We start from the raw sequence: 124,098 nt of genomic DNA, 5'->3' as shown, positions 1-124,098 counted from the left end.
TAGAATTTAGTGTCTAAAAGTTAAACATTCCATTACCACAAAAAAATGCTGTAAATTTACTGGATTTAAATTCCAAGCATGCTCAGATGAAGAATGTTACACATTAAAGCTAAATCAGTCTTAATGCTGCATGCTTTATTAGAAGCAGACAAATGTTAGCTCAAGTGTGGGCCCTTATTTGTCCTCAGGAATGCAGCCATGATTCCATCACTCATTAAAATGTGAAGGCATGCAAGACCCCCGAATCCTTTTAAACCTCAGTCATTTTTACAGGAGCCCGACATGGACACGGGACAGCAGAGAATGCACTGCAAAGTTCTGGTGGCTCAAAACACTGCTAAATATATTCAGTAGCATAGAAACCCCATTTCCAGAAAAGTTGGGACATTTGGTAAAATGGAATACAAACGAGTCTGTGATATGAATTCATTCGAACTTTTGTTTAACTGACAGAAAAGATTTTTAATGTTTTCACAGTCCATTTTGTAAATGTAAACATATTAAAATTGTAGAATCTGAGATTAACAGACACTTGCTTGGATTTCATGCTTTGGTTTTTGTCCTGACATTGCAGGAGCTGGAGCCTATCCCAGCTTTTCAATGGGCGCAAGGCACACAGTAACACCCTGGACGGGGTGCCAGTCCATCTCAGGGCAGACACACACACACACACACACACACACCTATTCACCTATAGGGCAATTCAGTGTGTCCAATTAACTTGACTGTGGGAGGAAACCGGAGCTCCTGGAGGAAACCCACGCAGACACGGGGAGAACATGCAAACTCCGCACAGAAAGGACCCGGACCGCCCCGCCTGGGGATCAAACCCAGGACCTTCTTGCTGTGAGGCGACAGTGCTACCCACCGAGCCACCGTGCCGCCCCCTGTCCAAACTATGTCAATCAATTCACATTGCAACAGGTGGACTCCACTTGAGTATCTCAAGGATAATTAAGGCAAACAAGATGCACCTGACCACAGCAAAGGGTCTGAATACTTTTGTCAATAAGAGACTTCGGTTCTGTAATTTTTAGGTAGATTTATGGGTAAAATGGTAATGATATTCATTTAACATCAAATTTGCAACATTGAATCCTTTTGTGTGCATATATATAATAAGTATTGAGACATCAAATTACTAAGCTCAGGTGTTTTAGCCAGACCCACTGTTAGGAGGCGTTTAACATCAATTATGTAAAATACAGTAAATTATAGGCTTTTAACTTTGTGGCAACAGTTTAGAAAAGACAGCATAACTGCTGTTGTGCACAAAACTATTTCTCAGACATGGTTTGATGAGTTTCGTGCGGAGAAATTTCAGTGGCCTGCACACAGACCTGACTGGAATGGGATGTACATTAATTCATCAGGTGTCCACATATTTTTGACCATAAAGTGTATATATATATATATATATATATATACACTGATCAGCCATAACATTAAAACCACCTCCTTGTTTCTACACACATTGTCCATTTTATCAGCTCCACTTCCATATAGAAGCACTTTGCAGTTCTACAATTACTGACTGTAGTCCGTCTGTTTCTCTGCATGCTTTGTTAGCCCCTTTTCATGCTGTTCTGCAATGGTCAGGACCCCCACAGGACCACTACAGAGTAGGTATTATTTGGGTAGTGGATCATTCTCAGCACTGCAGTGATGAAGGTCTAGAAGATGACCAACTCAAACAGCAGCAACAGATGAGCGATCGTCTCTGACTTTACATCTACGAGGTGGACCAACTAGGTAGGAGTGTCTAATAGAGTGGACAGTGAGTGGACACGGTATTTAAAAACTCCAGCAGCGCTGCTGTGTCTGATCCACTCATACCAGCACAACACACACTAACACACCACCACCATGTCAGTGTCACTGCAGTGCTGAGAATGATCCACCACCTAAATAATACCTACTCTGTGGTGGTCCTGGAAAAGTCCTGACTATTGAAGAACAGCATGAAAGGTGGCTAACAAAGCATGTAGAGAAACAGATGGACTACAGTCAGTAATTGTAGAACTACAAAGTGCTTCTATATGGTAAGTGGAGCTGATAAAATGGACAGTGAGTGTAGAAACAAGGAGGTGGTTTTAATGTTATGGTTGATCGGTGTATACCACACATTCATCAAGCACCAAACTATTAGGTACACTGGGTATACTTTGTGGGTATACAGTTACTGGCTGTAGCCCATCTGTTACTCTGTTACATCTGTTACACTTTGTCAAACCCTGAACCTCATTTATCAATTGACAGAACCCCGACAGACCGATGTTACCAACAATAAATATAAAGCCAAATGCATCTTGTGATCAGAAGGTGTCCACTGATAAAAGAGAGGAGGAAGATTAATATACACTGTGTACGAAAATAAAAGCTCTAGTATCTAACTGTACTCCTACAATGAGTGCTAACAGTTAGGTTTTTACCAATCCTAACAACACTGCTGCACCTGATACATAAATACCAGAACAACACAAACTACATGTTCAACATATAAAAAAGTAAAATGTCTTGGACTGGATACAAATATTTTATTATTGAATTCAAAATTGTTTTCATTCCTGTAGGAACAAGATATAAGAAAAATCGAGAGTTTGTATGAAGATTCAGGGCGATTTTACATCCAGAGGAAAGAATGTGTTTAACAGTTACTATAGATCATTTTAATCCTCGTCTAATAAACATGACAGGAGTCGGCTCAAGGTTTGGAATCAGAGTATGTGCTCAGGAGGGAAGGAGTCATTATTTGAGGCTTGGCAGCTGCATCGTAGCTCATTCAGCTGGACATCGTATCTGTATCCTACTCCAACATCTGCAGGCTAATTCAGCCCTCAGCTGCCTGTCCTTCCCTTTCAGCCCAACAGTCCTGAATGCTAACATGCCAACAACACAAGCTGCCAACACCCAACAACAGCAGCCAGCTGGATTTACTCTGTCTGGGTAATTATCTTCTCCAGATAGTTCCAGAGATGAGGCAACACGTCATCGTAGGAGGCTCCTCGCACCCCTGTAGTTGTGGTTCGGTGAATGATAAAACACGTGTTTACGAACTCAAAAGCAATTCATTAGCCAAGAGATTTGATATCTTACTCAGATGTAGGCTTACACGTGTGTGTGTGTGTGTGTGTGTGTGTGTGTGTGTGTCAGGGGCGTAACTACCGGGGGGGGGGCCCATGGCTGGTGGGGGCCCTCAACGACATGAACTAAACCCCCCACCGCAATGCCCCCCATTGCACTTGCCAGGTTGTTATTGTATTACAATATTTTCGTTAAGTAAAATATTAAAATGGAGTGAGTATATAGCATTTATATATACAGATACGTGTGTGTGTGTGTGTGTGTATAAATAAACATCTTCAATATCTTCTCCAAAACTGGACATCACGTTTGGGTGGCACAGGGGTCCATTACTCCAACCCACGACCGCTGAGATCTGGGTTCGAATCTACACAGACATGATTATGCCAGGGGCCCAGCGCGACCCTGACTAGGATAAACCGGTTGATGAAAGTGTAACAAAAAACACTGTTCTAGACAAACTGTGGTTAGTGGTGAACTGTAGTGGTAAACAGCGCGACCTGGTGGTTATATGGAAATATAACATACAGAAAAATGTTCAGCATATTTACATTAGAGTGAAGTTAAATGTGTACATTGCATTATTGTAAGTAATTTGCATGTGCAGAAATACAACAGGTGCAAACAATAATAAAAGCATTTTATTAACATTTTTTATAACAGTGTATATTAAACCCTTCTCACAAATTTTACCAATAAAGGTAAGTGTGAAATATAGCCAGTCACATGACAAATAGATAAACAAGTAGTTACCAGACACAAACTAGTAGTGGTGATGCATATATCATCACACCAAATGATGATGCGGTGAGTTCAGTTCCACCGGAAAACACTGGACAGGTCGCCAATAGGGACAGTGGTAGCCTAGTGGGTAGAGCTTTGGGCTATCAATTGGAAGATTGGCGGTTCAAATCCAGGTTCTGCTAAGCAGCCACTGTTGGGTCCTTGAGCAAGGCCCTTAACCCTGTCTGCTCCAGGGGCGCCGTAAGGTGGCTGACCCTGCGCTCTGACCCCAGCTCCCAAAACAAGCTGGGATATGCGAAGAAAGAATTTCATTGTACTGTACATCTGTATAAGTATAAATGACAAATAAAGTATATCTTCTTCTATCTTCAATCCATGGTATTTAACATTAACATTGTATTAATGACATCTGTATGTCAAATGAAAAACTTTAAGGACTCAGCAACGTTATACATTAACTTGGGCAGCACGGTGGCTCAGTGGGTAGCACTGTCACCTCACAGCAAGAAGGCCCTGGGTTCAGGTCCTTTCTGTGTGGAGTTTGCATGTTCTCCCAGTGTCTGCATGGGTTTCCTCCCACAGTCGGTCCAAAGACGTGCAAGTGAGGTGAATTGGAGATACAAAATTGTCCATGACTGTGTTTGACATTGAACTTCTGAATTGATGAATCTTGTGTAACCAGTAACTGCCGTTTCTGTCATGAATGTAACCAAAAGTGTATAAAACATGACCTTAAAATTGTAACAAATATACTATAAATGTATTAACTCACCTAAATACATATTTGCAATATTACAGACTGATTCTTTAGCACAACATTGTAAAAGCACTATTTTTTAAAAATGGATTTTCTTATGTTCTATAATTTGTCAATTAGGTTAGAATGTAATGTATTGGTTATGTTGGCACCAACCCACAGAGATTCTACTGAACTTCAAACGAAGTGGACACAATGTGATGTTGTGACTAACCTGATGGTAAAATTGTTAGTTCTAACATGTTGTGCTATATGATCTTGGGGTCAACCTGTTCATTACTAATATACAATAATCCATGGAGATTATGTGTTGATGGGTATGACCCTCAGTGGGCCTACTACTCAACAGTCCAGGTAAGCAGTCATGTTTGGTTTTGTAGCTAAGCTGTTCTTGCTGCTTGGCATTTTCACTTCGAAATAACACCCCTAACAGCTGACTGTCAGCTCTAGGTGTGCAGAAATGTGACACATTTGTTTAAAAAAAGATGTTACCCTGTTATAGAGTCCTGTGTTTGTCTATAGAGATTGTTGTGAGGACACTGTTGTGTGCTGTATGATTAATATCATACACTGGTTATTAATTAAAATGGCTGAAAAAGTAAAACCCATTTAGAAGTCTTGTCCACTTACTTTTTGCTGCGTATTGTCTGGTATTTCACTTCGTTTTCATCACCATGTTATTTTCAAGTATGCTCAGTTGGTGGCGGTATTTTACTAACACCATAAACGAGGAGACACGAATCATGGCCCTACTCCCTACTCCCTACGCCCTACACACTACACACTACAGGTTGTATTTTGGGTATTCTGCTACATTAGGATTGTACCGTTTGGAGTTCGTATTGCAGTTCATATCCTAAAGTATTGAAAAAATGATTTTGGATACGACTGATATTAAGAGAAAATATTTAAAACTAGTGCACTAATTATAATGTGGAGTGATTTTGGACACTCACTCCACTAGGAATCATTTAGCGATTCAATTCTTTTAAATGAATCAGATCAGGAAGAAACTGTTAGGTTGAAGGAATCGGTTCAATGACAATTGATTCTTGAATCGCGCATCACTAAAGGGGATCATGACTGGATGTTGGAGCGTTGCTTGCTACAGCTATTAGCATTAATATTTAGAGTTTGAGGGTTACTACGTGCAAGTCATACAATGGTTATGAAAATTCAAAATGTCTGTTTTTGAAGAGGTCTGGTCTTTTCGGTAAGATTTTTTTTTTCAGTTAGCATGGCTGGCTAGTTCGTAACGTACCTTACAGATGCTTTCCGGCTGTCTCAAATGGCACTATAGTTTATAAATAGGGCACTAGGTAGGGTTTAGGGGGTAGTGTTTTCTGTCTTTTTTAGTACACATATATAGGGAGACTAATGGATTTGAGATACAGCCGACTGTTAACGACCGGTTAATGGAAATGCGTTAAATTGGTCCCACTGAAGATTACGATTGTGTTGTTTTACAATCTTGCACTTTAGTAGTAATTTAGTAGCTTTAAATGCCGTTTTAAATATAATCTGTTTAAGCTTATTATTTGGCACAGCTGTAATTTAAAAATAGTCCAGATTTTTGTGATTACAATAATTACTGGAAATATATTTTCTTTTATAAACTGTCATTATATTTATTATTCTTTACATACAGATCCAAAATATGCTTTAAAGCTACTTAAAAGCATGTATAAAATAATCTTATAAAAAGTATTATTGTAATTATCAGATGGAAAATCAGAATGATTTTTAACCATATATCAAATTTAGGCAATCAAGCACTAAACCTGTACTAACTCAACATTTTTAAAAGGTCTTTCTTTATTTTAATTTCGTTTCTTTTAATTTAATTAATAATTAAAAAATCTTCACCAATCTATACATTTATATAGATGACGTTGCAGTGTATTCAAACCTTATTCCTGAAATGCTGGCCTTAATGCAGAATACACACACCTTGAATCACATGGCTTTACACACACTCATCACACACTCTCCCATTCATTAATTCACTCACTCACTCACCCACCTAACCACCCACCCACCTACCCACCTTAAAAAACCTTAATAATCATTTTAATAATTATTGTTGTTGTTATTATTATTATTACTACTATTATTTTTTTTTTTTAAAAGGGGCAGCACGGTGGCTCGGTGGGTAGCACTGTCACCTCACAGCAAGAAGGTCCTGGGTTCGATCCCCAGGTGGGGCGGTCCGGGTCCTTTATGTGTGGAGTTTGCATGTTCTCCCCGTGTCTGTGTGGGTTTCCTCCGGGAGCTCCGGTTTCCTCCCACGTGAGGTTAACTGGAGATACAAAATTGTCCATGACTGTGTTTGACATTGAACTTGTTAACTGATGAATCTTGTGTAATGAGTAACTACCGTTTCTGTCATGAATGTAACCAAACAGTGTAAATCATACTAAATAAATAAAATAAATAAATATTTTTTAAAAAGCTATTTTTTTTTTATTATCACTCCATTCAAGAAAAAAAATCTTTGTATGTGCAGGAACACTTGTAGGAGCCTGCAGTTGTAACTGGCTCTGTGTGGGACAACGACCGCCACCGTGGAAGAAAACGGCAGCTCATGGCACCTGGCCTACACAAATTCGGGCTACGGCCCCTCTCCAGCATCACCCGAACACTTGTGCAAGGCCTGTGGAGACCAGTTTGACATTGCAAGAAGGGTAAGTTACATACACCCAGATCTAATCAGTCTACAGGTAGATCTACTGCATTGCAGGTAGTCTTAGAGCAGTGCTGGTTCAGACATGAACTGGTCAGATTGTGGTTATTAACAGCTCAGCATGGAATTGGCTGGAATTGATTGCTGATTCTTCTCTGTAGCATGTATGTGTAGACTGCAGAAAGCACTTCTGCGAACGATGCTGGGTGCAGCCGGAGCTCAGGCCTGGTCTGTGCCTCACGTGTCGGCGATTTGTGGGTACGCGGTTCGAGCGGAGCGAACTGATGCGCCTGAAAGTGAAGGAGCTACGCGACTACCTGCACCTGCATGACACTCCCACACACATGTGCCGTGAGAAGGAGGAGCTGGTGGAGCTCGTGCTGGATCAACACACACCCAGCAGCAGCAGCAGTAGCAGTAATGGTAGCAGTAACTCCGTCCCCCAGCCAGCTGCTCCAGACATCTCACAATCCCAAGAACATCCCTCTCAAGTGGCTGAGGAAACAGAGTCCCTTACAGAGGGGGAGGAGGATGAAGGGGAGGATGAGGATGAAGAAGATGATGATGATGACGATGAGGTAATAAGATTGCACTTAAATATACAGTGTTCAGACACAGTCTTTAAAAACCCAATAGTTCCAGCCAGAACCCACAGGAATCTATAAAACTACTACAAAATCTTGTTTTTAAGTTGTCCCATTTCTGTGTGTACTCTGGCAACCCCTGCAGGTTGCACAACATCAATGCTGACCAATAAGGGCTGTTGTCTAACACACACCTCCTTTAACACGTGACTTCACTAGCCACTTGAGCATAAGGCATAAATGATGTTTTGAAATTGTTGGCTGCAGAGATTGTTTACTTTTTTCTTTAAAATGTAACAATATATTATTAAAATACAATAATTTGGCTAGGTAGGCCTAAATCCTCGCACACTACTGTTAACACACTGCAGTTATACAAATGACATATAATTGTTTTAATAAAGGATCTTACTCTTTGTGTGTTAATGATAAACTGTTTTTTTTCCGCTGCATAAAGGTGAGTAGCGTATAAACACCTGTGTTTGTGTGTTTTAGTCCTCAGATAGTGAAGAGACGCAGGTACACAGTCGCAGAGCATCTCTGTCCGATCTGACAAGCGTGGAGGACATCGAGGGCCTCAGCGTACGCCAGCTGAAGGAAATCCTGTCACGCAATTTTGTCAACTATCAGGGCTGCTGTGAGAAGTGGGAGCTGATGGAGAGGGTCACCCGGCTCTTCAGTGACCAGAAAGACCTGCACAACCTGGGTACGTCACTCTTCATATAAACACCAACATCTTGCTTAGTTCTGTAAGTTCTGTAATATTTAATGATAAAATATTGCTCACAGTGTGATAACACACACAATCATAAATTCTGTCTGCATAGAGAAAAATAGAAAACAGCATTTTGGAGCGCCAACCTGGTGTAATCTAGTTAACAAGATGTTGATATAATTTGACACTGCAGTGTTTTACTGAGTTGCATTGAGCTGAAGCCTTCGGTTTAGTCTTTATATTTACAGCATTTAGCAGACACTCTTATCCAAACGTGCTTTGTGTTTTTCTCATTAAACCTTTCTTTACTTTAGTACAAATAAACAACAGTCTAAACTCTAATTGGCTGAAACCCTGTTGGAATAAAACACATTATTACTTCAATTACATTCCCTGTACATGTGGGTTTGGTTCTCGCCTAGTCACTGCCTGTGATGTGATGTTTTGCATGTTCCCCCGTGTCTGTGTGGGTTTCTCCCAGGTACTCAAGTTCCCAGAAACATTAAGGTGTTTTGCCCTGTACAAGGTGTGATTCCGGTGTGAGCGCCCAGCATTACATTTACATTTATTGGCCTTTACCCAAAGCAGCTTCCAACTGTGACTGTGCAAGCAAGGCACACGTATCAATATGCATCATATACTTAAAAAATTCACATGACTCAAAGCAGTCAAGGATGGGCGCTCGGGTGGTGCAGTGGTAAAATACGCTGGCCCACTACCAGTAAGATCCATGATTCGAATCTCAGCTGTGTTATCAGGTGGTCGGGTGTCTACACAGACATGATTGTCTATGTCTAATGAAACAGTATGTATTTTATCTAAAACATGTTTGTTTCTTCAATAAGGATTAGTAAATTATTATTGAATTCTAACCATAACCATAGTTTTACTTCTTTATTTTCAGTTTCAAACACTACAAAGGAATCAGATTCAGGTAAACATTATTAGTTTAACATGCTCACACATTTCACTAGTCAGTGTTTAATAAATGTTGTAACTGGTGTGTAACGTGGTCAAACTTGTGCTCTTGTGTTTGTAGCAGAGCCAGCCGAGCCCAGCGGGCAGGAAGAGAACCTGTGTAAGATCTGCATGGACTCACCTATCGACTGTGTGCTGCTGGAATGCGGTCACATGGTCACCTGTAGCAAGTGCGGGGGCCGCATGAGTGAGTGTCCCATTTGCAGACAGTACGTGGTACGCGCCGTGCACGTTTTTAGATCCTGATGAAGGACCACGAGAAGCCTGTAGTTTACTCCTTTAATATCCACACACATTCCATCCACTGTTCCTGAACAGTTTCTAAAGGTGTGACGTTCTGTGTTCAAGTTTTACTGTTCCTTTTCAGATTTCTGTCTGGTTTGGATTAATTTTTTAATGTTATTATGCTTAATGACTCAGTTTCAGTTTAGCTAATATAGCTATGTATGTGCAAACTTTTATTCTAGCTTAAAAAACACTTGGGTGGCTAATTAGCTTTCACTCTCCAAACACAGAGGCTAGCAGCAACCACTTACACAACATAGCGAAGGCTGTGCGATGGTAAATGTTCATCATAGTGCATGAAGGTTAAGGCACACCAAGGTCTGTGTGTTAAACAAAAATAAGAAATAACAAATGGAAAGAATTTTGATTTCCAATAATAATTCCACAGCACTGTCTCAGAACCTTCAGCCAGCATTAAGGTGGCATGACAAGATCAAATACACCTTTGCTCCTTTACTGCTCTGTTTGTTTAACTGGGACCACCAGAGAATAATCTGTTCCCTTTACATCTAGTTTACAGTTTTTTTACTGGTGTTATCCTGTGTTCAAACCAGCAGCATTTTTTAACAAATATTGAATGTGTTACTACAGAAAACAAAACAAAAACATTTAGTCTAGTTTCACTTTGTTTGATACACTATGGATTAGTGCTTTTAACACACTTCAGCAGGTATGGTCAAGTGATGCAACAATGACCGATATGCATAGAATAGTCTGTTCTGAGCTAGTCTGTAGGCTGCATGTGCATGTCTATGATAAGGTGCTACTTTATGTTTCTAGGCATTCACAAAACAGATCTCAAAACAGAAGCCTGGTTGGTGCAGCTTATTTCCAGTCAAAAGTAACCGTAACCTTCAAATTCATTTTTACAACTCAGCTATTGCTGCCTTAAAGCTACAACTTAGTAAAGTTGTGTCATATAATAACAAACAGTATGTGGACAAACATGGGAATCCTTACAGGATAATAAACTTTTAACATAACTGTTGGTTTAATCCATAAATGAAGTAAATAAAACTACACAACAGATTACATTAGAGCTGTTTTGGTTGCTGGCAACACAATAAAATGCACTCACTGAAACTTCTCACTTTATGCACAGTGGTCTATTATTTGGAAACTCCAGTGGACTGCACAGAGCCCTAACCTCAATTGATTTGAACATCCTTTTGGTAAATTGGAATGTTGGGTACAAGCCAGACCTTATGCAAAAACAGTGTCAGTGCCTGACATCACAAATGTGCTTTTGACAGAATGGACATAAAGTCCCAGAAACACACTCCAAACTTTTGTGAAAAGTGCTTACAGAACAGTGAAGGCACCAGCTTAAGAGGGGACCAACTCTATGTTAATAGATGTGGCTTTGGAATTGGATGTACAACAAGCCTATGATCAAGAGTCTACATTCTTTTCATACAGTGGGCCCAAGCCATACACTAACTTAAAAACAAAATTATATCTTAAACATATCTGTGTTTAAAAACTGTTTGGCACAGTGGGCAGCAGGAAGTGTGGATGTCTAAGATCCTGGGCTCTATCCTTAACTTTGGTCACTATCTGTGAGGTGTTTGGTATGTTCTTTCCATGGAACTGAATTTTCTCTGGGTACTTTTTTTTCATGCCAAATTCCAAAAACAAACAACTAATGGAAATGGCTACTGTGTGTAAGAGATAGAGAGAGAGTGACTGAGTGAGTTTTGCCCGCTGATGGATTAACGCTCTGTCTGTGGCATGTTCCAGCATCTCACCCAGTGTTTTGACTGCAACAGGGATGAAGGTAACTGCTTCTGGATGAGGTTAAGTGAATAAGTAAAAATCCAAAACACAGTATGATTACTTCTGACTGGAAATGAACTCTGGAGTTTCTCTTCTTTTCCATCATTCATTCTTTTCCACTCTTTTTTCCACTCTCACCCCTAATATGACACAGTTACGCTAGACGTTAGTCAATAAGCCGTAATTATCTTATCATCGACCATTCTGTTATGCTGATGGTTTCTCAATGGTTTTATAGTCTTCCGTCAAATCCACACAGCTGTAACACTAGCCTCATCAGTGTTGATCACATGGTGCTCTGATTACTGCCCACACATCCACTTAGTGCTGGAGAGCTTTTTACATTCTCAGTAGATACATTATATTACTGCACCTTACACTGAAACCAGGAGTACAACGTGTTTATAGAAACAACTGTAAATACACTGTTTTATTTCTTCCCCAGATGTATCCTTGTTTTGGTAATGCACCTCATCATGCTGTTTTATTACAGTTAATTGTTCAAGTATGCATTATAATCTATGGTATTGTATACATTTATTTTTCTGGAAGAAAGTGGTGCTTCTGGGACAGACAATGCTCATTTCGGAGATATTGTGCCAGAAATGAATGTACTTTATGTTATGTTTTGTTATGCAGCATTATTAATACAGGTGTCAGATCTGTTTGTGAAAAGGTCCAATATATTTTCAGTAATAGACACTTCTGTTTTCTTTTTGTCCATGTGACAGAACAGTGCTGGCAAGAGTGCAGTGTTCTATGCACTTTTTAAAATGGATGCAGTCAAGCTATTTGAATGGGCACAGAGAAGTCAACAGCTGTAGTCAGTCACAATCAATAACAAGCAAACAGGAGGCCATTAAACAAAATCAAATATCATTAAATACATTTTCTGTCTCACCAAATTAATAATCTAAGTTGCTTCATGCATATTTTAACTCAGCTGATTTTAACATTTAACAGTTTTTAACTTAATTAAGAAATCAATTTAGTTAAAGCTTCTGAACAAAGACTTGTGTTCCAGTACTTTAGTTTTATTGCAAAAACAAAAACAGGAGAAAAACGTAGCCCAGTTAAGTCTATGTTTAGTAGCTTTCATTAGATCTTTGAAATGTGAGGGGTGTCTTCACCCACAGCAGAGAATGTTTCAGCCAACCACACAGCACTGCATTAAAAATAAATTAACAAACACATTTTTAATTTGTTTCCTTCATTTAAATCTCTTTCCTGTTGTATTCTGCATGGCCAAAAGTATATTGATTACTAAACAGCCACATCCATAGATAAATTACTTACCAAATCCATTTAAATGTATTTAGAGCTGATTCCCCATTGCTGCTATAAGTGCCTCCAGGAACTTCCAGGAAGGCTTTGGAACATGACTGGGGATATGGTTCCATTCAGCCATAGAGCATTTCTGCGGTTGGAAAATGATACTGAGCAATAATACCTCATTCACTGGGTCCACCAAGGGCCCCAAACCATAGAAAACATCCACCCACCATTATAGATGTTGAAATTTTATTTTTAAGTGTTTTACTGCTTGAGAGTACACTGACAGCAGTTTAGAAATTGGTAGTAAGTGGTGCAACATGCTATTCACATCAGCACTTGATATTACTGTTCTGTGAGCTTGTTGGCTATCACTTCTTGGTTAAACCGATGTTGCTCCTTGATTATTCAACTTCACAACTAACTTACAGGTGTAATTAACAGTGCCAGGTCCAAAGTCATGTTCAGTGGAACCCATTCTACTGCCCTTATATATTTAGATAAAAGTTAGCCTTGCATACATTTGGCCATGTAGTGTAATGCTGAACCTAAAGTCTTTAAAATACATTTTAAATGTATGGCTGGTGGCCCATTCAAAGAAAGAAAAAGAGCTTTAACAGTGTTAAAGTAGGAAACTATGTTTGCCTACAGTATCAGTGAATTTCTCTCAAATGTGTTTTTGTAGCAAGACCACAACCCAGTTGGCCTTTACAGATTTGTGTCTATGGTGCTGAATGGCTGAAGTAAAATGAAAACTAAATTGTAATTGGTTTATTACTCAGTAAGACCGGCTTCTTTTAATCTGCTAGACTAGACACCTTAAAAGAGCTTTCTGTGTTAAAAACATGCACTTTTTGTTAGAAAATAGTACTTCTTCTCGAATAAGTATATTATTAAGATTTGTCTAATTGCTGGTTGGATGAAACAAACATGGTCATGATCACTTCAGAATGAACTGCAGCTTACATGTTCATCTGAATTAAAAAAAGGTTGCTTTTAGTGGTTAATGGGTATTCTCAGAATAAATGCCAGTGTTTCAGTATCAGTTATAGTGAATGAAATATTAATAAAACAAAAATAAAAGTAAAAGGCACGTGCAGTGTAATTTTGCATTTTGCATAAGTGAATTAGGTGCTCAAAACTGTGTATGTGCCATGAGTTGTGTTGTAAATTTGAATGTGAACCAAATTAAAAAAGGAGTTAATGCAGGGTAAACTTTATAGTATATCAAAAGTGACAAAACTGTGGTACAGTATCTTGACAGTTTTGTTTTAAAAGTCTTAAAGACAATATATATGTATGTATGTGGAATGCAATGACAAATCTTTAGAAAAAGAAACATGTAACAGTTTTAGTATCATATTGGATGTGTATCCTAATATAATGATCCTTTAAAAAGCAGAAAAAACTTGTTTAAGATTTAGATCCCAATGCTGAAAATGTGGTATGTTAAAAAGTAATTTAAAACAGTCTGAATATGTGAAAATGTGTTTGTTCATTCTTATTATTTTTGAATGTGTTCTTGTATTTAAAAAAACAATTGTGAAATTATTTTAGCTGTTTATGTTACAAATGTGATTTGTTTCTCTTCACTGATCATATACCTACCTGCATGTGAATTTCACTGTTTTACTGTTTGTTGAATGCTGAATTTAATCTACAGACTACACAACTCCTGGGGTTTATAATCAACTAAAATAATATATTTTTAGAATTTTGTTACTACAGTTGTTTTGTGTTCTTTAATTATTTGTATCACTAAACAAACCAATGATTATAATTTATTAGTTAATAAAAATGTCTTCTGAATAAGCTGCTGTCATTAGAGTGATTAAATGTATCCAGCTCGAGGAGATTCTGCACTGCACTGGAACTAAACTAACTAACTAACTAACTATTTTTTGGAGCGGTTTGGACACCCAACACCCGAACATTGTTTTGTAGCATTAATATGATATTTCTATTACTTCTATAAATGACTTGAAACACATATTTCACAAGACGATTATGTCTTGTGAAAGTTTTATTTGTGGTTGGTTATTAACAACACTAGCACAGCTACCCTCGCAGACTTTAGTAAACCCACCCATGTTTTTGTTCTAAGCTAAAATCCCACAGGACTCAGGACTGAAGTCTTTCTCCACAAAACCATTTTAATGGAGTATTTTCATGCTGAAACGGTAATTTTATTCTGCATTTATCCAGTCAGTATACTTGCCTGTAGGCAAGGACGGATTAAGGATAGTCTGGGCCCCTGGGCAAAGTGAGCTCACTGTTGGACATATTGTCAGGCATGAAAAGAACATCAAATAGCTCAGTTAAGTGTGTGTATGCATTCAAACTGCTTGAAATTGCTTGTCTTAAATTTAAATAATTGCAAAATTGCTAAATTAATTTGTGTCTCTGCGCTTAAGAGAAATTGAACATAATAATTTTGAAACAATACAAATTCAGAAACATTAAGTAAGGGCCTGAATCGCATATTTGCAACAAAACGTCTGTTATGAAATATGGTAGCTTGCCTGGCAATTTGTAGGTCCCTAGAAAGTCAAGGAGCCATGGTAAACGACTTCTATGGAAGTCAAGGGCCCCATAGCAGGGGCCCTCGTGATCAAGGGCCCTCTAATGGTATGCCCTGCTCTTCTCTAGGGCCCCCTGGTAGGGGCTCTCATAACCAGGGCCCTCTAAAAATATGCCGCCCTCTTTCCTAGGACCCCTAATAGCCAGAAGTCGAAGTCAGAGCAGTGCCACAACGCCTCATCCATTTTCATAAGGGGCCCAAAAGCATGGCTAGGGGCCCCAAAAGCATGGCTAGGGCCCCCAAGAGGCCCTGGGGTCAAAGTCCCTAATAGTCAGAGGATCCTTAAAATGGAGGGCCCTCGGAAATAAAAATATATTGGATCATAAATGTTGATAGGCATCGCAAAATGTTTTGGGCCGGGGCCCCCTGACCTCAAGGGCCCCTGGGCGCTGGCCCCCACTGGCCCGGTCAGTAATCCAGCCATGCCTGTAGGGAACTATTGTACAGTATATTGTATATTCCTCAAGCCCATATTTTGTCAGACTGCCAAAATAATGTGATTTATCATAACGCAAGACGCAATAGGAAGATGACTTACACTAACCTGACCCATGTTTGTCATTGTGCATGGTGCTCTTAGGTTTGTGTGTGCATGCCTGGAAGGACCCGGACCCAGCGACAGTGCTACCCACCGAGCCACTGTGCTGCCTATGTCTTGCAGAAACAATTTGAATTTCAGAACTTGCAGAACATCCATGTTTTTGACAAACGTATGAAAACTTTAGACTTAGCCTTACTATAAAGTTAATCTACTCTAAAAGACGTGTTTTTGTAAACACATCATATACAGCATTTTATTTATGTGTTTATTTATTATTTGTCTTGGTTTTGCAACTTTTCCTACAGATGAATAGATTGATCGCGTCTTGATTATTACTCGTTCTTGCTGTGTGGAGTTTGCATGTTCTCCCCGTGTCTGCGGGGGTTTCCCGCGGGAGCTCCGGTTTCCTCCCACAGTCCAAAGACATGCAAGTGAGGTGAATTGGAGATACAAAATTGTCCATGACTGTTGTGTTTGACAAAATCATTATTTATAATGGTTAAGCGTTGTCAAATGTACAGCAGCACTGAAATATGGTGAAATTTTTTCGACTGCTCTCATATATATGGATCGACAGCAGATTGTTCTGGCCCACATACCTGATTTAGCAGAGTTTAACACCGGATGCCCTTCCTGATGCAATCCTTTTTTTGTTTATTCAGGCTTAGGACCAGCACTGAGAGCACACTGACAAGTGCACCTCACCATGGCCTGGCTATTCGGCCACCGAAAGATTGCATTTCCTGTGTGGTTATGGTTAAAATAAATGTATTCTGCAGTTTGGTTTTTCAGTGTTTTTGTAGATTGTTTAATTATTTCGTCTGTCTGGACTAACATCCTCAGTAATAAAACTTAAATGCTTATAATAGCAAAATGACTGAAAGCGTCTTTGAGTATCTTGAAAAGCGCTATATAAATAAAATGTATTATTATTATTATTAACTAATGAATCTTGTGTAATGAGTAACTACAGTTTCTGTCATGAATGTAACCAAATAGTGTAAAAATTACGTTTAAATCCTAATAAATAAATAAACAAACAAATTCTCATCACTCACAGCCCAGCCCACGTGCTCCTGTTGCTGGTAACCATGGTAACAGTGAGAGCCAGAGAGAGAGCCGCTGAGATTTGAGTTTGAACGAGTTTAGATGAAACCGGTTAATTCAGCATATGGTAAATGTATACATTTATTATTATGTTAACATTTTTATTATCGTATACAGTTAAATAAGACTGCGAGTTAAAATAATTGCTCACAGTATTAATCGCTTTATCGGATAGGAGAAAGTAGTTAGCTCTTTGTGCTAACCATCTATTCAGCTGTTTAGCTAACTAGTTACCGAACGAACACTAACATTAGCTCGTTTTATTTCGAGTTTTTATTTAGTAATAAATGTTTATTGGCTGATTTGAATCGTTTATTTGTAATTGTTTAAAGTTCTTTAAACGACGCGACCAGTTTAAGCAAAAAGCACCTGTTAACATCCCTGAAATAAACTGGTGTTAACTGGTTATCTAGCTATGCTAACCTACTTATCTCCAGCTAACCTGGTGCTGTCAACTTTTTATACAATCATTTACAATCATATTTTAAATGTAGGTTTCTTTTTGATTACAAAAGTGAATTTAATATTATTTGTTTTATATCTAATTTTAAATCATATAATAAAAATGAGCTTAAAATACAAAAATGTTTCGTATTTAAACACATGGGCACCACAGATCAAACATCATGTTTTGTTGATTTTTATAAATAAAAACAGGTTAACAGCATCTGCAGGGTGGAAACATTTGCACAATTTAATCCACAGTTTTTTTAATCCATATAATTTTGATATTTTATGTTTTATTTTTTCAATTTGTTAAATTCACCAAATAAATAGAAATTGTGCACCAACATCACAATACCACACTTAAGTTTGTACCTTATAGAGAATATGTAACTTATTTGGGCATCTCTGTGTGTCTGCCACCCAAGCAGAGGTACTTTTCATTTGTCTTTTTTAAATGTAATTAATTGGACAATTTGCCCTCACAAACAGTAACTGGAGGCGAGGTTTGAATTCAGATCCTTAAGGCCTGGGTTGTGTGCAACATCCACACAGACGTGTTATGCTACAACTTGCTCACCACATTCTTTTTTAAAGGTCACTATCCTGGATCATATCAAATCAGATTGACATATTTTTCATTCTGTACCGGACACATAAACCACATTAGACATCCTTACTTTGACATTTTAAGTTGTTTGCTAGGAGATAATTTGAGATATTATTGATTGAGCTCTGATATATACGAATGAAAAAGAAAAACAATTGAAAATAAACCTGGAAAGAGAAGAGAGCAGTTGCGCTGTTGGTAAAGCTATGGAGTGTGGGTTATGTATGGACTTGTATTTCAACAGATATGATGGATTTTAATATAAATGTAATATGCTAAAATTGCATGTTTTAGAGCAGATGAATAAAACTGATGTGAAAAATAAAATATGTTAGTGGCAGCAGGTCATGTTGGTGTTGCACAGTACCAAGGTCCTTGGGAGCTGGATAAAAACCTTCCTATAGATAAATGTCTATAAGGAATTGGTTGTGTTCTCTCCATGCATGTGTAGATTGCTTCTCGATACTATGCTATCCTTAGACTGCCCAACAGTTGGGAAAATGTGCTCTGATGTGTTTTTGGGTGGCATCAGACCAATTGTCATTAAAGATAAATAAATAATTGAAATACTTTAAGCCATTAGTTTACCTTGGGCTGCAGGTCTAGTTTAACCTGTGCATGGGAAGCACTGAACAGTCGTGTTCTGTTGTCTCTGAGTAACTTCTGTGTATTGAGAATCCACGTAAGACTTTTATGCTCAGCTTCCACAGGCTGTCAAGGCACAATGTGCAATGCGGTGCATGTTGTGAGTTAAACAGATATCAAGTTTTAAAGGTTTAATGTTATTAAACTAGTTTATGAGTTTGGCTTATAAACTAAGATAGATTTATAGATAAAGAAGACCAAGATTTATACACAGTAATGTAATATTTAAACTAAGTTGTATTAAGTGTCTCTGGTTTTCTTTGCAGGTCAGAAAGATGCCTCGCTCCTCGGCTGTTGAAGGATCCGTAAGTGTGCTTATTTAAAACTCTGCAGGCATGATTTTTTCTGTTTTTTTTTATTTTGGGGAAATAATCGATGGATTCTAACACTAGATATTTATTGGTAGTTCAGGGCAGATTTGGTTCTGATTTAGTTATTTAGGTATTTAGGTCGCAGCTTAAATCAGGAAGTTGTAAGAGATCAGGAAGGATGTGGTCTTGAGTAGCTAAACACATCTCAGCCATGCTTAGAACCACGGTATGTACTGTTTAGTAATCATAAGTGTTAAGAGCCGTTAAAAAGAATGCTGTCTTTTCATATTTCACTTTCTGTAACAATATTACATGGGAATGTTACTGTAAAAGGGTTTGGTTATGAGCTAATCACAAGCAAAGACAACCCCAAAATGTTTAAGATATTTAGGTGATGGTATGTTGGGCATGCTGATATGCTAGGGAATTATGAACATGCCAATATTTTATTTGGTACACCAACTTAAACTGTTTTGAATTATTTACTGTTTGCATTGTTCACATTAAGAGGTACATGACCAAGTTGTGATGGTGTGGAAATGATTGATTTCACTTTTTATTCACCTTTTTGAACAGTATATAACTGCAGAATGTGCTAGTGAAGAGAAGTCAAGAATAGCAGCGGGTCTTTTGCTTTTTGCAGTCCCGAAAACACAAACAGAGCCTGTACTTTTAGACTCTAGGCATATTTTTATGCTTTATGTTGCAGACCTTGAGAACTTGTAGAATCTGATCTTCAGTTTTCAACTGCAAATGCTTACACAAGACATCATAAATTCAAATCTGCCTGCCTTGACTTTTGTAACACTTTATGCCATAGACTTGTTGCAAAACTGATGAATGCATTCGCTTTTCTTCTGGGTATCCTGGTTTCTTACTGGCTTTTACCTCTTAAAGAGCGTTTACAGGCTGGGCTGGCTGCTCCATGTTGCCCTTAGATTTGAGTAAATGTTGCCCTGCGTGCAGTTTGTTTAGTGTGTATTTGGGTATTCCGGTTTGCACGCATGGATTTAATTTTGTGCCGGACCCAGGGCGACCTTGACCAGGATAAAACGTAGGGTAACGATGTATTTATAAGAATTTTTGGGTGTTTTTATTGTCTGTATCCTTCCGCTTATGGATTACTGAGCTAATGTACCCTGGGGCGTCGCCATAACGACGGCGGCGTGCTCTGCTTGTGCGCATGCGCTCCCTCTCTCTCTCTCTCTCTCTCTCTCTCTCTCTCTCTGTCCAGCCGGGATCGTGTTTCTCAGTATGAGGTAACGGTGAAGCACATATGTGCATCGCTCGATCTGAACCGGTGTACTGCTGCTGCACTTCCTTTGTTTCCCTCACCACTGTACCGATGTGTTGTTAATCCTCACCCGGTAAATAACGGGACTGACTGGACTCCGTGTGCCTCTGTTTTTGGAGTAAGAAGAATGATAGCATCATTATCTAATGGAAATGTGCTGGATGTTCTGCAGGAGGGATTTAATGAGGTATTTGCACTGATACTGGCGTCCCAACATGAACTTTTAGTTTTTGCACACTGATCTCCACAAAGAAGGTGCTCCACTACAGCACTAGTTTTGCTCTTTCTTTGCTTTAATAGTTTGATGTTTGTGTAACATTCAGGAAAGAAACTAAAAGCTCAGTTGCTATTATTACACAGGAAAAACTTACCTACCGACTTCAGGTCCTGAAAGAAGTTAAAGAAAGTGTTTTGCATTAATTGGTTTTAATAAGTGTCTCTTTCTTGTGTAGAGATGCCTGGATCTGTTCTTAAGATTGAACCAGATTGGCTTTGACGTTTGACATTTCCGATCTAAACAACTGACGAAATGATGTGAACACACCTAATGCTGACTGTTTATGGAAAGTCCTTTAGCTTAGCTTGGATCACAATTTAGGCAAATCCTCACAGCTTTCATTCATTCATTGTCTATAACCCTGTCATCTTTTGGAAACGCCACTTGGAAACACTGGGCTCAGGGCAGCAATACATTCTGGGCCGGTCGTCCATCAGTGGCAGAGGGCAACACACACTCACACAAGCCTACACCTAGCTGGAATTTAGAGTAACCCGTCCACCTTTACATGTTTTTGCTAGATGGAAGAAAACCGACCTACCCGTGGCAAACCCACCCAGAAACAGGAGAAACACCTTAATGGCCAAACACCTTACAGACCTAAGTTGTTGCTGAGCTTGCTTTTTTGCAATGGGAGTCAGAATAGGGATGATTGTATTGCAGTCAGTTGCTGGTTTTAGGTTGTCCTGATAATCTTCTCTCGCATTAATTCAGAAAGCGTGCTGTAAAATCTTTCATAGTGCATCTGTCTAGTTTGCACTCCCAGACTGAAGCAATTGTACTGACAGAAATGTTTGAGGTATTTAATATTGGAGGTGGCTTTGTAGCTTTTTCCATTGAAGTTTGTCATTTACATTTAATTATCCCGCCTTGTCATGTAAGACTAATTATTTTTAATTAAATTTTTACTGCTGCTTTGTTTTGGTCAAGGTTGCAATGGGTCCATTTTACCCAGAATCACTGGTTATGTGTTATAAGGTGCAACCTGGCAAGACCTGATGTCTTTCAAAAGTGACCTTGTATTTACTAACTTTGTTTTTGGAAAGGTTGGGACAATATGCGATTAGTTAATTCTCTTCTTGTACTGACAAAAGTGCAAATAAATGGTTTCCATTTTTTCACTGACCACCTGAATATAAACAAGTTTAGAATTTGATTTGGGAACTGAGGACACTGAATTATTATAAATAAAAGGAATTATTGTCCTTTCTTGCTTGATACTGGGCCCCTTGGTGGATCCTCCTTTTATACCCAGTCAACTTTTTATGTTGTGCTGCAGGCATGGTACTTTTGTCGGTTAAGTAAAGGTTCAAGGAAATTAACAAATGGCAAATTTTTTTATTGCTTTTTACAAAATGTCCCAACTTTTCTGAAAATGGGTTTGAATGTGAAAGGGGCTTAGTCAGTTGTCATCTGCACAAGCACTTTTAATGTAGGTCAGTAATACAGTGCCTCCAATCATAGTCTTCTCAACCTTTTTAACTCGGAGAATAAGCAGTTGCCAAAAGCACACAATCAATTAACAATATCAGTTTTATTATAAGCCTGTAGTATAGAGGTATGAGATGTACGGTAGCAGGTCGGAAATGGGTCACTGGCTGAAGGTTAACAGAACCTTAACAGAAATGAAGAAATACATTACAGTTCTGAGAATTTTTGTAGAATTGTAGAATACTCTTTTATACCATTAAGATCTTTTCTGCACAGCTGTATTTTATATTGCAGTGTTTTCTGCAGCATCTGTTAAACCATGTCTCTTGTTGCAGCTGTCTCTGCTTTACCCATAAACCAGTCACAGATTTGCTATGGTTCTAAGCTGCCTACATACTGTGGAGGTGCAGGAAGCTGCAGGAAGAAATGACAGTCACATCCAAAATTGCAGTTGTGTGCTCAGTCTGTTTTTGAAAACAGTAACCACTCATTTACTGTTTTGCCTGGCTACACTAAACTATCATCTTGTTTCAGTCGTCTAGCATGGTCAGTAGTGACAGTGCTTCAGTGCTGAAAGCTCACTGTGTTTTGTATCCTATCTGGAAAGCAGCCGTTTTGGACCACTTTAAGCTTTTAGTGAGACAGATATGCCTCACACAGGGCGGCCATTGTTTTAGCCTGCTCACCGTATGCCAAATGTTCACACAGTTTTCAGAAGGTGATTCAGTTTTCAGAGTGACCACTAAAATCTCTCTACTCTTTGTTTACATGAAAACACCAAAAGTAAAGACAAGCTTTTTAGATTAGCATTGTTGAAGTGTTTTCTCATTTACCATTGTGCGTTTAAAACTCTGCGAAAATGCAGATATCACAAATGACCTTGCATGCTTGCATACGTGTTGCCATCTCATTTCATTTCACCCAGATCTTAGGGGTTGTGGACTAGTGTAATTTACCACTGCTCCACTTAAGCACCCCAGATATAATATTGTATTGTCTGATTGAAATTAATTTGTTTTGAAATAGGTTTGGTGAAGTTATTATAATTACAGCTCTTTAAGGAGAGATAATTTTCACACAGCTTCACACTATTATCATACTGCCAGTGGGCATAATACTGCAGCAGTGCTTTTTGGGCGCACTCCATCCCTGCATGTGCATGACTGCACTCATGTACTGGCTGCAAAGGAAATACAGGCTAAGCCTTTATCATTTTGATGAGACAGAGAAAATGCTGGGTAGCCTAGTCAGCAACAGCATGGATTAGGATCTAACAGACCATTCTGAATTAATGGGGTGGATTTGCTCTATTGTAGGATCTTAGTCCTGAGCTTTGAGTAGTGAAGCCTTTTTTCACAATTGGTGGTCCTTCAGGTGTACCATGTGTACCCTTTCTGTAATATTATGGATTACCTGGTTTGTTAAGTTCTTAAAATAAAAATGAACAGCTCCATGAAATGAAATTTCTTGGACCATTCTTGTGGTATCTGAGACACCATCATACATTTTTTTCTATTGGTTATTAACCATATAATACTCTTATTTTGACAGGTGGGCATTGTTTACACAGCACATGCAAGTGATTTCCCTGGGCTTAATGTATTTTTATGATCTTTTATACAGTAGTTCAGTAACGCAGACTATTAGCTCGAGGGTAACATGTCACCTTCGTAAACTAAGACACTCTGAATTACTTGTACCGGGAACTCAGTTTTAACTTTGGGTTAAGTTATTTACTGCTTACAGCTTATTACAAGCTAGACAGTTCACACGTATATGTGACTACATAAGCAACTTGTCGCTTGTAAGTGTGAACTTGGGCTTATGGGCTGAACCACTTGCAACTGACTATACACTTTCAGTAAATGTGTCTGAGCATACGAAGACTTATTTCAGTCCTAATGCAACTGAACTGACACATCTTTCCATTTTTATTTATACCCTGAGTTTAGGACTGTACTTACCGATCATGTAAATGTGACTTTATTGTGTGTTGTGTTTTTAGCAACAACTGGCAGCATACGTATCATGGGTGAATGCGCAGTTGAAGAAGAAGCCTGGTTTGAAGCCTGTGACTGACCTGCGGCAGGACCTTCGAGACGGAGTGGTGCTGGCACACCTTATTGAGATAGTGGGTAAGCCAGAAAATCTTCTCAGTCTGCCTCACCACCCCAGTGGCCCATATTGTTTTGATTTGTCCTGTGCACAATATGTAATGTAATTATTGACTACATGGACAAACGTATTTGGACACTTGACCATACGTTTTTTGGACATCCCATTTTTAAAAACAAATGATATATAAATCGAGTGACCTCTGTGTGGTCTTTTCAGCTATAACAGCAGCAGAAGAAGGTTTCTCACAACCCTGTCCATCCCAACAAGATGTGCAAATTTTTATAAATATTGTGTAAATAGTTCATAATCCATGCCCATATTGAATATCTTTTATTTTGCTGTGTTGTAGCGGGCGAGCTCTTGGTGGGCATTCACTATTTACCAAACGATATTCATGAGCAGAGAGAGAATGTGGAGAAGGTTTTGCAGTTTATGTCATCCAAGCGGATACGCATGCCTCAGACTTCTTCCCGAGGTGAGTTACCTTTAATTAGATTATCATCTTTGCTTCCTAACGTTCTCTGTTAGATATAACTACCTCTTTCATCTCTCAATTCTCTCTGTTCTAACAGACATTGTGGAAGGAAACCTGAAATCTGCTATGAGACTCATATTGGCCCTGGCAGCACATTTTAAGCCATCTGCTTCAGCCAATCACAAAGCAGGAGTTAGTGTAGGAAGAAAATCAGCTGGTTTCTCAGCCAGTCACAGACCTCATTCCACTATGGCCATGGCCCAGAATGCAGCAGCAGCTCTGGCAGCTGCCCGACACGATGCCTCTCGCTCAGGCCGCAGCGTCCTTCATCTCAGACAAGACTGGCAAAGGTTAGTCCCAATCAAATCATCAATCACATTCGTGTCTGTCTATGATCTTCTCCTTTGTGTAGATATTTCATCAAAATACATTACATGCTTGCAATTACCTACATAAAAGTACTATAGCTGTTTCACTCACACCCATTGCTCACAGTTGCATGAAATCAATTGTACATCACTTGGCATTAAAATTGGTTTATTGCATGGGCTTGGTTTTGATCACAGAGCAGCTGCACAGAAGCCATAGAAGCACAGAGCATTGGCTGAAGTAGTGTAAAGCACAACACAATTGGACTCAGGAGAAATCCATTCTCAGCAGTGATCATACATCACCATATGACAGACGCACAGACATGCATGACATTTGTGTCCTTTGCAGTTAAAAGTCATAATGAGCCATTAATTTTTTTACTGTAAGATGCTTTAATTACATTCATTTCAGAATTCTTTTGAATATTATCATTATTTCTGAATAATCATGCATGACTCGGGCATCTCTGATGAAGCTAAAATGGTGCGTTGGTATCATGTGAAGCTGGAACTCGAACACAATACGTGCACAGTCAGTAAAAGGCAGTGTTATTAGATTGTAACATTTATACCAGACTGATGAAGATGGAGAAGGTTTTAAGGAAGGAGAGACGGTGCAAAAACTTGAGCTGTGCTTTATTTAACTGAGTTAAAATGATGCAAGCTGTTCAGCTGTTTTTTTTTATAAGATGGTGTATGAGAGAGGCTGTTTAGACTGGAGCTCCTCGGCTTAATGCTCATGCAGTATGCTCAGTTTAACTGGATTATAAAAGAATAGAGGCTAAAGTTCTTCCTCTCACTTTGAGTGATCTATTTGTAGCTGTTAATTAACAATTAACATCTCTATCTATTTTTGCCTCCTCTGCCTGAGTGTCATGTTCGGTTCTTAAGATTTTTTTATTCAGAAAGTACATTTTACAATGTACAATACAGTGTTTCCGAGTTGAAGAAATAAGCAGCTAAAAACAGCCTAGCAAGCCGCTCAGGTGGCGCAGCGGTAAAAAGAAACGCGCTGCAACCAGGGCTGGATTCTGAGAAGCGTGGTATCGAATCCAGCCTTGCTTTACCGGTTCGAAGCTGAGTGGCTATATGAGCAACGATTAGCCGGTTGCTCATGTGGGGGGTGGGACAAAGAACCGGATGTGGGTCTCTCTCTGTCAGAATGCGATTGCGTTCTCTGCCGGCTGATTGGAGGCGCTGAGGCACAGAGATGGGAGAGGGTGCCCTTAGGGTGTGTCTCTCCGCATGCAACGCTAGGTGGCGCCAAACTCGTCAATGTGTGGGTGGCAAAGATGCATCTGGCTGCTGCTCGTGTTTCGGAGGGGATACGGGTTAGCTTCAATCACCTCCGTCAGGGCAGGGTTCGGCATAGACAGAGAGGAAGCACGATGCTAATTGAACAATTGGATGCGCTAAAAGGGGAGAAAAAGGGGTAAAAAACAAAACAAACAAAAAAACAGCCTAGCAATCAGTGCTGGTCCCAAGCCCAGATAAAAATAAGAAGGGTTGCATCAGGTAGGGCATCCGGCATAAATACTGTAACAAGTCAGGTATGTGGACCAAAATGATCCACTGTGGCAACCTCTAAATACGGGGGCAGCTGAAATAGAGAAATTTTTTTTGATGCTCATTAAATTTAGAGCAAAATGGTCTGTATAGATGTGAGTCTGCTTATTTGATCTAAAATGTGTTAATATTGGTCCAAATAAAGCTTTATAATAGAAATAATACATATAATTGGTCATTTTTTTATTCATAAGGTAACTTATGAATCAACAAGTTAAAATCATGTATATTGCTGAAAAGCTAGCACTCTAAACTTTCAAATACTACCTTATTTATCAGGCATCTTGACGGGGACCAAACAGCGTTCAGGATGGTTTAGAGGTTGATATATAATAATGCCCTCTTCTGGCTGATGTTATGTACTGCAGTTGTGTTCAAAGTGGTTGTGTAATGACAAAAACCAAACAAATATTCATTTTATTTGTAATTTTCCTTAAAATCCTCTGTCAACTTAACTTAAAGTTTAAAGATGGAAGCTTTCAAGGGTATCATTTGCTTAGTAAGAGATCAACACAGTCATTCCAATTGTTATGATAAAAAAATCAGTTTTAATGCTGAAACATGAAAGGGCATTACCCAGACTGTTGTCAAAGAGTTGGAAATGTAATTTATTTAATTTTATAGGTTTACACTATGTTACAGCTGTGGTAAGCTATAATATGCTGTAGTATGCTTTAGGGATGTAACTATGTACCACCAGACAGTTAATATTCAAAAATTCCACGAGTTAAATAGATTTGACATGTATAATGAATCGATATTCACTTTAAACAGCAGAGGGCGCTCGCGCTATACACCTCGCCTGGTTGACATCACTGGCGCTATACGCCTGGTTGGCAAATTGGGCTTACTTCAAAATTGTTCTGCATAGTTTGCACCAACCTCAGAAATAAAAGAGCATTCATTATTTAGATCAATAAAAGATGATCACAAATACAGTATTTTATTTATGAAGGAAACTTTGTCATCATCTGTCTTTAATTTCAGTTTTAAAAAATTGTATCGTGAACCCAGTATAGTGAATCGCATTGCATCGTTACATCCCTAGTATGCTCCCAGCCTTGCGGTGAGCGAAGTGAAAAAAACGCTTATGTGAAAGTCATCTAATGCTCCTTTTAAGCAGCACTAAAGCAGTGCAGAATTGTGACGGAGCTTTTAGTAGATTTAATAGATCTGAAATGGTAAATATTTACTCTACATATGATGCTAAAAATCAAATAACTGTTATTGGGAATTTAAATACAACTTGAAACAATGTTCTGTGAATCAATTATGGATAAAAACTCAATACAATGTTTCCTTCATACTAATTTTTTTTGGTTATTCTAACCCAAGGCGAAGCTCCAGTGCTGAAGAGGAGATTGATAACTCATGCTGGAGTGTGCGAGCCTTGGTTCAGCAGTATGAGGGACAGAAAGGAGCAGAGGAGGAGGACCAAGAGGCAATGGTTTCTAGGTAAGACCTTCTGCCCTGTGGCACTGTATGGCCAGTATGCGTATGTGGTCACCCCTTTTAATTATTGTGTTCCAGAGTTGTAGCCAACTTTGGCTGGAGTTAGAGCAGCGTCAGCCGATGTAATGCGCCCCTAAAGCCAAGAGGGCCCAACACTTTTTTTTTTTATTCATGGTCCAAAGCTTTACCCACTAGGCTACCACTGTCCCTTTTTTGATCCAGTCATTACAGCAGTAATATTATTCACAAATATTTCACTAAAGACATATCATCCAGCTCTAATCATATGTTAATAGCACCAGAAAGCAACATTTTGGTGCCCAAACACTGTGAGGAATGTAGTTATTTAAAGAAAAACACTGGAACTGATATAGTATCGTCACATATATTAATAATTCCACCCCTGCCAGGTAACATGGACTGGTTTGGTCTAAAGGTTTCTCACAGTAAGACCAGTGTAGCTTTATTTGCCTAAGTACTTCTTCACCTAGATGTGAGCCAAGCAAATGAGTACTGATTAAATGTTATTGCTTGGTCATGTTGGTACCACAGGCTCTCAGTCATCCACTGAGAACAATTGTGGCGTTCTTTATTTCGTTCACTCTGATCAGCTCACTGCCTCTGTTGTTTGTGCTGAAGGACTAACACACCCTAGAGCACCTTGTTACAAACTCTTCATTTTCCCTCCTGCTGTCACAAGCAGCTGATTCAAGAAATTAGTGTCTGTGCTTCTGCGTGATGCGCCTGCAGCTAATATTAGTTAGTCAGCCACTATCGTGAATACCTTAATTTAGTGAGTACATTTCTAATTTTTTACATTTTATTATATTTTTCCTCCCTTTCTCTTCATTTAGTCGTTTTCCATTCCATTTACTCTCCCCCAGGTGAGCTGCAAAGTATTATTTGTCTTGTCTGACATGCCTGCTTCTTTCCACCTGCCGGTGGCAGACTCTTACAGAGCTGTGTCATTTACAGAAAGTCACATAAGGCCCTCCATGAATCAACCACTATTTGTGCAGGCAACTTAACCAAATAGCAGAGCTAGTATTTTCAGCTGCAGTGAGGAACCCCATCAATCCTCCCTTCCTCAGGCACATCCATCCACTGCCAAGATGCAAATTCAGGCTCTAATTGGTGGTGGGCTAGGGCATTAGGCATATACATCTACATTTATGTATTTGGCAGACACTTTTGTACAAAGTGATTTACAGCTTACTCAGTAGTCCAGTATGTCAACTGATACACCACAGACCTGAGACAAACATGTCTAGACACATTATTAATATTATTGAGGCTTGCAGTGGCCCAATATTATTAACTTATTTAAACACATCATGTTAGTTTTTTCTTTCTTTCCATCTGTCACTCAACTGTACATCAGGCAGCCCATGGACGGAGAGGTGGAGGCTAGGGCTAGTTTTCCTAAAGTGCATGCAGATAGCATTCTTGTCTAATAGACTTTCTCTGTTTAGTGCTGTATTAGCTAATATGCTTTGGAGAAATGCTTTTCTGCTTCCTTTTGTGTGCTTATGTCTTGTGATTATTATTCACTGTGAACTCAAGTAAGCAGTTCAGAAAATGTACCAAATCCTGTGCTCTTCTGCTTCCTCTGGCAAGTTTAATTTAAAACATTTCCCCCTGCCCTCGACCCCACCAATGTGCTAATCCTCAAGAGAGGCTGGGAAATTAAGGGGGCAGAGAGGGCTAGAGGGACGGACTGGTGGGTAAAGGAGGAGCAAAATCAAAAGGAGGGACAAACTATGTCTGACAGCTCGACAAGAAAGAGGATAGTGAGAATAAGCAAAAAGAGAAACAGTAGGAATCTGCGATCTGTCTGTGGATCAGACTTTATTTAAAGGAGGAACTCTTTAAAGGACTACAAGGGGAGAGAGAAGGAAAGTAGTAGAAGAGCAGAAAGGGGGCAGGATACAGCTGCCTTGGCGACAGAGTAGCGCCTCTCTTCTCTGTTATTGAAACAGGGAGGAAAAACAGGATTTCCATATGTGCCACGTCGGGAGCAGCTGAGGACTGAAACACACACGGAGGCTTTTTTTAAATGGGCAAAGTTGTTTTTCACTCTTTGAGGCTCTGCACATAGTGCTGCGGTTTTTTGACACACTGTGAATGGGTCAGTTGGGTCGGCCGGGACTTGAGGGGAGGGTGGGTCTGTGGGAAAGATGCTGGGGAGCATTCTAGTCGATGCTAGCGCAGTGGGATAGCAATTTAAAGCCAGCATGGGAGCTAAACAAATGAAATGGTAAGACTTTTATTTTTAGCATGTTTCCTGAGACTGTAAACCAAAGTTCACATGTGGAGATTCTGACTCTCCTCATGTGAGATTAATAAATCTTGATCAATCTTTTTAATGAATACTATATTTTCTATATTTACTATAAGACGCTGTGTTTTTGTATGCTTGTGTATCAGTTTACTGTATGCTATGTTTGCATTATGCTCCTATTTTTATATTCACACTGCAGCCGTATTTCTAAAGATTGGATGTACTTAAGTCCTGCTAAACTGGCAGACCAAGGTTATGCTAAAACTGGCAGTGCAGTTGTAGGCTAGTGGTTAAGGTACTGGATTAGTGATCAGAAGGTTCTTGGTTCAAGCCCACAACACTAAGTTGCCACTGTTGCGCCCCTGAGCAAAGCTCTTAACTCTCGCTTGCATTGTTACAATTGTTAGTCACTTTATTAAATGCCTTAATGTAAACTGTAAGTTACAGTACCTTGAGAAGTATATATTCTCAACTCTTTTATTACATAAATGGACTACATGGACAAAATTATAGTAAAAGAAAAAAGAGGTGGCGTAGTGGCTCGGTGGGTAGCACTGTCACCTCACAGCAAGAAGGTCCTGGGTTGGAGTTGGAACAGTCCGGGTCCTTTCTTTGTGGAGTTTGCATGCTCTCCCCGTGAGTGTGTGTGTGAGTGTGTGTTTGTGTTTGTGTTCTTCCGGGAGCTCCGGTTTCCTCCCACAGTACAAATACATGCAAGTGAGGTGAACTGGAGATACAAAATTGTCCATGACTGTGTTTGACATTAAAAACTTGAAATGATGAATCTTGTGTAACCAGCAACGACCTGTCCCGTCATGAATGTATCCAAAGTGTGTGAAACATGACGTTAAAATCCTAAAAAAAAAATAAGAGAAAAGAACAAACCTTTTTTTGGCTGCTCCAGTATTTAGGGATTGCCACAGCAGGTCTGGTTCATTTACCAGTTTTGGCCAAGTTTTTATGCCGGATACCCTTCCTGATGAAACCCTTTTATTTTTATCCAGACTTGGGACCAGTACTAAAAGCGCACTGATAAGTGCACCTTCCAGTGGATAGGCTATTTCGGTTTTTATCATGTTTTTAAACAAAATCATTATTTATAATGGTTAAGCGTTGTCAAATGTACAGCAGCACTGAAATATGGTGAAATTTTTTCGACTGCTCTCATATATATGGATCGACAGCAGATTGTTCTGGCCCACATACCTGATTTAGCAGAGTTTAACACCGGATGCCCTTCCTGATGCAATCCTTTTTTTGTTTATTCAGGCTTAGGACCAGCACTGAGAGCACACTGACAAGTGCACCTCACCATGGCCTGGCTATTCGGCCACCGAAAGATTGCATTTCCTGTGTGGTTATGGTTAAAATAAATGTATTCTGCAGTTTGGTTTTTCAGTGTTTTTGTAGATTGTTTAATTATTTCGTCTGTCTGGACTAACATCCTCAGTAATAAAACTTAAATGCTTATAATAGCAAAATGTTATGCTCCCTCTTCCTGGCTTTTTTTTAGACAGATGCAAAATGATCTGTTGGGTAACATTTTTTTCATAATTGCTGTTATTTTAGAGGAACATGAATTTCTGGGACTCTTGCCAAATACTGAAGTGTAAACACACTATTTTAATGGGCTTCCTGTGATAAGATGTAATCACTGCTGGTTAATGTAGAGTGGCTAATAGGTCCCCAAACAGTGAGACCATTTCAGATGCTTGTCTAGCAAAAGTAAGATATGTAGAAAGTGTGTATAGCAGTACAGAGATTCACTGATTGTTTGTAGTCACAGAAAATAAACTTTTTGATAAGAGTTTCCCAGAGATGCCACCTGCTGTGTACAGTCACGTAATAGGGAATACACAAAGTGCTCATCAGCAGCTTACAGCCTTCACTACATTTTTAAATATACATACACACACACACACACACATACACACACCCATCCACCTATAGGGCAATTCAGTGTCTCCACTTAACATGTTTTTGGACTGTGGAAAGAAAACCGGAGCTCCTGGAGGAAACCCACGCAGACACAGGGAGAACATGCAAACTCCGCACAGAAAGGACCCAAACCGCCCCGTCTGGGGATCGAACCCTGGACCTTCTTGCAGTGAGGCAACAGTGCTACCCACTGAGCCACCGTGCCGCCCCAATAGTAAAACATCTTTCTAAAAGATAATTGTTGTATTCGTATGTACTGAATTTTATCAGCATTGAATGCACATGTTGGGTTTGCATCAAAATCTAAAAAGTCTGAATGAAAAGGCCACACAGGCTCTTTCTATATGTAGAGAGAAGCCCTGTGATGGATTGGCCCCTGTCCGAGGTATTTCTGCCCTGGGGGAACCGTGCCTGCTGTGATCCTGACCAGGGATCCTGAGCCTTTTTGGTAAAGCAGTATATTATATTATCTCAACACCAATATTTTCATCACTACGTCCTTGTTTTCTTTATCACAGCATTGTTCTTTATTCCACTTCCATTCCATTTGGGCTCTGCAAGTAGGGTGAGGGTTTATGAAATTACACAACCCCAAAAGAGGTCAGCCCCCCCCATGATCACGTTAGCAAAAATAAAGGATATTTATGTTGCAGTAGGGTGTCTCTTTCAAAATCTCAGTCCTGTGCCTTACTGTCTAGCTGAGAACAAAGAGCACATCTAGTACAAGCACACATGCAAACAACTGCTCCTCTGTTTCATTGTAAAACTAACATTATTGTGAAGAGAGAAACTGGGTCACGTGTCTTTGTGTCTCCCATCCTTGCAATGATCACAAGCACAAAACGCATCTTACTGCCTGCAGAACTGTTGGAAGATTTCAGTTATTTCAGTCACGCTGCTTCAAAGCACTGTCAGGGTATATGTCGTGTTATATCATGGTAATTTGTGTAATTTTCCTGCCCAGTGTCAGGTTTTTTATTTAAGCTGAATCATATTTACATAACAGATCTGCTGCACATTTTAATTACAAACAGTCAGTCTTTTTCTTTCTTTGCCATACTTCATCATTACTTACACAGAAATGGTGTAAAGCAGGTCTGTTTACATTTGCATTTACATTTTCAGCATTTAGCAGACGTTTTTATCCAAAGCGACTTACACAATGAGCAGAACACGATGAGCAATTGAGGGTTAAGGGCCTTGCTCAGGGACCCAACAGTGGCAACTTGGTGGTGGTGGGGCTTGAACTGGCAACCTTCTGTTTACTAGTCCAGTACCTTCACCACTGAGCTATCACTGTATGTATATATTATATAAGTTCTTTTTTATGAAAAGTAAAAGTACATGCATTCAGTTCTGAAATAGTAATTTTGTGAATTACAAATTTGTAAATTATTTATAGAAAATATATGCAACATTGATTTTTTTTTTTAAACTGTGCTTCTTGTCTCACTTCATGGCTTTACTGATTATTTAACAGTAGTCTAATAACAGTAGCTACTCTTTTAACATGGCCCTTTGGATTGTAGCACTTTACTGTTGTATATTGAGATCGTACATTCACATTTACAAAAGCCACTTACAATTGTAGCGGAATGCTATTCATGCAATTGAGGATTAACATCCTTGCTGAGGGGCCCAACACTGGCTTGTGAGGCTGCTCGAACCGACAACATTATGAATACTAGCACAGTTAATTCTGACTTCAGGTAAAAGAATAGAATATGTTAAATTTTTCACTGACTGTGTGTGAATCCACAATAATAATTTGACCATTGTTAGATTTTGGCACTGTTTTTTGTTCATGTAAAACTGCATAATACAATATTGATATAAATTCTTTTGACGTGTAATTAACAATTATATTTAGGTAACCTGGTTAAAAGTGACTTTGTTTAGTAAGACAGTAAATTTCCATGATGTTTCATTTTGGGAGACTGTTAGAGTCTGTTACAGTCAGTAATCCGATACAAACAAAAGTATATTTTTAGAGCAATAGTGGCTCAGCAGTTAAGGTACTGGACTAGTAATTATAAGGTTCGAGTCCCACCATGACCAAGTTGCCACTGTTGGGCCCCTAAACAAGGCACTTAACCCTCAATTGCTTGAATTGTATTTGTTCACAATTGTATGTCGCTTCTGCTAAATAACTTAAATGTAGTTGTAATGTAAATGTACTTTAAGACTTGTCTTTAAGGCTCTTCATTCATTTGATCTATTTTTTTTTTTCTTTGTATAGCCTGAGCTCTTCTAGTCCCATCCATGAACCTGGCCTATCAGAGGAGAAGGGACCACTTTTGGACAACCAATTAGGAAAAACAGGTACCTTCTCTTTACTTGTCAAAATGGACAGTGCTGTTTTGCTGGAGCTGATATGAATTTTCTCTCATTAGCCTCTTAACATTGACACCAGATTTTTACATTCACCTTCTGAAACTGCATTAATTTTAATGCTTTCTCTTTAGACCTGAAATGAAATTTTGCAGTGAAATAAAATTTCAGTGAGTTTAAGTAATTTAGTGCATGAGCTTTGTCCCTTTTTTACATTAGTAACTTGTTCTGCCTGAGATCTCATTTTAATATGCAGAGTTTAAAACTTTCTCATACCAATTGTCCCCGATATGTCCCATTGCTTTCACCCTCACCTAACCAGAAGTCTGTATGATTAACACTGTATAGTAACATTATATAGTCTATTTCTATTCCAGATTTGTCATGAGAGCTACTTGAGTAAATCTGCCGCTTTAAATGTCACAAAATGTCACAAAAACTGCTGTTTTTTTAGACCATATGACAAAACTGGCTTTTATTGGGCCAGGAGCTTCCCAGGACCATGATGGGAGGTGTATGAGGAGCTGTTCGTGGGAGGATCAGCTATGGGAACAGCAGGAACAGCTGGAGAGAGAAATGGTGGAGGCCAGGAGAATGGTGTCCAGCCTACAGGTGATCTGCAATACTCTATACAAACCTAAAAAGCCATGAGTCATACGTGCGTTTTTAATGTGCCAGGCTAAAATACAATGCTGATGAGGAGCTTCATCTGTTAAAACCTGGTAATCAGTTTGGAATAAGGAGAGTTATAGTAGGCTTCATAAGCTTTGAAGAATTTGCATAAGCAGTTTAAAAAGATGAGGTTGACAAATTAGCATTCACCCTCTCTGTCATGAAGTAAAAAATTGGTGTTAAAATGAAAGTGCCTAAATTGATAGATAAATGAACCCCATAATCCTTGTTGTATGTGGGTTTTATAATTTTTGTTTTTTATCTTGATGTGTGTTTGGGGTGTTTCACAGGCTCTGCTTCTCCATGGCACAACACCCGATGAGGAGCAGGATGTCTCCCTAAGTTTGGGCGAGGGAGTGGAAAATCCAGAGCAACAACTGGTATGGATCCTTCATGGACGTGTTTGAGTCTTTTCCTGTTTATTTTAAGTATAGCCAGTGGTTCCTAAACTGGGTTCTGCAGCCCCCATTGACCTTAAATAGATTTATGGGTGCTGCAGAATCAGTTATAAATCAGTTTCTGATTATACCATGAAATCTATTCTATTATTCTATTCTATTCTATCTATTAATGTGTATTCATTTGGTGGTAGTTGATATCATCTATTTGGCCAAAAGAATGCATACACTCCTCCCAGTTGCACAAAATAATATGATTTTAACATTGTTTAGGAAATGATCTTTCCTGTTCCATCATTACTGTGCTCTTGTAAGGACATTATTTCATGAGTCTGGTTTGTAGGAGCTACAGGGACCACACAGAGCCCAGACCTAAACCTCAACAAACACAGTTTGAATTGGTATTTTGATTGCAAGCCAGGCATAGCTGACTGGCCTTAAATTCCTACAGACACACTCCAAAAAAGTGGAGGTTGTTGTAACAGCATTAAAGACACTCCATGGGACTGCTCCATATTAATGCTCATGTTGTGTGATCTGCACAGATATGTTAGCAAATGCATCATGTGTGCACAGTAAGTTATCAAAACTAATAAAACATGCACCCAGTATATATCTAAGCTGATACTTTAAAATGTCAAATACTATTCAGACTTTAATACAGTTATTGATGCGAGTACGACAGCTACTAATACTTAATTATTTATATTGCTATTATTGTTGTTTTAATTATAATTAAGATAAGATTTTGTAATATTATAAATAGTTAACTGTAGTCGTAAAAGAAGTTCACTGCCATTTTGCACTGCTGAGAACAAAGGGAATTATTTACAGGAGTTTAGTGGCCTCAAGATGTTTGAGAATTAGTAAATTATTACATGTTAATGGAAAACGTTTTCTGGCAAACTGTTTGTGATCTCTCCTCCTACTGCTTTCTGTTTCACACTCCCTCGATATCACACTTAGTTCTAGCTGACCTGATCAGGTTACTCTCTGCTGACTTAAACTTTGTCTGTGTGAAAGAACCAGGTATCAATTTCCCTTCCTCCCTGTTTACCTGCCTCTTCCTCCAGCACAGTTTCTGCTTCGTTTGGCTGCCTGTCAGTGTTTCTGTTGGTTAAAGTTTGTTTGATCGTCTGTTTCGGGTTAGTGTGTTTAGTCTGGAAGTAAAAGAATCCTGTGTGTTTCCGTGCAGGTTATAATCCGCAGTCGTCTTGATCAGAGCATGGAGGAAAGCCATGAACTAAAGGTTTGTACTGTTTCTGTTTGGGTATTTAATGGCATTTTGGTTCTTTGCTTTATGTTTGCTGTTTTCAGTTGTTATATTAAACTTCTACCTACCAAGCAGGTTGTATATATAATATAATACATATAAGTCAATATAATATAAGTCACACAAACATTACTTTTAGAATTGGAGCTTTTTTCTCACCTCTGCTTGATATTTTGCTTTTCCTATAGAGGGAGCTGTTGAAGTACAAACAGGAGGCACGCAATCTGCAAGGAGTCAAAGTGAGTCATTTTTTAAACCTTCATGACATCAAAACTAGGAGTCACCGAGAGCTACGACTACTCTAACATTTATACTAGCAAACGACAAAGAAAATAATCTCATACCTTTATGTTTATTTTAATTTTATTTAAAGAGACTAGCTAGACTGTGACAGGTGACATTTAAATAAAGCTTTTGCAAGTATTAAAGTATTAGCCAAAATCCTAGATCCAGATTGCTGGCCCCAGTAAGCTCCTCTGACCAGTCATCTAATTCCACCTTAATTCTGCACTCTAGCAATTGAAAGTTTACGTAAGAAAAAATAAAGAGAAGTTTTACTGTCTGTGCTAAAAAAGGAGTGATGATATATATTATTATATTATTTTTTTTATATTAAATGTTGTGTCGTCATTAAAGAGAGAGGACTTTGCAAGCCAGCAAGTAAAAAATAAAAAATAAATGTGATATTTTGTTAGCTAGCTAGACAGCGAATTTACCTCGGCCAAAAATGGCAGTGAATGTAATTTCTTTTTTTTTTCTATTTTATTTATGTATTTTCTCCCATTTCCCCCCAATTTAACGTAGTCATTTTGTCTTCTGCTGCTGGGGGATCCCTGATTGCAGTTGAGGAGGGTATATTGCTGCTCACGCCTCCTCAGACCTGCGTGCAGCCCTTAGCGGAACCCTTTTTCACCCATGCACTCTGCACAGGTGCCTCTCTATCTGCCAATCAGGGTCCTTACACAGCATTTTTGAAGACCCCACCCACATGTTCCGGTCACCCCACCCACATGTTCCGGTCACCCCGCCCTAGCAGAAACGTGTCAGCTGCAGGCACTGCCAATTATGCCCGCTAGATGGCACCCAGCCAACTGGTGGCAACGCCAAGTTTCAAACGGAGGAATTCAGAATCTCGGCGCTGGTGTGCTAGCAGAATATCCCGCTGCGCCACCTGGGCTCCTGCAGCGAATGTAATTTAACCCAAACCTATGACCTGTAAGCTAGTTGACTAAGTTTAATTTACTGGTAAAAATAAAAATAATCATTTTAGCAGGTAAAGTCGGTAGAAATATTTTCCCCTCGGATGAATGGATAGGAGGTTAAAAAATACTGTTTACCCTCATGTTGTTAGCTTGAACAGTATAACAGGATAAACGCTGTTGTGTAGCACTATGTAACAGTAAAAACTTAAATGTAATTTATGTTCATGTGCTGCATATGTACAGAATGCTCTCCAACAGCGGATGGCAATGCAGGAAACGTCAGTGTTACAGCTGAAACAGGAGCTCCTACGCACCAGCATTAACCGAGACGAGCTGGACGGACAAAATGTAAGTACGAGTGAATTTAAAACATATGGAACTTATTATACGTTATCTCAGCCGAATGTAAATCAGCGTGTTAATTGTATTTCAGGCAGAGCTTAATAGGAAGCTGGAAGAAAGAAACAGACTCCTCAGTGAATATAAGGTACCGGAGATGCTGTAACATTGCTTACTGCGGTGAATGATGGCATAGGTTGTAGTATCTGCTAGTCTGTAAAATACAGTAGTTCACATTTAGACCTCAGTTACAGTTTATAAAATAACCACTGCTTTCCCCTACAGAAAGAGTCGGGACAGAAGGATCGACAACTTCAGCAACTGCAGCTGAAGCTGGATGAAGCGCTACACAAGTTGACTGCCAGCGACTGCCAGCAGGTAAGACATTTCTCAAAACAACCAAAACTCTGAATGTTTTCAGTGAGCTTTAGCTGTTCTCACCTGCCCTTCTGTAACCCTCAGGCTGACCTGCAGAGGGAGCTGGAACACAAACAGACGATGCTACATGAGCAGACAGATTCCGAGCAGAATGAGGTACGACTGAAGCAAACAGATACTTTTAACGTAAAGTTATGCTTAACAAGATGGTTTAAGGTTCGTTTTGTCTTTTAGCTTCTGGCCTTTCAGTGCAATGGCTTCCCACATCCAGCAGCATCAGAGTTCAGTGCAACACGATCACACAAAAAAGTGAGTCTGCAGCTTCCTCTCTTTTCTTAAGTTTAGTAATGAAAGGAATAATGGGAAGAATTATTAGCTTTACTATTATTCACTAGTCTTATAAGTAAATCGACTTCAAATAAGTGATATTGACCAAGAACAAATCGTTCACACAGTGTTCCCATCATTCAGCAGTTTACACACATTTGGAAAGGAAATGAACACTACATGGTGGACACTTGACCTTGTTGGACGTTCCATTCCAAACCATGGGTCTTCTCATAAAACATCAATGCCCGAACTCACACATTCCCACAGACACAGTCCAAAAACGTGCAGAAAGCCTACCCAAAAGTGGAAGCTGTTGTAGTTGCGAAGGTGAAACCAACTCCATATTAATTCCTATGGTTTTGAAAAAGAATGGCTACAAGCTCATGGCCACATGTCCACATACTTTTGGCCATCCGGTGTAGTGACAGTGGTTTATTGTGTACTGGGTAACACTGGTTACCTGGGTAACAATGGTGTGTTGTGTTTCTGGCAGACTGAAGAACTGCAGTTAGTGCGGGAGGCTCTGCGTAGTCTGAGGAACAGCTTCGGCGGTCATGATCCTCAGCACCATACACTGGACACACTGGAGCAGGGAGTTTCCAGCCTTATGGACCGTGTCTACACACTGGAGTCACGGCACAGGCAGGTGAAAAAGGTAGGACAAAGTTCTCACATACAAAATGAGTTGGACTGGGGTGCTCAGCCTGGCCCAGTGTCCATGCAAACACAACTGGCAGTGTTAGAGGGAGGGAAGGTCGGATGTGGTCTCTTCTCCCTGCAGCATGCTGTGTGTGTGTGGTGGGGTGTCATATGGATTAATTACACACATTCTCCCACATGTACATACAGCCTTTATTACACACCAGGGTGAGATCTGGATTAGTTCCTGCCTTACAAAGTGCTAGACTGAGACCGGTCTTATTTCTTACAGGTGAGAGGGAAATCTGGACACAAGGCCACTCACACTGACAGAGACTCCTGGCCTTCCAGCACCAGTAAGTTTTTCTCATGTAACAGTAATGTATTTACCATGGTTTAGCTTGTGACTGTTCTGTGAATGTCATGAAGGAAACCATTTTTAGGATGCTTCTGGTAAATCTGAATGTAATGATTTTTTGTATGTGTGCTTTGTTGCAGAACTGGTGCATTCTCACAGCAGCCCTGCACTTAACTCCTCAGCTTACACCAAGGTCCTTTACTTCACAGATCGCTCCCTCACACCCTTCATGATCAACATCCCTAAGAGGTTTGTTTAAAACTGCATTTTGATGGGACGAGGAGAAAATATGAACTTGTGCATGTGTTAGTGTGTGTGTTCCATCAGGTTCTACTGGTGGTTGTAAATGAATCTGCAAACTATGAACATGAAGTAAAACATAAGGGTCTGATAGAGAAATGCAACTTTTACCAAATAAATGTAGTGGATTATCCATTATGGATTTTCCAACATCACATGCAGTATATTTTTTTTAATAATATGTGTAATATTTTGTTTTCCTGCATTTGTGGTTGTAACACATGATATGTATTTGTGTCAGGTTGGGGGAGATTACACTTCGAGACTTTAAAGTGGCTATAGATCGAGAGGGCACTTTTAGGTACCATTTTAAAGCCCTGGATCCGGAGTTTGGCACTGTGAAAGAGGAGGTATGTAACATTATTTAAATAACGCACAGATTTTTTTGTTGTTGTTTTAGGGTGTCTTTTCACCCTGAAGTGTTTTTAAAGGTTTAGGGCTTAAAGCTGTTTGAACCACAAGCAGTAGTCTGCACCATGTGTAAATACTGTTTCAGTTAAGCATTAATAACTGTGATTTCTTTAACAGTCACATCACATTTTGTCTCAGTTGATTTGTAGATCTTGAGTTCTAATCTCTGGCTATTGAATTGAATTATATTAAGGATTGCATTTCTTTTTCTCCTATAATTGGCACAATCTAAAGGATCAGTGACATTATACAGTAGAGCAGTAAGTGCCCCCTCCAAGCAAGCTGTCCTATAATTTTGAGTCAAAAAATAAACATAGTTGATAGCTTTGCATGACTGATGTGATGGCCACAGCCTACAATATTAGTAGCTATATTTTATATGGGGATTGCAAGTTAGAGCAACATGGTTAAAATTATTTTTTGAGCTCCAGCTACACCAAGCAATAATTACATTTACTTTATTAAAAAGTAAATGTTGCTGACTGAACCAACACAGCATTAATAATAACAATGCAGAGTTGTTCTGTATACAATCAAATCCGCAACAGGAATGTGTTCACTCAGAAAATCACAAACAAATGGGCCCAGAATCACTCAAGGCCATGCTACCCTAATCCCAGCTGCTAATTTAGTTCATTATAATAATCATGAGAAGAAAGCAGCCAATAGAAATCTTTCTGTTATCACAACACATTGAAGCAGTGAATAACTTGCAGTGAAATTCTGTATCTCTCAGGTATTCCAGGATGAGGCAGTGGTGCCAGGTTGGGAGGGCAAGATAGTGGCCTGGGTGGAGGAGGATCATGAAGAGGGGAGGTAATTTACACACAGAGAAATGCACATAGTAATTATATATTTGGACATGCTACAGAAGGTACCTGTGTCATCAGAAAACCAGTATAATGAATTGTACAGTAATTGTTTATAGGCTTCTTCAGAACAGTAAATCATATGATATTTTATATATTTCATGCTGTCTTACACTGCCTCTCTTTGTCCTTTTACAGGATCTGACAGCACCGCCACTTAAACCCCACTGATATGAAATAGAAGGGTGACCAGGACAGTGCCAATCTGTATAAATAAATGTCCCAGTGTTAAACGTTCAGGTGCTGTACAGTCCACTCTAAATACCTCTTTGGCCTACCTAGGTTTTCCCTGTTGGACTAAAGCAAATGCAGGAATACAGAAAACCCAGAAAACCCTGGGGCCTATTAAATCGGCACTATTCCTCCAGGATCTTCTGATCTCAACACAGCCTGTTCGGCAGTGACCAAACTGTGGAGCCACTCCTGAATTATCACCGTAATACAGACATCCATTCTAAATAGACTGTCAGAGTCTAACCAAAAAAATCTGTGAAGCTTTGATTCTCAAGTGTCCTATTTAATATGTGGGAACAGTCTGAGATTTGATTAATTTGCAGTTGAAAGAGAGAAGCTTGTTTACACAGGTCTGCGTATGTTAGTGTAAGTGTACGAAGCTGATGTAGCTAGCAAGTAATGAAAAGTCTTTATTCCAAAATCTTGTCTTTAAATACATGTTAACACAGTTTTCAAACAGCATTCATTCATTAAGTGAAGCGACACGGACTTGATGTAGTTTAGGGCACAATATGACTTACTTGCTTTAATAAGCATAACGTTTTTCTTGTAGCTGAACATTATCGACTCCAGCGTCCAAAAGATGGAGCAGAGAATTATACCAGAATTATGTTTTAAATTGTATCACAGAATTTATCATTTAAAATTAAATGAGTAAATATGGACTATAGACAAAATTACATTAAATTGCTTATTTAATAAATGAAAAAAATGTAGCTACATAAGTGCTAAAAAACAAACATAGTTACCCAAAACAGGTTTGGAATTGGTTAGATGTGCTGTGCTGGTGTGTATGGAAAAGGATGCAAGGGAATTTATATTTATAAAATGTCCCAACATCTTTGAAAATAGGGTTATGTGAAGGTGGCAGTTGTATTCATTTAAAATAAAATTATAATGATGACCAATCCTGATTTAAGACCTACACCTCACAGCAGAATGAAGTTTGTATGTTCAGGATGGGTTAGGGTTTGTCTTGTCCTAAGCAGTGAGCAAAATCAGTGGCAGGGAAAGATTTGATCCTGGTTTCTGAATTTCAGTACAGTTACAGGAATAATTGTGTAAAACATCTTATTTACACAGTGAACATGGATTTATAGAGTAAAGTTCAGTGTAGAATTGTTTGGGTTAAAGACTTGCATTATTATGTGTTAGCAATGTTAGCTTTGTAGCTACAATGAGTGACCATATTTAGTCTAGAAAAAAATAGTCAATTTAATTTTTCAACAATCCCTTCATTAACGTTTAATAATGTTTTTTTTTTTATGTATGTACGTTTCTGGTATTTATGAGTTATAAAAGATTTGTTGTATTTATTTAAAACCGCAGTTGGTGGGATTTACAGTGGAGAACCAGAATGTGCCTGAAGTGATTTGTATTTTAGAGAAAGATCTAAGATTTGTACACAGTTTATCATTTGATTTTTTTTCTATGTTTGTAAATATGTTTACATTTCATGAGATGTGCAGATTACTTTTATAAAAAAACGATTTAAGTTTTATGAATTAAATGTCTTGAAGAAATGATTGTTTTCTGAAGAGGTGTTTATTGTAAAATGTATTTTTTGTACAGTTCAGTGTTGCACTTGAACCCTCATTAACATCAGTGTACCCACTAACAACTTCAACGATCAGATAGTTTACGATGATGTTTTGGGGAGCTCTTTTTGTTGTTGCAAATAAAAAATATATTAACATGTATGCATGAGTTCTGTACTTAATATTTGATTGGTGATGCTGACATTTCTGTTGCCACCCTCAATGTTTATTTTATGGTCTTATGCCTCCACATGCACATCTTTTCCCTAAAATCACGGCGCACATAGCAGTAACACACCCCAAACAGGACGCCTATCCATCATTGGGCCTCGGCCACCCCTAAGCCATAGCCAATCTGTCTGGCTGTTAACACTGCTGGGGAACAGCCTAACCACTGGGAGGTGCTCCTGTCAGTGTGCTTGCAGTGCTGTATCTAAGCCCAGACAGAAATAAGAGTGTTCTGTCAGAAAGAGCATCATGGGTGAAAACTGAGCCGAAATGGGAATGCAGACCAGACCCACAGTGGCAACCCTTAAATACAGAAGCATCCAGGAAAAAACTCTTAAAATAAAAATGTGGAATGTTGGTCAGTCAAAACATTAAAACTTGTGTCTGCACTTTTGTAAGTTCAATAAAAGTTTAAGATAATAAATATGACAGATTTTTATTTTTATGCCGCACTTTACAAAATGTCCTAACTTTTTTGAAAACAGGGTTAGGTGAAGGTGACTGTTATATTCATTAAAATTAAATTTACAAAACAAAAAAGTGTGCAAAATAGACAATACTTACTGAATCCACTGTATACAGTGGATATGTATACAAATCTCTATCTCCGCATTTTTCTCTCCTTTTTTGTACAAATTTAATAGTTGGCTGCAAATATTATGACCTCAAATGAGCTGCTAAAGGTTGAGTGAGCATGTGCTTTAGTGAAAAATATCAGACTCAAAAAAAGGAATTGACGAGGTCAGTTTCAGTTTCACAAATGTGCTTATTTATTCATTTATTAGGATTTATACATCATGTTTTACACACTTTGGTTACATTCATGACAGAAATAGTAAATATTCGTTACACAAGATTCATCAATTCACAAGTTTAATGACTTTTGTGGGCGGCACAGTGGCTAAGTGGGTAGCACTGTCGCCTCACAGCAAGAAGGTCCTGGGTTCGATTCACAGGTGGTGCGGTCCTGGTCCGTTCTGTGCGGAGTTTGCATGTTCTCCCTGTCTGTGTGTGTTTCCTCCGGGTGCTCCGGTTTCCTCCCACAGTCCAAAAACATGCATCCAGGCTAATTGGAGACACTGAATTGTCCTATAGATACCTAGCCGCTAGGATGCATAAACCAGTGCATTGTAGTGCCAGGTCCCAAGCCCGGATAAATAGGGAGGGTCGTGTCAGGAAGGGCATCCGGTGTAAAAACTGTGCCAAATCAATAATGCGATCACGATCCGCCGGCGACCCCTAACGGGAGCAGCCGAGGAAATGGAGAGAGAATGACAATTTTGTATCTCCAGTTCACCTCACTTGCATGTCTTTGGACTGTGGGAGGAAACCGGGGCCCCTAGAAGAAACCCACAGGGAGGACATGCAAACTCCACACAGAAAAGACCCAGACCACCCCCCCACCCCCATCTGGGGATCAAACCCAGGACCTTTTTGCTGTGAGGCGATAGTGCTACTGAGCCACTGTGCCGCCACAAATGTGTTTACCTGTTTTTCAGTAGCACTAAGTACTAAGAACTGCTGTATTGTGTAAAGATGGAGCGGATACTGAAGCTGAATGATGATCACAGACGCTCCTACAGGCGGCGACAGCAGCGTGATTCTCTACCGTGGTCAGAGCAGAAGAAGAAGCGGCGTTCACGTTTCCTCCACATTTGGATCCGTGTGTGTTTATCACTCTCACGAGCTACAAAAATGCGGACTAAAAAAGGAAACGAGAAGAAACAGGACCCCGTTAAAAACTTTGAAAAATGGAAGAAGAAATATGAAAAGACGAAGAAGCTGAGCAAAAAGCCGAGGAGAAAAACGGAGTGGGAGACAGAGAGAGAAAACATACAGAAACTAGTAGCGAAATACGCAGAGGTATGTGAACGTTTCAAAATAAATACTAATAAGTACTGATTAGTGCGGATAAATAGTACACAAACAGTGACAGTGCTTACTAGTTAGTACGCTAGTATGTACTGCCAGTGCTTTCTCACTAACATACTGTTTATTGAGCACGTTGTCATTCAGTCTGTGTTATTTGTGCTAATTACATGATTTGTAAAATTGTTGTAATTCTATATTGATACTAATAATGTGGTTACTAATAAAGTTACTAACTTGTAATGTGGTAGCCTAGTGGGTAGCTTTTTGGGCTATGAACTGAAAGATTGAGAGTTCGAATCCCAGCTTTGCCATGCAACCACTGTTGGACCCTTGAGCAAGGCCCTTAACCCTCTCTGCTCCAGGGGCGCCGTACAATGGCTGACCCTGCGCTCTGACCCCAGCTTCCAAAATAAGCTGGGATATGCGAAGATATAATTTTTTGGGACAGTGGCAGCCTAGTGGGTAGAAGCTTTGTGCGATCAACCAGAAGATTGGGGGGTCAAATCCAGGCTCTGCTATGCAACCACTGTTGGGTCCTTGAGCAGGGCCCCTAACCCTCTCTCCTCTAGGGGCGTCGTACGATGGCTGACCCTGCGCTCTGACCCCAGCTTCCAAACAAGCTGGGATATGCGAAGAAAGAATTTTGTTGTACTGTACACGTGTATATGTATATATGACAAATAAAGGATATCTTATCTTAATGTTCTACTGTTTGTCAGTCAAGAGCAGAGTAAATTGTCTTAAGTGACAATAATTAAAATTATTAAAGCTATTCTCAAAAGTATATTTGTTTGGAAACATTACATAAAATTAACCTAATAGAAATCAATTTTGCCATTACTTAGCTATCACAACTCTAGTTGACTATAAGACATGTTCAATTGTAGTGTAACTTCTTAATAGAAGCCTTGTGTTATCTAATAGAGTTGTCAATAGATTTTATAACCTTTCATAGATTTTAGTTAAAAAACACCTTAGAAGACTAAAAACCTTAGCCAGTTGTAAGAACAAATTGTACATTACCAACGTGTTTATATGTAGCAAAATCTCCAGAATGTTCTAGACTGATTAACACCAATCTTAAGCAGCACCATGTAAAAGCTTTTCAGATCGTAATTGGATGGTTATGTTGGCACCAACCCACAGGACACAGAACTGCAACTTTTCTCCACAAATTCAAACCAAGTAAAGACAAAACAGTATTAGGTTTTGGTTAACCTGAACGTGACAAATTTGTGATATATTTTAACAAAGTTTACCAGGTCTTTTTTTTTTTAAATAGATAAATCCAAAAGAAGCTGTGAAGTTTTCAGATTTTCCACTTTCAAGGAAAACTCTACAAGGTATATATTTGTCATCACTGCATATAACAAATAGAACTGTTGTGATTGTCCACTGGTTACAATATGCATGTTATCAACTTTCCAGGTTTGATGGAGGCTCAGTATCGGCAGCCTACTGAGATCCAGAGACAGACCGTTGGTTTAGCTCTGCAGGGGAAGGACATACTGGGTGCTGCCAAGACGGGTTCAGGGAAAACTTTAGCCTTTCTCATTCCTGTAAGTAATCACTGCTTTAGTATGATTAAAGATTTTTTTAAGAACCGGATCTACTGTGGTGGGTGTTTATTTAAAATGCTTACAGTAAGTTTACTTTAGTTTCATCATTGATGAAAACATGACTGAATAACAAACTGCAGTGTTTGATTGCTTTTGTTTTATGCTAAATCTTATTAGGTCCTGGAGTGTTTATATCGTAATCAGTGGACAGCTATGGATGGACTGGGTGCTCTCATCATCTCTCCCACTAGAGAGCTGGCTTATCAGACGTTTGAGGTGCTGAGAAAAGTGGGCAAGAATCACGAGTTCTCAGCTGGTCTGGTCATTGGTGGAAAGGTGAGATTCTCTGCCCTTATGTTTAATGCTCTCTTTTTTTATTTTTGATGTGCTTTTGGCCTCATATAAGAGAATGAGAGGACTAAGTGGATAAACTTTAAAGGGGTGAAACAATACAGACTGAGCTTTTCAACTGCAGCACAATCAAACAAAAAGCTGCAATACAGCAACAGTGTCTCAGTAACTCTAGTTTTAAAGACAGAATTTGGGCAGAATGTGTTTAGTAAATACTTGTAGAGTGACTGCCTTTTGTCTGGCTGCAGGACATCAAAGACGAGTCAATGAAGATTCATCGCACAAATATTATCATCTGCACTCCTGGACGTTTGCTGCAGCACATGGACGAGAATTCTTCTTTCCACGCCACAGACCTGCACATGCTCGGTAAGGCTTTTCATGCACCATTGATTCTAGATGTTTACCATTTTACAGATTTTGTTTACTGTCTTTGAATAAAGTGATCAAATTAAGTGTATGTCAGGAAATAACATGGTGTAATGATTACTAGTTAATGCTTGATCTTCCTTCTTTTGTCAGTACTGGATGAAGCAGACAGGATTTTGGACATGGGTTTTGCAGACACACTTAATGCCATTATAGAAAACCTTCCCAAAACCAGGCAGACGCTGCTGTTCTCCGCCACGCAGACCAAATCAGTGAAGGACCTCGCCAGACTGAGCCTGAAGGACCCCGAGTATGTGTGGGTTCATGAACAGGCTAAATTCAGGTATGACCACCCACCACCTTGTCTGCCTCTGTTTTTCATACTGAGTTTATATTGCAGATTTAGTTTTACTGGATTTCCAGACAGTTCTTCTAGTGTTGTCCTGCTTCTGAGTGGATCTGAGGATTTGTATGGACCAGTGGTTTTGACCTGGGGACCCAAGGGGTCGCATTAGGTTTTCTGAAAATTGTAATTGTTTTCTCTGCATTCCTCCAGTATACAGACAAAGTTGCTGTGTTTACAAAGCCTGGAAAAATGAATGGTTGATTACGCTTAGTCTACACGAAAGAGAGGTGAAAACTAGTGTTCAAGGGTTTTTACTGTAGGTTCAGTGCATTTATTTACTTTTTTTTACACAAAATTTGATAAAGTATCTGCTCCCCGAAGTATTCACGCATATTTACAGGGGGCACATATCTAAATCGAGTTCATATGCCGGATGCCCAGGCTTGGGACTGGTACTGAGAGCACACTGACCAGTGCATCTCCCAATGGCTAGGCTGTTCGACCTTTACACATTCAAGGCAGCATATGCTGCCCATTAGATTATGTCATTTTAACAGGACACCAAGTCATGTTATGCAAGTGTTATAACAGCAGGATGAAGCACTGTAGAAATGCACATCTGAAGCTTTGCAGAACAAATGAATGGTTAAAACATTCCACTTTCAAAATGGGACTAGTCAGTGTCTGTCTTTCTTGTCTTACAGTGACTATTAACTTGTTGTTAAGCTGATGCAACACCGTGGTAAACCTGCTCCTGAAAAGAATGCATTTCAGGCATCAAAATGTAATAAGTGAATATTCACAAACAAAAAAACAAGTTTATTAAGTAAAACATGATATAATGTGGGTTTGTAAAACTCTTTAGCAATCATTTGTACGCATTATTCCACGAAAATCAAACCCAGTGAAGTACAGAGGTGAGATAATGAATGAGGAGGTGAATCATGATGTGCTGCTTCTTTGTAAACAGTACTGGGACTTTTTCATTAAAGAAAACATATAAAGTGATGTACCAGGACTAATTAAAGAGAAAGTTAATCTTATCAGCCATGAAACTAAAACTAGAAGCCTAACGAGACAGCAACCTTAAACATAAAGTGTTAAAACTTTTTAAAATGAGTTAAAACTGTCAGGAAGTTTCACCCAATTTTCTGACCTGCATCCCATCCATAACATGTGCAGGATTTGAAAATGAGAGGTTTTTTTCTGTAGCTCCCCTCAGATGCGCCCTGTCTGATGTACAGTGTATCACAAAAGTGAGTACACCCCTCACATTTCTGCAAATATTTTATTATATCTTTTCATGGGACAACACTATAGACATGAAACTTGGATATAACTTAGAGTAGTCAGTGTACAGCTTGTATAGCAGTGTAGATTTACTGTCTTCTGAAAATAACTCAACACACAGCCATTAATGTCTAAATAGCTGGCAACATAAGTGAGTACACCCCACAGTGAACATGTCCAAATTGTGCCCAAAGTTTCAATATTTTGTGTGACCACCATTATTATCTAGCACTGCCTTAACCCTCCTGGGCATGGAATTCACCAGAGCTGCACAGGTTGCTACTGGAATCCTCTTCCACTCCTCCATGATGACATCACGGAGCTGGTGGATGTTAGACACCTTGAACTCCTCCACCTTCCACTTGAGGATGCGCCACAGGTGCTCAATTGGGTTTAGTCCATCACCTTTACCTTCAGCTTCCTCAGCAAGGCAGTTGTCATCTTGGAGGTTGTGTTTGGGGTCGTTATCCTGTTGGAAAACTGCCATGAGGCCCAGTTTTCGAAGGGAGGGGATCATGCTCTGTTTCAGAATGTCACAGTACATGTTGGAATTCATGTTTCCCTCAATGAACTGCAGCTCCCCAGTGCCGGCAACACTCATGCAGCCCAAGACCATGATGCTACCACCACCATGCTTGACTGTAGGCAAGATACAGTTGTCTAGGTACTTCTCACCAGGGCGCCGCCACACATGCTGGACACCATCTGAGCCAAACAAGTTTATCTTGGTCTCGTCAGACCACAGGGCATTCCAGTAATCCATGTTCTTGGACTGCTTATCTTCAGCAAACTGTTTGCGGGCTTTCTTGTGCGTCAGCTTCCTTCTGGGATGACGACCATGCAGACCGAGTTGATGCAGTGTGCAGCGTATGGTCTGAGCACTGACAGGCTGACCTCCCACGTCTTCAACCTCTGCAGCAATGCTGGCAGCACTCATGTGTCTATTTTTTAAAGCCAACCTCTGGATATGACGCCGAACACGTGGACTCAACTTCTTTGGTCGACCCTGGCGAAGCCTGTTCCGAGTGGAACCTGTCCTGGAAAACCGCTGTATGACCTTGGCCACCATGCTGTAGCTCAGTTTCAGGGTGTTAGCAATCTTCTTATAGCCCAGGCCATCTTTGTGGAGAGCAACAATTCTATTTCTCACATCCTCCGAGAGTTCTTTGCCATGTTGAATATCCAGTGGCCAGTATGAGAGAATTGTACCCAATACACCAAATTTAACAGCCCTGCTCCCCATTTACACCTGGGACCTTGACACATGACACCAGGGAGGGACAACAACACATTTGGGCACAATTTGGACATGTTCACTGTGGGGTGTACTCACTTATGTTGCCAGCTATTTAGACATTAATGGCTGTGTGTTGAGTTATTTTCAGAAGACAGTAAATCTACACTGCTATACAAGTTGTACACTGACTACTCTAAGTTATATCCAAGTTTCATGTCTATAGTGTTGTCCCATGAAAAGATATAATAAAATATTTGCAGAAATGTGAGGGGTGTACTCACTTTTGTGATACACTGTATGTAGTCACAGACCGCTTCTTTTCACCTACCAGTCTTGCATAGAGTCTTATGGTGCATGTAGAGCCAAGCTGTGCACTTCTATGAAATATCCAGCAGACCTCTATGTGTGCAGACACCTCTACTAGCCAGCAGATGTTGCATTTGCAGCAGCATTGAGTAACCCCCTCAACCTTCCTCCTTCAGACAGAGTCCGTTGTGTCTGTTAGACTCTTGACTAGGTTGATAGCACAGCTGACGTTTGAGCCTTAAATCTTAGTGATGGTGGGACAGCACGTTATGCTGCTGCGCCACCTGAGCCCCTTCTAGCTTCTCTTAAAGTTAGAATCACCAAGAACGTCAGTGCAACAGAGTGCTAATTTGAATTTATGTCCAAATGTTTTCCGAAGCATTTTTAGATGGGCTGGAAATGTGAATACCAAAGATTTAAGTAGAACATAAAGCAAACATAAAAAAATGGGCTCTGGGTTTCTGTGCTTCTACATCTGAAGAATCCATCTGTGTGTACATTTAGGCAGTTTTAAAGAGTGAGGGGGTGTAAATTATTGTACCTTTTAAAGAGGTCTTTCATTAAAAAAAAAAATACATGTGTGGGTAAGCATTTCTGTCTGTATGTTGATATTTATGTTGATATTTTCCTCAGTACACCGGCTACTTTGGAGCAGAGCTATGTGGTGTGCGAGCTTCATGACAAGGTCAACATGCTCTTTTCATTTTTGAAAAGTCACCTGCAGAAGAAGATTATTGTCTTTTTTGCTTGCTGCAAAGAGGTAACTGTGCTTCTCTTGTATTTCATTTAAATTTAATTCAGATGTTGGGAGTTCATCGTCCTTTAATCTGTAAGAGAATTAAGTCTGACTGAGTTTGTGATATTGGGAGTGCACTCCATGTTCCCATCACATCCAGCAGTACAGAAAAACAGTATCGTTATCATGGCAGCCTCAAACCTAAGGGCTTCAGCCTTGTGCATTCAAGCCAGTTGTGCAGAGTATAAAATGAAACACAGCTGGATGTAAGTGTCTGTATATCCATGGGTTTAAATATATAACTATTTAAACATTTATTAACTAAATCTCTGCTGATTTTACCATCAAGCTCTCTTTAGGAGACTAACTTAATGCTTCTTGCGACCCTAAATAAAACTTTAATTTAATTGTTCTTGTCAGTGTATGTGAGCCTGTTTCTACATCTTTCCTCAGGTGCAGTACCTGTTCCGGGTCTTCTGCCGGTTACGACCTGGTATTTCAGTGCTGGCGCTGCATGGAAAGCAGCAGCAGATGAAAAGGGTGGAGGTCTACAACGACTTCATTCGCAAAAAATCTGCTGTGCTGTTTGCTACAGATATCGCTGCAAGAGGCCTTGGTAACAGATTGTTTCTTAATGTATTTTAATTAAACATGCACATTATAAGTAAAAAGATGCACATTTTATATAACAAATACAGTAAATTCAATCAGGTTACAGTGAGCCTTGAAGGCATGTTGACTGTTCTCTAAGTCTATTATGCACATTGCAGCATGCAAACTCATTTAAACTTTATTTAACTGACAAAATTACAAGGAAAATATTTCTAGTGTTTTCACTGACCAACTTGATTTTTCATTTTCATTAACCACTATATCCTGGTCAGGGTCACACCTGGGCCAACACTGGGCACAAGGCAGGAAGACCCTGGACAGGGTGCCAGTACTTCGCAGGTTTTCGGACTAGCATACTTTCCCGTTAAATGCGTATAAAGAGGGGCTTCACCTTGCATGCAAAGATGGGTTGTGGCTCACCACTATGTTCCAAACTTTGTGCCAATGTCCAAAGAATTGTCAATTGTCCAGTTTTTTTCTTTACACAAGATGGCAACATCTTTCAACATCTACTGTACATTATGTTGTGAAAAGATTCAGGAAATCTGGAGGGCATGACTGGAAACCACTGTTAAATGTGCATAACATTCGAGCCCTTAAAAAGCATTGCATGAGAAACAGTCATGTTACTGTGATGAATATATAAAAATACCATTAAGTTGGTTGAAACTCATACCACCAACAAACTATACGAGATCCACCCTACCATAAATACTGATAGAACTCAATACCCAAAAAGACCAGTACCCCAGGCCCCCACTTGCCCCTTCTGTAAATTAAGAACTTCTATTAAACACAACCTCTACTCATGCCAACAAATTCTACAATATGAACAGTTACAAGGAAATCTTCTCCTCAGTACCACCCCTCCCAAATCTGATTAAATTCTTGGAATCACTTGCAATTAAAAATGCCATATAAGCCGTTGGTGTATGAACTTGACTTGTGCAGGTGAAAAATGCAGTCTGTACTGACTGTACGTGCCAGAGGGGGCGTATGTCAGTTAAGAGGCGTCCTCAGTCAGCGGTGAAGGGTCGAATCAGTATAGAGGACATAATCATGGTAATTGGACACGACTAGATTAGGGGAGAAAATTGGGGGGGGAAAGTGGGAAAAATAGAAATGTAAAAAAAAAAAAAAAAAAAAAAAATCACACCATATAAGTTAGACCCTCAAAGTCACACAAACACTCATAACCACCATACGCAGAAGAAAGCAAATCGACCCACCACCTTGACATTTAAATAATCTATTAGCTAGCCATGATAAGAGCCATAAGCAGCTGACATGGCGTTAAGAATTAAACAAACAAACAAACAATCAAACCATTAAGTTGGCCAGTGACGTCTTTTGGAAATCTTTTCTTTGTGCATTTGTTAGTTATATAAAGGTTTAAAACAATAAGCGAATTACAGTTACTTGTTTTTATTGCATTTTGCAAAATATCCTAGTTTTTGGGGAATGGGTTTATTTTATTTTTCTTGGATGGATTAAGCATAAATCTGCTAAAACCTTAATCTTTGTTTGTTTGGGTGTGTAGACTTCCCGGCTGTGAACTGGGTTCTTCAGTTTGACTGTTCTGAGGATGCCAACACATACATCCACAGAGTCGGGAGAACAGCCAGGTATTGCGCAATACAGTTCTGTTGTTCTATAGTTCAGTAATAATCCCAGTAGATGGCAGTGTTGCTTAGTTTCTTACAACCACTAATGACAGGCTGTATTTATTACTTAGGTTTTTAAAACCATCCTCTAGGTACTTAGAATTTTGGCTTGCTGAGATTTAGTCTCACATTATTGTAGTTGCCCGGTCTGTGTCTGTTTTTACTGTCATTCTAGTCAAGATGAAACCCTTTTTAGCACGTCCAAATGCCATAATTTAGTAAGATAGGATACACAACGCTATCTAGGAATCTGTCTTTGGCTTTGCTTTAAAGATCTGCATGAAACAACTTTATGAAGACATGCCTGCTCAGATGTAAGCTTGGTAAGCTGTTGTGGCAGGAGTGATCGTGAATCCTGTTTGTGATTATTAATAAATATTAAATTAAAGTTCCAGTCTTATGCAGCCAGCTCACTCATTTTTCCAATAATAAATTATTAAATTGATGCTCAAACTTGTTTTAGGCAATATAAGAGTTAAAATGAGAGTTAAAATGTTTAAGGTTTAAATTGCTGAATTCTTTGAAATACCCCATTATGATTTGGCATGGGTTATACAAGCTCTATAAATCTTTGACCAAACGACAGTCGCTGTTGTATCTGTGTAGAACTGAATCATGTCTGGCCTTTCCTCCCTGAGTCACACCTAATTTGTATCTTTTAGCTGCCCAGCCAGGCCAGTACAAACCTGAGAGTTTAGACTTGGTGGGCTATATGCTGCACCACCCAAATGCCCACTTCAGTTTTTAATATAGTTTCAATGTGTATATCTACCTCAAATCCACACAAAATGGCTTTATTCCACACACATATGGCTAATTATTTTGTACCTATGTTTATGAACTAAAATGTACACATTTATTATGCAGTGGTAGCTCAGCGGTTAAGGTACTGGCCTAGTAATCTAAAGGTTTCTGGGTCAAGTCGCACCGCAACCAAGTTATCGCAGTTGGGGACCTGAGTGGGACCTTAACCCTCAATTGCTTACACTGCATTCAGTCACAATTGTAGGTCGCTTTGATTAAAGGATCTGCTTAGTGTCGCACATGTATCAGTACTTCTTTATCTCCCGATGTAGTCGTGTGAATCCGCTGCAATCACCACTCTCTGCAGATCACCACTCTCCAACACGTGTCCGATCTACAGCCGCTTTTTACCTGCAGGTGTTGTGTTCCCACACAGAGCACAGAGATCTCATATGGAGAGCCACGCTAGGCTTCAGGTGACAACCCCCAAACATTCACCAGGACTAGTCCCGCAGGCCTGCATGTTGTTACAGCTGTGGCGGAGACCTTGGTCGAATTTCCCTTCATCAAACACGGCCAGTTGTGTTTATGTGGATGCCTGGCCAGGGTGGTGGCTTGCTTAGATTTAAACTCATGAGTTTGAACACTTTGTAGGCGTGTGCCAGCGTGTTAGACCTCTGTGCCACACATATGATTATGTAATAAATATTTAAAACAGATTTTAAAGACCAAAAGCATTGGCCATCTTACAGGCTGGGTATTGGAAAAGTACCAGACCCAGTATCATGGGTGTGGTTTTGATGCTGCATGATTCTTGCCTGTTCTAGTTTGAATTTCTGAGTAAAGGTAGCAGTGTGTGGTGCCTGGCATCAAGCCCTGGCACTGTTTATGCCAAGCACCTGCTTGTAATGAAATGCTGTGTGTGGAGCCTGAATGTGCTTGTTTAAAGCCTCTGGCTGAACGCTATGTGTGATGAAATTCAGCACTTATACTGATTCTCTCACTGCTGCGAGCAATAGTGCAGCTGCACCAGCTTACTCTGAATGCCTGGTCGGGTTTTGTGTGGCCTGCTGATTGGTTGTGTGGCTTTTGTGGTCGACCGAAAAAGACTCACCCTGCCGCATGGTTACTCATGCCCTGTACACATTGGCACCTCTAATCCCGTGCTCATAATATTTAACAAGTCCCAGATTAAGCCAAATAAATCCTGGTCATGTGATGAAGTATTGAATGATCCGGACTTACTTTCACTCCAACTGACTTATTGAAAATCTGTGTTAGCAGAATCTACAACCAGAGGTTCTGTGCATGTGTGTCTTTTAAAAACACTTCAATACAATGAAATGGTAAAAATGTAAACAAGTGTTAGGAGTGGGAGTAGTATTTAATGTCTAAGGGTGTGGTAGAGAGTTGGATAGTATAATACAGGATATACTCCTTGTCCTGGTAAATCCTTGTCTGGCTTTCCCCCCTCAGACATGGTCTTTTGTGTCTGTTGAATTCCCAGCCAGGTTGGTGGCAGCACCAGGACCCAAACCTGAGGGTTATGACTGCTGCACCAGTGGAGTCCCCATTTTATAATTTTATATAGTTTCAGTGTATATTTCCATTAAAAATTCACACACTATGGTTTTTTTTATAACTTTTTATCTATACATTTAAAGAAAACGAATGTATTCATTACCGTAAGCAAATGTGAATTAAAGAACCACCACATTTATGATAAAATGACTGTTATAAATGTATATCTAAAGGTTATATAAGTAGGGTGTTCGGGTGGCACAGCAGTAAAGCCCAATATTTCTAAGATGTGGGAATAAGGGGTTTAAATCTCAGCTGTGCTATCGGCCGGTTGAGTGTCAGCATGGACAGCTAGGCTGCATGTCCGGGTTTGGGGGGGGTGGGGCAAAAGGAACAAAGCCGATGTAATTTCTAACAACAGGTACATGATGGAACAGTAAAATGGTTTTGTGATGCTGGATTTTTGTCCTGTATTGAACCTTCAGCAGAGTTTCTTTATCAGACGGATCTGAGGACTTTCCAGTTTTTGCTTGCTAAGTTGAATGTGAAGTTTTAGTTTAATAAACAAACAAACAAGGTGGCAGAGACACATAGGATTAAGTTGTGATTGTTCAATGTAAAGTGGATGCTTTTTGTGTAAACTTTACTCTAACATAGACATATTCACACAATTAAACTACCGGTACATTCTTTTTTGCACAACCAATATTAACATAATTAAAAATAATTACAGTTTAAGATTGACTGGGGTTTATAAGGTAGGATTTATTGGGTGTGGTTTCTTCTATCTTCTGTCTGCAGGTATAAGGAGGGAGGAGAGGCTCTGCTCATACTTTTGCCCTCAGAGGAAAAAGGCATGATTGCTCAGCTACAGGAGAAAAAAGTTCCTATCAACAAAATCCAGTGAGTGACCAACTGTGACCGTAGTGGATCTAGATGTGAATGGTCATGCATTGTGTAGCAGTGTTTGAATTTTAAGGATTTTCTATTTAACTTTGTAGCATGACCTTTTATTTTCTTGTCTGTGATTGAGTATATATACAGTGTATCACAGAAGTGAGTACACCCCTCACATTTCTGCAAATATTTCATTATATCTTTTCATGGGACAACACTATAGACATGAAACTTGGATATAACTTAGAGTAGTCAGTGTACAACTTGTATAGCAGTGTAGATTTACTGTCTTCTGAAAATAACTCAACACACAGCCATTAATGTCTAAATAGCTGGCAACATAAGTGAGTACACCCCACAGTGAACATGTCCAAATTGTGCCCAAATGTGTCGTTGTCCCTCCCTGGTGTCATGTGTCAAGGTCCCAGGTGGAAATGGGGAGCAGAGCTGTTAAATTTGGTGTTTTGGGTACAATTCTCTCATACTGGCCACTGGATATTCGACATGGCACCTCATTGCAAAGAACTCTCTGAGGATGTGAGAAATAGAATTGTTGCTCTCCACAAAGATGGCCTGGGCTATAAGAAGATTGCTAACACCCTGAAACTGAGCTACAGCATGGTGGCCAAGGTCATACAGCGGTTTTCCAGGACAGGTTCCACTCGGAACAGGCTTCGCCAGGGTCGACCGAAGAAGTTGAGTCCACGTGTTTGGCGTCATATCCAGAGGTTGGCTTTAAAAAATAGACACATGAGTGCTGCCAGCATTGCTGCAGAGGTTGAAGACGTGGGAGGTCAGCCTGTCAGTGCTCAGACCATACGCAACATACTGCATCAACTCAGTCTGCATGGTCGTCATCCCAGAAGGAAGCTGATGCACAAGAAAGCCAGCAAACAGTTTGCTGAAGACAAGCAGTCCAAGAACATGGATTACTGGAATGCCCTGTGGTCTGACGAGACCAAGATAAACTTGTTTGGCTCAGATGGTGTCCAGCATGTGTGGCGGCGCCCTGGTGAGAAGTACCAAGACAACTGTATCTTGCCTACAGTCAAGCATGGTGGCGGTAGCATCATGGTCTTGGGCTGCATGAGTGTTGCTGGCACTGGGGAGCTGCAGTTCATTGAGGGAAACATGAATTCCAACATGTACTGTGACATTCTGAAACAGAGCATGATCCCCTCCCTTCGAAAACTGGGCCTCATGGCAGTTTTCCAACAGGATAATGAGCCCAAACACAACCTCCAAGATGACAACTGCCTTGCTGAGGAAGCTGAAGGTAAAGGTGATGGACTAAACCAAATTGAGCACCTGTGGCGCATCCTCAAGTGGAAGGTGGAGGAGTTCAAGGTGTCTAACATCCACCAGCTCCGTGATGTCATTATGGAGGAGTGGAAGAGGATTCCAGTAGCGACCTGTGCAGCTCTGGTGAATTCCATGCCCAGGAGGGTTAAGGCAGTGATAATAATGGTGGTCACACAAAATATTGACACTTTGGGAACAATTTGGACATGTTCACTGTGGGGTGTACTCACTTATGTTGCCAGCCATTTAGACATTAATGGCTGTGTGTTGAGTTATTTTCAGAAGACAGTAAATCTACACTGCTATACAAGTTGTACACTGACTACTCTAAGTTATATCCAAGTTTCATGTCTATAGTGTCGTCCCATGAAAAGATATAATAAAATATTTGCAGAAATGTGAGGGGTGTACTCACTTTTGTGATACACTGTAGCTGCTGACTTCTCTTGGGGGGCCCCTTGCCAAGGTTGGGAAGAAAACCCAATGTGTCACTCAGTGTGCAGAAAAGAATACATGTGTATAGTGAAACTTCGATTTAACGGACTAAAAGGGGGATGCACTGGTCTGTAAAACCCGATTGTCTGAAACAATGAGGTTTTTTTCCAGGAGGTGCAAAAATATATGAAAACACAGCACTAAGATGCACAAAAAGCTAAACATGCACATATAACATGCACATAAACAGTAAATATGTGATGTAAAACCTGTAATTAAATATTACAGTTTATGTACTGTACTACTGGGGAGAAATGTCATTACCTTGTGTGGTGAAGGAGATTTTTTTTGTTGTTGCCGTGATCGTATAGTGCCTAAAGTAACGTAACTTTCTGTTCTGGCGATCTTGTACTTTTGCTCAGTGGTCATCATCTTCCTCCACTTGATTTTTATAAGCTATAAAGAAACCGCCTTTGCCAACCAGGTGTTTTGGCTGATCAGTTTTATTAGCAGAAAGGAGAGGCTTGTGTTTATTTTAACTAAACTATATTTTAATGTAAGTTTTAGTCATGTACGTTGCATCATGTAACTACAGTTAAACCCCCTGCAATGAAAGTTTCTCACACAACGGTAAAACCAACATGTGAACGTTTTTGTCTGTGTGGCTAGCATGTGGTCCAGCTGGCAGTTAGCAGGTTTGGCTGGTGGTTTATCAGCAAGCTGCAGTGTTTATGGTTGCTGTGTGAGTAGGAAAAAAAAAAGTCCCCATGATGTCATGCAAACTGAAAACAGAGATAGACTCGCACTGGTAGTCCAAGGCGTTTGGCTCTGGTGCTGCATACATAATCAGTGCTGGATCAGTAGTGCTTAAATGAATATGCAACTGGACAGTAAGATACAAAATAACAAACAAATGAATTAGCATGCATGCTGTGCCATAACGAATGGCCTTTGTGCTCATATGTCATTTATTTGCATAATAATTGATGACATGATGTTGAAAAGTACGACAGTGATGCTCTCTGCACTGTTGGTTTAATGCATTTTAAAAAGATGTGAGACAAAAGTGATTTATTAGCTTTTAACACTGGATGTGATCGAGCATGTTTGCTGTGCTACGCAGGGTGAACCCAGAGAAGCTGATGTGTGTGCACCAGAAGCTCGAGGCCTTTTTGGCACAAGAGAAGGAGCAGAAGGAGCGAGCTCAAAGGGTGAGCGCCTGTACCCATCAATCCCACACCGACTCTAATTTAGCTATCTAAAATCTGCCTCATTAGGCTAAAGTTACAGCTGAGGTGTCTCGTTTCAGCAGTGACTTTGGACTCCTAATGTTACTTGAGGGACTGCAATAGTTTGCTAATAATCATATTTCAAAGAGTAAAGTGTGATAAAGCATGTATTTGGTTGTTAGTTGTGTTATAGTTGAGGCCAATACACAGACCAACAGAGATCAAAATCAAAACCTTTACCAACCAAGATCAAAGCAAGACCAAGACACATACCAACCAGAAGACATACCAGTCATGATCAAGACAAGAACAGGACCCATACCAGCTGAAATCATAACATAAACAAAACTCATGCTAAATAAGACAGACAAGATTAAGGCACATGTCATCCAAGTTCAAGTCAAGAACAAAACCTATAACAGTCTAGATCAAGACAAGACCAAATCCCATATCAATTAAAAGACATGCTCACCAAGATCTAGACAAACCCAAAACCCAAGCCAACGGACATCAACACAAAATCAAACCCCATACCATCTGAGATCAGGTCAAGATCAAAACCCACATCAAACTCGTACCAAACTTAAGCCAACCCACGTCAAGGCAAGATCAATATTTATATTACCATCCAAGTGTAGAAAAAACCCAGAACTCTCAAGATTTAAACAAAGACACATACCACATAAGATTAAGACCTATAGCAACAATGGTGGCAAAAACCTTAGGTTTCATATGAACTTTAATAGTTCATATGATTTTTAATAGTCAAGATGAGACCAAGATTTTATTGGCAAAGAGAACCAAGCCGCCACTGTTGGGCCCCTGAGCAAGGTCTTTAATGTTCAATTACCCAAATTGTATTAGGACACAGTTGTGGGTCACTGAATAAAAGCGTCGGCCAAAGGCCATAAATGTAAATGTAATGACTGGGGCATGCAAAAGAGCTTAATGAATTTTAAAGTCCCATTGTTTTAGCACGTCACCTTTCATTAACACATCACATTTTTAATTTCGTGGTGTTTCATCAGGATTGCTTTTTACTCACAGCGTTGTTTGACGTTTTCTTCTGCAGTGTTTTGTGTCCTACCTTCGTTCTGTCTATCTGATGAAGAACAAAGACGTCTTTGATGTTTTCCAGCTCAAGCTCTCAGAATACGCCATGTGGGTACATTTCTAAAATACTGAGTATCTGATTAACATGTAGCTCTTTTCTCCTAGGGTGCTGGTGCTTTCAACCAGGTGTATGTAACTCTTCTGACAGTTCTGCAGTTTGTGCTTATAGTGTCCAGTTTACGTTCAATTGAAAAAAAAGTCAGATAATGGTAATTTTGAAATCTAGTATCCAGCATGCAGCAGTATTTAACCCATCATTGCAAGTTTGACCCTAGATTATGTCATAGCATTTGTTGCCTAGAGTTTTGTTTTAAGATGTACACGCCTGTCACTCAAATCATAAATGTGATTTTACATACGAAATTCATTCAGGTTGTAGTATAAATTGTGACTTTGGGGAAACTCACACATTTATGTGCATGACTGTGTTTAGGAGTTTCCAGCCTACATTGTAGTTCTGTTTTATTTCCACCATGTGTAAAATTAATGTATTGTTTTCACGTTTATAATATTGCTGACAGGCACTCAGGTGGCTCAGTGGTTTATTACATTAGCTGGACAGGCGTCTCCATTAAAAACAAGGCTAGAGGGCATGAGGGTACTGATGGTTTTGAGTTTTTCGGCACTGTACTTGCAACAGTCTACTTACATTAATGTCTGCTTGTTGTACATGATGCCTGTAGTTTATGCCTGACACAGACTGCATTTCGTAATGTTGAAAGAGGGTATTATATGTTTTCAGACCAAAATTATGACACCCCTGTGGCTCTGACTCACAGGTAGTGCTAACACTGTTCTGATGTTCGTCATATATTTTACTGTAGCAGTTGCATAATCAGTAAATGCGCTAATTCCAAAACATTCTTATCAGTGATACAATAATTGTTACAGAATGATACATTTACATTTTCAGCACAGTCTTATACCCCCTATGTGGCTGATCCAGTGTGTGTACTAAATACTCCTTCCTGTGTTAGGTCTCTGGGTCTGGCCGTTGCCCCACGGGTACGTTTCCTGAATAAAGCCCAGAAACAAAGGGAGGGGGCAGCGCTGGAGGTCAGCACTGCAGCGGATTCAGACTCCGATGATGAGCTCAAGAGCTTTAAGGCCCAACTCAGATTAGAAAAGCCCAGTAAATCTGACTCTGCGTCTGAAGAAGAGGAGGAGGGGGAGGAGGATACGGATGAAGAAGAGGAGAGTGATGATGACGAGAAGGTGAAACCTGGAGAACTGCTTGGGGGCACTGATGATGATGATGAGGATGAAGACCTGAGGGATATGGATCTGCTGACAGTCAAGCGCAAAAATGTTTTTAACGTCAGCGATGAAGATGAAGAATTACAGGTGAATCAAAAAGAAACATGCACTCACTTCCTCTTGTTTACACGTTTTTAAATGGCCTCGGTCGGTCTGGGAAGTCGTTACAAAAACCTGCTGTGATCGTGGCTTTACAGCACACAGTGAGTCGACACTTTTCTTTACTTCTAGCTAAATATTTTACCAGGTGGTTATTTTATAGCAGTTTGCAGGGCTTCAGTTGTTGCATAAAATGTAAAAAAAATGTTTTGTCATAAATACAGTGAATAGGCACTTAAATTTTTTGCTAACGTAATGTAAATGTTTTGGGTTTTTTTGCTAATACCAAAAGAACAGAGATATACAAGAAAGAAAAAATGAGAGAAACTGAGAGATTAAATAAGTGTGTGTTGTAAACAGGGGAAAGAACATGTTTATAGAATTCAGTCAGTACAACACAAAACAGTTTTTTTAATTTTTTTTATTTACCAGACTAAAATCTCTTTGCTAAATCTGATGACCATTTCTGCTATCAGCGAGCAGAGGCTTCACCTTCATACTTGGTAAAACCCACAATTATTAAAAATGCATATCCAAATAGCACAACACCACCAGAGTATCCATTGCTAGTATGTGGTTAAAGACAGTGCATTTACGCCGCTCAGGTGGCACAGCAGTTTGAACTTGTTGGTTCGAAACTCAGCTCTGCCATCCAGCTGGGCACCTACATGAACAACGATTGGCTGTTGTTCATACAGGGTGGGAGCCGGACAGGACCTAATAACTGATGCAATTACGACCTCTGCTGGCTGATTGATGGCGCCTCCACAGAGTCGAGGAATAATGCATTGATCATGGTGTGGCTCTCCATGCACAAAGCTGATCCGCATGTAAATTATTGATTAGTCTAATTCAGTCCTGCATCTAGGTGGAATTAGTCTATGACTGAAGGTGCTTTGTCGAAACACCTCCAGGTTATGAAGTGGGTGTGAACGATTGCTGATTATTGACTTTTGTTAGCATTCCTAACTCAGCTACCTGCTGGATTTAGTCCTGTTTGGACCCAGTTATGGAGCTGGCCATTTTTTAAGTAATTGATGTAATGTTATTAAATTATACATGCACTGATGATTAACAGATTGGACTAAAATCATTTTTTTTGTACTTCCTAAGTAGTAATGTCCTTTTACATTCTCTTATCGTACATATTTTGTAGTTAGTTTGGATGAATTCCTGCTTTTATTGTGGTTTGTCTCAGCAGTTAACATTCAAGCAGAAGGTTGTTGGTTCAAGCACCACTACTGCCAAGTTTCCACTGTTGGGCCCCTGAGCAAAGCCCCTAACCCTCAATAATTCAAACTATATTCAGTCATAACTGTAAAGTCACTTTGGATAAAAGCGCCTGCAAAAACATACAATTATCTTCTTGTAATATTAACGTGATCTTGCTAAACAAAAGAACGTTAATCAGCTTTAAACAGTAAAACATAAGTTTTTATGACTGATGCTGCTTGCTAGTACCTGTGTGAAGCGACCTCTTTGCTATTTTCAGCAGACCCTCTAGATGTGTCATATTATGTAAACACCTCTAAGTGCTTTCAGCTACTCCTCTGCAGGTCTTTGTGCGTCATAGTTTGGATTCTGTTTTGATCTTAAAACATCTGAGATTTGTGCAAACGAGCTTGTTGCAGTCGCTGTGGATCTTTTGCTGTGGACGTTTTAAAGAGCCTCTAAACTTTGTCATTATAAACAACAACAGTGAAAAAAACCCAGTACAATGATAACTTTTTTTATTAATATTTTATTTTTAAAAAAATTTATGTTTAAAATAAAAATATTTTTTTTACTATATACATTTTCTTTACCTTCATTAACAATGCCAGAATCTTTAAATATTTATAAGTCATGTCTTCCTGCCATCACTTAATAGCAGGTCTGTCTGTGCTTTTACAGGTCCAGTTACTTTTTACTACCAATAGTGGCATTTGTAGTGGCACTAGAGATCTGCTAAGATCCTGCAATCCGGGGTTTGAATCTTATTGGTGCTGTCGGTCGGGCATCTGCACAGACATGTTGTGGCTGAAACTGCCTAGCTATTGGGAGGTGCGCTTGTCAGCACTTGTCACTCTCACTGCTGGTCCAAATCCCAAATAGAAATAGGAGTGTTGCATCAGGAAGGGCATCCAGTGTGCCAAATCTGGCAGGCAGACTAGATCCACTGTGGCAACCCATAAATATGGGAGCAGGAGCTAGCAAATAGCTTAACTTACATGCACCTAGCAGTTTGTTTCCATTTCACATTTCTGTGTTGGGTCTGAAGTCGAATCCTTTCAGCTATATATTTAGGATTAGCTGATCTACACAAATCTGCACTTGGAGAACATGTGCTTGATGTGCTTAAATTTGACCTGGCAGAATTTGAGACCCTCAGTGCACATGTGTGCTCACCACAACACAAGTGTTATGCCAAATTCTGTTCACCTGTCATCAGATGCACTGCTTCCTGTACTATGCAAACTTAATCTGGTTGAGGGGCGTCACGGTGGCTCTGGGGGTAGCACTGTTGCCTCACAACAAGAAGGTCCTCTGTTCCATCCCCAAGTGGAGCGGTCCAGGTCCTTTCTGTGTGGAGTTCAAAGTCCAAAGACGTGCAAGTGAGGTAAATTGGAGATACTAAATTGTCCATGACTGTGTTTAATATAAACTTGTGAACTGATTAATCTTGTGTAATGAGTAACAACCATTTCGGTCATGAATGTAACCAAAGTGTAAAACATGACGTTAAAATCCTAATAAACAAACAAACAAACTGTTCAGCCATTGGGAGGTGCACTTGTAACTGCGCTCCCACTGCTGGTCCAAAGCTGAATCGTGTCTGTGTGGGTTTCCTCCTGGAGCTCCAGTTTCCTCACACAGTCCAAAGACGTGCAAGTGAGGTGAACTGGAGATACAAAATTGTCCATGACCGTGTTTGACATTAAAATTTGTGAACTGATGAATCTTGTGTAACAAGTGATTACCTGTTCTGTCATGAATGTAACCAAAGTGTGAAACATGATGTTAAAATTCTATAAATGTATAATCTGGCTGAGTGACAGGATACAAATAATCTTTTCAGTCTACTACACTGAAGTAAATGCTACCTGACAGGTATTAATAAAAAAAAAGCTTGTTTACCAGATGAACCGCATGTTCTGGCACCTGGATTAGTGAATGTTCTACCAGCCTTGATTATTCAGGTTTGTGGAGGAGCACTGTTGCTATCTTAGGCCTCCAGCAGGAATAACTTAAGGTCTACTGGTCAATATTTAATTGTTCTTACAGTTACAAATGAGGTGTAAACACCTGCAGAACAAGATAAAAAAGTTTTGTTAAAACAATGTGATAGAAATCTTCTTCCAGTAATGTTATAGCGACACCCCATCTGGGCAGAATGTAGTGAAGACAGAACGTCAGTTTAATATTTCACAGATGGTTTTGCTTTTTGCTTTGTACACAGTATTTGATTTGAAATGACTAAGCAGTATTTTATAAGACAGCTTGGTAGCTTCACTATGTGACAAAATATGAAAAAAAAACAAAAAACTAAATGAGACCTGCGATGATCAGACGTATTTAGCAGGACGATTATGAGCCGTTAATGTCATATATTTACACTTACTATTTATAATTTATGAAGGCAGAGGTACACTCTTTTACAGCATTGTTACCAGGTAGTCAAACTCTTGTTGACTGTATGTACAAGGCAGTAAATTATTAATTTCTTAGCCAATCTTAACAATGCACATAATGTCAGTATGAATGAATGAATGCCCTATTTGTCATATACACCAATCAGCCATAACATTAAAACCACCTCCTTGTTTCTACACATACTGTCCATTTGATCAGCTCTACTTACCATATAGAAGCACTTTGTAGTTCTACAATTACTGACTGTATTCCATCTGTTTTTTTTGCATGCTTTGTTAGCCCCCTTTCATGCTGTTCTCCACAGGACCACTACAGAGTAGGTATTATTTGGGTGGTGGGTCATTCTCAGAACTGCTGTGACACTGACATGGTGGTGGTGTGTTAGTGTGTGTTGTGCTGGTATGAGTGGATCAGACACAGCAGCACTGCTGGAGTTTGTAAACACCTCACTTTCCCTGCTGGACTGAGAATAGTCCACCAACCAAAAATTTCCAGCCAACAGTGCCCCGTGGGCAGCGTCCTGTGACCACTGATGAACACTGCTGTGTCTGATCCACTCATACCAGCACAACACACACTAACCCACCACCACCATGTCATTGTCAATGCAGTGCTGTGAATGATCCACCACCCCAGGGCTGAAATTACAGTGACATATACAGTGTATCACAAAAGTGAGTACACCCCTCACATTTCTGCAGATATTTAAGTATATCTTTTCATGGGACAACACTGACAAAATGACACTTTGACACAATGAAAAGTAGTCTGTGTGCAGCTTATATAACAGTGTAAATTTATTCTTCCCTCAAAATAACTCAATATACAGCCATTAATGTCTAAACCACCGGCAACAAAAGTGAGTACACCCCTTAGTGAAAGTTCCTGAAGTGTCAATATTTTGTGTGGCCACCATTATTTCCCAGAACTGCCTTAACTCTCCTGGGCATGGAGTTTACCAGAGCTTCACAGGTTGCCACTGGAATGCTTTTCCACTCCTCCATGACGACATCACGGAGCTGGCGGATATTCGAGACTTTGCGCTCCTCCACCTTCCGCTTGAGGATGCCCCAAAGATGTTCCATTTTGTTTAGGTCTGGAGACATGCTTGGCCAGTCCATCACCTTTACCCTCAGCCTCTTCAATAAAGCAGTGGTCGTCTTAGAGGTGTGTTTGGGGTCATTATCATGCTGGAACACTGCCCTGCGACCCAGTTTCCGGAGGGAGGGGATCATGCTCTGCTTCAGTATTTCACAGTACATATTGGAGTTCATGTGTCCCTCAATGAAATGTAACTCCCCAACACCTGCTGCACTCATGCAGCCCCAGACCATGGCATTCCCACCACCATGCTTGACTGTAGGCATGACACACTTATCTTTGTACTCCTCACCTGATTGCCGCCACACATGCTTGAGACCATCTGAACCAAACAAATTAATCTTGGTCTCATCAGACCATAGGACATGGTTCCAGTAATCCATGTCCTTTGTTGACATGTCTTCAGCAAACTGTTTGCGGGCTTTCTTGTGTAGAGACTTCAGAAGAGGCTTCCTTCTGGGGTGACAGCCATGCAGACCAATTTGATGTAGTGTGCAGCGTATGGTCTGAGCACTGACAGGCTGACCCCCCACCGTTTCAATCTCTGCAGCAATGCTGACAGCACTCCTGCGCCTATCTTTCAAAGACAGCAGTTGGATGTGACGCTGAGCACGTGCACTCAGCTTCTTTGGACGACCGACGCGAGGTCTGTTCTGAGTGGACCCTGCTCTTTTAAAACGCTGGATGATCTTGGCCACTGTGCTGCAGCTCAGTTTCAGGGTGTTGGCAATCTTCTTGTAGCCTTGGCCATCTTCATGTAGCGCAACAATTCGTCTTTTAAGATCCTCAGAGAGTTCTTTGCCATGAGGTGCCATGTTGGAACTTTCAGTGACCAGTATGAGAGAGTGTGAGAGCTGTACTACTAAATTGAACACACCTGCTCCCTATGCACACCTGAGACCTAGTAACACTAACAAATCACATGACATTTTGGAGGGAAAATGACAAGCAGTGCTCAATTTGGACATTTAGGGGTGTAGTCTCTTAGGGGTGTACTCACTTTTGTTGCCGGTGGTTTAGACATTAATGGCTGTATATTGAGTTATTTTGAGGGAAGAATAAATTTACACTGTTATATAAGCTGCACACAGACTACTTTTCATTGTGTCAAAGTGTCATTTTGTCAGTGTTGTCCCATGAAAAGATATACTTAAATATCTGCAGAAATGTGAGGGGTGTACTCACTTTTGTGATACACTGTAAGTATGTATGCTTTTTAAAGATATAGCAGTACGATGATAATAATAATCTAGGGCAGATGGAATGCTTTTGTTATATGTACACATATACACATGTACAGTACAATAGAATCCTTTTGCTGAAACTGGGCTCTGAGTGCAAGGGTCAGCCATTGTACAGCACCCCTGGAGCTGAGAAATTTTAGGTCCTTGCTCAAGGGTCCAACAGTGGCCACATTCAAACCCACAACCTTTCAGTTGCTAACCCACAGCTCTCCCCACTAGGCTACCACTGTCTCACAACATGTGAAGTGATACCTGTGTTTGGTTCTGGTGTTATAGTCAGAAGTTTAAAGATTTACAAATCCGAGTCGCTCAAGTGGCACAGCGGTAAAACATGCTAGCACACCAGAGCAGATATTTCAAACTCGTTGGTTTGAAATTCACCTCTGCCATCCGGCTGGGCTGGGCGGCTATATGAACAACGATTGGCTGTTGTTCATACAGGGAGGGAAAGCCGGATAGGGACCTAATGACTAATGCAATTATGACCTCTGTTGGCTGATTGATGCCGTCTGCAGAGTAGAGCACTAATGCAATCAGGGTGTGGCTCTCCATGCACAAAGCTGATCCGCATATTAACTCACCTCGTGCAGGTAAAAAGATGCAGTCGGCTAATGCACATGTGTCGGAGGGGGCACGTGTCAGTTTGCTCTTTTTAATCGGGGTGGGGGTCAGCTCCAGTAGAGGGGAAGCATAACGCAATTGAGTAAAAATTGGACGCGCTAAAAATCAGGAGAAAAGGGGAGAAAATGCATTTTTTTTTTTTTTATTACAATGCTACATAACCCATCTGATCTTTTTAAACGTCACTTTAAGTTTATGAATTAAACACTTACTATTAGTTGTATGTCTTTTCTAATCAGGGTTGAGGGAGCTGAATGTTCCCTGCAGGTAATAATAATCCTACAGCTACAGAGAGAGAAGCGAGAAGCTGCTGCAGAACTATCGACTAGAAAAAAATACAATTTGTCTTGTAGTTTTGAAGCACACGAGGGCTAAATGTACTTTACACTGTCACTGCGTTTTTATTGTATCGTACTATAGAACTTCTACCATTGAGCCTGCCACACTGTGAGCCTCAGCGTTCCATGCAGTCGCTCTGAAAATGTTCTGCATCTGGTGAAATGCCTTTTGCGAGTCACTAACTCGTGTTGGGATTGTGCTTACTGTGCAAAATGTAACTGTGCGTTAAGGCCTCGACTTGTTCTAGCATGCGTTGTGTGTTTTAAAGTGTGTTTCCACTTTTCCGTGTAGGATGCCATATCCAAGAACAAAAAAGTTTCCAAGGCCTCAGAGGCGAAGAAAGCACAAAAGAAGAAATTCAAGCTGAACACCAAGAAAGTCTTCACAGAGGATGGAGAGGTTTGTAACTATTATATATCTTCCTATTATACTGTATACATTTGTTTACACCGGGACCCAGTAAAATAAACACAATGCAGTAAATGCTGTAATGTTGCGGTCATGTTTCATGCAGATTGTGCAGCAGTGGCCTCCACTACAGAGGACCGTGGTGTCGGATGAAGAGGACGACGAGGACATCGCAGGTATCAATGTGGAGGCGGCAAAGGAGCGGTTGCGCAGGGAGGATCAGGAGTTTGACAAGAAGGAATACAGCAGGAGGATTAAAGAAAAACACAGGGTAAGATCTATTAAGTGACCATTTTGGAATCCTGGTGACCCAACTAAGAGTGACGAATCCCCTTACAGCATAACACAACCACCAAAACCCCCTTTTTGTAGTTGTCAGGCATTCAGGCCTGTTCTCCAGTTTTTCCTGGTGTACATCATACATTACGTACAGTCACTCACTTCTTTGTGACTGAAGCTCCTGCCATCTGTGCCCTAGTCAAAAAAAAAAAAATCCCAAATTGCTTTGATCATTTTCTCTTCTCAGCTGATTCAAAAGTGAACTAAACTTGATGCTTTAACCCTCTGTGTTTCTCTGCTGCTTGTAAACTCACCTTAGCCAGGCAGTGAGGATCTGTTCAAAAACCTAGTGAGCCGCTTTGCTGTCTACTGTCTACATGTGCAGCTGCCTCAGTAGAGAGGATTCTAATAAGACATCTTCTTATAAGGCAGGTTATTCGAACGCACTACTTACGTCACCACAGTTTTCGCTTACTAAGCTAACACAGTTAGCCTCAGGCCATTCAAACCAATGGGCTGAAGTGGCACAACCCACTAGCATGCTGCTATCATCTCCCTCCGTGTACCGAAAATGGTTAAATTGTCCCTGACGAGCCCGAATTTACAAATAATCGACACTTGTGCACCTTTATACAAATTAAAAATAAATGAGAATTTATTTTCATTTATAAAGAACTCCATTTGCTGCTCCACATCCGTCTGCCACGTTTGTTATTTGTTGTTAGAAAAGCCGTGCAGCACTGAATGCTGGGATTGCCTTCACTGCTAAGGATGCATCGGGTGCTCCCTCAATATTCGGTCAGATTATTGCTTTGGAATAAGGCACCCTAGTAGGCAGCATTTTAAGGCATCTAAGAATTCGGACAGCCTTCTTCTCAGGAGCATGCATAGGATGATGTAAAATGCATCTATGTATCACTAGGTTTTCGGACAGACCCCTAGGTGTCATTGTTTCTGCAATCAAAAAGGTGATTTTCCAGCTGGCCTTTCTTCCCTGAGACACATCCAGTGCTGTAATGAGACAGCTTGTTGCTAACATTGCATCATGTTGTAACTGACATTCCCAGACCGTTACAATGTTACACATCAATCTCGGTCATAGCACTGAGTTGATTCACCTTTCTGCTATTAAAACCTCCACTCTTCCATTGATGAGGTGAAGATCAGGGTTCCCTGCAGGCCGGTAAATGCTGGGGAAAAAGTTCAGGTAATCAGATGTAATCCAAAAACCAACACTGTCTTAAGGTCTATTAGATTAAAAGCAGCTGAAACAAATGGTTCACTGTCCACAGCAGCATGAGCTTAGACACTGCTGTGCGTAAAGAGGCCACTGATGCTGCTTTTTCTGCTCACTTAATCAGCAACAAACATTATTCAGGATTTAATTCAGGATTTGGAGCAGTAGCACACACAAATGCTACATGAAACTATCTGTACTAAAACAGTGTCACCCTTGTCCAGCAGGTTTTTGTTCATAGCAGACCTTGTTTTCAGTGGATCTTGGTTTATATCTGATAAATTTCCTTTCAGCATGAGGTGACTGGGGTTTTTGCCTGATCTTGACATGATTGTAAAATACTGGAGGATTAAAACTGCAAACACTGTAATATTTCAGCTTTTGTTGATCTGAGACGACCTAGCAATTGTCCTTGAACTAGATTTAAACTCTTGCGTGCTTTAACACCTAGTGCATATGTTAAAGGGGCTTAAGTAGAATGCTGAATGAGTTAAATCACTATCATGATTATTATTATTTATTTATTTTTTAAGCAGATGATAGATCCCTAATTAACTGTTTTTGCCTCCTGGCTATGTATTTCTGCCTGCAATAAGAGCTGTTTCTTGGCACCAGTTACACCGGGCCTTATTTCTTGATTTGGAGCGATTCCTGTTTAGCTACAAGCTAATCTAAAAGTGCCCCTTTGAGCGTGGCTGTCGCAGGTCGAGGCAGATAGGAATAGCTAGGATGCCTGTGTAGGGCGCACGGCTTTGAGCTTCAGGCTCTGTTGTTGAAGCAGCTCTTGAGTTATTATTGCAGATCTGCCTTTAAGATGTTTCTAAAAGAGCATGTTCGTGCAGTTCGTGCTGTTAGGATAAAAGCGTTTCTCAGCATCAGCAATTCAGGTTTGGTATTTAAAAGACCGCTTGGTTTGTTTCCAACACACAAATCTCAATTTGTAAGTGTGAGTGAGGAATAAAACAATGGCTTGAATAATTATTCTGCTCTGCAGAATGAGGTTTTGTATTCACAAGTCCAATGTGTCACACCCCTTCTCCTTCTTACTGAACAGTAAAGACCTCTGGCTCTGATAAGCGGTCGAACTCTCTGAGATAAGGCTGGGCACTCGAATCTCTTTCAGCTGGCTCATATCGTTCCTGCACAGGCAATCCTGAAGGAAGGATCTGAAAATAGCTTCAGTGAATGGAGTCACAGGTGCTTCGCCAGCATGTCAATTAAAATTCATCTGGGGCTCTCCTGACACTGGGTTTGACGTGTGGCTTTCTTTCTTCTCTCTCAGAACAGCCACTTTTTACTTTCTTCATCAATCCCCATTTTTGCAGCTGTAAGAATTTTTGTTCCTACTTCATCTCAGCAAGTGAATGCTTGAGAGCCCTGACATGTATGGAGAAACACTCTATGCTCTCTGTATTTTTTTAATTGCACAATGATGCTATTAAAAGTAGGAGTTTGCTGAAGGTGAGGCTGTGACGGCATTCTCCACCAGACACTGAGAGCAAAAACGCCACAATAACTGTAAACAATACATCTCACATGAGTGGTGATTCTGTTTGACCAGTCGAACATGTGCACTGTTTTTGACTTTTCCTATACAGCCCACTTTGGTACGCTTAACTCCTGGTCATGAAGGTTAATCAGATTTAGCATGGATACTCAGTTACAGTACTGATCACGTGCCAGTGTAAACAACCACTCAGTATGGTAACATGGAATTAAAAACATGCCGTACGGCTAGCACACCAGCACCGAAATTCTGAACTCCTCGGTTCGGAACTCGGCGTTGCCACCGGTCGGCTGGGCGCCATTTAGTGGGCATAATTGGCAGTGCCTGCAGCAGACACTAATTGGCCGTGGGATGACCGGACTATGTGGGTGGGGTCTTCAAACGCTGTGTAAGGACCCTGATTAGCAGATAGAGGCATCTGTGCAGAATGCATGGGCGAAAAGAAGGGGTCCGCTAGGACTGCGCACATGTCTGAGGAGACGTGAGCAGCAACATACCCTCCTCGAATGCAATCGGGGATCCCCCAGCAGCGGAAGACAGATTGACTAAATCTGAAGAAAATGCATACATAAATAGGAAAAAAAAACATGCTGTACCGTATAATACCATGCAGTGAAAAAGGTGCAAAAGATGGGGCATACTTTATCTTTCATGAGTCCATTAGTGGTCTGCTTTAAATCACTCTAACTTAGACTTGGCAGTGTGCATGTTGACTTTAGGTTTGTGTGTGACTGCTTGCTTATTAATTCCTAACCAAAAAGCTCCTGGACATCAGTTCTTTTACCAATATTGCTTCAAGAGGCAGTTTAGTTAATTTACATCAGGTGGCTTTCATGCTGTGGGTTTTATGACTTATCTGTCCAGTTTTGTGGCCTTGTTTAAACAATTGCTTCACAGCTGAGCTGTTGTCACTCTCAGATGTTTCCATGTCAGCAGAACAGCCTTTATATATAAAATAAACCTAAGCTGGTGGGCAGGTCGTTTCTCAGTGAGCTTTCTGCAAACTTCTCAGCTGGCTGGTCCTAATGTTTTGGCTCATCAGTGTATAACTATAACAGATGTATATCTATTTAATTAATCATGCAGCCCTGATCATTCCTTTTGATTAAGTTCAGAACTTTAGTTTAACTTTTAGACTTCACTTTCTCTAGAAACAGCTCCGGAATGAGTTAATCCTAATCATTTTCACAGCACTAATCCTCAGGCTTCCTTGCAAAGACATTAAATCCCCAGTACACCCAGAGTATCACAAATCAGATATTTATGGCCTGTAGATTCTCTCAGCCTAAAAGCTTTTTTCATCGCACTGCTAATTTAATATGCATAATTATCTGTCAGTACTTCATGAACCAGAAGCACAACACCGGAAAACTATCAATCTTTTTATCATTCATGTTGTAAACAGATTCAGGTAAGAATCTAGATTGATGGACTGTTTGATTCTGAGCTGGAGAATTTAGTTGTCATGTCTAAAAACACGACTGTCTTTAAATGTTGGGAAAGGGGGTTCTGGTGGGCGCAAGTATTCAACCATCACAAATGAATAACAATTGGTTTAAAAAAAAACAAAAAAAACTATTGTTAGCGATTATAGCTTTCAGACCGAGAAGAATTATTTTTGCAGTATTGTGGTTCAGCTTTGACAGGTGGTGTTAATGATTAGTTAAAATCGTCATTGCTACTCACTTCTAACAGCATCTACGAAGGTTCTTTAAAAAGTTTCTCTATTTATTAAGATTTTTTTTACTCCAATCTTTTCCCCAATTTTCTCCTCTAATCTAGTCATATCCAGTTACCCTGATTGCGTTACACTTTACCTCTACCAATACAACCCTCCTTCTGACTGAGAAGCTGTGCCCCCTCTGACATGTGTGCAGTACAGACTGCATCTTTTCACCTGCATTAGGCGAGTTCATATGTGGATCAGCTTTAAGAGTCGCACCCTAATCAGCATTATTCCCCAACTCTGTGCAGACTCCATCAATCAGCCAGCAGAGGTCGTAGCTACATCAGTTATGAGGAACCCGGTCTGACTTTTCCCACCCCGTGAACAACAGCCAATCGTTGTCCATGTAGACACCCAGCCCAGCCGTACAGCAGAATTAAGAATTTTTAAAAACAAATCACATCACTTTTCTACAGTCACCATCCGATGCATTTTCCCAGCATCGTATCAACTTTCTAATGCATCAGCTTTTTGGTTGAGCGTGTAGCCACTGCTGCTTTCACATCATCATCACATGAAAATATTCTTCCCCTTAAAGCTTCTTTGAGTGTCCAAAAAGTTGGAAATCAGATGGAGCTAAACCCAGACTATAAGCGTCTCTCAGTCTCAGACACAACCAATGACTACTCCTCTTACTACACCCTCACCGCATCCTACCAAAATTAAAAAGTGCAGAAACTTTTTGAAGATTCCTCTAGAAGATGGGTGAATTCAAAAAGTAAATCTTAATTGTTTTTAACTTGAGTCCAGGAGACGTGGTTTTATACCCATTTGACCACAGATTTGTGGTCTGTATTTCTAAGTGTACAGCCTGATCCAAATCCTAATTGTAATCCTATCTAGCACTTAAGTCTTTTAGGGTGGTGCTAGACCCACTTGGACTCTGACCAGGATGCAGCGATAAGTAAATAAATGAATGAGTGGTATTTAAAAGAAAACATTTGGAATTGGACCCAAAAAATGAGCTGTGTAATTAACCAGGCTGTTACTGTGTTTGCTACATTTGCTTTGATAGTCTATTACTTTTTAACCCACTGTACTGCAGAGGATGATTTCTTGAGAACATTCAGTTTGTTTTCCTCTTTTTGAGAGAACGTTTGGTTTCAGTCATTCAGACGGTGCCCCGGCTGCCCTTTCTCCCACGCTTTATTACTCCCAAGCTTTTCATTTTGTTCATTTGTTTCCATTTGTGTGTCCACCTCTAACACGTCGCTTTGTTCCTGCATCTGACTGATGGTATGATTGCTTTGGAGTCAGGTTCTGATTACTTTAGGACACTCTTGGACAGGGCACAGGGTTGGCGTCGGCTCCAGTGGAGTTAATCATTTGGTTTTGTTTGTTTTGAACAGGAGAAAAGGCTGAAGGAGAAGGCAGAGCGAAGAGAAGCCAGCAAACGGGCCAAAGAGGTGAGACCTAACTCCACAAATCCTTCCTAAGCATCAGTCTTTGCCGTAGCGATACAAACCGGTTTTGTTTGTGCTGTAATTACTTACTAACCTCCAATTTGATGGAGCTTGATCGATTGGGCATGGAACATACATCATGACCTACTAAAATGAGATTTTTCTCAGAGCTTTATTAGCAGCAGACAGACACTGACAGCTAAAAAACAGTTATCAAACTTAACACTTTCTGCAGTCCTTATTAGTCCAACAGTGTGAGTCACAGCAGCTGCCGGGTGCCATATGCACCCTTTCAATGGGCAGCTCATAATTTTGCTCCAGCAGCTGTTGCCTGTCCTCTCGCCCTCAACACTTGGGGACCGCTCAGGGCTGAAGCCTGTCCAAAGACGCTTCTTTACCCATCACCTTTGAACAGAGTATTCACATGGTTCTTCTGGCTCACGTCCTAGCCAGGCGCAATGTCAACTCCCAGACTGCTTCAGCGGGTAGCTGCTAATGAAGTCACCAACGCTGAGCTGCTTATTCAGGGCTTTAATGGAGACCTGAGCATATTAATAGATGGCCAGGCTGTTGGAATTGGGCCATTCTGTAGTGCTATATTGTAAACAGCCATTGTAGGAAATGGGTTTCAGTAAATGAGCACAGCCCTGGTCAGCAGAGAGAAACCATCATGAAGCCAAATATGAAATGTACACGATATCTGCCCCCCCCCCAAAAAAAGTGGTCAGTCCTCATTTTTCAAACTAGCTACTGTTGGGCTCTTGATCAAGGTCCTAAACCCCCTCGACTCCAGGCGTCTAAAACTGCACTCTACACTTATACCATCTTCCAAACAAGCTGGGATTTGTGGAAAAAATGTGCGTTACTGTATATAATAATGTAAGAGCGTCCTTCAAAAAGTTTCTGCACTTTTTTAACTCTATTTATTAAGAATTACAAAAACAAATGACATCACTTTTCTACAGTCACCTTCTGATGCATTTCCCCAGCATCATTCCAACTTTTTAATGCCATCAGCAAAAAATGTTTTGGGTTGAGTGCGTTGCCACTGATGCAGCCCTGCTTTCACATCATCATCATCACATGAAAATCTTCTTCCCCTTAAAGCTTCACTGAGTGTCCAAAAACGTGGAAATCAAATGGAGCTAAATCCGGACTATAAGCTCTCTCAGACACGACCGATTACTCCCACCCTCACCGTTTATAACCAAAATATAAAAGTGCGGAAACTTTTTGAAGATCGCTCGTATATATGACAAATAAAAGCATTTATTCAGTGGGGTTGAACTCAAGACGGGCTGCTAGAATTTTTCCACTTTTCCATGTCTTTATGGACCTTGTTTTGGGCATTGGGGCAAAATCATGCTGTATGAACAACAAATTGAAAATGGATTGTAATTAATAAATCATCCAGCATATACAAGCAACATCTACACTATGTGGCAAAAGTATGCAGACTTGCCAGAATGGATGTCACGAATGTGGTGAAGGTCATGAAAGCACTTGGGAGCTGGAAATTCAGAGAAAGAATTGAGTAAAACATAAAGACTCAAAACCCCACAGCCATCCCACTTGACCTTTTGCTTGCAGATGCACGGCTTTTTCTACAGAACATCTGTATTGGCTTATTCTCAGAGCTTTTATATGAGAATAGGAACAGAACTAAAAGAAAACTGATTTTATTTCTGAACTTTACCGCATAAGCAAGTCCAGTAAAGTGTGTGATTTACGTTTGTAGACATGCAGTTATTAAAATACTGGACAGATATCTATAAAGTTTTCTTTCTCACAAACGTTACCCTTGTAAATGTACCGTAGTCGACACCCAGCGTGTCTTGATTAATTGACTACATCTGGAATGTGTAAAACTGAATACAGTTTATCCTTGTAAAAACTGCTGCTTTAACTGCAATAAGTCTCTATTAAAAATGATTTTGCATGATGTTTCAGGTCACATGGGTCTCATGTCGTAAAATAAAAAATTTTAGGGCTGTTGTTGAATTATTCATGCTGGGCGCTTCACCTCCTGGCGCTGTGAAGGGATTGCTTCTGGGCTCATTCATGTGTGTGTGACATTTATATACACGACACTGATGAGGCCGGGTCTGAGGCCGGGTTTTGCTTGATATGAATTTCAAACAGTTGCGAGCTGCAGCCGTTTTAGGAAATGAATTCCTGCACCTCTGTGGAGGGGTTGGTGTGCCGGTGTGGATTTGGGGAGGGTGAGATTGATGGGTTATTTAAAGAAGGGAGGGAAGTGATGAATGTGAGAAAGTGAGTGCGTCGAGTGTTTTGACTGGTGAGGCGGCTGTTGGTTAAACTAAATGCAGAGAAGAAAAAACGGCTCTGCATCCTAACCAGCCGCATTCTAATTCTGCATTACTGATAATGAGCTCGCAGCCATTTGTATCTGCTGCATATTACAACGTGTCAAAGGTGGTGAACATTAATACTCAGTTCAATACACAGTTCTGTTTATCGTCGTTCTCTCTCTCTCTTGCTTTCTTTTTGTTTTGTCGTTGTAATTCATCTCAGACATGCGATGAAATTGGCTTTATTCTGCACATGTGAACACGAGTATTTAAACCTAGTGTGTCAGCAGAACTTGAAGTGAATGTCGCACAGAGCAAGGTTATATGGTGATGCAGTGATGTTTCACTGCTCTCTCCATCCCGCTACACAATGTCTTCCATTAAACCCTCAGCAACCCCTCTCCCTTCCCCCCCAACAACTTCATTTTGAAACTATTTACTTAACATTCAATTAAGCTGAGCGACATTATCTACTTAAACTCACAGAAGATAAAAAAGGTTCAGAATGCTTCTCGCTAGGAGCTTGTAAATTAAGGTTTACTTACAGGACTGGTGAGAGAAGATTTCAGTAGTGGCGGGGTTAATCTGTTTAAGAGAACAGCCAACAAATTGTCCTGTTGCAAGTAAACAACAAGTCCTGTTGCATGTGAACACCCAGCAATTGCTATAATCTTTTTATTGTATTTTTAATCTATCTTTTGCTTATTACTTGCAATAAAAATACAATACAAACAGTTTATAGCATGTCTTGTAACCATTAAAAAAACAAAGTGATATAATCAATAATCTTTTTATTTAGAGTTTGCACTCCTTCAGCCTTGCCATTGGCAGACGCACTTGTCAGTAGGGGTGGGCGATATGGCCCTAAAATAATATCACGATATTTCAGGTTATTTTTGCGATAATAATATTTTTGGCGATATAACAAAATATTTTATTTATTTCGAGAAAACACTATTGCAAAAAAAAAATAATGTTCAGTTTTTATTTAGAATATAAGTTAACACTTCGTAAAAAAAAATGTAAGACGTATTACGCACACTTTTCTGTATTTTGTCTTTCCAGTAAAAATAATGTAACATAATGTAATGGCGGAGTCAGACAATTTCCATAGGGGTGGCCAGACTGAGACCATTGCTCGCACAGAAACTGATACCTTTGTCTATGTGGTCACTCACTCATTTACCTATACAGGCAGTGAGTGCCATGTAGAATTACATCACGAAGACCCACATACTACTAAACTTTTTTTCTCTTCATTTTCCCTGACAAGTAAAAAAAAACAAAATATAGCAACCTTAACATGATGAGGAAGAATTTTAAAGATATTCCTTAGCAATACTTTATAATTTGGCTGCCAACTTGTGTGTAATGATGACACTCAATTGAACCCCAGAACATGCTAGCGTGAATGCATGGAAAACTCATTTTAATTTTCTTTTAACAATATGATTTAGACTGACCAACACTATTAAGCCAAATCAGCATTGAAAATTTACTTTACTTTTAATGACCTTCTTCAATGCTGGAGCTTTTTAAAACGTAATATTTAACGCGCAGAGCCCGGTGGCGCCTTTACTCGTAGCACGCCACAATTACTACTAAATACAGTAGTAGTACTAAGTAGCAGTAGTACTAAGTACAGTAATAGTACTAAGCAGTAGTAGTACTACTTCTGCGTTGGTTGTTGACATTAATGTTAAGAGTTTTCCTGCACTGTTTGGTGGAGGTGCGCTGTTGAATTGCGTCCCTGTGTGAACCTGCGTGCAGAAATACTTCCGCAAAGCGGTGGTTGGGGTTTGGGTTGCCAAAGATTAATTTATGGTGGACTTGGAGTTTTTGGAACGAGCTCCTCCACCGCAGAGCCGCTTTCCGCCATACTCGTTGCTGTGCCCAAATGACCCACGTAACGAACGTACGCCATTTGCGTAGCTGTGTGACGTAATTACGTAAACAACGCAGAATATCGTTATAATTACGATATGGGCTTTTTTGTATCGTTTTAAAAATTATACCGGTATTATCGTTAACGATACGATATAGCACACCCCTACTTGTCAGTGCACCCTCAATGCCAGTCCCAAGCCCAGACAGAAATAAGAGAGTTGCGTCAGGAAGGGCATCTAGCGTAAAAACCTAAATCTGTTATGCAGACCAAATCCGCTCTGACGACTCTTAAATACAGGAGCAGACAAAAAAAAATTTATGTGCCAATTTATTGAATGTTTTTGGCTTCCTGCCAAGCTTTTACCCTGCTCTCATTTCACTTTTAGCCTTTGTAAATATTGTTTGCTGCTGTTCTGTTGGGTCCTGAGTGCAACTCTGCAGCCATCCATCTATGCCATCAAGTTTTGTGCTTCTCTAACGGAAAAAATGTACTTTATTCATTCAAGCTGAAGCCGAGGTGAAATTAGGTTTTAAAGCAGAAAAATGACATAAAATTCAAGGGCAGCACGGTGGCTAAGTGGGTAGCACTGTCGCCTCACAGCAAGAAGGTCCTGGGTTTGATCCCCAGGTGGGGCGGTCCGGGTCCTTTCTGTGTGGAGTTTGCATGTTCTCCCCGTGTCTGCATGGGTTTACTTCGGGTTCTCCGGTTTCCTCCCACAGTCCAAAGACATGCAAGTGAGATGAATTGGAGATACTAGATTGTCCTTGACTGTGTTTGATATAACCTTGTGAAGTGATGAATCTTGTGTAATGAGTAACTACAGTTTCCTGTCATAAATGTAACCAAAAGTGTAAAACATGACGTTAAAATCCTAATAAACAAACAAACAAACATAAAATTCAAAAGTAAGTTCACACCTGAGTGGCTATAAATAATGTGAAATCAGTGTTTTGCAGTGGTCTAGTCAAAATCTTGACCAAAATAGAGATGAAGTGAGGCGCAAAACATATCAGTCTGTTTGATTTATAAATTCTACAAATAAATCACTTTTCTACAAATAAATCACAGTGAATTATTAATATTTAAGATAACCTACAGTTGGGCGCCCAGGTGGCGCAGAGGGATATTCCGCTAGCACACCAACGCCGAGATTCTAAACTCCTCGGTTTGAAACTCGGCATTGCCTCCGGTCAGCTGGGCACCATCTAGCGCTATTGGCAGTGCCTGCAGCAGATACAAATTGGCCACCGTATCTGCAGGGTGGGGGCCGGACTATGTGTGGATGGGTGGGTCTTCATATGCTGTGTAAGGGCCCTGATTGGCGTAAGAGATGCCTGTGCATGCAGGGGCGAGAAGAGGAGGGCTGTGCTCATGTCGGAAGAGGCGTGTACAGCGACGTGCTCTCCTCGGATGCAATCTGGTATCCCCCAGCAGCGGAAAACGAATTGAGTGTGCTAAATCGGGAGGAAAATGGGGAGAAAATGTATTTTTAAAAAAAAAATTTTAAAGATATACTTCAGCTGCAGTCATTGATGTAAAGTTTAGTGCAACCAGTTTAATTACCAGGGACACGTCCTTTTTCCATGAGTATGTACTGTATATTTGCGTCCTTGCCCATTCTTTTCTTTCCCAGTTTATCCATTCCTAAATTGCTATTGCAGTTCCAACAGCACCCTGACTGGAGGCATCACTGCCCATTACTGGAGAGATTGTATGTACTGTATGGGCCCTTTTTCAAAATCTCACTAAGTGCTTTTCGGGTCCTTGAGCAGCTGAAACTAACAAGACAAAATTTGTCAAGCTTCTCAACCCAATTGATTGTTGTACATAAACAGGGCAATAATGTTTGCTTCATGCTGGTGTTTGATGGGCTGCATGATGTTGCAGCAGGTAGTGTTGTTGCAAATCCTCAGGGACCTGGTTTATGTGTGAAATTTAGCAAGCTTTTCCAGTGTCTTCAGTTTATCAGATACTCTGGGTTCCTCACACCTATCAAAAGGTGTTCCAGTATTTAAAGGTGGTTACTTGGAGACTTTTTTGTTATTAACAGGAGAAGAAAAGGAAAGCTGGTGGTGGTGAGCAGGATGAGGATGATGAAGACGACGAGGAAGAAACGGTGGCATACTTGTCAGGTGCTGATGAAGATTTTGACCCCAGTACTCTGCCTGGTCCTGATAAAGTGTACAGATCAGAGGATGAAGATGAGGAAAGGTAAGTAGTCTATAACTGTATAGGGAGCACATGTCTTGAATTTTAATCTCACTTTGCTCTTTTTGAGTCGTCTGCTTTCAGTAAAACAGAAGCACTTTCTGATCATTACTATAGTAGCATTTTCTCTCTATTCTTATTTTCTCTTTTCTGCTGTGACTCTTGCTTTCTCTACTTTCATATTGACTGTCATCAACATTAAGCCATACAACTTCTTTATATAAGTGTTATTTCATTTTGTGCACTCCTGTTTTGAGAGAGTATGTTTTACCATTAAAGGTAGACCGGAAAAGTTACTCTCTGAACCAGAACGCCCCAGAATTTCCATTCGTCTCTATATAAACGAACCTTATTTTCAGAAAATGTAATATAACAAGAAGCTGTTATTTGTTGATTCTCTAAAACATTTATTTAGCAGCATAGCTATTGTGTGGTGTCAGAGCACTTTCAGTGCTGGTCCCATATATATTATATACAGTATGTATACCAGTGGCGGCTGCTGGTCTTTCAAAGAGGGGAAGCTCATTGTCGGCTTACATTATAAAATTTGTAAATTTATTTATACATAAATTCTGCCCTCCTTTCCTTTTCAAGAAAATGTCCTGAAATGGGTTGCAGTTTGTCTTTCAACTTCACTCGCAAAATCCGCGATGGGACTGAAGCTCCCAGTGATAGCTGTCAATCAAAACGGGATTCAGCCTTTCGACTGATCATCCAATCATCTTGCAGAAGCTCCGCGTCGAGACCCGCCCACAGCTCCATTCGCCTCCAGAGACGCTCAGCGTCTGGGGGCGGGACAAAACCGTGGCATTTATCCAATGACCGACGAGTTTCGAAGCAATGAAAAAAAAAAAAAACCATGCAGCCCCATAGAAGTGAAGAGACGCTCAGCTTCTGCGGGCAAATGCATTGACGCTCCGGGAATGTATGAGAAGTTCGAGTCAGTCGATTTGTGATAAGTAGCTGATTCTGAACGAACTCGTCTTCGAGATGAACGTGTTCTAACGCATTTGTAGTCAATGAAATGTTAACACAACTGTACAAATTTGACCATTTACTTTTTGACATTTTAGGGGAAGCTGAGCTTCTCTTGCAGTCTTAGAGAAATCGCCACTGATGTATACACACACCAATCAGCCATAACATTAAAACCACCTCCTTGTTTCTACACTCACTGTCCATTTTATCAGCTCCACTTACAATATAGAAGCACTTTGTAGTTCTACAATTACTGACTGTAGTCTGGTATGAGTGGATAAGACACAGCAGCGCTGCTGGAGTTTTTAAACACCTCACTGTTACTGCTGGACTGAGAATAGTCCACCAACCAAAAATATCCAGGCAACAGCGCCCCATGGGCAGCGTCCTGTGATCACTGATGAAGGTCTAGAAGATGACCGACTCAAACAGCAGCAATAGATGAGCGATCGTCTCTGACTTTACATCTACAAGGTGGACCAACTAGGTAGGAGTGTCTAATAGAGTGGACAGTGAGTGGACACGGTATTTTAAAAACTCCAGCAGCGCTGCTGTGTCTGATCCACTCATACCAGTTAATGCGATAAAAAGGAAAGAAAATAATCACCCTTTTACTCCCATCAGTGACCTTGTAGGACTGTGGAAGATTCCACCGTTAACAGAGATTATTTAGCTAAAACAAAGGAACTGGTTTAAACCAGCTGAACTGGGATTTGGAGGTCATGCCATTGACTCACTTTTTGTCACGTCCACCACTTTCCAGAAATAATCCATTGTAGCAGTATTCTTGTAATATTGGCATATGACTACTGGCAATCATGCTCTAAATATATCTACAGGTTCTAGGTATCACTAATAATTCTGTAAATTAACATTTTTCTCCCACAAATCAGACGTGATCTACAGTACAGCAGGCCTGAACAGTGATTTCTAATCTTATAACTTTGTGAAAATTAGAAATTGATTCTTGCAGCACTTAATTAGCACACAGGCTCTATTCGCCTCGCTAGTTTCTACAGTCTTATTAGGTTTGCAGCACACCAGCTCTGGTCTGATTCATTCCCACACCACAATGTATAATTATTTTTTTAGTGGTTCTTTCCTTGTTTATTGTAGACAGTGCACTGATGCCTTAGTAAAATAATGTGAATGTGTATGGGTGGAGCTTAAACTCCACTGCACATCCAGCAGGATCACTTTGTGCGTGAGCTCACATAACTGTAAGAAATAGAGCATTCAATTAGAACCCTGCAGTCTAACTGTTAAAACAGCTGTTGGTACAGTAGAAGGCGGTTTGGGACGGAGCCGTTACTTTGAGATGCACAGTGTTGAGACTTGACTATAAATAAATAAATGTAGTCTGTCATTTTATCAGTGTAGCTGTGTTTATTGGTAATATTATTTTAATGCACACAGGTTATATTTAAATGCATCATTCATGTTGTGTATCTCTGGTCCGAGGTTTGGTTCAGTTAGCTCCCAGATGCACTTCTTGGGTCTCATACTGCAGCGTTATGTACTGCACACGTAACACCACTTTAAACACGGCCCATCAATGGCATCTTTAAAATGCTAGCTAAAACGCTATTTCATTTTAAATTAATGACCTAATGAACCACCTCAGTACTAAACCAAGCAGTAAAAACATATAAATGAGGAGCTTATTGTTTAACCATCCAGATTCAGTAAGGCATCTAGTCATTTAGCAAAGTTAAGCTTAAATTAATCTGATCAAGCACAAAATTGACTTCACAGTTAAAAAGGGATTTATTATGAAGCTTAATATTCTATCTGTTATGAGACACGTCAGATATTCTGTCTCGGTATTCGACTGTAATTTGCTGAGCTTTACGTATCAGGCGTGATCTACAGTACAGCAGGTCAGAACAGTGAATTATAATCTTCTAATTATCTGAGAATGAGGAATTGATTCTCACAGCCGTTCATTAGCACACAGGCTCTACTCGCCTCGCTGGTTTCTACAGTCTTATTAGGTTTGCAGCACGCTGGCTCTGGTCTGATTCAGTCCCACACCACATTGTATAAATACTTCTTACCGGTTATTTCCTCATTTATTGTAGACAGTGTACAGCATTGATCCCTGTGCTGCCACTGGACTGTCCATTAAATGTGTAATCACTGCCAGATTTAAAGTGGAAGATGGAGGGAAAGGGGTAATATACGCTGTCCACAGAGTACTGTACAAAAGATTTACTCTGGTATTCAGAGTCTCTAATAGTTTTTCTCTTTTTTTGCCTTATGACTTTTCATCTTCGGTTATGCATGCCATTTTTTTCTTTTGTGTAATGCATGCTGATACTCAAACTTAGTTTTGCTTCAAATGCCTTTTCGAACTTTTTACTTATTTTGCATATTATATTTGTAAATATTGGTTAACAAAATAAACTAGGAGAGCCTGGTTTCTCTTGGACTTTAGACAAGACAGCACACAAAATAATAGTAATTTTTATCGTTAATTTACAGTGCATCTGGAAACTAAAGTATTCACAGCGCTTCACTTTTTCCACATTTTGTTATGTTACAGCCTTATTCCAAAATGGATTAAATTCATTTTTTTCCTCAAAATTTTACACACACACACACACACACACACAATACCTATAATGACAAAGTGAAAAAAGTTTATTTGAAATTTTTGCAAATTTTTTAAAAATAAAACACAAAAATATAACATACATAAGTATTCACAGCCTTTGCCATGACACTCAGATTTGAGCTGAGGTGCATCCTGTTTCCACTGATCATCCTTCAGATGTTTCAACAACTTGATTGGAGTCCACCTGTGGTAAATTCAGTTGATTGGACATGATTTGGAAAGGCACACACCTGTTTATATAATGGCCCATATTAACCAAGCCATGAAGTCCAAGGAATTGTCTGTAGACCTCCGAGACAGGATTGTATCGAGGCACAGATCTGGGGATGGGTACAGAAAAATTTCTGCAGCATTAAAGTTCCCAATGAGCACAATGGCCACCATCATTCATAAATGAAAGAAGTTTGGAACCACCAGGACTCTTCCTAGAACTGGCCGTCCGGCCAATCTGAGCGATCAGGGTAGAAGGGCCTTAGTCAGGGAGGTGACCAAGAACCTGATGGTCACACTGACGGAGAGTATGGAGCGAAGGCTGTGAATACTTATGTACATGTTATATTTTTGTGTTTTATTTTTAATAAATTTGCAAAAAATTTCAAACAAACTTTTTTTCATTTTGTCATTGTGGGGTATTGTGTGTGTGTGTAGAATATTAAGGGGGAAAATGAATTTAGTCCATTTTGGAATAAGGCTGTAACATAACAAAATGTGGAAAAAGTGAAGCGCTGTGAATACTTTGCGGATGCACTGTACACTGTGTCTCAGGGTGCTCGAGTGGCACAGTGGTCTATCGTGCTAGCTCCACTGCAGAGTGGTCAGACTGGCAAATATAAATATGAAAAAACAAGTGGCCATGTTTGAAGGGGGAAGGTCAACACTCTTCTCTGTCTCTTCCTGCTACTGCTGCAATATGTAATTCTCTGGGACTGGTCATTTTGCCTTAGCATGGCCTCTGTCTGAGAACCCAACACTGGCGGCGGGATAAGAAGCGACTGCAGATTGGGCACGTATTTGAGGGGGAGTGTGGTAATCCGGCTCTCCTTTATCAGATCCGGAGTTGTGCAGGCAGAAGCAGATTTACAATTGGGAAATGGAAATGCTTTACCCTGGGTAGGGGAATATAAAGAACAAAGCCCTTGTATGAGTAGTCGTTCAGTTCATTTTAAATAACTGAGGCTTTATTTGAACTGACAACATTAATCGAACAATGAAGTCTATGTCGGTTATCAGTTAACCAGTTAATCATTGGCACTCTCGCTTCTGCACTTGCACCCTCTGGTGTTGATCTGCGCTGGAGGCTGGCGCTATCTCTCTTACCTCTGACAGCAGTTCTAGATCTGATTAATGCCTGTCGGCTGGCACTTTACTACATGGCTACACTCGCCGAATGCAGGAGGGGCTTAAGTCGCTGTAAATCCGCAACATGCTCCCGTCCTCACTGCACGGTGGCTCTGTGATGTAAATGACCCGCTGTAGCGTTACGGTTGGGCTTGGAGCCAGGTGCCACTCCACAGCTTTGGCTTATTTGTGTGTGTTACCTGTCGCCCCTGCACGCTCCGCTGCCATCTCATATACAGTGTATCACAAAAGTAAGTACACCCCTCACATTTCTGCAAATATTTCATTATATCTTTTCATGGGACAACACTATAGACATGAAACTTGGATATAACTTAGAGTAGTCAGTGTACAACTTGTATAGCAGTGTAGATTTACTGTCTTCTGAAAATAACTCAACACACAGCCATTAATGTCTAAATGGCTGGCAACATAAGTGAGTACACCCCACAGTGAACATGTCCAAATTGTGCCCAAAGTGTCAATATTTTGTGTGACCACCATTATTATCCAGCACTGCCTTAACCCTCCTGGGCATGGAATTCACCAGAGCTGCACAGGTTGCTACTGGAATCCTCTTCCACTCCTTCATGATGACATCACGGAGCTGGTGGATGTTAGACACCTTGAACTCCTCCACCTTCCACTTGAGGATGCGCCACAGGTGCTCAATTGGGTTTAGTCCATCACCTTTACCTTCAGCTTCCTCAGCAAGGCAAGTTGTCATCTTGGAGGTTGTGTTTGGGGTCGTTATCCTGTTGGAAAACTGCCATGAGGCCCAGTTTTCGAAGGGAGGGGATCATGCTCTGTTTCAGAATGTCACAGTACATGTTGAAATTCATGTTTCCCTCAATGAACTGCAGCTCCCCAGTGCCAGCAACACTCATGCAGCCCAAGACCATGATGCTACCACCACCATGCTCGACTGTAGGCAAGATACAGTTGTCTTGGTACTTCTCACCAGGGCTCCGTCACACATGCTGGACACCATCTGAGCCAAACAAGTTTATCTTGGTCTCGTCAGACCACAGGGCATTCCAGTAATCCATGTTCTTGGACTGCTTGTCTTCAGCAAACTGTTTGCTGGCTTTCTTGTGCGTCAGCTTCCTTCTGGGATGACGACCATGCAGACCGAGTTGATGCAGTGTGCGGCGTATGGTCTGAGCACTGACAGGCTGACCTCCCACGTCTTCAACCTCTGCAGCAATGCTGGCAGCACTCATGTGTCTATTTTTTAAAGCCAACCTCTGGATATGACGCCGATCACGTGGACTCAACTTCTTTGGTCGACCCTGGCGAAGCCTGTTCCGAGTGGAACCTGTCCTGGAAAACCGCTGTATGACCTTGGCCACCATGCTGTAGCTCAGTTTCAGGGTGTTAGCAATCTTCTTATAGCCCAGGCCATCTTTGTGGAGAGCAACAATTCTATTTCTCACATCCTCAGAGAGTTCTTTGCCATGAGGTGCCATGTTGAATATCCAGTGGCCAGTATGAGAGAATTGTACCCAAAACACCAAATTTAACAGCCCTGCTCCCCATTTACACCTGGGACCTTGACACATGACACCAGGGAGGGACAACGACACATTTGGGCACAATTTGGACATGTTCACTGTGGGGTGTACTCACTTATGTTGCCAGCTATTTAGACATTAATGGCTGTGTGTTGAGTTATTTTCAGAAGACAGTAAATCTACACTGCTATACAAGCTGTACACTGACTACTCTAAGTTATATCCAAGTTTCATGTCTATAGTGTTGTCCCATGAAAAGATATAATGAAATATTTGCAGAAATGTGAGGGGTGTACTCACTTTTGTGATACACTGTACGCTACCTGTCACTGCCAGGACCCTGCTGGCACCGTTTCACATCTCCCCACCTTTGGAGCTCTGCTGCTTTATCCGCTCTGTCCACATGCATTAGTCACGTTGTAAAATAATATCGTTCCCAACTCTGGCTCATGCTTTATGGACGGCTCAGTCGATGCGTCTTGCTCTGATTAGAGTCTCGCCAGCGCATCCCGTCCACATTGATATTCATCTGCGTGTGCCAGTGCTGTTAGGAACTGGCCGGTGATTTATGGGAGAGAAGCCATAAACCATTTGTGGAAGCTAACTTAAAAGGCTAATGATGTGTGCTTGCTTCTAGTCTGACTGTTAAACAGAGTGAGTGACATTTGCATGCAAGTGTCACTGACACTGGGAATTATAAATGAACAGAAGGGCACTGTCTTGGTTTATGGGGCATTTTTTGATAAATCATTGTTTAAAGCAGTGGCTTTTACTCTTATCAACAATGAGCCACTGTGGTTGTGTAAGGACAAATGCTGTGTAAGGACCCTGATTAGCAGATAGAGAGGCACCTGTGCAGAATGCATGGGTGAAAAGGGGTTCCCCTAAGGGCTGTATGCGGGTCGAAGGAGGCATGAGTAGCAATATATCCTCCTCGACTGCAATCAGGGATCCCCCAGCAGTGGAAGACAAATTGACAAAGTTACAAAGTGTGTAAAATATGAAGTTAAAATCATAATAAATGCCGCTCAGGTGGCGCAGAGGTAAAAAGACACGCTGCAACCAGAGCTGGATTCTGAGTACCCCGTATCGAATCCAGCTCTGCCTCCAAAAAAACGGATGTGGGTCTCTCTCTGTCAGAATGCGATTACGACCTCTGCCGGCTGATTAGAGGCGCCTGAACAGGGATGAGGAAGAGTGCCCATAGGGTGTGTCTCTCCGCATGCAACGCTAGGTGGCGCCAAACTCATCGATGTGCAGGTGGCAAAGATGCATCCGGCTGCTGCTCATGTAGCTTCGATCTCCTCGGTCAGGGCGGGGTTCGGCATAGAAAGAGAGGAAGCACAATGCAAACTGAACAATTGGATGCACTAAAGGGGGAGAAAAAGGGAAAAAAAAAAAAATCATAATAAATAAATAATAAAAACAAACGAGCTGCTAGAACACAGGTGATACTGTCTGCAGCCAAGCGAAGTTTAAATCTGTGTTCTTGGCAGAGAACTTGATTTCCCATAAGCAGTGGTAGCTCAGCGGTTTAGATACTGGACTAATAATCGGAAGGTTGCTGGTTCAAGCCCCACATTTGCCAAGATTCCACTGTTGAGCCTTATCCCTCGATTGCTTAGACTGTATTCATCCCAGTTGCATGTTGCTTTGAATAAAAGCATCTGTTAAATGCTGTAACCGTCTTTCGGTTCATCTTAGATTGGCTCTCAGGCGCAGAGAACTCAGCAGTGCTTGTGCATAGAATTGATGTACTGCTTTCTGTTTGCATGATGCTTTTATGTTGCTCTTTGTTGATGCAGTGGTAGACTGTGTTAAATGACAACGGTTTTCCAAAGTATTCCTGAGCCTATGTAGCTATATTGATCACAGTAATATAAGCGCAACTGTTGTGAGACGACGAAGCAGCTTCTCATTCACCCAGAGGCAGAAGACACTTGTGTGAGCATTAAATACCTGCAAAACTGAGAGACAGAACAGTTAAGATGAGAGGCTTAAATAATTCGGCAGCAGGTCTAGTTCACCTCATTTAGGCGGATAATGTCCAGACGTGCTTATGCATGCTCGTTCCTCATCATCCAGGAGCTGGCGAGCTCTTTAAAGTTCTGGAGAGAATGCTTTTGAGAGCTCTCAGTGAAGACACAAATCTGAGATCAAGCTGTTCACGTCTCACTGCGCTGCTTCCTCCAGGTCTACCGAGAATAACGGATTTGTTATTAATATACGAACACTCAGAACAGACCTAGAGGGACCTTGTCAGAAGTGCTCTGCTTTTTTTTTGTATAAAAATATTGTTAACATATCACTGTGCTGAGTGCTGAATACTGATGTGGGCTTCTTTTAAAAGCTCAGCAGAACAGTAGCAGGTTCTCTTGTTGTTTGCAAACAAAGATGAGTAGTGAAGAGTAGTGGTGTAACCATGCACATTTCATGATGTACAGTAGTCGCCCCGTATTTAATAATATTAAATGAAAAATTACAGATATTGGCACACTGTTAACTTTGTTTGGAACAAAGTTTGGAACTTTGTAATACTGCAAATGAGGACAGACCTTTTTATGTATATGCACTTCAGCACACAATGGTTCTGTCTCTTTAACACCTGCAGTTAGTGGTGTTGGTACCTCCTTGTGGCTTTAAATAACACAATTGGAAATGTAAAAGTAACTGTATCTGTCAGTATGGCCCAATCTACTGCCAGAGTATAGCACTTTTTACAATTGACATTGTCTCAAAGCAACTTTACAGAATCCAGGACCAACAGACCAAAAACCCCTGTTGAGCGAGCCAAGGGTGACAGTGGCAAGGAAAACTCCCTTAAAATTACAGGGAGAAACCTTGAGAGGAACCAGACTCATCAGGGTCCTCCATCCTCCTTGGGTGGCCTGGAGAATAATTTGAATGAGTAGGATTTACACAAATCATACATACACACAATCAAATTGAACAAAAAGTTATAACAATCAAACAAATAATAATAATGTAAACAGTTGGAGTTCTTCATTATTCAGTCCAGTCTGTAAAATAAAGTCCCTAGTGAGTTCTGGACATTTTTTGGTGCAAACACGCCAGGTCTAGCAGGAGCTGCATTGTTGGCACAGCAGTCTCATCTTGCAGGCTTCAACTTCGAGTGGGTAAACTGGGTTTCTGCTCTGTAAGCTGATTCTTTGTAGCCATTAGCCAAGTAACTTTTTAATTTGCAAACTTAACTAAAATAGATGTCCACATACTTTTGTTTATGTACTGTAAAACGATGAATTTACTATATGCATACACAAAGAAAGTAGTGTTTATCAGCATCGCTTTGCTGCTTAGTTGATAGTTTAGTTTAGCTACTTTATGTGCAACAAAGCAAAACCTCAACCTCACTACTGGAAAAAAGGGTTAAACTAATTACTACACCTTCATATGGCATCTTATATTTTAAATAGTTTGTCCAACTAGTAACCACCTGTGGTGTGCTAATCTTCTAATAATATTCTATTAATATTAAGGACAGTAGTCTGTGGTTTGGAAAACAGCCATCATTTGTTTGTGTGACCACCTCATCTCATCTCTCTTTGTATAATATTGACTCTGGCACCCAGAAACATCTGTGGGAGTAAATTAGAAACCAGTCCTCAGCTGGATCTGATTGGACGTCTTTATTTTAAAGTGCCTTGTTAATTTTTATATTTCCTCTTGCAATACAGTAACGGTCCAGAGCTTGCCGGACGAAAGAGGGCACACAGCAGCAGTGAAGATGACTACGATGAAGAACACTGGGGGGCAGGGAGAAAGAAATCCAAGCAGCACAGCTCAGAAGCCAAACCTCTGGACACTGGACTCTCTCTGGTGGAGGATGAAGAGTTGGTGTTGCATCTGCTGGGCAACCGAAGCTAGAGAGTGTAATTCGTTCTTTTATTTAATGGACTGTAATTACACACGTTCTCCTCTTACATTTAAACGTTCTGTGATTTGCCTTTGAAATAAAACCTGATCATGTTCAACATTTTTAGAGCTGAGTGTATTTAATAGGAGCGCTGTAAGATCTTTTATATAAAAGGACAGTGGTAGCTCAATGGTTGAGGTACTGGAATACTAATCAGTTCAGTCCCTACTACTGCCAGGATACTACTGTTGGGCCCCTGAGCAAGGCCCTTAACCCTCAATTGCTTTCATGGTTTTTGGTCAAAATTGTAAGTCACTTTGGATAAAAGCATCTGGTAGCACTGTCGCCTCACAGTAAGAAGGTCCTGGGTTCAATTCCCAGGTGGGGCGGTCCGGGTCCTTTCAGTGTGGAGTTTGCATGTTCCCCCCGTGTCTGTGTGGGTTTCCTCTGGGAGCTCCGGTTTCCTCCCACAGTCCAAAGACGTGTAAGTGAGGTGAATTGGAGACACTAAATTGTCCATGACTGTGTTAAACTTGTGAACTGATAAATCTTGTGTAACCAGTAACTACCGTTCCTGACATGAATGTAACTAGTGTGTTAAACATGATAATAATATTATTCTAATAAATAATAATAATATTTTTCCCTTAAGTCAGAAAAGCTTGTACACTTTTAAAAGTGTATTTTTTATTTTTGTCTTACATTAGTTCGGTCCGGGTCCTTTCTGTGTGGAGTTTGCATGTTCTCCCCGTGTCTGCTTGGGTTTCCCCCGGGAGCTCCGGTTTCCTCCCACAGTCCAAAGACAAGTGCAAGTGAGGTGAATTGGAGATACTAAATTGTCCATGATTGTGCTCGATATAACCTTGTGAACTGATGAATCTTGTGTAATGAGTTATGAATGTAACCAAAGTGTAAAACATGACGTTAAAATCCTAATAAACAAACAAACACACTTTAGTTTCTATAAAGGTGCCCGTGAACAGCTGTTTAATGCACTAGTACACCACCCAATAGAACCACCAACCTGGCCGGGTGTCCAGCAAACACAATTGGCCGTGTATGAAGGAGGGAAGGTTGGGCGTGGTCTCTTCCTGCTGCTGCAGGGACGGGAAGAGGGGGGGGGACTTCAAATGGAGCGTGTGTGGTTCTCCATATGCATTATAGCTGTGTGTGGGAACTGAACACTAGCAGGTGATAACCAGCCGCAGATTGGGAATATGTTGAATGGGGTGGTTTCTTACTTCAGCAGATCAGGAACTGAGAATGCCTAGATTGGGAGATAAGGGGGAGTGGGATTCCAAAAATTAATAACTTACTACATACACTTTAAGAAAATTCTAGTAGAATTCTAAGTATCTCAAATCAGTTTGACCACAGGGATGGCTCAGACAGTTGTAGTGCATTATGGGTGCTAATCACTCACTGAAAGTGTTTCGAAAGGGCACTGAAAAGTTCAGTTCTGCACTTGGGTCATTTCTAAATAGCAGCGGACAGAGCGCATGATGAGAAACTAATCGTTAGAGCTAATGTGCAGATCTCTGACCCCCCGTCACAGAATGGAAAATAAAACGCTTCTTGAATGCAAATGGTAACTGGAGCTGAGGAGGATTCTGTGGTGAGAGGGAGTGAGTTTCTGTTGTGTTGTGTGGATTATTTGTACACAGTAATGTGCGTCTGTACACACTTATACTGATGTATGATTTGGAAATAAAAGATTTTGTTTTATGATTCTTTATAATGAATCATTTGGGCTGGTTTATCAAGTCGTGATCATGAGCTTGTAATGTTGTAACTGGTGGTCTGGTGCAGCAGACGGTGCAGTAGCCATCCTGCTTCAGGGTCAAACCATCATCTCTGTAAAGAGTTTGCTTTATTCTGTCTGTATCTATGTAGTTTATATTTTTGCTGGTAGGAGGTGTACTTTGATTTTAATTTTGCCTCCCAAAAAGTTCAGAAGGTTGATCAAGTCTGAATAGGAGTGTGGTGCCCTGTTCTAAATCGGGGTCCTGTCTATGGTGTGTTTTGGCTTTGCACCCAGCCTTTGAGTGGTGACCGTGGTCAAAATGACGCATTATTTAAAATGAATAATATAAATATTACAAAACTATTACATTTCTGATGTGTGTAGCTGTCTGTCAGGAGTTTGGCATGCCCTCTCAGTGTCCACATCAGTTTCCTTTGTGTACAGCAGTCCTGAGTGCTGAGTTATTGTTGCCCTCCCATGGATTGGTGCCCTGTCCAGGGTCTGTAGTCTTGCTTTGTCTTTATATATATATATACAGTATGTACTGTATATACTGTATTATGTATTTTCTCCCCCCTTTTTCTCCCTTTTAGTGCGTCCAATAGCCCAAATGCGTCATGCTTCCTCTCCACCAATGCCGATCCCCACCTACACTTTGACGAGTGCAATGCGGATCAGCTCTGTGTACGGAGAGACACACCCTGACAGCACCCTTTTCCCATCTCTGTGCAGGCGCCATCAGTCAGCCAGCAGAGGTCGTAATTGCATTTGTTATGAGAGAGTCCCTGTCTGTTTTTTTTAATATCCCATCCCTATCTGAACAACAGGCCAGTCATTGTTCATGTGGCCGCTCAGACCAGCCAGCAGACAGAGCTGAGACTCGATACAATGTACTCGAGATCCCAGCACTGGTTCCAGCGTGTGTTTTTTACCGCTGTGCCACCTGTGTGGCGCAAGATATAAATGTATCTTAGTTTGTGTTGCACACTGGTCTGCTATAAAGAAACAGTTTTCTTTATGCTGAGGTATTGTGAGAATTCTAGTCTTAGCAGTTTAGCTCAGGATTTAAAACCAGGCACCCTGGACTGATAACTTTGTGACATTCCATACTTTACACCCTGTGTGTGTATGGAAATAAGCCTTACTGGATCCCAGGCAGCACAAGCAGTGTCCATGAGTTTTTGTGTTTTTGATTGGCTAGACAAATTTTACCAGTCAAACAAATACACATAAATGAGTGCAGTTCACATGATGAGGGATTGTCATATCCCATATTACAGCTTGCATGGAAACTGACGTCAGCTCTAAATGCTACTTTTTACAAGCTACAGTTTACAAGCAGCTTCCCCCATGCCCAGACTTAAAACATCAATGTGTTCTTCCTGTAGTCATCACTAAAGTGCTCCATCTGACATTGTGTCCTAAGAAGATGCAGAAAGCTACCCTGCTGATTCAAATCTTAATAAAAGAACACATTTAGTACCACCTGCATCTGTAATTTACTTACTCGTATGTTTTATAATTTCATTTTGCACCTGTCTCATCTCAGTATTCCTCATTTAGCATTCATGAGGTTTGGTTTCTCGTTCACTTTGCTGTGATTATAGCAATACAGAGGAGAGAAAATCTGATTCAGATCTGAATGTTTTTCTCACAGCATAAAGGCCATCTACTAAAGAATATGGTTATCTGCATGCACAAGCTCATCTCAAGAGCAGAAATGAGCTGTGAGGAGAATTAAATCTCTTTTATGGTTTTGCACGTTAGAGACTTAATGTGTGTGTGCAAAACCGTGGCAGAGGGGTTCATTTCCCTTAAGTCAGATCACAACCTCTCTAGCGATGATCTAGGTAGGTGCCTTTAAGGTTGTGTGTTGGTCACTGCTGCTTTTTAAAACATCTTGGTGTTTTTACTTCATGCTGTTTAGAGTGAGTTGTTATCTCCATATGCATCTCCATAACATGATGCTACCACCTTCATATTTTACGGGATAGAAATACCACCAGACTTTGTTGAAACCAGAAAAGTTTTTTTTCTTCCATGTTTTCCATGAAAATGTTGAATCTAGAAATATCACTTTAAATGTCACCGCCGACCTTTACTGCCCAGTCAGAGTAACAGCTGGTGTCACCGTAACCTTTGTAACCAATTCCCCTCCTGCTTTATTGAATTGAGGTTAGAGAGGCTGCCTAACCTAGGCAGTCTGGCTGTAGTTATATTTTGGCTTATGATTATATTTTTGCATTAATCGGAGCTCTGCTGCTGCTCTTTTTATGAGAAGGCATCCTGCAAAGATCACTAGGGTTGGGCGAGGGTGAAAAAGAACCCAAAAGTAACAATGAGAAATCTGCAGAAATAGATAGGCTTGGCATAAATAGTGATAATGTGAAGAAAACCACTGCAGAGAGAGATATTGGGCACAAGGGTGGTGCAGCGATCAAATGCGCTAGCCCATCATCAGTAGGATAATGAGTTTGAATCTCAACTGTGCTATCTACCCGGCCAGGCATCATACAGACACAATTGACTGTCTGGGGGGGGGTATTTGTCTAGGTTCTTCATTTCTGCTGTGAATGGGACCTCCGCTGACAGCTTGAGGTGGCTGCAGTAGCATAGCGTGTCTCTTTGTATGCAGTAAGCCTCTCTGTGAGACTTCACCTTTGTCAGGTGTAATGAAGCTGCTGCCGACTGCCAGAGAGTCAGCGCTCTCCTCAGTCAGGGCACAGGTGATGCAGGCAGCAGAGGTTTTCAATCAGGGGAAATAGAAATCTCAGTTATGGACTGTTGTGAGAGGAGCATCATGGTTTGGTCTGTTTTAAATGATGGTGAGAAGTTTAATAGAGTGGCGTTACTGCTGCATAAAATATTTCATTACTTATTAAATACAAGAATTAATAAGATCAGAATGTTTATGAGTAATTAATGCAGAACTTCACAATCCTAACAGGTTCATTTTTTTTTTACTTTTTTATACTATTTGATCTGTTTATACACCAATCAGGCATAACATTATGACCACTTTCCGACTATTGTGTTGGTCCCCCTTTTGCTGCCAAAACAGCCCTGACCCATCAAGGCATGGACTCCACTAGACCCCTGAAGGTGTGCTGTGGTATCTGGCACCAAGATGTTAGCAGCAGATCCTTTAACTCCTGTAAGTTGCGAGATGGGGCCACCATGGATCGGACTTGTTTGTCCAGCACATTGCACAGATGCTGAATTGGATTGAGATCTGGGGAATTTGGAGGCCAAGTCAACACCTCAAACTCATTGTGCTTCTCAAACCATTCCTGAACCATTTTTGCTTTGTGGCAGGGCGCATTATCCTGCTAAAAGAGGCCCATTGTTGGCGCTTTCAATGGTGGACAGGGGTCAGAATGGGCACCCTGACTGGTCTGCGGCTATGCAGCCCCATACACAACAAACTGTGATGCTCTGTGTATTCTGACACCTTTCTATCAGAACCAGCATTAACTTCTTCAGCAGTTTGAGCTACAGTAGCTCGTCTGTTGGATCGGACCACGCGGGCCAGGCTTCGCTCCCCATGTGCATCAATGAGCCTTGGCCGACCATGACCCTGTCGCTGGTTTACCACTGTTCTTTTCTTGGACCACTTTTGATAGATACTGACCACTGCAGACTGGGAACTCCCCACAGGAGCTGCAGTTTTGGAGATGCTCTGACCCAGTCGTCTAGCCATCACAATTTGACCCTTGTCAAACTCACTCAAATCCTCACGCTCACCCATTTTTCCTGATTCTAACATCAACTTTGAGGATAGAATGTTCACTTCCTGACTAATATATCCCACCCACTAACAGGTGCAGTGATGAAAAGATGATCAGTGTTATTCACTTCACCTGTCAGTGCTGCTCATAATGTTATGCCTGGTTGGTGTATACCAAGCACAGCTGCAAGTCAGCGCTGTAACATGGCACATGGCTGGCAAACGTGTAATGAACTGTGTTTCCATGCGAGCAGGTCAGAATGACTTTTTGTATTTTAGATTTCGGGTTCATTAGGGATTCTGCATCCTGCCTGTGGAGACATTTTCCTCCACCACGAATAAACCATTTCAGCACAGAAGGGACATGGAAAAGTTCAGTTCAGCACCCAGAAATCTCGAAATAACAATGGGCACAGAGTATAATGGCAGGGCATTTGTCAGGGCTAATGCACAGATCTCGGGCTTTCGTCACAGATGGAAAATAAAACACTCTCTGCATGTAAATAGCAACCTCCTGAGAAGAGGATTTTGATTAAACAAAGGTGAGGGGGGGGGTTTGTCTCAGACATGCCTTTATTGCTTAGTGCAAAGCTGTTCTACACAGGATGGGATTGGTGCCTTGGCTTGGTATACCTCATTTATTGATGCGAGTAATTACAGAATATGGATCTGTGCCTGTGCCTCCTGGGCGAAGAGATGTGCTTGCTCGTCTGTCCGATGGGTGAACAGGGATTTACCGTACTTGGATCCTCTCATTGTCAAGGTGTAAGAGAGAGTAGCTTATAAGGCCTACTGCTTTATGAATGAGGGTTTGTTTCTACACTCATGGGTGCATTTTTAGTGATGCACCAGGACACAATGCATGTAAATGTAACACACAAAGGTTCAGTAGGTAGTGTAGGTGCAGCACTGCTTCCGGGTTCTAAGGGTCTGGGTTCAAATTTTGATTGTGGTCAGTTTCCTGTTAAATGTACAGTACATGTAAATAGAGCAATAACAATGGCTAAATTAAAAAAAGGTAATATTGGTGTCTGGAGCCTTCAGTCTTTAGTCTGTGATTGACAGGGCTCAATTGGCATGGGTCAGGTGGTGAAATATCTCTTCTCAACAAACATGCTCATTGTGATTAGCATTTTACCCGAACACAATCTAGCCCTAAACAATATGAGACAAGAACAGTCGTTTAATTTTCACACCAACTCTCATTTAACTAAACCTAACCATAGAAAATATAAATATGCTTCATGTTCATATAAAAATGTACATTTGGAAGAATTCGAATTCATTTTTATTTGTGAGGGATGAGCTGTGCATTACATGTACTAAAAGTAACTCACAGTAGTTGACCAAAACATAATAGACTTGCCTGCCAGCATCACCCAGGAAAAATACAGTTCGCAGTAATACAGTATGTATGTGCATGTATGTGCCCAATGTATGTGCACATGGGGTGCCGGGGTTTTGGGTCTTTTTTAAATAGCACCTCATCTAAATTTCATGTTACTTATTAAGCACGTCCATAAAAAAATAACACTTTTTTTTGGAAATTTACTTTACCAGGGATCCATGAAGAACCTTTTAAAGGTGTTTTTGTAGAAGGAACCATTATAAATTCTTTAAGGACCTTTGAGCCAAAGGAAAATCTTTAAGAAGGCTTGTATCAAAAGAAACAAAATGTGGTTCATGACACTGCTTTGAAAATCCTTTTTCTCACATTTTCTACATGTATTTTTGAGTGTACTTGAGACATATAAAAGCGTAGAATTTACTCTGATGTTTTTGAAGAACAGAATGTCACGGCTGGTAGAGTATTTGCTGCATAGCGAGCTGGGTCCTGAGTTATCCAGGATGTGTTCCTGCCTTGCCCAGTGTTTAGAGGTGGTGCTGGACCCACTGCAGCCTGGACCATGGTAAAGGGGTTTGTTAAAAAAAATAAAATAATGTAGGATAATTTCTTTATGCCTCTGGATTGCTACAGGACAGGTTTATTAATTGAACATACATGTTGGATGATATAAGATGCTTTGTACCTGTAGCTGTTATTATAACAGCCTGTTTAATCACCCTCCTGGATCGTCTGAGCTCTTCTGATTGATTTGTCTTCTAATGCGCTTCCAGTAAAAGCAGTATGGAAATGAGGTTACATCACCTGCAAAAACTACAGCCTTTTCTAAAGCATGAATCAACTGCTAAAATGTTTGAAACCTTACTTGATATGTGTACAAAGATAATTAAATCGGAAATATTCAACCCCCAAAGCAAAAAAGGATTTATAACACTAAGCTTTTCTGCAGAGCTCGATTTTGGTTTGAATTAAGTCTTTATTAGCTGATTGATACAGCAAATAAACAAAGAAAATTACTGATGTAGCATTTCAATATAGCAGGATATTTCAGTAATACTGGCATGTCATAATTATTATCCCTTACATAATACTGCTGATCCTAAAACCTTCTACTGGTCTGACCTAAAGTTGGGTCAAACATGATTAAACCACTGGGACTCTATAACAAGCCTTAATTTGCTTCAGCTGTGATGTGTTATTTACCACATAGCAATTTAAGTGCTGAGAGAATTGATTTATTTAATTGATTACCAATTGGTTAGATTAACAAATAAAAATTATAACTCTAAAGATAGGAAAGCACTGCTGCTATATTGAAAACTATATACAGTGTATCACAAAAGTGAGTACACCCCTCACATTTCTGCAAATATTTCATTATATCTTTTCATGGGACAACATTATAGACATGAAACTTGGATATAACTTAGAGTAGTCAGTGTACAGCTTGTATAGCAGTGTAGATTTACTGTCTTCTGAAAATAACTCAAAACACAGCCATTAATGTCTAAATAGCTGGCAACATAAGTGAGTACACCCCACAGTGAACATGTCCAAATTGTGCCCAAATGTGTCGTTGTCCCTCCCTGGTGTCATGTGTCAAGGTCCCAGGTGTAAATGGGGAGCAGGGCTGTTAAATTTGGTGTTTTGGGTACAATTCTCTCATACTGGCCACTGGATATTCAACATGGCACCTCATGGCAAAGAACTCTCTGAGGATGTGAGAAATAGAATTGTTGCTCTCCACAAAGATGGCCTGGGCTATAAGAAGATTGCTAACACCCTGAAACTGAGCTACAGCATGGTGGCCAAGGTCATACAGCGGTTTTCCAGGACAGGTTCCACTCGGAACAGGCTTCGCCAGGGTCGACCAAAGAAGTTGAGTCCACGTGTTCGGTGTCATATCCAGAGGTTGGCTTTAAAAAATAGACACATGAGTGCTGCCAGCATTGCTGCAGAGGTTGAAGACGTGGGAGGTCAGCCTGTCGGTGCTCAGACCATACGCCGCACACTGCATCAACTCGGTCTGCATGGTCGTCATCCCAGAAGGAAGCTGACGCACAAGAAAGCCCGCTAACAGTTTGCTGAAGACAAGCAGTCCAAGAACATGGATTACTGGAATGCCCTGTGGTCTGACGAGACCAAGATAAACTTGTTTGGCTCAGATGGTGTCCAGCATGTGTGGCGGCGCCCTGGTGAGAAGTACCAAGACAACTGTATCTTGCCTACAGTCAAGCATGGTGGTGGTAGCATCATGGTCTTGGGCTGCATGAGTGTGAGGGAAACATGAATTCCAACATGTACTGTGACATTCTGAAACAGAGCATGATCCCCTCCCTTCGAAAACTGGACCTCATGGCAGTTTTCCAACAGGATAACGACCCCAAACACAACCTCCAAGATGACAACTGCCCTGCTGAGGAAGCTGAAGGTAAAGGTGATGGACTAAACCCAATTGAGCACCTGTGGCGCATCCTCAAGTGGAAGGTGGAGGAGTTCAAGGTGTCTAACATCCACCAGCTCCGTGATGTCATCATGGAGGAGTGGAAGAGGATTCCAGTAGAAACCTGTGCAGCTCTGGTGAATTCCATGCCCAGGAGGGTTAAGGCAGTGCTAGATAATAATGGTGGTCACACAAAATATTGACACTTTGGGCACAATTTGGACATGTTCACTGTGGGGTGTACTCACTTATGTTGCCAGCTATTTAGACATTAATGGCTGTGTGTTGAGTTATTTTCAGAAGACAGTAAATCTACACTGCTATACAAGCTGTACACTGACTACTCTAACTTATATCCAAGTTTTATTTCTATAGTGTTGTCCCATGAAAAGATATAATAAAATATTTGCAGAAATGTGAGGGGTGTACTCACTTTTGTGATACACTGTATGTAAATGTGACTTAAAACGTAAAGCTTTAGAGCATGAAAGAATAGTTGAATTATGGATGTTAGCCCATAACCCCATGATATGGAGCTGCGTATATGCCAACAGTACAGGGTAATTAAACATCAACATGTAACAGAACATACTGAGTAATAATTTAATCTAATTGGCCAAAGAACTAAATCTGGATGCTTCAATAAGATAATCCTAAACATAAAGTCTAGAAAACTTGACTAGTTTCTTTAAAAAAAAACAAGGTTAATCTTACATGAATCTGCTGATTGAAATCTATGATTTTAAAATTGCAAAAACAATTTGCTTGAAAGCAATAAGGAGTAGATTTTTTGCAAGACCAAAGTTAAAATTACTGCTTCATTGTGAAACCGGTGGAAGCCTACAGGGATTTGTTTTGACAGTTTGAAAACATAAAAATCAGAAAATGAAGACCTTGCATTTTAGCTAATGATTTAAATCTGATGTGCTCACTTCTAAATTCTGTAGTGCCCTGGTCCATAACAAGAATCTAATATTCCTGGTTCAAACAGTTGGTCCTTCTTCATCTTTCTGCTGAGTGTTTTCAGCACTAGACAGCAGCAGCTCCTGTATACAATCGATTTGTAAATACAGGATTTAAAAAAAAAAAAAAAAATTCAATCTGCTTTTCTGTGTATTTAAGTGTGATCTGGCCATGAAATGTCAAACCAAAAATACATTTTACTTTTATTTTTACTTTCACAGGTTTTTGTGTTTTTTCTAAATGGATAATGTAAAATAAGTTTACTTATACATTACAGACACAAACCTATTTTCTACTAATGTGACTGGTTTGTTTTTTTTTTTTTTTTTTTTTTTTTTTTTTTTTTTTTTGCTGAATTTACCATATTGGGGAAAAGTATGAAATGTGTGCTGTAACACACAAGGTTTATTTTTAACACAAATGTTTGTTTGTTTGTTTATTAGGAATTTAATGTCATGTTTTACACTTTGGTTATACAGTCATGACAGGACAAGTAGTTACTCATTACACAAGATTCATCAGTTCACAAGTTTATAGTTTCACTCACAGTCATGGACAAATTTGTATCTCCAATTTACCTCACTTGCATGTCTTTGAACTGTGGGAGGAAACCGGAGCACACAGAGTAAACCCATGCAGACAAAGGGAGAACATGCAAACTCCACACAGAAAGGACCACCTGGGGATTGGACCCAGGACCTTCTTGCTGTGAGGCGACAGTGCTACGCCCTGATACAAATGTAACATGGAGCTTGTTTAATTGATTGGACCATTCAATGCAGCATGTTGGTTTTGGCTTAAATGTTTTCCAATACAAGAGATCAGAGCAGGACTTAATAGGTAATTGTAAGATCAATGTTAAATTAATTGTAAAACACAATAAATTTTGTGCTTAAGGTCCCTAATAGTGAAAACAAAGATTACTGAAATAATAGTCAATTTTAAAACCCCCAAAGACAGGAATGGCATCAGTTCAGTGCATAACTAATGCTGTTCTTACCTCACTGCAAGTAACAAAGTAGTACAAGAATCAGGTCTTTTTTATTATTATAGATTGTTGAAATTAAGGCATAGACAAAATTTTATTGTATTGTTTGATCAGTACAATCATCTTATTTGATTTAAAATTACAACCCATAAAGACATCAATAATAACTTATAATAACTGCTAAAATTATCCCCAGTGCCAAAACAACACACAATACAAATCAGTCACATTCACTAACCTATTGCACTGATTAGATTTGTTTGGATTAGGTTAAATCATTAAAATGATTGTCCAAGGTAATTTGGATAAATATTGTGGAATGTCTCAATATATGCTCAATAAGAACAATGGGCATTTAAATAGTACACATTTATTATATGGCATTTCGAGGGGTGAATCTTTTCTAGAGTGCTTAAGTGATCATTTATCAGTGGACACCCCGAGCTAGTGCTTAGTTTGACCTGTGATAGTGTGGAGACGTCGGGATGATGGAGGGTGACGTCAATGGTCCTGAATTCGTGCCTGAATTGTAAGATTTTCCATGCGCTCAATGTGTGGGTGTGTGGGGGATCTTGGAACCGGACAGGACTAAGCCCATCCAGATTTACCAGGTACCGACTAGAAGATTACTGGCATGGTGAAGAAGAATGTGAGCGCATAAATTTTTTTTTATTAGAATAGTAATTTATTCCTCAGTGTAATATTTTACGCTCCAGGTTATAGTGGTGCTTTGTGTGGTGTCGGTGGCTTTGCACAGCAGAAATCGGAACTTAGACTGGCATCTAAGGAGTGAACAGGACAATAGGACTTTATCTTGAGGAACACGGCTCTGTGATTGTATGGAGATGAGTCTGAGAAGCACTTGGCGCTGTTTGAATGGCACCTGCACAGAGAAAGTTGAGCCCTACCAGGCGCCTCTCTCCTCCACTTTTGCGCTCAGCCTGCTGGGCATCGTGCTCACCACCATCGTGGCTTTGTCCCTCACCACTCACCACTGCCAGAAAGGAAAAATCATGAAGCGAAAAATCCAAAGAGCTCAGGAGGAGTATGAGAGGGACCAGCGCAGTCTCGTCCCGCCCGCCGAAAAAGCGGATCCGAGATGCGGCGTCATTGCGCGTTCCGCCTCTGGACACACTGATCCTTCCCCGCTTCCCTTTCATCATACCACCGCTAAACACACCGATCCTCCGCCGTTTCCCGGCCACCATCCCGCCGCGGAACACACTGATACTTCTACGCTTCCCCGTCACCATCTTGATGCCGGGCATACCTGTCCTCCCCCGCCTCTCAGTCACTATCCTGCCGCTGGACAAACCGATACTCCCCCTTCTTCTCTTGGCCATCATCCCGCCACCGGATACACCAACACTTCACCGCTTCTTAATCCTCACCCTGCCACCGGACAAAATTCCACACCTTTCCCCGCACACATCAACGCTGTGGATCGGGGAGAACTTGAGGTTGTGGCTGTTTCATGATCAAAGTCTATGCTGCTCCTTTCCACATTACTGCTAACATCCCTGGATTAGATGTGACTATATCTACATTTTCTGTTCGATTATCTAAATAACACAATCAGAATTGGTGCAAACACCAACGTCTGAATATGTGAATGTCTGAATATTTTCCTTATTCGTGTAAACATTAAGTATCAAGAAGAAAAGCAGGTATAGAAAGAAGTACGGTCTGTGTTCTGATTATTTGGAGATCTGAAGGTAGAAGGGGCTTGTGTGTGTGAAAATATATTGCAGTCCATGTTACTGATGAACATTCATACAATTAATGATGTATATATGGTTGGGTCTACTTTTTTTTGCAAAATGTACATATTTCCCATGCTTACATTGGAACACGGGTATTACTAGACAAGCTGTGTGGGCAGGATCATTGGTGGTTGGTTGGTTGTTTACCACCTAAAATCTTTGGGTAAAATGTAAGAGTGTACCTTTGTATGTTTTTGGAGGTAGGAGTATCCATGGGGAAACCCAGACAGATAAAGGAAGATCATGGCGAACTCCCTCTGAGGCGAGAATGTTTTGTGGTGACCAGCTGAGCCACCCTAATGAACATAAAAGTTGAATATCTGGGAAAATGTGGATTATAAAGAAACTCATCAATCAATAAGTTTTTTTTTTTTTTTGCTGAATTTACCATATTGGGGAAAAGTATGAAATGTGTGCTGTAACACACAAGGTTTATTTTTAACACAAATGTTTGTTTGTTTGTTTATTAGGAATTTAATGTCATGTTTTACACTTTGGTTATACAGTCATGACAGGACAAGTAGTTACTCATTACACAAGATTCATCAGTTCACAAGTTTATAGTTTCACTCACAGTCATGGACAAATTTGTATCTCCAATTTACCTCACTTGCATGTCTTTGAACTGTGGGAGGAAACCGGAGCACACAGAGTAAACCCATGCAGACAAAGGGAGAACATGCAAACTCCACACAGAAAGGACCACCTGGGGATTGGACCCAGGACCTTCTTGCTGTGAGGCGACAGTGCTACGCCCTGATACAAATGTAACATGGAGCTTGTTTAATTGATTGGACCATTCAATGCAGCATGTTGGTTTTGGCTTAAATGTTTTCCAATACAAGAGATCAGAGCAGGACTTAATAGGTAATTGTAAGATCAATGTTAAATTAATTGTAAAACACAATAAATTTTGTGCTTAAGGTCCCTAATAGTGAAAACAAAGATTACTGAAATAATAGTCAATTTTAAAACCCCCAAAGACAGGAATGGCATCAGTTCAGTGCATAACTAATGCTGTTCTTACCTCACTGCAAGTAACAAAGTAGTACAAGAATCAGGTCTTTTTTATTATTATAGATTGTTGAAATTAAGGCATAGACAAAATTTTATTGTATTGTTTGATCAGTACAATCATCTTATTTGATTTAAAATTACAACCCATAAAGACATCAATAATAACTTATAATAACTGCTAAAATTATCCCCAGTGCCAAAACAACACACAATACAAATCAGTCACATTCACTAACCTATTGCACTGATTAGATTTGTTTGGATTAGGTTAAATCATTAAAATGATTGTCCAAGGTAATTTGGATAAATATTGTGGAATGTCTCAATATATGCTCAATAAGAACAATGGGCATTTAAATAGTACACATTTATTATATGGCATTTCGAGGGGTGAATCTTTTCTAGAGTGCTTAAGTGATCATTTATCAGTGGACACCCCGAGCTAGTGCTTAGTTTGACCTGTGATAGTGTGGAGACGTCGGGATGATGGAGGGTGACGTCAATGGTCCTGAATTCGTGCCTGAATTGTAAGATTTTCCATGCGCTCAATGTGTGGGTGTGTGGGGGATCTTGGAACCGGACAGGACTAAGCCCATCCAGATTTACCAGGTACCGACTAGAAGATTACTGGCATGGTGAAGAAGAATGTGAGCGCATAAATTTTTTTTTATTAGAATAGTAATTTATTCCTCAGTGTAATATTTTACGCTCCAGGTTATAGTGGTGCTTTGTGTGGTGTCGGTGGCTTTGCACAGCAGAAATCGGAACTTAGACTGGCATCTAAGGAGTGAACAGGACAATAGGACTTTATCTTGAGGAACACGGCTCTGTGATTGTATGGAGATGAGTCTGAGAAGCACTTGGCGCTGTTTGAATGGCACCTGCACAGAGAAAGTTGAGCCCTACCAGGCGCCTCTCTCCTCCACTTTTGCGCTCAGCCTGCTGGGCATCGTGCTCACCACCATCGTGGCTTTGTCCCTCACCACTCACCACTGCCAGAAAGGAAAAATCATGAAGCGAAAAATCCAAAGAGCTCAGGAGGAGTATGAGAGGGACCAGCGCAGTCTCGTCCCGCCCGCCGAAAAAGCGGATCCGAGATGCGGCGTCATTGCGCGTTCCGCCTCTGGACACACTGATCCTTCCCCGCTTCCCTTTCATCATACCACCGCTAAACACACCGATCCTCCGCCGTTTCCCGGCCACCATCCCGCCGCGGAACACACTGATACTTCTACGCTTCCCCGTCACCATCTTGATGCCGGGCATACCTGTCCTCCCCCGCCTCTCAGTCACTATCCTGCCGCTGGACAAACCGATACTCCCCCTTCTTCTCTTGGCCATCATCCCGCCACCGGATACACCAACACTTCACCGCTTCTTAATCCTCACCCTGCCACCGGACAAAATTCCACACCTTTCCCCGCACACATCAACGCTGTGGATCGGGGAGAACTTGAGGTTGTGGCTGTTTCATGATCAAAGTCTATGCTGCTCCTTTCCACATTACTGCTAACATCCCTGGATTAGATGTGACTATATCTACATTTTCTGTTCGATTATCTAAATAACACAATCAGAATTGGTGCAAACACCAACGTCTGAATATGTGAATGTCTGAATATTTTCCTTATTCGTGTAAACATTAAGTATCAAGAAGAAAAGCAGGTATAGAAAGAAGTACGGTCTGTGTTCTGATTATTTGGAGATCTGAAGGTAGAAGGGGCTTGTGTGTGTGAAAATATATTGCAGTCCATGTTACTGATGAACATTCATACAATTAATGATGTATATATGGTTGGGTCTACTTTTTTTTGCAAAATGTACATATTTCCCATGCTTACATTGGAACACGGGTATTACTAGACAAGCTGTGTGGGCAGGATCATTGGTGGTTGGTTGGTTGTTTACCACCTAAAATCTTTGGGTAAAATGTAAGAGTGTACCTTTGTATGTTTTTGGAGGTAGGAGTATCCATGGGGAAACCCAGACAGATAAAGGAAGATCATGGCGAACTCCCTCTGAGGCGAGAATGTTTTGTGGTGACCAGCTGAGCCACCCTAATGAACATAAAAGTTGAATATCTGGGAAAATGTGGATTATAAAGAAACTCATCAATCAATAAGTTGATATGTATATGCCAGTATAAAACAAAAGTACATATTCAGACTTTTATATTTATAATATAATCCCAAAATTTCTTGTTTGACCATCTATATACCACACATATGGATTGTGGGCGGACAGTAATGTAAAGAATCTGAACAGCAGGACAGCTGTGGATTACACTGACCATATTCTTAAACGCTGAGCTTGCATAGAAATGCTTAATATGGACATATGGAGCTTTTTTGGATTTGTATATATGCAAAACACATTAACTTATAATCACTAATCACTAATACCTTTATTCATTAGTGTTTTGTCATCTATGTATATGGACATATGAAACTACAAACCCAAAAAAGTTAGAACAGTATGGAAAAAATGTAAATCAAAGTATTAAATAAACTGTTTTAAATAATCAACTTTATTGTTTTTTGTATATACCTGCTCATTCTAAGTGTTATGACTGTTTACCACTTTTATCCTTTATTTTTCCTTTAAAGAATGTTATATAATTTGTTTTGGAGGGCACTTTATTATTGTTGAAAAGGCTTTAGCTGCTCAACAGACTGGGGTCTCTGTTGTAAACTGTGCTGCCCTGCAGGCACTAAAAATCATGCCCGCTAGATGGCGCCCAGTTGACCGGTAGCAATGTCGAGTTTCGAACCGAGGAGTTCAGAATCTCTGTGCTGGTAAACATTGGCTTTTTAACTTTGCAGTGGAAATCAGAATGGTCTTCTTCCCCTTTGGCCTAGAGAACATGCTGTCTATTAGGTGGACATGTCAACCGTGCCAGTGTGATTATATCCTTTATAGAAGCATCATAGGTTTTAATGCAGTGCCATTTGCGTGATAGAGGGCCAGGTTACCAGTTCTTATTACTTAAAAGCATCTCTGTAAAATTGTGCTACCTCTACCATATTTTGTAGGGACAATAGTGTTACCCCACCCCCCAACCTTGACAGTTAAAAATCCAATTTAGTTCATCAGAGCATGAGACTCTTTGCTAGGCACTTGAAGAATTTTGCATATAATGTATTGCAAATTCTTTTAGTAGGGTTTTCTTTCTTGCAGCTCTTCTATAACGGCTCTTTTAAATAAACACCATAGATATATTTAAGCCATTAATTAACCTAACTCATGTGTGTGTGAGTTTTCTTATAGTATTTCATTTTTCTTTTCGTTAACCAATAACATGCAGAAGGGAGAATTGGATAGTGAGTATGTAAGACTGCTGTGCCCGGTGATTGATTGGCACCCTGTCCAGGGCATATTTCTGCCTCAAACCAACCACAACCCCAAAAGAATCAATGAATGAACAACACCTTCTGTTGCAGCCACTGCCTTTGGCAACTTGGTGAGAGTGGCAGCTGGTGTCACAGCATTCTAATGAATGTTCTTTTTCTTTGATTTTACATGAATCACATTGTTTAATGAGGAAAACCACAGTTTCAGACGAGACAGTGTGTGCCAGAAACAGAAAGCAGTGTTCTGTAAACATGTATTAAACCTGTCAGCCTGTATTACATTTAAAAATGATTTCTTGTAAATATATGGTCATTCCAAAAGTTGGCATATACAGTGTATCACAAAAGTGAGTACACCCCTCACATTTCTGCAAATATTTCATTATATCTTTTCATGGGACAACATTATAGACATGAAACTTGGATATAACTTAGAGCATGGGTTTTCAACCTATTTAGGCATGCGCCCCCGTGTGCCGAGCACGACTTGCGCCCCCCCCCTTGGTGGAACAGCACTCGGTCGCGTGTACCAAGCGCTGCTTCCGCCACGCACCACTCCCCTGGATAAGGCACGGCTCGAGCACGGATGCCAAGCACGGCTTTCGCCACGCGCCCCTCCCCTTAGTGGACCACGGCTCAATCGCGGATGCCTGCCGCGTCCTCCGCCAGTCTCGTGTGCCACCGGTTCATAATAATAATCTCGTAGTGCCACGCCCCCCCCCGGACAGCCGCTCGCGCCCCCTCGGGCAAGTACTCGCGCCCCCCCACAGGTTGAAGACCCCTGACTTAGAGTAGTCAGTGTACAGCTTGTATAGCAGTGTAGATTTACTGTCTTCTGAAAATAACTCAACACACAGCCATTAATGTCTAAATAGCTGGCAACATAAGTGAGTACACACCACAGTGAACATGTCCAAATTGTGCCCAAATGTGTCGTTGTCCCTCCCTGGTGTCATGTGTCAAGGTCCCAGGTGTAAATGGGGAGTAGGGCTGTTAAATTTGGTGTTTTGGGTACAATTCTCTCATACTGGCCACTGGATATTCAACATGGCACCTCATGGCAAAGAACTCTCTGAGGATGTGAGAAATAGAATTGTTGCTCTCCACAAAGATGGCCTGGGCTATAAGAAGATTGCTAACACCCTGAAACTGAGCTACAGCATGGTGGCCAAGGTCATACAGCGGTTTTCCAGGACAGGTTCCACTCGGAACAGGCTTCGCCAGGGTCGACCAAAGAAGTTGAGTCCACGTATTCGGCATCATATCCAGAGGTTGGCTTTAAAAAATAGACACATGAGTGCTGCCAGCATTGCTGCAGAGGTTGAAGACGTGGGAGGTCAGTCTGTCAGTGCTCAGACCATACGCCGCACACTGCATCAACTCGGTCTGCATGGTCGTCATCCCAGAAGGAAGCTGACGCACAAGAAAGCCCGCAAACAGTTTGCTGAAGACAAGCAGTCCAAGAACATGGATTACTGGAATGCCCTGTGGTCTGACGAGACCAAGATAAACTTGTTTGGCTCAGATGGTGTCCAGCATGTGTGGCGACGCCCTGGTGAGAAGTACCAAGACAACTGTATCTTGCCTACAGTCAAGCATGGTGGTGGTAGCATCATGGTCTTGGGCTGCATGAGTGTTGCTGGCACTGGGGAGCTGCAGTTTGTTGAGGGAAACATGAATTCCAACATGTACTGTGACATTCTGTAACAGAGCATGATCCCCTCCCTTCGAAAACTGGGCCTCATGGCAGTTTTCCAACAGGATAACGACCCCAAACACAACCTCCAAGATGACAACTGCCTTGCTGAGGAAACTGAAGGTAAAGGTGATGGACTAAACCCAATTGAGCACCTGTGGCGCATCCTCAAGTGGAAGGTGGAGGAGTTCAAGGTGTCTAACATCCACCAGCTCCGTGATGTCATCATGGAGGAGTGGAAGAGGATTCCAGTAGCAACCTGTGCAGCTCTTGTGAATTCCATGCCCAGGAGGGTTAAGGCAGTGCTGGATAATAATGGTGGTCACACAAAATATTGACACTTTGGGCACAATTTGGACATGTTCACTGTGGGGTGTACTGACTTATGTTGCCAGCCATTTAGACATTAATGGCTGTGTGTTGAGTTATTTTCAAAGACAGTAAATCTATACTGCTATACAAAAGCTGTACACTGACTACTCTGAGTTATATCCAAGTTTTATTTCTATAGTGTTGTCCCATGAAAATATATAATAAAATATTTGCAGAAATGTGAGGGGTGTACTCACTTTTGTGATACACTGTACTGTATGTTTACCACTGTGTTATATCACCTTTCCTTTAACAACAGTTAATAATCGTTTGACAGACCCAGGTTTTTAAACTTAACACCAGTAATAATCTAAATGATCTTTTTCTAGCACTGAGAACAGTCTGAAAGTTTTGCTTGTCAAACCACAATACTGTTTCCAATGTGTATTAGTTTATTTTAGGTTAGCTGATCCTAGAGCAGTTAATGGCAAGACTTTTTGTTTTTGACATATGGCTTCTGCTGTGCACACAGAGCTTATTATAATGCACAGTGTTACAATAACAGTGTTGATTAAAACATTTACAAACCTATGTGGTGATATCCATGACAGAAGTATGTATTTCCATTTGAATGTCACTGGTGTTTAGCAGCACCCCCCTGCGACCCTAATTGGATAAGAGGTTAAGGAAGTGTGCGAGTGTTGTGTGTTGTTTAGCCTTGACCAATCCTCACTCATAAATAACTAGTAGTTTTTATCTACCCTCCGTCACCTGTTTGAATATGTTGCAGGAATCTCTATTATCGAACATATACATACAAAAACAACAATGTCATTTTTAGGTTGAATAATTTGTCTTCTTCTAGGTGTCAACTTGTTCTTTTAAAAAAGTCCTGCAAAAACAGCGGTTAGATGTGGACATTAATTATAGAAAGAAGTTGAACAGCAGGGCAGCTGTGGATTATAATGAACCTCTTCAACCATCAAGATGACTGACTGTGTCATGACAACCAGTCATTAGGCTTTGTGAATTTTTTCCCTTTGTTTATATTCTGCACACGTCCTAGTTCACTCCTGCACCGAGGTTGGACATTGATAGAGTGAATATAGAGAACTTAAACAGCATAGATGTTGAATTATACTACAGCTCATTTAGCAATGATTAATGCTTCTGAATGGCTAAGTTAAGATAATTTTACCTTATATGGACAAGAGTGTTTGGACACCCTTTTAATATTTAAATTCATGGTTTTCCACTACAACACTTGCTAACATGTAATAAATCAATCATTTTAAGAAAACGATATGCTTTGAACTTAAGGAAGGCCCTTTTCTGTTTCAGCATGACTTTGCCCCATGTGCTCAAAGCAGGCTCTATACAAACAATGCAATAAGCTCAGTTTAAAGAAACTCCAGTGACTTGCACAAAGCCCTGACCCCAGCCTCACTGAACAGCTCTGGAATGATTGCTTGTTAATTTGTCACACTGTTTCTTAAGCAAGTCAGCCTGCCAAATCAAACCTAATGTCAAAATTGCAGAGCAAGAAATCTTTAGTTGTGCACAGCACATTTGTTAGAGCTTGACCTGCCAGAACATTTCACAGGTAAATAGAGAGGAACAAAAAATTTAGTTTAGCTTCGACAGGAATTAAATAAACATTTACTGATTTATTTGACAGTTTTCAGAATCTTTAAGTTTATTTATTAACTGTGAGAAATAAAAAACATTGCTAAGTAAAAAACATTAAATAAACATTAATTAAATGCTAAATAAAAAACATTAATCTATGAAGAGCAGTGATACAACATGGTATCACAACAGTGGCCAGCAAGTTTGTCTTGTGCACAGGTTTATTAATGGAGGTTATAGGCTATAAGAAGTCTTACAAAGCACCTTTATGTGTCAGAGGCCACAAATGTCCCAAGGGAAGCAGGTTAAGAATCTCTGATTTGGAATATTATATTACTCTTCTCCTTTGAAATGTTTTATACAGAATAACAGTAAAGTTCAGAATCAGTCTGGCTAGTAGTCTTATTTGACAAAATCTGCCTTTCTATATATTTCTGAGAAGATTCACACTGCCAGAAGTGCTAAACTATTATTAGTCCTGATCCTACTTGACGTATTAGCAGCTTTCAATGCAGATAACCACAAAATGATCCTGCCTGTTTTTGTCAGGCCTCAAATCACTGGCTTAACTTGGTGCCGGGTCCTCCTACTTTTCCCCTGTCTTCTTTCTCACACTATTAATACTATTCATATACTGGCAGAACTTATTGTGATTCCCTTCTCACATCTTCATGTTGTCATCATGAATGTTTAAACATTGCATAAAACAGGATAGAAAAAATAAATAAGCTTAAAGTTTCTACAGGAACACTGTCATGACCTGAGAAAAATCAAGTCTGAAAAGAGTTACATAGAAACGCCACTGAAAAACGTCAGCCACTCAGAAACGTCACTGAAAGCCACTTAGAAAAAACTCTGCAGACGTCTCTGACCTCAGATCAACTCTGTGATTATAAACCACACAATAGAAAAAAAACCAGATAAAAATGGATTTATGGAAGATGAGCAAGGAGCACATCTCTGCTAAGCAAAAAATCTGAGCTTGTCTAATGTGATTTGCAAAAATCACTTGAAGGACCTATAAAACATTTCTAGTAAGGATTAAAGCTTTTCTGCTTGCTTCCCCCTACTTCACATTATCTGGAGTATTTGATTATATATAAGGTGTATGTGTAGACATAAAATGAGGTAGCATTTATAATGGTCACTCATTATTTGGTTAAAAAGGTGAACATAAAGGTTGAGACTTTGTGCTGGAAAGACGTCTGTGCCCGTGGCCTTGTTTGCACTGGCTTTCACTATCAAACTTTTGAAGACTTTCTCCAAAGGTGTCCTGTTTGATGAAATACTATATTTACTACTAAATATTATATTCTTATAAATAAGTGCAATATTTCTTTAATAATTGTTGACTATAAATGTTAATTCAAAAAAATATTATAAATTCAATTACACTATAATATTTTACTATACTACAATAAAAACAATTCTTTATTGCCACTTTATTAAAATTCAGACATGTCCCATATGAGTCTTTTTCATATATTCATGGTGTACCCTGAAGTTGTAAATGAGATACAGGAACAGGCCATACTTTCAGCTGTGCAGTTTCTGAGAAAAGCTTTTTAACACTTTCTCAAATCAGTGCTCCAGGGATTTGGCCAGAATTATAATCCGTTTTCGTATGAGACCAGAATGCAGTAAGAAATCCCCTGGTAGTCCAAATCTAAGGTGGTTTAAATCAGTAAAAAACTAAGCCTTTCAAAAAGTGGAAAATCTGGAATTGCCCCAAACTACTGACATTTGAGATGCTTTCAGATTACATAACTAGGTAAAATAGAGTTAACTGGACCTACTGGGATGTAATATTATCATTAGATTTTTTCTGTTACAGCATGTCACATACCATTCAGCTGCAGATACAGATATAATTTGTTCCTTTGGGGCAAAAAAAAAAATTCACTGCCAGATCTAAGCTGATTTATAGAAACAGAGATTTTCTTTGACAGAAATACTCTTGATTTTTCACTATGTATCATAAATCCCATCGCTGATATGTCAGGAGTCTGTCAATTAACCCCCGGACAGCTTGGGCAGTCTAATAAAGCACCTTTGTCTACCTATAAAACTTTTAGAAACACCTCAGTTGTATTGAGTGACTCACTCCTAACATGTCTGAGGCAGATCTGTGCCTCTAGGGGAGACGCTGGCCTGTCAGTCAGCCTAAACACGTGACTGGCAGCCAATCACCAGCAACCAAGATGAGCAGTGTGGTTTATTTAAACCAGGAGCAGGTGATGGGAAGCCTGACTGAGCACAAGGACTCCTTCAAATACCTGGACCCCAGCTCTGAGACTAAACATGGCTGACAAAAGCGTGCGTATCAGTGGGGGGGCAGTCAGATATGGGGCCACCTATGGTGGCAACCGTTTGTTCTCTGCAGGCAGAAGTGGCGGTGGTTCCAGCATGGCTATGTCCCGCTCCTTTGGCCTTGGTGGAGGTCTGGCGAGGGGAGGAGGAGTTAGCATTGGCATGGGTGGTCTCGGTTTGGGGCTAGGAATGGGTGGAGGTCTAGGTCTGGGTGCAGGCCTGGGTGGAGGTCTGGGCCTGGGTGGAGGACTGGGCCTGGGTGGAGGACTGGGCGGTGGTCTGGGTTTGGGTATGGGTTCTGTAGGTGCCAAAGCTGCAGGTTTTAGAGCAGGTGTGGCTCCTCTGAGAGCTCGCCTTGGTGGCCGTGCCTTCAAGATCGGAGGTTACGGGTTCAACCCATCCTTCCTAAGCACCACCACTACAACGACTACAGGTGTCACTCCAGTCCCTAGTATTGATCCATCACTGCCATCGCTGGATACAGTGCAGGTCACACGCTTGAAGGAAAAAGAAGAGCTTCAAGTACTCAATAACAAGTTTGCCATGTTTATTGATAAGGTAAGTTAATTAAAAATATTTAGTTGGGTATATTTAGTGAATATATTGTATGATTGTTGTTTAATGATTATCTAAGAAAGTCAAAATGTGCATCATATTATGGATGTAAGGGTTTGTCATACATGACTAGGGTTTTTAGGACAGTAAAAAGTCATAGATACAAGTTTTTTTTCTTTATCATGCTAATATCAGTTACTGATTTTTAATGAAGGAGCTTTAATCCTTATGCTCTATGCTATTTATCTGATCCAGGCTCGATCGCTAGAGCAGCACAATGCCATCATGAAGGCCAAAATTGCCATGTTCACCAACCCTGACCAGGGTGGTCCCATCAGCCCCTCCATTCTGCTCACTTCAGCCATTGGAAACTACAAATCCCAGATTGACGGCCTCACCGCCAACAAAGAGGCCATCATTGCTGAGATTGAACATTTTAAAGGCATTATTGATGATGTGCAGACCAGGTAATATTTGTTTATTTTATTTACAAAATGGTATTCACAGAATGGTAAATGCAGAGAGCCAATAATGGACCGGTAAATAGTTATAAAACTATAATGATATGTGACAAAAAAGAACAAAATGTTATAATAAAGTGTTAGGGTTTTAAAACAGATTTAGTTTGAGTGGTACAGATTCTACCAGTTTATGGAATAGCGCAAAATGAGTTTGTAACATGGCTGGAAACCACAACAAAAAAAGGGGACAATCACAAATAAAAAGGTGGCCAAATTAAAGGAAACAAAAGTAACATTTGAAAGACACAAAAACATCCACAGCATGCAACAAACAATGTGGACAGAACAGGGGGAGCGCAGAACTGAGAACTGGCTGCTCCGGCCTTCTTTCAACAAACCAACTCTCAGGAAAAATTAAGATAGGAAACCTGAGAACCTTTAATTTTGACCATGCACAGGCGCAACCTCTACCCCACCAGCTGGCACTCCCTGTAAATAAAGTGGATTAAAAGGTGGTGTCTGCTCAGGAAATGGAAGCCACACCGCCTTTGAGGCAATCCGTGACTCTAAGTTCCCAAAAATCAAAAGAATGCTGGCATTATACACCAGCTCATGACCTTTAGAGACAAGCTGTGTGCTATCACAGTGTCCTAACAACTGAGCTGGCAAACTGATATGTAGAAGAACTTCCACCTGGAGCGCACGAACGCTCACGAGGCACAGGTGATTGTCAATTAAGACAAAACACGAGGGTCAGCTGCCAAACTACTTCAACTGGTGCCATAATCTGCAGTTTAGAAGATTTTCTTCTAATTGGGGTTTGATCAGTGGTGGTATCGAGAATTTATGTTTGTTTAACTGGGTTGAGATCTGGAGGCTGTAATTTATTAATTAACCTCATACATGGTCTTTTATGCCCTGTTCATGCCCTGTTCATGCCCTGACCACTCCCATTTGGATTGAAATGCTCCATCATATTGATAAGGTGATTAATTTTAGGTTAATTTGCAGTAACCCATTCTTCTTAAGGGATAGGTGGGCTCAAACTATGCCAGTAAAACACCCCCACATCATCAGCATATATGTTTGCCACTTTATTATTCATGTTGTGTATTTTGGGGGTGCAAACTTTTGCACTTTTGTTATTTATAAATGTATTAGAAGTGTACAAAGTTCCATATCAGATCAGAAAAGCACTTGTCTTGTTTTTGATTGTTACAAAGATACGAAGAGGAGGTGTCTCATACCAAGACTCTAGAACTGGAATGGACCACATTGAAAGAGGTATAATGTCTGTGCAAAAAAATACTACAATAAGACAGTATGAATGCACCAATCTGACAATAATTGAGAAACACTAAAAGCCCATTTTGTATAATACTGTTTATTATCCACTCACAACAGGAGGTGGACAATCTTTACCTCACCATTTTTGAGCTGCAAAGCAAGATCGCTGGCCTGGAAGATCACCTTGCTCTGTCCAAGCAGGTGTATGACTCTGTGAGTACACATGTGTTTTTATTTTAAACTAACTGTTCTATAACTAACACAGTTTATATTACACATATACATTAATGGAAATGAGTTGTATGGTTTGTGTTTTTCAGAAAGTAAACGAAGTGAGGAACGTTGTGACTGGCGCTGTGAAATCAGCAGTCTCTATTTTGGTGGATAATGCGGCTCAGGCACACGATCTGACCACGGCTCTGGCTGAAGTTAAGGGTCACTATGAAACTCTGGCACAGCGCAGCAAACAGGACGCTCTACTATCCGTACAGGACAGTGTACGAAACTTTCATTCTAATTCTCAATGATCTCACTGCAGATACACATCAGTTTACCAATCTAGATTAGCATTAGCATGTTAGTGTTTGTAGGCCTTTTACATGGTAGGTTTATTAGTTGTATCAATATCGCCACCTAGTGGTGTTTTAATCCATAATGCAATTATTATATACTTTACATTAAGGCCAAAATTACAATGTTTAAAATTAAAAATTTAATTATTGGCCTAATATTGAAATCTGGATTATTTTATGGTTTTGTTTCCACTAGTTTAAATTAAATTAAACATATAATATTATGTCATATTGTATTCCTGACAAATGTTTACATTTAAAGCTATGCACTTTTTTGACTTGGACACTGTTATATCACTTATCTTGGTGTTTTCCTTGCAGATCTCCACAATGTCCGTATCGACCCAGCCTGGTATTCAGACGCTCAGTGCTGCCAAAGAGGAGCTGCGACTTTACAGACTACAGATTGACTCTGTTCAGCGAGAGATTGACCGGCTAAAATCACTGGTGTGTACCAGTACACATAATGTGCATGTTGAACCTTATTCCAAAACAATAAACATTATGTTGGATTGTATTCCTACTTTGTAGTTACAACAGCCTACGCTTAAAAAAAAAAAAAAAAAAAAAAAAAAAAAAACTGACTTATGGTACATGATGCTTCTATTTAGCCTCAAGAGCTTTAGCAAGGTTAGGTGCTGATGTGGGGGAATAAGGTCTGCTCACAGTTAGTCCTTTAACTCAATTCATTAATTTCATTCCGAAACTGTTGGATGGTGTTAGATTATCACTAATGCCTTTCCTTAAGGATCTTGTTTTGTGTACGGAGGATCTGAGGTGCTAAAACTGAATAGGGCCTTCCCCAAACTATTGTCACAAAGTTGGCAGTAAACAGTTTTTTAGTTCTCAATGTTTTTGTATGGTGTCGTTCATTTACATTTTCAGCATTTAGCAGACGCTTCTATCCAAAGCGACTTACAGTACTCAGACAGTATATTGTCTAAGCAATTAAGGGTTAAGGGCCTTGTTTAAGGGCCCAACATGGCAACTTGACAGTGGTGGGGCTTGAACCAGCGACCTTTTGATTACTAGTCCAGTACCTTAACCACTAGGCTACAACAGCCCTCTACACTGAAACTAAGCTTTCTTTATATCCCTCAAAAACAAGGATTCATCTAATACACTGACAGATGGTGAAACATGATCTATTCAGAAAACACATTTGACTGCTCCAGAGTCCAATGATGGTGTGCTTAACACCCTTTTAAACAAAGCTTGGTACTGTACTGGGCGTGTTGATCTTAGGCAATCAGTTTTTGTATTGCTGATGCTTTTTAGAACTTGGTAGTGAGTTGTTGTAACCAAAGACAAAAAAATAATGTTTGTCTATGGAGAGTCTATGGCTTGTTGCTGAAATAATCCACCAGATAGTGTGAACATAATTTTGTATATACTGTATACATGTACTTTTGTATACATATACTTTTGTATGCATGTGCTGTGTTGTGTTGGTGTGTCACAAGTTGATTTGTTATCTATATGTTTTCCTCTTGCAGAACATCCAGCTGGAGTCTCAGGTGGACGAAGCTGAATCTCACTCCAGCACCCACACAGACACCTACCAGGAACAAGTGTTGGCTCTTAAGTCGCAGCTTGATGACATCAGAAAGGTTATTGACCTCTAAAACAAAATACATTACGTCCATCAAGTTTGGGTTTTGGTTTTATTAAGGTGTGTCCATGTTTTCACAATTCTCTGATCTCTGTTGTAGCAAATTACACATTATGGACAAGAGTACCAGGAACTTTTGGCCAGCAAAATGTCTCTGGATGTTGAAATCACAGCCTATAAGAAACTCCTGGATAGTGAGGAGAGCAGGTAAAATAATTAGAAAATAAATGTGGAATTAACTAATCCAAAATAAAGATCTTATATACTATGTTCTCTTTTAAATAGTCTGCACTGAAGATACACCCTACTATACTAAATAGTACAAGTGGTGGACAAAATAACAGAAACACCACATGAAAAGAAGCTTAAATTAAAGTGACTAAATCACAATCACAGAGAGAGCTGCAGAAGAGTTCTATTAGGTTGGTTGGTGATTAACACAATTGCATGTATTAGTTATTAGTGAAGTTTGGTGGTAAGCAATTTATTTTGTGAGATTTCAAAACAACAAAATGTAACTAAAGGGGTAAAATAGTGGGTGCCTGAATTAGAAATGTCTAATGAAATGATGTATCTGTATGTAAACTTTTGACTTTAACTAATTATAAGCACTAATTATAAACATGGCACGAAGTGAGGCCCACAAAGACATGGTTTGATGAGTTTGGTATAGGGGGACTTCAGTGGCCTGCACAGAGCCCCACAGAACTTGTTTGGAATGTCAGTTGTATGTCAACATCAGACCCTTATCTCACAGATTCTTTGGACTTCATGGGCACAAATTCTCAAAGACACATTTCAAAATTGTGTGAAAGCCTTGTTATAAGAGTGGAAGCTGTAACATTCACAAAGAATCTATATTAATTCTATATTAATGCCTATTTAATTACATTTTTAATTCGGCTCATGGTCAGGGGTCCACATACCTATGGCTATATAGCTTACATAAAGGCAAACACTCAAAACATGTATGAATAATGTTAATTGAAATACACTCTGGACATGGCGTCAATGCATCACACACAAACACACACTCATTTACTCAGTCACTTACACCTTGGGGTAATTTTCATATATGCTGGTAAATCAGTCTGCACATTTTACAGTTACAGTTTGTGTCATTTGGTGTTTTTTTGTGTAAATTAGTGCTTCATTTTATCTAACTACAGCAGAATTTCTTACTGGCAGCGTGTTCATACAGCAAATGTTTTTTGTTGCAGGATCAAGTCTGGAGGAGGAATCACTGTGCACATGTCTAAGACGACAGTAGGAGGTGGAGCAGGTGGTGCTCTGGCTCTGTCTGGAGGAGGAGGAGGAGGAGGACTGGGAGGAGGTGCTGGTCTGGGTCTCGGAGGTGGATTTGGCTATGGAGCAGCCATGGGTGGTGGTCTGGGTGGTGGTCTGGGAGGTGGTGTTGGAGGTGGTCTCGGAGGTGGTTATGGAGTGAGTGTTGGAGGAGGCCTGGGCAGTGGTCTTGGAATGGGATTAGGAGGAGGAGGAGGGCTAGGAGCCAGCGGGAGCAGCTATATGTCCTCCAGCATGAGCAGCAGTGGACGTAAGTATTTGTCCTCTAACACAACATGAAATTACACCTTGATTATATTTATTAAGAAATGGATTTAATGTAGTTATATAACAAACAAACATGCTTCTGTTTACATTGATATATTCTTCATTTTAACACTCTTTGTATTTGGCTGTCAACAGTCAAAATTTGCCTACTTTGAATTGCATAAGACTGCAAAAATAACAAGATCTTGGAAAAATATATTTGAAAATAAATTAATGAATTGTATACAATTTACAAGCACTATTAGGTGTTATATCTGATGTGTTCATGAATTATTTATCACCTACACCTACCATACAGATAAACTTTGTGGGTGTACAATAACTGCAGCCCCATTGTTGCTCACTTTGTCACCCCACTGAGCAGATGACGTTTGTTCTGGAATGAGTTTGTCATATGCAGAGGTGTTGTTGGAATATTTAACAGAATAGAAAGACTATTTAAACATTTATTTAAGCTTCACCTGCGACCGAAATAGTTTACATTTTGTGGTTGCACCATTTTTTTTTAATGGATAGGTCTGAAATTACACTGCTTCACCAGCAGACTAGTCCAGCTCAATCAAGTGCATCTAATAGAACAGTATAGACTTGCATGCAGAATTCTGTTTTGAAGTATCTCTTTCACAGCAGATGACAGATTATGTAATTGTGGAAAACCAAATTATCTAACAATATATATTTTAAAAAATAAATGATGTTTACTAAATAATATTACTTATCTTATTGTTCTGTTTTCTTTTCTTTCCTCAGTCTCATCCACTGTCTACTAAAGAACTTCAGCTCTCCCTCAATGATCCACAGATTAAAGCAAACTAAGCACAGATATTTCAGTAAATGTTTGCACAACTGTTGCCTCCTACTGCAGAAAACCCTTAAAAGTCTTTGTTATACCTGATGTTTACTCTGTTTTTAAACCAGCACCGCACATGGTTTCAGATTCCAAGCTGTCAGTAATACTGAGATCTATAAAACAAAACCCAGTGTAAAATTCAGAGTCTGCTAACAGTTTTGTGTTAAAAGCCAATAAAGCAGAACTGATTTAATAATGCATTGTGTATGACCATGTTTTATTTATTATTTATTTTATTTAACCTTTATTTAACCAGGCAAGTCATTAAGAACTGCTTCTTATTTACAATGGCGGCCTGGCAAAAGGCAAAGCCTCTTGAGGAACAATCATACAAACAAATTTACATAAGACATTGAAAACAAACAACAATGATCACAATACAATAACACATAGTCGAATCATCCAGCAATAATATAAAAGAAGAATCAATTTGTCATACAGCTGCATGTATCTCTTAAGATATGTTATATCTCTTATGATATATTAATTTACAGTAGTGTTCAAAAAAATAGCAGTGATTTTAAAAAAGTGAATAAAGCACAAATTCATTATAATAACTTTTAATTCCATAAATGCAAATGGACTGAAAATACTACACTTTCAATTCTAAATCAAAACATTAACAACATTTAGCCAGTTTGTGTTCATCCTTTACAGAAAATTAAGAAAAATGAATATTAGGCTGTTCAAAAAAATAGCAGTGCCAGCATTTTTTTTTTTAACTCAAAAAATGTATCTATAAACTGAAAATGTTTGAGGTTTCACTTTACTTTAAATTACTGAACTAATATTTAGTGGCATAACAATTGTTTCCAGGTATTCCAGTCCAGGATGATTAGACGACATTCCACAGTTCTTCTACAATTTTGGGTTTTGCCTAAAACAAAACGTGTTTCAGACGTCAGCCCACAAGTTC

General features: G+C 40.2%; 5 protein-coding genes across 7 annotated transcripts; all 5 read left to right on the top strand.

The window, feature by feature from the left end:
• Positions 1-7,119: 7,119 nt before the first annotated feature.
• On the top strand, positions 7,120-9,881 carry zgc:171740 (uncharacterized protein LOC795694 homolog; the record flags this gene model as incomplete). The annotated part of the gene is made up of 5 exons (XM_063012168.1): positions 7,120-7,269; positions 7,430-7,846; positions 8,348-8,558; positions 9,472-9,501; positions 9,607-9,881. Coding segments are annotated over 5 exons (993 nt in total), but the record flags the coding sequence as incomplete, so codon positions are not given.
• A 7,228-nt stretch (positions 9,882-17,109) lies between these two features.
• dixdc1b (DIX domain containing 1b) lies at positions 17,110-43,754 on the top strand. 3 transcript variants are annotated; one of them, XM_063011863.1, is made up of 22 exons: positions 17,110-17,174; positions 19,073-19,111; positions 24,125-24,254; positions 24,587-24,712; positions 24,810-25,062; positions 27,985-28,104; positions 34,560-34,642; positions 35,139-35,263; positions 35,614-35,703; positions 36,917-36,970; positions 37,183-37,233; positions 38,440-38,544; positions 38,630-38,683; positions 38,821-38,913; positions 38,998-39,069; positions 39,148-39,222; positions 39,737-39,898; positions 40,175-40,238; positions 40,381-40,489; positions 40,782-40,890; positions 41,688-41,767; positions 41,959-43,754. In XM_063011863.1, the coding sequence occupies exons 1-22, from the start codon at positions 17,172-17,174 to the stop codon at positions 41,963-41,965; spliced, it is 2,004 nt and encodes a 667-aa protein (XP_062867933.1). In that variant the 5' UTR covers positions 17,110-17,171; the 3' UTR covers positions 41,966-43,754. The 3 variants fall into 3 exon arrangements, with proteins under 3 accessions (XP_062867933.1, XP_062867932.1, XP_062867934.1); XM_063011862.1 differs by having other exon boundaries at positions 35,106-35,263; XM_063011864.1 differs by lacking the exon at positions 41,959-43,754 and having other exon boundaries at positions 41,688-41,771.
• A 1,742-nt stretch (positions 43,755-45,496) lies between these two features.
• ddx10 (DEAD (Asp-Glu-Ala-Asp) box polypeptide 10) lies at positions 45,497-93,106 on the top strand. The gene is made up of 18 exons (XM_063011937.1): positions 45,497-45,683; positions 46,975-47,035; positions 47,121-47,251; positions 47,429-47,587; positions 47,851-47,971; positions 48,125-48,314; positions 51,784-51,910; positions 52,340-52,502; positions 54,039-54,123; positions 57,229-57,330; positions 60,185-60,272; positions 61,363-61,451; positions 62,381-62,747; positions 69,989-70,096; positions 70,212-70,376; positions 76,204-76,260; positions 82,508-82,668; positions 92,808-93,106. The coding sequence occupies exons 1-18, from the start codon at positions 45,516-45,518 to the stop codon at positions 92,995-92,997; spliced, it is 2,532 nt and encodes an 843-aa protein (XP_062868007.1). The 5' UTR covers positions 45,497-45,515; the 3' UTR covers positions 92,998-93,106.
• Positions 93,107-107,819: 14,713 nt separating this feature from the next.
• si:dkey-183i3.9 (uncharacterized protein C11orf87 homolog) lies at positions 107,820-108,458 on the top strand. Its single transcript, XM_063012167.1, has one exon. It carries the CDS (start codon positions 107,820-107,822, stop codon positions 108,450-108,452), a length of 633 nt encoding a protein of 210 aa, XP_062868237.1. The 3' UTR covers positions 108,453-108,458.
• Positions 108,459-116,223: 7,765 nt separating this feature from the next.
• si:dkey-183i3.5 (uncharacterized protein LOC566445 homolog) lies at positions 116,224-123,363 on the top strand. The gene is made up of 10 exons (XM_063011547.1): positions 116,224-116,831; positions 117,084-117,295; positions 118,513-118,573; positions 118,694-118,789; positions 118,897-119,073; positions 119,470-119,595; positions 120,645-120,758; positions 120,861-120,967; positions 121,981-122,315; positions 123,083-123,363. The coding sequence occupies exons 1-10, from the start codon at positions 116,265-116,267 to the stop codon at positions 123,100-123,102; spliced, it is 1,815 nt and encodes a 604-aa protein (XP_062867617.1). The 5' UTR covers positions 116,224-116,264; the 3' UTR covers positions 123,103-123,363.
• The last annotated feature ends 735 nt before the right edge of the window (positions 123,364-124,098 follow it).

This window comes from Trichomycterus rosablanca, chromosome 16 (assembly GCF_030014385.1).
Source record: "Trichomycterus rosablanca isolate fTriRos1 chromosome 16, fTriRos1.hap1, whole genome shotgun sequence".
NCBI lineage: Eukaryota > Metazoa > Chordata > Actinopteri > Siluriformes > Trichomycteridae > Trichomycterus > Trichomycterus rosablanca.
Note: the sequence above shows the minus strand (reverse complement) of the source record. Positions and strands in the feature narration are given on the sequence as shown.

Excerpts from the sequence above, each read along its gene's own strand:
- si:dkey-183i3.9 (XM_063012167.1), top strand. The coding sequence starts at position 107,820 with ATGAGTCTGAGAAGCACTTGGCGCTGTTTGAATGGCACCTGCACAGAG.
- ddx10 (XM_063011937.1), top strand. The coding sequence starts at position 45,516 with ATGCGGACTAAAAAAGGAAACGAGAAGAAACAGGACCCCGTTAAAAAC. Across the intron at positions 47,588-47,850 it reads GTCTGGTCATTGGTGGAAAG|GACATCAAAGACGAGTCAAT; the intron begins GTGAGATTCTCT and ends GTCTGGCTGCAG. Across the intron at positions 82,669-92,807 it reads GAGGATGAAGATGAGGAAAG|TAACGGTCCAGAGCTTGCCG; the intron begins GTAAGTAGTCTA and ends CTTGCAATACAG.
- si:dkey-183i3.5 (XM_063011547.1), top strand. The coding sequence starts at position 116,265 with ATGGCTGACAAAAGCGTGCGTATCAGTGGGGGGGCAGTCAGATATGGG. Across the intron at positions 116,832-117,083 it reads TTGCCATGTTTATTGATAAG|GCTCGATCGCTAGAGCAGCA; the intron begins GTAAGTTAATTA and ends TATCTGATCCAG. Across the intron at positions 117,296-118,512 it reads ATTGATGATGTGCAGACCAG|ATACGAAGAGGAGGTGTCTC; the intron begins GTAATATTTGTT and ends ATTGTTACAAAG.
- dixdc1b (XM_063011862.1), top strand. Across the intron at positions 24,255-24,586 it reads ACACCTTATTGAGATAGTGG|CGGGCGAGCTCTTGGTGGGC; the intron begins GTAAGCCAGAAA and ends GCTGTGTTGTAG. Across the intron at positions 28,105-34,559 it reads CAAGAGGCAATGGTTTCTAG|CCTGAGCTCTTCTAGTCCCA; the intron begins GTAAGACCTTCT and ends TTCTTTGTATAG.